Source organism: Perca flavescens, chromosome 21 (genome assembly GCF_004354835.1).
Source record: "Perca flavescens isolate YP-PL-M2 chromosome 21, PFLA_1.0, whole genome shotgun sequence".
NCBI classification, from domain to species: Eukaryota; Metazoa; Chordata; class Actinopteri; order Perciformes; family Percidae; genus Perca; species Perca flavescens.
In genome coordinates, this window is record NC_041351.1 from 5015172 (window position 1) to 5159350 (window position 144179).

Genomic DNA, 144179 nt, shown 5'->3' on the forward strand with positions numbered 1-144179 from the left:
ACTTGCGTTTCAGATCGTCACAATAGGGCCCTTTGGGTGTCAGGATAAGTTAAGGACAGAGTCGCTTCAACTCCCTGTGGGCACAGATGTGTTTCTGCGATTGTGCCTTTTCTTTTGTGTATTTATTTGTAGTTGTACTGTAACTTTTGTTGTTTTTACAAAAGTAGATTTAATTAGATTTTTGTATCTATAGAAAAAGACCCTTTATTGTGAAAACAGATGTAAGTGATTAAAATTTATTACATTTTTATTTGTATTATTTAATTTTGTATTTTTTAATTTATTTCTATTAGCATTTCATTTTATCTTGGTTATTAGATTTGATTATTTGATCAGTATTTTTATTTTTATTTGTAGTTTAGCCTATTTGTATCTGTATTTCATCTTTCTTTAACTAATTGGTATTTTTTATTTATTATATTTTTTATTCATTTTAATTATTTTAAATTTTATTTTTACTTTATTTGTATTTCTTTCTTAGTGTCGGTATTTGCTTTTAATTCAACTTAATGATTTGTTTTGTATTTGTGTTTTATATTTATTTGTATCTTTATCTACACTTCGTTCTTCATACTATTCATCCTGCACACTTATTCTTACTACTCTTATGTTACCACACTGCACATAGCTGTACATACTGTACATATCTGTCTATATGGTTCTTTCATTATATCCATATTTATTTAGTTTTTCTTATTATATATTCTATTAATACACTGCATATATCTATATTATTTTTACTACTATTATGTCACTGCTACTACATTGCACATATCTGTACATGTTGTTCATACATTGTTCATATTACATATATGTATATTTATTCTGCTCTGATAACACTGCACTATATTTTTTGTCCTGTCTATACTTTGTATAAATTTCATTGCACTTTTCTGCTCTTTTTGCACTTCTGGTTGGATGCAAACTGCATTTCGCTGTACTTGTACTTGTACTCTGTAATTTCCCCACTGGGGATCAATAAACAGTATAAATTTCCTATATATAATATAAATTATTACTCTGCACAGTGACAATAAAGTTGAATTGAATGTAATCTAAAAACTGGTATTGGTATTTATTTATTTAGTGTGCTTTATGTGAACTCGCTGTGTGTTGATGCCAAACGCTCTAATAATTCTTCAGTTACATGGACAACACCGGACAGTTACAACACAACAACAGCTATTCCAGCAAAACAGATCCTCCATCATCCGTGTCGTTATCATGTTACACAACCACCACCTCCATCCCCATAAATGTCAGGAGTGTAAAGTGATGATGTCACTAAAAATTGCACCAACCAAATGTCCTTTCCCCCCAAAATGTGATTGTCAGGAAGTAATCCGCTAAAGAGCATCGGAAATGAAAAGCTTTGCTGAAGACCACTACACTTTGATCAGATAACAATAATCCTGTGCTCTCTAACAGCACGGAGCGTAAATGTCATGGCTGCTCTGCATGTGGATGAGAAATGCTAACGAAGCTACTTACCCAAGTTGAACAAAAGCAGAATCCCTTCATGAATGAACCCACTTGTGTTTTACGAAGGTTAACGGTGCATTAAAGCACAATAAGGCCTTGTACAAGCTAATAAGGCCGCCTTTTTCAGGCGACCTTATTAGCATGCACAGAGTTGTGGCATGTTGTGAAGGGGCTACTATATCTACCCCTGTCATAAAATCAATACACCATCTTCCGAAGGCTTTGGCAATAACTCATATTGCCTTTGTCAAAAAACAGGTTCAAGGACTGACTCTTGAAATTGTTTACCAGGGGAAATATCTGTGTGAGAGGAGAGAAGATCTTGTGGTTTGAGAAACATGCACATCATAAATATACAGTATGTCGTTCTCCCTCTCAGTACACAGGCAGAACCGGTGTTCCTTGTCCTCTGAAGCATGCTGTCTTTGTTTCTTCCTCGCACGCCCGTCCCGACTGCGCCGGCAGATTGTTCCGTGGAGACGAGTGTGTTTTAGGCCGCTTTGTGTTTGTTATTGTTGGGAGTGCTCTTCAAGTGTTGCTCTGAATGTGCCAGTAAGACACAGTGCACAGATGTGGCAAAAACTCAAAACAAGAAACAGCACTAGTGTATACGCGCCCCTGCACACACTCACACACACACACACACACACACACACACACACACACACACACACACACACACACACACACACACACACACACACACACACTGCTTTAATATTTTCTGGGTCACCATCTCACTGAGTGAGTGACTTGACAAGTTTTCCTATCTCAGAAAGCGTTTGAAGTTCGCTGCAGTGATTGGATGAATGAAATTATGATTATGCAACTTTCCCTGCTGATGACTGATGTATTTAAAAATTTTGACAAAACTCCAACAAAAAAGTCGACATACTTGCTTGTTTTTCGAGTTTTCGACCATGTCACATAGTCTTCATCAGCAGAGTTTGCTCAGTTGCCATGAAAATGTAGATATTCGAACCACCTCTTGGACTCATTTGGATTAGAAATTGAGCTTGACAGCAGTTGATTTATGTTGACTTTAGAAACAGTAGTTGGCAAAATAATCTCAACTCAAAGGTTCATTTACTCGCTTGTTCTGGAGCTTTGTACCATATCAAACAGTCTTCATCAGTAGATTGAGTTTAATCATTTCATGAATGGGTTCATATGATATTGCAGGAAAACTTAAGCACAACAATTCGTATGATGACCCACAAAATTACGGCAATTGCGGCCGGTCATGTGACAGTTAAGTTTAGCCCGTGGGCACCGTGATGCGTCGGTCGTTCAGCTGCCGTTGCAGTCGAGTTTAGCCGACAAAAGGTAGCTGACAACAGTTAAGTTTAGGCACCAAAACGACTAGGTAGGAACGCTCAACTGAAGATCCACTTACTTGCTTGTTTGGGAGCTTTCTACCACATCACACAGTCTTGCAGATGGGTTCTGTCAACTGATATGAAAATGTAGACGATAAAACTTTTCATGGTTCACCTCCTCGTCCTCCTCCTCCTCCTCCTCCTAACTGTTTGTACCAGGGGCCCTGCCTTACAGTGAATAGTGAAGTATTGCTACTGCAAACCAGCAACTGTATGCAATCTAACCCTTACGCATTTTATCTGTAGTCCGTCCTCTTTTAAAGTGCTCATATTATGCTCATTTTCAGGTTCATAATTGTATTTTGAGGTTGTACCAGAATAGCTTTACATGGTTTATTTATATAAAAGGTATAAATATTTTTGTTGTACTGCACATTGCTGCAGCTCCTCTTTTCACCCTGTGTGTGTTCAGGTCTCTGTTTTAGCTACAGAGTGAGACATCCTACTTCTGTACCATCTTTGTTGGGATTCGCACATGCACAGTAGCTAGGTAAGGCTCACATGAGCTAGCTAGCTAACTGCAGTAACTCTATCTGCAGTCAGTACAAGGCAGGATTAGCCGGGAGACTACTTCTAAACGAGGGCGCACTTCCAACTTTGCGTGGAATACCTGCAGAACAGGGACATGGAAGTAGTTCTTTTGTAGATTATGGTGAACTGGTGTGTGTTGTAGCAGTGTTTTTCCATTGAGAACGAGGGGACTAACCGCTAGCTAGTGACACATTCAGAAACCGTATCCCACTCAAAACAGCATGGATCTTTGTTTTTTTCAAGTTTGCATGCGTTTGGAAGCACCAGAGACACAAAATAACACCCCAAATCCCAGAAAAAGTGATTTATTTCATAATGGACTGTTCTTATATATAATATGGGCACTTTAACATGATTGCCTGGAATTCTTTTACTGCTTATTAAGTGCATTCACTGAAACATTCAAAGTAAAGCTTACAGACTTGCCACATTTCTACTTCTACTTTATTACTGTTTGAATGCTTTATAAGTTTTAAAACAGCAGTGTCTTTATACTCATTACCAACATTCGTAGGGTTGCCAGGTCAGAATCAGGTAAGGTTAGACATGTCACGGTCCGGGTCTATGGTCAGACCAAAGTTTGAGTGCCCGCTAGTGGCAGTGGAGCCCTAAGTAGCTGCTTATTTTGCTCTGGTTTGTACATTAAAACATGTAAATATGTTCTAATTCACTAAAATACAAATATGTACCTACAAAATTAGCATGATATGGGACCTTTAACATTCATCATATTATCAACTGTAACCACGATCTTTCCCTAACCTCAATCAAGAGTAGTATTATCCCAAATAACCATCATCTATTTACCATAACCAGGTTTTTTTACCCTAACCATACAGAAGTTTGCATTTGCACAAAATGTAGAACGTGAGAATTCAAAAACGTTGGCACTGGGCTTAAAAAAACAGTGATTTTTACTGTAATTTTTTATGCTTTTACAGAATTGTCCAATATGGACGTTCTTGTCTGGTGATACCGCTTAATCGCAGCAACAAAGGGAAAAAACACTTGCAAATATATCTTAATGAAACACAACAACAAAAGTGTGGAAATGTGTTCGTAAATGCTTATTCCTTTCAACCAACTGAGCACAAATCAATCTGCTGATGAAGGCTGTGCGATACGATCACAAGCTGCAGGAATGGATCGCCGCGTTGATTGGAGCCCCGTGGAGTCTCGCATTAGCTGATTGGCGTCAGCTGTTTCATTCATGCTTCCCAATCATATGCTCATTCATCAGCTGTAGCTACCGGCTGCCCAGTAACGTAAACTTAACCTGACACTTCTCACTGTTACTCAGCAAGCTCCCGTCACCACCCCGCCCTCCTCCTTATGTGATTTATTTTTGGTATCACACATACGATTAATGTGTTCAAGTGTTTCTTTAAGGGGGGATTAGTTCTTGCTGCTCTGAGTCGATGAAAGCTCCTTCAAAGAGCTTAAGCCTCCTCCACCAAACCTCATTGTATAAAGAATGTATTTGAAGATACTAAAGTCTGGACCTAGCAATCTAAATTATGTGAAGCTATAAATGATGAACTCTTTAATGTAAGTGCCTCGAGTTCCGATTGATTTGTTTATTGCAGTTTCAAAGGTCAAGAATGAGATTTATGTGCTGATAATTTTTCTTGATTAACCATTTTCCCTTCAATTTGCTTGTTTGGTTCAATCAACAACCCCAGACTCAATTAATAAATCATATAAGGGGAGGGGGGGCAGTTCAGATGTGGAGGTAATTGTCCATGTTGTGAGTTGTATGTTTTTGTGTTAAAAAAACAAACAATTAAATGTTAATCATAAAAATAATAATCATCAAGTAGAGCTGCAACGATTAATCGATTAGTTGTCAACCGTTCAATTAATTGGCAACTATTTTAATAACCGATTAGGGTTTGGGTCATTTTTTATGCTAATCAAAAAAAGTCAAATATCTCTGATTCCAGCTTCTTAAATGTGAAAATGTTCTAGTTTCTTCACTTCACTTTTTTAAAGATTTTTTTGGGGGCATTTTCAGCCTTTATTTTTGACAGGGCAGCTGAAGCTGAAGACGTGAAAGGGGAGAGAGAGGGGGGGTGACAGCAGCAAAAGGCCGTAGGTCAGAGTCAAACACTATATATACTCTGCCGTTGCAGTTAAATTTAGAGACCAATACGACTAGTTAAGATTAGAAAAAAGATCGTGGTTTGGATTAAAACACATAAGTAGATCTCCCGGGAACGGTGGAGACAGTTGGAAAACAATCTATCTATCTATCTATCTATCTATCTATCTATCTATCTATCTATCTATCTATCTATCTATCTATCTATCTATCTTTGTCAGTTGATGACCCACAGACTCAATTTAGGACCCCACTGAGGATCCTTGATTTGATTGGTTGATTGGTTGATTGGTTGATTGACTGATTAGTGAGCACTAATCTGAACACATTTGAATCTACTTTTAAAGAGCATGTCGAAGGAGAAAAAGCGTGCATTCACAAAATTAGTGTTTTTGGTACGGTGCCAGCCGTAAAGGACACAGCAGTGTAATGGTGAGCCATTAATCGAGAAAATAATCAACAGATTAAATGACAATAAATAAGCGTTTGTTGCAGTGCTACATAAGACAAAGATAAGCAGCAAATCCTCACGTCTGAGAAACTGGACCTAGAGAATGTTTGGCTTTTATGCATTATAATTTATTAATGATTTATTGTTGAATTGAAATAGTTGCAGATTCATTTTTTTCCTCTCTGTAAGCAGAAAGAGAAGCGCTGGTCCTAACCTCTTTCCTTCTTTCACACCCAGGTATGTGAATTCACCTTGCAGGGAGTGTGTAGTTTACAACCTGGACCTTTTACAGGAGCAGAGTGCATGTTCATCTCAAAGATAGATGTGCCTCACCCCAACATGAAAGCAAAACCTGCTCTCGACCATGCATCTGGAATGACCCTCAGCACACACACACACACACACACACACACACACACACACACACACACACACACACAGCCGGCATTCAAAGCCATGTATAGATGTTTCCAGCGCCGGGGATGTGACACAGATTGAAGATAAATTGCTTTTCAGATTAGAGGAGGAGGAGGAGGAGGAGAGGAGAGGAGGAGGAGGAGAGGAGGAGAGGAGAGGAGAAGAGGAGGAAGCATTGCGGAGCAGTAGGGTGAGGGGGCTTGGCTTCCTGGGCTCCAGCCCATAATGGTTTCTCAAAAGCCCCGAATCTTTTCGTTAAGTTTAGACACCAATAAGACTAGTTAAGATTAGAAAAAAGATCTTGTTTTGGATTAAAACACAGTTGGAGAACAATTACATATAAAATAGGATGTGAGCTCTACAGGATGATTCTTTGCCTTGGCAATTGCGAAGTTTTTCCTAAATGATGGACAGATTTTTAGGCATTCTGTTATCTGAAATTGCTTGGAAAATAGTATATTCCCCCCGGAACCCCAGTAGGTTTGGACTGACCCCCAAATGTTTACAATGTCTGGCTCCGCGCCCTGGGAGGAGGAGGAGGACAAAAAAAAAAAAGAGAGGATGAGAAAGAGAAGGAGGAGAAAGAGAAAGAGGAGGAGGAGGAACTCCGACAGCTGCAGGAAAAAGGGATTAGAAAGACCGTCTTACTGTACACGAGCCCAGCTGGCCTCTCAGAAAATCCACAATCAAGACCAGCACATGCATGCCACCTGTCAGGGTCATCAAAATTAAAATCATACATTTCTTGAAGCACCTGAATCTCACAGACACGTGTGTGTACAGTAGTTTAGAAACAGCATGTCTTACAAGAAGCGTACTAATAAGTCGTAGACGCATAACCCAGATTGCCATGGTCTCCTCGTTGCCACTTCTCGAGCTGGCACACCCAGGGGAGGGCTCTGTCACCTTGGATTAAAGCATCTGCTGAATAATGCCTCTTTGCACGTCACTGGGTCTAAAGAAAGCTTTAGCGCGGTGTGCATAAAGCATTTTGTGCACTCAAAGCTTCGAGGTATGGATATTAAACACCAGTCTTCCCTCCTCCTGCATGTGAGCAGAATATCACGTCTGATAATATGTAAAGTAGTTAGTGTAAAAGTAGCAATTTGGATTGACGAGCAGGAGGAGGAGAACCAGGGGGACGGAAGTCCCCCGACGCTGCAAAGTCAGAGGATGGCAACTAACTAAGCTACAAAATGTCAGACGATATTGTAACAAATACACAAAACTTCTGCTTCTTCTTTTCTGCAGCAGAAATACAGATCTACGAGGTAAAGCAAATCATTAGTGCCTTCAGCAATTCGGAAAAAAAACTAAAACTGTCTTTGGTATTTTAACGGCATCATTACACAATTATGCAACTCTCTGGCACTTTAATTTCTTTTTTCATTGCTGCGAATATTGCACTTTGGATACTACTTATACTTTATTGCTTCTTCAGGTTATGAATTGCTTATTGCTTGTTCGAACTTATCGTCTTAAGGCCGTTTTATGGTTCTGCGGAGGCTCCACACAGAGCTTTCTCCGTAGCCTACGTAAGTGGCCTAAAGTTTATACTTGTGCGCTGGTGTGTGTACGTCGAGCCGGCATGTGTGTGTGTGTGTGTGTGTGGGGAGTGTGGTAGAGCGAGGGAGAAGTGAGAGAGGGACGGCGATTAGCTTCGGAGCGAGTAGCGACTCTAGAGTCATAGCGAGTCATAGTCTCCCCTGTGTTTTCTGACCACGGTGGGGAATCTGGAGCAGGAGAAGTTAACCCTCTCCTCGATCTCATGTTGTTTATGAAGAAGGAGAACCAGGAGATGAGCGATTTGCGTCGCTGCGACGTGTAGTTACATTTTTCGAGAGGTGCACGTCAGTGTATGTATGTGTTGTAAACTGTATCGTCTGTACTGTCTATATTTTAAAGTGTTCCAGTATCTTTATTGTGACTATTATTTGCCACTGTTCATCACACCCCCAACCGGCACCGTCAGACACCACCTACCAAGAGCCTGGGTCTGCCGAGGTTTCTCCCTAAAAAGGGAGTTTTTCCTCGCCACTGTCGCTGTAGCTACTGCTAATGCTTGCTCTTGGGGGGAATTACTGGAATTGTTGGGGCTTTGTAAATTATAGAATGTGGTCTAGACCTACTATCTGTAAAGTGTCTCGAGATAACTCTTGTTATGAGTTGATACTATAAATAAAATTGAATTTTCTTTTCTTTGACTTGTAAGACCACATGACAGTTTTCTTTGACTTTTGACGTACAAGAGTTCAAGAGACACACCTTCGACCTTGGTTTTGTCCGAACAACGGTCCAAACGGTCCATTTACAAAGATATAAAAGAGTGCAAATCTGAAAATGTATCGTATCTGGTATTTCTCTGACGAATGACTTCAACGCGTGCCCTGGCCTAGCTTGACATCACCAGACCAAATCTGTCACAGCAGATCAAACTTGAGCTTGCACATTCGTCTGCTTCCAAGTGTTTCCCAACCTTTCCCGGTGAAATGAAGCAATGCAAGTGAGCATGAGCACAAGCAGGTCAGATGTGTAGATCCTCGGAGAGTTTAAAGCTGCTCTAATCGATATTTGTTATTCTTAAGATCAATATGTCAACGGTCAACGAGAAAGGTGAAGCTGATGAACCCACAGAGAATTATAACCAAAAACTCTACAGTTCCTTTCAGCGCTGCAGAGCAGCTTAAGCAGCATTCATGCTTCTGCATTAAATCGAAGCTGCAGCTGTGAGGATCCTTGATTTGATTGGTTGATTGGTTGATTGGTTGATTGGTTGATTCATGGCCGGCCCTAGACTTTTGGGGGCCCTAAGCAGGATTTGGTTTGGGGACTCTCCACATTGTAACACACTGTCACTGCACTTGGCACCAACTTGTGTATTGTATATAATAGTTTAAGCACTCATAATGTACAAATACGCATGTAAAGACTAATGTGAGACCTATTAACAGCAACACTATCTTTAAATAGACCGGCTCTGTTATGAACTCTATTGTGGGACATTTCAAGCTCTTTCAAGGCCCTAAGCAGCCACTTAGTTTGCTTATGGGTTTCTGGATTGATTGATAAGTGAGCACTAATCTGAACACATTTTAATCTACTATTAAAGAGCATGTTTTGTTGGGAACTCAAACATTGGATTTTAATTTAAACGACCCCCCAGGGGGGAAGCGTGGGACCATCTGTCCATCATCGCTCCTCACAGCCAAATCTGTGCGCTGGGACACAAGCTAAAAGGGTTTCTCATTTCTGGATGAACACGGATCCGTTCCTCTTTTACCAAAAAATAAAAAAATAAAATAAAATCCGTCCCTCCTCCGGTCTTTTACCTTTCTCGTAGCAGTGACGTCTGATTAGGATGTGGCTCAGCGGAGAGCCGTTGCATTATTAACTCCACACAACCACCAAGAGGGATCGAGGTATTCCTCAGTCGCGTATGCTCTCGGTTTGTGTGGCACAACGTGGGCGGCGCGTCGAGGAGACAGATCCAGCGGCTCCGCGCATGCAGGACTCACACGCCGAGTGCGACGCGTGGGGACATGACGGTTTAACCTGCGGGAGGAGGAAAAAGCGTGCATTCAAAACATTTTGGTCCGGTGCCAGCCGTGAAGGACACGGCGGTGTCCGTGTGCGCGTCTCTCCAAGGTGGATTCGGTTTCCAGTTAGGTAACACAAACGGTTCTGCTTTTTCACGAGAAACCGAGCCGCACGGAAAAGGACCAGGATCAGCTGATCACCTGAAGAGACATCTCTGCTCCCGGACTCCTCGTGAAATCATTTTAATGGATCATTAAATCATCCGTGGAGACCTGATTATTTCTGAATTCTCTCCCCCCAACCCCGGCTGCACGCGCTTTTTTAGTTTTTTCTTCTCTGTTGACAGAAGTGACATTTCAAACATCTTTGTTTTTCTGGTGCATTATCAGCAAATTGTGCGACTTTTTTTTTCTTTTGGGGCATATTTTAAAAGTCAAAAGTTGAGTGGATTTAAAAAAAAAAAGAATGTTTTTCCAAGTCACAAGAAGACATTTCAGGACACGCGTGAACGTTATGTGAAAAATAAAGGTGTGGAAATGCGTCGCAAATACTTCTGTCTGCTTGAGGTAAGTTATCTGCGCTTCAGCTTCATCTTCCAAAAAACACCTTTTTTTTTGCTCTTTTTCCTTTGCCTCCAGTTTGGACATTTAATTAAAATAGCTTAATAAAAGCAACTGCATCTGTCTTATTCTGCGGATTTCAGCAGAGCATAATCTTGATGCGAAGGGGGGGATTTAACACTATCATCCCATCCAGATGTCAGTTTTGGATTTTGTCTCCATATCACAGCTATTTAAAAAAAAGAAAAGAAAAAAAGGAAATAGCATCCCTTAACTGAAAACCTTTCTCTGAAGTAAAGAGCTTTGAACCAGGACAGTAATTGTGACAGACAGACTGGGGGTTGATTTATTTTTATTTTTTTCCCTGCATCGCTTCCCTTGATTACCAATCAGCATCTGTTACTTCGCTGAACACGCAGATGGCGTGTTTGTAAACACTGAAATATGAACTAGGACCCTTGGTTTAAGAAATGCATGAGAAAACCATCTCAAGTGACATGATTCCTTCTTTTATTTTTTTTTATTATATTATTTATGGTTGATAAATGATGATGCTGGACACCCCGGATTTGGGACACTGGAGATTAGAAGTGTTAATGCAGCAAGTGCACTCCTCTCACTTCCTGTTCTCATGTTTGGATGCCATATAGAAACGTTCAAAAAAAAAAATGTAAGTCTAAAAAAAAAAAAAGACTCATCTCTGAACAATAAGGGCAGTTGCACATGCTGTTAAAGATGCCTGAGGGGAATCACTGTGTGTGTGCGTGTGTGTGTGTGTGTGTGTGTGCGTGTGCGTGTGCGTGTGCGAAGCTGCCGCACTAAGAATAGTCAAGAATCCTCTGAATCCTTTTTTAAAATCCCTCCTGCTTTCTATTTGTGTCCCCCATTGTTGTGATTTAAGACCAGGCAGGGCCCCCACACTCACTGCAACTCACATGTCTGCTATAAGGTAGGCTACATTCACTCATATGACCGGGGATGGTTTAACAGTAACGGCACCGTCTCACCAAGAAGGGATGACCTCGGGGGTCATGCAATCCGTTTCTCGTATGATCACTTTCTTCCTCCCCTTGCACGTACAATTTCATATCTGTGTGAAGACGTGTGCAGCCTTTACAGCCAAAACACTGATTTTCAGGTATGAAAGTAAGTCTATATTTTGATTAGTACTGATACTGCTAAATTAGAATTATGTAACTTGCATTAGATTACAAAGTAGTCTCTTAAGGCTCTTTCCCACTGTCCACAAAAACACCAACATCCACTAACATCTGGCTTTGTCTTTAGTGGCAAAGGTTACAATCGGCATGTATATCCGGGACAACTGACTCTGCAGTGGTCACGGGTGTCTATCCGCCCCAGCTCTGATAGGCGTGATGCGATATGACGCTTGTCGAGTCCGTCGGTTTTCTGGGACATTTTTAGCCACAAATTACATCCGTCTGTGCAAGCAGCGCTCAAACATCGTTCCAAATTAGTCTGCACCAAGTTTAAAACGGAGACTGAATGAGTAACCGCCATAAAAATATGTATAAATATAAAAAAGGTAGCTCAAATCAGGCATTCTGATTGGTTCATAACCGGGATATATTAATCATATACAATACCTATGATTCAAATTCCTTTGCACAAAACAATAAATAAAAGCGTGGCCGGGTTGGCTAGGTGGGTGGAGCGGGCGCACATATACTGAGAGGTTTGTGCCTCGATGCAGAGGTCCGGGATTCGGGTCCGACCTGTGGCGATTTCCTGCGTGTCTTCCCCCTCTCTCTCTCCCCTTTCTCACTTAGCTGTCCTGTCAAAAACTAAAGGCGGAAAAGCTCATAAAATAATCTAAATAAATAAAAATACATGAAACTAATGAATTGAGAGCTGGTGCCATGGAGGGAAGCAGTTCATCTACACACACCCACCCACACACACACACACACACACACACACTGCCATTACACAGAGCCAGTTTAAAATCGGCAAAGTATCCCTTTGAGTAGACGCTATATTTAAAACGATTTCAGCGCTTTACCTTGCTGTCAGACAGCTCTTTACGATGGGGAACTGATTATCTATGCTCTCTTCAAAGCCACCAGACTCCTTTTTGACAAAAACAGTCATTTTACCTCGAAGAACACGGGAGTCGCTGCTCTACAGCTGCCTCCGTCGGTTAGTTTGTGTTATTGTGTGCCTTTCTTTAGCGTTAAGCTAGCGAAGGCTAACGCTGGTTTTCCACAGGCAGCTTTTATTCGACTGCAACGCTGCTGTATCTGTGACGTGCAGCGGATACCAAGCAAGATTGGGTCCCAACAACATGATGCTGACGCTGTACACGTTTCGCAATTTGTTGTTGGTGTTTATACACGTTCCTATCAGTTTCTATCTGGCCTATCACACACGTTGCCGCTTAAAAACGTGTTTAGTTTAGTGCACTTTGTTCAAAACTGTTATGTATTGCTAGCAACCATCTAGTTGCTACAATGCTACTACTAACCTACTAAAACCTAAAAAAACTCACCAGGTATATCCGCTGCCTGAGCAACCCTCCGCCAAGCTAGCTGTTAGCTGAAGTCATACAGCGACGTATCATAAAGTCGGGTGTAGGAAAATCGCCATCTTTTAATTCGCTCGGAATTTTGAATATAGCATGTGTGTATGGACCTTTTTCACAACAGACATTTTGTCTTGTCATAGTAGGAAAAGCACAGCTGAAATTGATAACCTTAACAATGGCTCAGTTCCATCAAGTGTCCCAGTAAGTTATTTCAGTGAGTCAGCATGTACAATACCAGGACCTCTCCTAAGTGGAATGCAGCCATCATTAATGGTTTAATACCAGGGTCTCTCCTAAGTGGAATGCAGCCATCAGTAATGGTTTAATACCAGGGTCTCTCCTAAGTGGAATGCAGTCATCATTAATGGGTTTGAATACACCTGTGCTTTTCCTACCATGACATGTCAACATGTCTGCCGTGAAAAAGGTCTGTACACGGGAGAATACATTGGAGGCACGTTCGCGAGTCTGCCCTCTCATTGGCTAACGCTCTGCAAAAGTTGACTCAGCGGGGACAGCGGTGAACATCCTGGCACTTTCGCCGCCATCAGCAGACTTGACTCATACCGCTGCTCTCATATTGAATGAATTGAATCGCTCGGCTTTGCCGTTATTTCAGCTGCCTGTGGAAACCCAGCGTAACGCTACCTGCGCTGCGTTCCATAGCATATGTGCAGCTAGCCCAGGAAAGGTTATTTTATCGTGAACGTGCTATATATTTATTCATAAAAATCGATTTAAATTGGAATGTGACTATAGCTTTCATATTGATCATCATCATATTCATATTTACGTACCTGATGCCCATTTTATAAAAGCAATAGCTAACGCAAAGTGAACAGTAACTGTCAGATAAACGTGCAGTAGTGCAGTGAAATGAAATGTAGAAGAAGTGTAAAGTAGCACGAAACAGAAAAGCTTAAGTAATGTACAAGTATTTCAAAACTGTGCTTAAGTAATGCTACTTTCTACTTCTACTTCAGTACATCTCAGGGGGAACTATACTTTTTACTCCACTACATTATTAGCTGTTCTAGTTATGTTGACTATTTTGCAGAAAGTGTTCATGCAAAAACATGATCAACTGAAGAAGTAAATTTGAAGTGTCCGCAGCTCAAGGCCAGATAAGCGGCGCGAACTCCACCGCTCGCCGCGACCACTCTATGATCCTCGTTACTCGCTTTAGGTGCAAGTTTTAAGAGTTATAAAAGAGTTACGCAGCAGTCAAGGGAATCAGATTAGAAAAAGAGCTTTAATGTGCACAAAAGAAAATCAACACACAAGAAAGCCCGAGCAAGGTCCGGACAAAGCTTGCTAAAGATTTCTTTGTCTTACTCCACTTTTTATCGTAAAAAGAGAGATCCTCCCCCTGCCAAATGCTCCAATGACCACCTTCAGAATATGCGTGTAAAGCCTCAATTGGCTACTTTCGAAGCTTAAGACCACCTTTTCTGGGGATTTTCCACTGTATGAATTCATTTTGCTGATCTTGCAGTTTTGAGTGAACTTTTCACCGGGTAGACTATCCGCAACTAGCGCGACTGCTTCAATGGTATATCATCGTGGCTAGTAGCGACTGTATCGCAGCCGCAGCAGGTGTTCTGTGGTACTGAGGGTGGTATATGGAGGGAGAAGATCTTTCCTTATTTTCAAGGCAGAATACATGTCATCTCTTATTGAGTATCATACTAATTGTACATTATATATTTTATACCAGATTTTATCACATTTTGCCACAACATTCCCTCCTTTGTGACTATAGAGTCACACTTCCTAGATAAATCTGGTACCTGTCAAAGAGTTTTTTACTGCAGTATACATAATGGTGGTCTTTGGCCAGAGTGATCATTAAATGATGGCTATCACTAAACAAACAAACTTTTAAAGAAGTGTAAAATGACAATGACACATCTACGGAACCTTGCTCGGGATTTACATGAAACACACATGAATACATGAAGCTTTCGAGGCTAACTACATAAATGTTTTTCCTAGGCACACATGGTTATAACGCACTTCACATATACTGAGTGCTGTGAAACCTTTACTGATTGTCATCAAACTATCTCTTACTGCCCTCCTGTGATCTGTAGGTAAATAGGACTCTGATACAATCATTTCTCACTAACCATATACTGTTCATCCTCCTGAAACTTTCTGCTGGCATGGTCATCATTGGACTGTCCCATTAAGGCACTGGTAACGCTGGTGTCATGTTGTCATCTTGTGGGGCTGTGGACATGTTCCCCTGCTCTTAGCCATGGTGCTGTCATCACTATCCACCACAGTGTCTGATAATTCGAAGTCCCCATCTGCTTGGTCCTCAGGTCTGTTCATCTCTCTTGGTCCTCAGGTCTGGTCATCCCTCCTTCTGGGCTGTCTCTCGGTCCTGGTTTTGGCGCTGGTTCTGCTACGGTTGGGTGCTGTAGTTTTGGTTCCTGCTGGAGATGGGATTGGGAGGTTGTGGTGCCTGGTCCCTACTGGCTGTGGCGGGCCTAGTTCCTGGATCATCTGGGCCCTGTTTGGTTGGGATGCATGGTAAACCTCAGCCCATGGCAGATCCAGGGTGTTGACCGTACTTCTCATCTGTTGAGCATTTCCCATAACTAGAGCTCCAATTGATGTTTTCTGCCATATTTGTCTAGTGATAAGAAATCAGAATTAGTCACCATTCGATCAATTTCATTTGTTGGGTTAGTCATGCACTGAGTTCGTTAGCATGGGGGTTCTAGCCTGCTGAGTCAAAAGAAATGTCCACTTGCCAGCCGTCATGTATTAGGTCACAGTCAATCAGTTGTCTTTTGTCTCGGTGGTGGGTTCGGGTTCCGTGTGCACATAGATTTCTTCAATTGAATGGTTACCAGTTGGTATATCATAATACTGATCTGAACCTTCCTGATTCAACTCCTTCCTATCTTCCGTTATCTCGCTCTCAGAGCCTACATACACTTGGAACCCTCCTGTAACTATGGCCATGGTTTCTTGATCTTTAACCTGACTAACAGGAAAATACAGCATGAAACAATCAGTGCTATCAAAATCACAACTCCGATGGCCACTCCTACTCCCTCCAAAACCCTACTCCAGGATAATCCACCGATCCACTCCCAACTGCCCATTAGTCCAGTATTCAAATTGGATAGTTCTACATTAATCTCTCTCATAAAAACTTTGCCCACATTTGAGTCTGACTATCGCCTCACTTTTGACTTGGCAGTGCTCGTGGATTAGTTAACCTTCTAGGGTAATACCCTCTGGATTTCCAGCTATGATTGATCACTTAGGTTTGACGTGGTGTAGGTGAGATTTATGTCTTTGTTCAATGGTATTTTCCCCTGACTCAGCAGCCATCACCCCCACCGCCAACACACAGCCTGCTATTTGTTTTGGTTAGCTCTGCTTTGTTATCGGGTTCCTTTCTTTTGGATGGGATTTATACTAGGGTTGGGTATCGTTTGGGCTTTTTCCGATACCGGTGCTAAATAGGTACTTTTAAAACGGTGCCGGTCCCTAAACGGTGCCTGAACCAATACTTTTTAAGAAAGTTAAAAAAGAAGGACTAAACAACAGTCGGCGACATTTAAGAACAACTTGCTTATTACTAAGGCCCTATGGCCAAAATAAATGATTTATTAGTAATGTAATAATAATTTCCCCCGTAAATTGCTGTTGTATGACAAAAACAACCACCAGGAAAAGGGTATTTTACAAAAACTTTTAATGCACCGTGAGGCTGTAGGTTACCAGTTTCAGTGAACGCACCGTCTGTGTTTTTCCAACGTCAGCAGCTGCTGCGCTGCAGAGCAGATTGTTGAAATCCAGTCACACTTTACACTGGTCAACGTTAGCTGTCAGCATTTTAACCGTGATTAATCCAACTGCTAGCTAAAGGTAGGCTAACGTTACCTGCTGTCGAGTGTAGTGTAAAGTCAGGCACCGAAATAAATAATTTTTGTTCTTATTCGGTCTCGTTACTACCGTTCACGTCGAAACTGATGCCTTATCGGCACCGAGTTTCGGTAACCAGCCTTAATTTATACACTGATAAGGATTATTACAACCAGTGTTGCTGGATCAGCGTTCTCAAAACCCATGTTTTTTTGGTTTTTTTTCTCTATTCTCTGGCCGTCTGTTAAGGTTTTGCTGGGTGGGCCATCTGCCTATTTGCCTGAATAATGGGACTGCCCTTTGGTAACTTACTGGTGGAACTGGAGGTGGACCTACTGCTCGCTGTCCTACTACTGGTTGTGTTACTGCATGCAATACCACCCAATCTTTTCTTCTGCGGCATTGGTATCGTCTGACTCCCTGTGGGGTGGTGTCACCTGCCCCTCCTGATCCAGTAGGTTCTGCTCTGTTGATGCTCCTCCCCTAACTGCTTTATGTACTCTGGTTGGATCATTTGCTCTGCAGCGATGGTTAAGATGGAATTAATACGTCTTACCTTCTACTCTGAGGGTTGTTGGTGTTACTAGTAGGACTTTCAATAGGCCTTCCCGCCTTGGTTGGTCCCACCTTCGTTTGTACACTTGGATATAGGATGTATACCCCATCTCCAGGAGTTATCTGAATTAGGTTTTCTAGAATCTCTGCACATCTTTCTTCCGTGGCACCTTTCACCTGTTGAAACACACTCATGGATTTGATACATTTGGGTTAGACAGCTGATCAATTTATCTTCCAGCTGTTTGAGTGGAGGTCATTCAATCGGACTTTTGAAAAAACAAAAAACAAGCATGGGATGTCCCGTAAGCATTTCATGCGGGGGTTATGTGCGTGTTAGTACATCTTAACATAGACATTAGTGCTAGAGGTAAAGCCGGCACCCAGAGCTTACCTGATTCTGTTAGGTCACTGGTTCTCTAACATCAGATGTCGGAATGGTCCGTCCGGTGGTGGAATAAATTGCAAAAAGTTCTAATTTTTCTGCACAAACGTCGCACTCCTGCAGCATCCTATCTACAGTGGCTGCCAGAAATGGAGACCACCATACTGCCTGTAAACGTCTTATCACTTCCCCCCCTTGTGCAGTGATCTAATCGGTGCGCATTCCTAATGGCCAAATGTGGAGAGATTGCAGTAGAAAGAATTTTAGTCTGACATCAATTTGGACACCTGTCACAAGCATTTTCTAAAACTGAAGTGGCTAAATGTCAACAAATACATTCAGGGGAGGATTCAACAGCTTCCTTTTTCAATGTTATTCGCACAGACTGGGCTGAGTTGACGCATCCTACGTTGTGTCCTAACCAAATTTCCTATGATACTTGACTTCCTGTAGCTGCTTCTTCAATAATAAGATAGTTATACCAGTTTAATTTCACTTAGCCAATCATTTTTTCCCATAGTTATGGCATGATACAATCGGTGGGAGACTTTCAGATGGAACAGTGGATTTAAAACCGTTCACTGCCTCTTCTTACATTCACACTTTACTTCATATAATCTAATGGTATATGTGCAATCCTTTTTAAATTGACTGTGAATGACTACACCTCATCAATTTCCCTGGGGGAACCAATACATTCTTCTTACTCTAATTTTTAGTATGTAGGTTATATTTATAAACCCTTAATCTTAACTCAAACACACTGGAAAAAGGTAGAGCATGCTTCTTATGACAATATATAATTTTCAGGGATTGGGGTCTCCTTCTCCAGCAAAGTGTGTGGATTTTAACACTCACGCATAGCTGCTACTTTTTCGTCATACCCGTAGGTGCAGATTTCATTGACCCTCTGGCTCCTGTCCTCAGAGCCAGATGATGTTTTCCCTGTCTGCCTTTAGATTTGCATCAGCCTAAGGTCCCCCCTTGTCCTCTTGATATTTCTGGTGTCTTTGAGGAAGTTTCACTCTTGGTCGTTTGCATATCTTGATGCTGCAGTCCGGAGCCTCCTCCTCTGCTTCTTTGGCAGACAAGTCTCTGAGTGTCTCAGTTTCTGCAGTCATATTCCCCAGTCTCTTGTCAGCTGCATTTGGATGCTTGACCTGGGAGTTGCTTTACCACAGTCTGTCTGAACATAGTTCTTTACAGAGGGTCCTCCTCTGAGTCGGTGCCAAACTCCTGCCTCTGTTTCCTGTGGACTTCTGCAACTGTCCCCAATTGGCTGTCTTCTGAGCATGGCATGCTCACTGCCTTCTGCACCAGTTTTTTGACCTTCTGGTCCCGTGTCCTGGACGCTTGTGTGTTTGCAGACTTCTTTTTGCTGTTGTTCTTGTTTAATCTGCTCGTAGTGTCTGTAAATCCCCACATTTAGCCAAATCAAAAGTCCCTCCCGTGGGCCACAGATTGAGAAACCTTTGTTTGCTGTACCCGCTTTTTAGAGATTTTCCACATAATATTAGCTTTAACTGGATTCTGTTAGCACAGCATTTTCGTCTGCTGTCACTTTTGGTACTGTCATTTTCACCTGCTTGGCCTTCCTCTCCAGTGTGCATGATAGTGTGTGTTGATGTAAGAATATTGGGTGTATTGTGCTTGTCGTCAGTAAATCAATATTGTTCTTCATGGGTGTGGAAAAATTGGGATGCTCTCTAATGAGCTGTGTGTGTGTTTGTGCTAAAATGTATGGTTTACTTTTAACCCACAGTGCTGTGTATGCACTGTAAATGTGTGTGTGTGTGTGTGTGTGTGTGTGTGTGTGTGTCTCCCTAGACTTCTCTGTGTTTTCCTATGTTAATTATGACCTATGTCCGCCTGTGACTAAAGGAATTTCTCAACCTGTCAACTTAAATAATGCTTAAGGTGTCAATTCTCTTATGACTACAGTTTGTATATCTCAACTTTAAACATCCCACCTTAACTTTCAAACTGTAATCCATAACTCCTTATGATAATTGCCACAAATGACAATCAAAGCATTTTAGTACCCATTTAGTGACTAAATTGTTAAACTAAATTTCCCCATGTTTTATTCAATTCAGCTCCAATTGTCTTTTTACTTAACCTTATGAAAGTAACTTTACTTTTGCAATGATAATAATAATATTCCCTTAAACTCTGTCCACGTAGCTCCATAAATCACTCAATTCTAGCAACATACCACAACTATGGTCTATTCCTTCAACCCAACATAAAACCCTTGTATGCCCCATACCGACAACATATATTTTCCAACATATTGTATGTTATATATGTATATGCTGTCAACTCGATCACAATCTGTTCCTGTTATCATTACTGGGTGTGGGGCCCCCTATTTGATCTTTGCTATAGCTATTTTTTTTTATTTTATTTGCCGTCCGCCATTGTCATAGTTATCATTCTGACATCATCCCTACCTGCATAATCCAACCTAGCACTTACTTTTCCATATAGCACTTACTTTTTCCTCTACTCGTTCTTCCTTCTCTTTTATTACTTTATTTAATAAAAACATAGTAATTTAGCATTCTTGTTTCGCTTTATTTCCATACGTTCAATTTCCTGAGAGAGAGAGAGAGAGAGATAGAGAGAGAGAGAGATGTGTATGTGTTTATGTGTACGTGAATGTGGGTGTATATAATATATGTCTTTGGGTGTGTGTGGGGATGTAAATGTGTGTGTGCGCTGTTAACTATGTGTGTGTGGGTGTGTGTGTAAATGGAAAATGTGTGTGAGACAGAGAGAGAGAGTGAGCGAGGGAGAGAGAGAAGAGAGAGTGAGCAGTATTCTAGCTGTGCTTGTAATCTAGGTTGTCTATTCACAAGCTGTCGAATCCAACTTTGCCCCTCCCTACAGCCGTGAACTCTGAATTTACACTCTACTCCACCTCTCTCCTTAGTTCCACTGTTTGCTTGCTCTCGGGGTTTTTTGTTTTTTATATATATATATATTTTTTTATACCTTGTTTTCCATGAGGTTAAGTCATTTGCCCTAAATGACTGCGCTCATCGCCCCCTCGGTGGAATAAGGTTTCTACCCTAAAAAACCCTAGCCCCCCGTGGGCGGTTCAGATCATCTATCCTAGATGACCCGCGCACTTCGCCTGCCCTCGGCGGAATAACCCCTTTTTTTGTTATTTTCTATTATTTTATCCCTTTTTTTTTTTTTTTTTTACCCCTTAAAAAAAACTCTCTCAGCCACCCCTGAGCTAGATCCTATTATGTGCCTTTCCCTTTATTCTGACTTTCTCGGTAATGATCGTGCCTCCTGTTGCAGCCTTGCGACCTTGACCTTATGCGTCGATGCTACAACAAAGGTGCCGAGACCGAAAGTATACCTCTTTTTCCTATCTGTCTGATTTACTGTTGTACACCTTCATCTGTCCTCTAGCCTTACTCCTTACACTTTCAAGTTATTAGTCTCAGCCTTCAAACACACTTTCCAAACTCATGCGATCATTCAAACACTTCGTCCGCACCATGGTATTTCAAGACAGACAACATATATTTTTTCACTTCTGATTCCTGTTGGCAATGTTTTAATGTTAGTTATTCTAGCCATTCACTTCATGCCAATTTACTAAAATTTCCTCTAGGTTCTTTTGGGAGAGAAAAACGACTTCTGACTCTTTCCACCTGGGCAAGACTTGCACTCCGTCAACACTCAGAATTCGCAGAAAAAATGGCTCTGCCTACCTTTGATATATGTTTGGGCCCCTGGTGCTTCAGAATGCCAGTTCCTCCCGGGATCAGAAAGGTCTCGTCACGTCTTCCTCCTGGCTGGCTCGCCAAACTGAAGAAGTAAATTTGAAGTGTCCGCAGCTCAAGGCCAGATAAGCGGCGCGATCTCCACCGCTCGCCGCGACCACTCTATGATCCTCGTTACTCGCTTTAGGTGCAAGTTTTAAAAGTTATAAAAGAGTTACGCAGCAGTCAAGGGAATCAGATTAGAAAAAGAGCTTTAATGTGCACGAAAGAAAATCAACACACAAGAAAGCCCGAGCAAATCCCGGACAAAGCTTGCTAAAGATTTCTTTGTCTTACTCCACTTTTTATCGTAAAAAGAGAGATCCTCCCCCTGCCAAATGCTCCAATGACCACCTTCAGAATATGCGTGTAAAGCCTCAATTGGCTACTTTCGAAGCTTAAGACCACCTCTTCTGGGGATTTTCCACTGTATGAAGTCATTTTGCTGATCTTGCAGTTTTGAGTGAACTTTTCACCGGGTAGACTATCCGCAACTAGCACGACTGCTTCAATGGTATATCATCGTGGCTAGTAGCGACTGTATCGCAGCCGCAGCAGGTGTTCTGTGGTACTGAGGGTGGTATATGGAGGGAGAAGATCTTTCCTTATTTTCAAGGCAGAATACATGTCATCTCTTATTGAGTATCATACTAATTGTACATTATATATTTTATACCAGATTTTATCACATTTTGCCACAACACAACCTCTACAACTTGCGTAATCGTTCAGTGAAAAATCTCCATCTTATCATTATATTTTGAAATTGAGTCCTTAAATAGGCCTGGGTGAATATTTCAACCTGCTCTCAATTCAAATCAACTTGTTTCACTTGTATGATTTATATTTTTATTATTTAGAGGTGGAATCTGCGATTCTGGAGAAAGATTGTTGATATTTTGACCTCAACGCCCAAACAAATACAACCCCTCCCCTATGCATCTACTGCACAAGCAATATTGCCCCTCTGGGGACGAATAAAAATCTGCTTGACTTGACTTTACTGTCCCTCTCACTCCCACTGCAGTCCTCTATATACATCCATCCATCCAACATTCTGCTTTATTCTTCCTATTGACATTTTACAGGTGAACCATGGACACCTCTATAGGGCTGCTGCAACACATGCACTTTGACACTCAATGGATATGACAGAAAAAACATATTCAGCTGCAAACATTTCTCAAACTGCCTCACTGATTTCAATGCAGGCCTAAAATGTGCTCTAAGTTGTAGAGCTGCAAATATGAATTGATTAGTTGTCAACTTTTAACTATTTTGATAGTCAATTTATTTTTTTTGAGTTATTGTTTACAAAAGAAGAGTAAAAGTTCTCTGATTCCAGCTTCTAAAATGTGAATATGTTCTAGTTCCTTCTCTCCTCTGTGACAGTAAACTGAATATCTTTGAGTTGTGGACAAAACAAGACATTTGAGGACATCATCTTTGGCTTTTGGAAACACTGATCCACATTTTTCACCATTTTCTGACATTTTATAGACCAAACAACTAATGGATTAATTGAGAAATTAAAGGACAATGGAAATAATCGGTAGTTGCAGCCCTAGTAAGTTGTATGATGAAGGAAAAAAATAGAATTAAAACAAGTATCGGATCATAAAGCTTATTCAAGACATCCATACGTCTAAGAAAGTCTCATATTGACAAGCTCAGTGCAGAAGTGACCGCGGCTGTTTTATGTGAAGGCATCAAAGACATTCGTAAATCATACAGCGATATTAATAACCAGGTTATGTTCTAAATCTCATCCTATATGTCATAACAGGGAATAATGTGCATGTAAAGATGCTAATGTAGATGAAATATTATAATGAAAGGATCCGTCTCCTCAGTGGAGAAGCAGCCTGGATATAGACAGTAATTGAGAACATGTTTGATGTACAAATTGATGTAAATTGAAGGGTGTCTAAGTGATTAATGTGAACAAAAATCTTTGAAATTGGTCCAGTATTGAGTGCAAATGCTGTAACCGGCAGCTGTGAACCGGCAGCTGTGAACCGGGCTGCAGTGAACCGGGCTGCAGTGAACCGGGCTGCAATGGAAAAGTGCTGTTTTTGCCGCTGACAGACTGACCGCATTATGGTAAGGTTCCTTACAGAGATAGACCTTTTGGTTAAAGAGTAAGATCCTTTTTGTTTAACCAGAAACGGCTCTGAAATCGCCAAACCCACCAGACTCCATTTAAATAATCAGTACTTTTAGCGTGTATAGAGCCAGCACATCTCCACACGTAAATGGGTGAATTAAAGGGTTTATTTCAACCAAACCGGAGTGGTGATTGTTGGAACAAATAGGATCCAGGTTGAAAAATACCAAAAGTTACCCTTTTTAAAGAAGAATTAAGCCCTATTCGCATGGGTCGAGTATTACCTGGGGACCTGTAGTAATTTGTAATCATTATGGAGCTCGTCTGTGATCTTAATCCCGAATCTGCCATGTCTGTAATTTGTCAAGTAAAAATTCCAAACACTGTGGTTGTGTGACAATATTAGTCCCGTACGAATCGCCATCTCAGTAATTCAAAGTTGTATTGGCTTTGTTCCGGGGGATATCAATACATTTGAGTAAAATACAGACTTCACTTATCCTGTGGGAATCATTTTTAAATCACAGAAGGTTATATTAGTCCTGTGTGAATAGGGCTTAAATTGCATATTCCTCCCGTGTTGCAGAATTAGGTTTTATACGTTTTGATTATTATTATTATTATTATTATTATTATAGATAGATACGTACTGTATTTGCAGCTCTTAGCTTCCCCTTAACCAACCAAAAAAAACAAACGCTGCTCACACATCAATGCATCCTCCTTAAAAACATGTATAACACTATGAAGGGCATTTATTGTTACCGTTACATGTACTTTTAGTCCAGTACTTCTAATGAGTATTTCTGCATTGTTGTATTCTTACTTTTACTCAAGTTAAAGATGCAAGTACTTCTTCGGCCACAGAAATCTGATTTAAAGGGGAACTATGCAGTTTTTTTTTAGCTTAATTTACCTTAATTGAACAGCTTCGGAGTCATTGGAATGGTTATATGACTTTTTTTCGGGTTGAATGGTGGTCGTCTCGCTCCCCCCTAGCGCCTGTGAGCGGAAAAACCAGCCTTGAGACTTTCTGCCGGCGAGCTGCCGGCCTCAGCATCAGGAAGTATGGCGTGATATCAGGTCTGGTGATGTAACGAATTACTTCACGGCACTGCACACATACGCCCATCCAGGAACCGGCAAGGTAGAGATGGAGTTTTTCACACTATCGTCATGGCTGAGGAACATTTTCTATAGAGAAACCTGTAGGGGAGCTCTATAGAGAAACCTGTAGGGGGAGCTCTATGGAGAAACCTGTAGGAGGACTCTATAGAGAAATCTGTAGGGGGGGCTCTATAGAGAAACCTGTAGGGGAGCTCTATAGAGAAACCTGTAGGGGGGGCTCTACAGAGAAACCTGTAGGTGGAGCTCTATAGAGAAACCTGTAGGGGGGGCTCTATAGAGAAACCTGTAGGGGGGGCTCTACAGAGAAACCTGTAGGGGGGGCTCTATAGAGAAACCTGTAGGGGGGCTCAACAGAGAAACCTGTAGGGGGGCTCTATAGAGAAACCTGTAGGGGGGGCTCAACAGAGAAACCTGTAGGGGGGCTCTATAGAGAAACCTGTAGGGGGGGCTCAACAGAGAAACCTGTAGGGGGCTCTATAGAGAAACCTGTAGGGGGGGCTCTACAGCAAAGAAACAGAAATGGCCGAAACTGCATAGCGCCCCTTTAAAACAGGCTTGTTTCATCCTGTTGTTGATATTGTGGCTGTCGGTCAGTTGTTGAGCTTTAATTACTTGGAAGGAGGCAGACAGCGAGCACTAGTCCAGTAGGTTACTGAACTCTGATACCTGCCCAGGATTTACTGAGCGTGAAAGAGACTCAGGAGCAGTTCTTTGAAATCTGGGGCAGTCTAGCATTTTACATGATGCGACGCACGCACCCTCACTCACTCACTCACTCACTCACTCACTCACTCACTCACTCACTCACTCACTCACTCACTCACTCACTCACTCACTCACTCACACGCACACATGCACACACACACAGACACACACACACAAACACACACACAGTGCTGGTATCTTCCATTTCACGCTGCTGTAACCATCAGGTATGAATGTGCTTTTCCCACTTAAGAGTGACACATTTAATGAGGCAAATACATTTATTTAATTGAAAGGATTTTTTTCTTTATTATGGAGAGGAATGTTTTATTCAAGAGGGAAATTAAACATTGGCTTTGTGGGTAATAGTAGCCGCCCTCTCGTGTCTGTATTCAGCTACACCGACGTGTCGCCTAGTTTGGGGTCAACCGGAAAGGCCAAAAACATAAATAAATGATGAAATTTGAAGGTCTATTCTGTCTGTCATAAATGCCACGAACAGATGCTGCCTGTGTGCCAGCAGTGATCACCGGTTTCCAGATGCAACATGCAGCACAATGCACACATTCACTGGGGGCTTTTTTTGGAAGCTTTCCAGCTTTCACAAGAAATCCCGTTGAGGTCAAAATGTGTGGATGAAATATTAATCCACTGTGCTGTCATTTTACGGTCACGTGCCGCCGGCTACAGAGTTCGTATCAGCGGCAGTTGCTATTTGAGTTTAGCCGACAAAAGGTTACTGGGAGCCGGCTACGGAGCACCGCGAAATGACGGTCCTTTCAGGGGCATGGCAACAACAGTTCCGTTTAGGCACCAAAACAAATAGTTTAAATTTAGGAAAAAGATTGTGGTTTGGGTTAAAACCCTCCCAAGGAACGAGCACACGTTTCCTGGGTAGAAATCTTGTGTTTTTCCCCGCTCCCCCTGCTTAAAAACCCTTTGTTGTATGAACCGCCCATCCACCCAACCTCCTCCATACGTGGTCCATAGCACTCTTACACAGCTGGTTCATGCAAACTGCACTTTACTCACCTCTTTACATCCGCGGTGTGGAAATAGAGCATTGGGAAAAGAGCAAAAACACTCTGCTACTTTTGCCAACTGAGACCCAGCAGATTCCCCCTCTGCTCCGCACACACATGTAAAGTGGGCTAACTGCCACCATGCACACGATGCACAAACCCAAAACATTTTGAATTAAGCATTATATCCCTCCATGAAGGCAACTTCTCAGCCTTTATATTTTATTGAAACCTTGTATCTGTAAACATGAAAGAGTGTTGACGTGATTACAGGGTACAAAGTGCTCCAAATTAGGCGAGAGGAGTTGTTAATACATGCATCGTCTGCTCAAGGGCATGGGCGATCTTTCAGCAGGATTCAACTTCATCGAATTAAATGAACACGAGGCAAAGAAATAGATGCGTTTAGCACTATGTTATGGTGATATCGGACTAATTGATTTGTGATTTTTCTCTGTTCGCAGGCGTGTGCCATCCTCAGCCTCTTGCCCTCAGGCTCTTTGGCAGATCTGACATGTGAAGCTCTTCTCATGCTTTCAGGAAATGTCTCACGTAAGTCGACGTTTACAACAGCAGATGGTACAAGCTTTTAAAAGGCAGGAGCGTCCCGAGTGTTTCGAGTCGCTCCACTGTTACTACACTGGTGATTGAATTGATTTTCAGTCTTTCCTATTTCACAAGCACTACTGTAAATGCCAAACCCTCGTCCTTAATCACAACCTTGTCCTTTTGTTTATTGGAAAAATGGCTTCTCTTCTTATTCCGTCTCCACGTAGACCTCCCAAATACAGCAATAGTAGGTAGTTAATCACTTCAAATCGCTGCACACACCCAGAGAACACACACAAATATGCACAAATGCACAAGAATAATATTTTATTTGCCTCCAGATTTAGTACTCACAAATATGTCCCAGGTAGCTCTGAACAGATAATACGAAGGATGTTTGTTCTGTGTGTTATTTTGCTTTATTATCACGTCTGTACTTTTTTAACACCGACCGAAATGTGTCTGTGGGAACAATTATTAAAAATTGTAGAGTAGGGGTGCAACTCATGACTTAGTCAGTTAAAGGTCCCATGACATGGTGTTCTTTGGATGCTTTTATATAGACCTTAGTGGTCCCCTAATACTGTATCTGAAGTCTCTTTTATATAGACCTTAGTGGTCCCCTAATACTGTATCTGAAGTCTCTTTTATATAGACCTTAGTGGTCCCCTAATACTGTATCTGAAGTTTCTTTTATACAGACCTTAGTGGTCCCCTAATACTGTATCTGAAGTCTCTTTTATACAGACCTTAGTGGTCCCCTAATACTGTATCTGAAGTCTCTTTTATATAGACCTTAGTGGTCCCCTAATAATGTATCTGAAGTCTCTTTTATATAGACCTTAGTGGTCCCCTAATACTGTATCTGAAGTCTCTTTTATATAGACCTTAGTGGTCCCCTAATACTGTATCTGAAGTCTCTTTCTCGAAATTCAGCCTTGGTGCAGAATTACAGCCACTAGAGCCAGTCCCACAATGAGCTTTCCTTAGGATGTACCATTTCTGTGTCTGTAGCTATTGAGGAGGAGGGGGGGCAAGGTGGAGGGGGGGGAGGGGGGTGGCCTTGACCAACTGCCACTTTGCTCGTTTGAAAGCCATGATGTCTCTCTCTCTCTCTCATGGGGGTGCCAAATTCTCTGGGCGGGCAAAGCAGAGAAAGGGTAAGTAGAAGATTCCTGATTGGTCCATCTGAGCTTTCATTTTCTGAAAGGCAGAGCAGGATACCCAGGGCTCGGTTTACACCTATCACCATTTCTAGCCACTGGGGGACCATAGGCAGGCTGGGGGAACTCATATTAATGTTAAAAAACCTCATAAAGTGACGTTTTTATGCCATGGGACCTTTTAAGTTACCTCAACTGAACAGCTTCAGAGTCATTGGAATGGTTATATAACTTTATTTGAGTTGAATGGTGGTCGTCTCACTTCCCCCTAGTGCCTGTGAGCGGAAAAACCACCCTTGCAACTGGAGCCGCGGTATCAAAGTCCCGCCCATACCCGCTCGACCAATGGCGAGTCAATCACAGCTGTCAATCATGACGTTTCACCCCGTTTTTATAGCATCAAATAACTAATAAAACCAAACTCATCAGAAAAATTAACACTTAAACAAACATTAGCGTGATAAGAACTACCTAAAATGACAGAAACCTTATTTGTGAAAAATGTGTAGTTTGGCCCATATCCCATCCGCTAACATGGAGGAGGCAGGATTTATGACCTATACTGCAGCCAGCCACCAGGGGGCGATCCAGATGTTTCACTTATTCAGTCTATAAGCCCCTAACAGACATTAATTCACACAACCACTGGTCAAGAAAACATATTTATATTAATGCATTTGAGCAAACAACGTGCAAATGTTCTCAACCGTTTCTCTTTTCTCATTTTATATTTTTCATTCATTCATTTCTCACTATAAACAGGTGTAATAACAAGTTTTAGAGTGAGCCGTCAACTTTGCCCCCGCAGAACAGCCTTATTTCCGGATCTATTTTATCTAAATCTTCTTGAGTTATTGCAGAAATAATAGCCTGACCCTCGGGGCACGTCTACATTCATATTTGCTGCTGCCGTCCCATTATTGCTCGGGGAAAGGTCTGTCACCAGTGTTTACCGTTGCCCTCTAATGCTCAACCTTTGTAGCTGTTAAACTGAATCTAATGAGAATTTCATAGCCCTTCTTCCAAAGTGCACAAACAAAGATTGAGGTTTATTAATGAAACCCTCCCCTCTGGATTGCAGTACAGTCGCTGGCCTCCTCCTGGAACCAAACCCTGAGCAACGCCACCGGCCACTGGAGCGGTGAGTCGGACACATTGCTCTTCTCTATCATGTGTGAAACTGATTCCAGCTGTTACAAAAGCAGCTCTGTTGCGGAATACCCCACAAGGGAAACAAGTTAGATCTGAACTCAGATTATAAGGACTAACATCAAAGACTAGAACAATGCTGGAAATAGATTTTGGCGACGAGCCACACCAGACGACTCTCAGGAATAATCATTAAATCCTGTGCACACAAACGGCTCATTCAGCTCCAGGACTTATTGCCAACATCATCGGAGCATTGTCAGAATTGTTACCATGGCTATATGTAGTCCTGAGCCATGACGGGAATGTACGTCTGTGTCTGACATTTCTGTCCTTGCGCTTTAGGCTCGGGACTCTCCTGCGACACCTCCATCGATGGCATCGGCACCTGCTGGCCTAGGAGCGGCGCGGGCCAAATGGTGTCGCGACCCTGTCCCGAGATGTTCTACGGTGTCAGATACAACACCACCAGTAAGTCCTCGCTGTCAGCTCCTGCCATGCCAGCCAAAAATCAAGAAAACAATAGATTAAAAGCCAGATTTAATTTGATATCGCCCTCCTTCCTTCCCTTACGCGTCTTTCCCTTGGGCAAATCCTGTTTACATAATTGTGTATATACAGAAATTAGCATGAGCATACAAATTAGCAAGAGACACAGAAGAGTGTAATAACATTTGTACACAAAGTAGGACGGCTGCACATAATGCAGCATTAGGAAACCAGGAGAGGAGCGTGATGCACTGAAGACAAGACAAGTGGTGCACCCGCTGTGAGACAGAAAGATGGGACAATGTTACAAAAAGAAGCGTCTGAGATGCTTAAGCCTGTTAAAACGCGAGATAAAAGACTTTCCTAGTGTTTGTTCTTAATTTTGGCAATCACTGCCAGTCAAAAAGTCTTTCTGAAACGTGATCTGGGTCATGTAGAATAAAATAATCTGACCCATTTTTATGTGCAAATGCACAAATGCACAGGAATAATCTTTTTTTTATTCGCCTCCTGGTTTATTATTCACAGAGATGTCCCAGGAGGTAGCTCTGAACAGATAATAGGAATGCTGTCTGTGCTGGGTTATTATGCTGTCCCTTCTGTACTTTTTTTTTTTATCACCGACCGAAATGTGTCAGTGGGCAGCAAGTAGGGTTGCAAATAGTCTCGCTTTGCCAGACCTTCCTCCACAGCGGTGCGGAGGAGGGTCTGGCTAGTCCACACGGCATTCTTGGATAGGGGAAAAACATGCTCTGGTTTATTGGCATTTCTTTAAACCAATCACAAACCAATCATCTCTCTCCTGGCGCCTCTGCAAAATAGCCTCAGGAAGGAACTTGTTTTACAAAAGTTGTTTTAGTCGTGCGAGAGAAAACTCAGATTGGACAGATAGTCTAGCTAGCTGTCTGGATTTACCCTGCAGAGGTCTCAGGAGCAGTTAACCATACATAGTCCTCAGAAATCAGCCGGAGGTTATAACGCCAACACAAAGGAAGAGGAAGGTAACGGACATCCGGCCGAAATGAGGGACATCCGGCAGAATTTCGGTTGGCACCGGAGCAATCCCGGGAAGTGGAACGTCAAGGATATTGACTAGGTTGCAAATAATGAGTAATCAGAATAACAATCGGAATCATTTATTTGTGTAAAACATTGTCACAACGAAATGTAAGTGCTACTCCTTCTGGTGCCTAGAAGTACACATTCATACGCACGCCATACCCTTCCACAAACCATACCCTCACCATACATATAATTTTATTTATTTTTTAAAGATCACAGTACTGGAAAAGTGCAAATGCAGTGCAAAACAGGCAAGATAATCATTCGGCACGATTAAGTCCTATTTCTGTAATTGAATGTTTAGAGTTGTGATGGCTGTAGGGAAAAAAAGCTGTCTTTGAACGTGGATGTGTGGGTTCTGACAGACCTGTAACGCCTTCTTGAGGGGAGGAACTGAAAGTGTTCGTGGCCTGGGTGAGAGGAGTCCCTGATTAGGTTTTTTGCTCTGCTGAGGTAGCGGGGTGAGACGATGCTGTCAAGTGTGGGCAGCGAGCAGCCAATTATCTTTTCTGCAGACCGGATGACCCTTTGCAGTGATTTCTTCTGTGCAGCTTGCATACCACACTGTAATGTACGTCAATATGCTCTCTACGACCACCAGCAGTGTCTCCCTTAGGTTGTTTCTCTTCAGCAGTCTCAGGAAGTAGAGACTAAGCTGAAAGAGAGACCAAGTAGCCCTCCCCCCCTTTGATCTGATATTATATTGGATTCATATTAATGTATATTTTCAGACATTTAAATTTGAAAACAAAAATAACTTTCAAGAAGTTATTTTTTTTAAACATAATTTGCAAGGGGGGCCCCCTTGCATTAACTCTGAGGACTCCCTAAGGGTCACGGACCCCCTAGGGGACATCTCTGGACTAATCAGATAATCATTTAGCCTATGAGATGTCAAAAAATGAAGTAAAAAAAATGCCCATTACAGTTTTTCAGAGGCCAAAGTGTTGCGTTCAACAGTTCAAAAGCCCAAATATTCAGTTCACAACGACGTAAAACAAATTCTCACATAAGAAACATATTTGGATTATTTAAATAGTAGTAATAGTAGTCATGCACTGAAGACAAGACAAGTGGTGCACCCACTGTGAGAAAGAAAGATGGGATAATGTTACAAAAAGAAGTGTCTGAGATGCTTAAGCCTGTTAAAACACGAGATAAATGTCTACAAGTGTTTGTTCTTAATTTTGGCAATCACTGCCAGTCAAAACATCTTTTTGAAACGTGATTAGGGTCATATGGAATCAAATAATCTGCCCCTTTTCATGTGCTGTTTCTCTGTAGATATTTAAGAAATCAGATTTCTGTGAAAGTAAGAAAGTAGTTCAGATTTCTGCTCCGGGGCCGAACTCTTCCTGAACTCCTCTGCATCACCGTTTCTTCTAAGGTCAAACTCGTAGAGTAACTGAAATCAAATCTCTGTGGCAAAACAGATATGCTCTGTCAGTTATGCCTGGGGAGCTCTTTTTAAAAAGAAATCGGTTCTCAAAAGGGTGAAATGAATATGTCTGTGGCCATTCATGGCTCTAGGGATGGTAGTGCACTACTTTGCGGACATGCTCCATTTTAACGGCTATGCACTATTTTTCAAGCCATTTGATAATAAAAAATCTGCACATCATTTGGGGAAAAAACATGATAGTTCATCCTGTAGAGCCGACATTCTGTTTTGTATCTAATTGTTCTCCAAAAGTCTTCCTCACTATGAAACCAGAACATAACAAATGTTGAGGATGACTCATTTTCACTACTGCCACCTAAAGAGAGCTATTTTTAAGTTACATAGCGTAGGCAGGGTAGGAATTTGGCGTAAACAGCATTACTCATCTTGAAACCTATTTTTTTCTTATACTAAGTTAGGAGTAGAGATTACAGAATAAATTAACAATATTTCCCCAAGAACAGAACTTTTGCTCTATTTATAGCCGGTCCAATCAGAGAGACTGAGGGGAAAAGACACAAAGTTTTAAAGTTATTTTAAAACTCTCAAAGATTCGGGTCTTATGAGAAAACAGCCGGGGCTGGAGCCCCAGTAGAATCAGCAGATGTTTAGCATGTTAATTTGCTAAACTAAGATGGTGAACATTGCAATAATTATGCCTGCTAAACATCAGCATGTTAGCATTGTCATTGTGAGCATATTAGCATGCTGACGTTAGCATTCAGCTTAAAGCACTGCTGTGAAAGAGCACAGCACAAATAGTTTTGGCAAAAAGGGATTTATTTATTCTACCCTTATTTAACCAGGGAAGCCTCGCTGAGATAAAAAAAAATGATTTTTTTAGTGTTCTGGCTAAGATAGGAAGCAATGAAATGCCCGTTTTGATATCCTAAAGCACAACATGATGTCTTCACATTTTCGTTTTATCTGACCGACAGTCCAAAACCCAACGATATTCAGTTCACTGTCTTTATAACAAAGAAAAGTACGCTTCTCTCATTAAAATGCAGACAAGAGATGAGATGAGATAAGATGAGATGAGCCTTTATTGTCTCCTATCGGAGAAATTCGTCTTGGGCAGTCGAGAGAACAGAAAATGGCGACGCATCGCACATAAACACACAAAAAAACATACAGTTAACATGCATACAACATAATCATACATGATCTCATCCAACGTGTTCAATGACCATCTGATAAACCTCACAAAAGACCCCCCCTACCCTCCCCCACACTCACAGAAGAGGAGAACCCACTGCCCATCCTCCCCCTCATATTGAACTTAATTCTTCCCAGATGCATATTTCCCATGAAATTATGCTGTGGTCAATAACTTATGTATTGCAAAATGCCCAAATGCACAACTGCACAATGCCGTATCAAATAAAAAATTGCCCTACAAGATACTTCCTACAACCATAATGGTGAGTACAACAAATACAGTATGTATATATGTATATATATATAGAAATACATACTGACTAAAGCATATATATACATATATGCTCAGTGAGCATATATATGCTTTAGTCTATATACACAACGTCCCCCGTTGCGGACAGAAATTCCACCAAATGTCCCTCATTTTCACTGTCCATCACCTTCCTCTTCCTTTGTGAACTCTGGTGGATTTCTGAGGACTATGTTTTTTTATTTTTTTATTTATTCAGGGGCGATTCACTGAGAGGCAGCCTCTCTTTTCACATTCACACAGTTACACATATTCACACCTGGAAGCTACCCAGCACAACCACAGTCTGATCTTTTGGCCACTGGAGCGGTTGGGGTTAAGGGGATGAGGGAGGGGATGAGGCTCTTTCACTTTCCCCACCCACCCTTTTATCCTGTTGGTCTGGGGATTGAACCGACGACCCCCCGGTCCCAAGCTCTCTTCTCTAACCTCTAGGCCACCACTGCCTTGTCCTGTGACCCATTTGAGTCCCAGAAGATGATGAATTTCAGCTCCATTGCCTCTGCAAACCTTTCACCCTTGTTTTATTGCAAACCTTATGACCACAACGCCAGCTTGGATCCATTTCTGATGCTGACTTTGAAACATCCTGTACCCATCCTGTTTTAGCTGCTCCTGAAAAAACAGCAACTGTAAAAAAAATGTTGACATACTAATAATGATACCATCCACATTACTCAATGACTTTAATGTCTTGGGAGGAATTAAATCGGGTAGCATCATCGTCAGGTCTCCATTCTGAAATAGCACCTAAACCTTTTCCTGATCTCATTATAATGAGATAGAAAGTCAGAATTATGAAATACAGATGTCATTATTACGAGATATGGTTTTCTTTCTTTGGTGAAAACAGTGAGCATTTGTACAAAAGAATCAAATCCCATTTCTCTTTAAAAAATAACTGACGGGATTAATCAATTATCATAATAGCTGCAGATGAATATTTAAACCTGTCGATTCACAAATGTATTAACCGACATCGTTTCGGCTGTGAGACAAAAATGTGTTGCAAAATCACGAATGAAACAAAAATGCAAACATGAAAACATGATTCATAAAATATTGTAAACCCAAAGGGCTGAGAATATAGTTCCCAGTTTGTATACGGTTAGAAGATGGCTGTGTGTCATGTGACCTTGTTATTTGTACACGCTGTGACTATACAAATCACAACATGGAAATAGGAATATGTTGGTGTTATTTTGTCACTTATTGGGAGCAGTAGGCTAGTTAGTCAGACAGAGTTACAACATGCGTGGAGATGAGAAGGGTATGTATGGACTTATCTAACTCTAGGGGATACAGGGAATAAGCTAAAGTCCCAATAAGTCGGCGTGTTCCTTTAAAGTGTAGAACGCCCACGGGAGGGGGAGAGGGGGAGAGAGAGGCCGAGACCTCCTATCAGCTGAAGGTCAACAGTGGGAAAAGGTTACAGGACACAAGATGATGACTTCATGAAGATTTACTGTCTACCACTTTGGTCCGGACTGAAATATCTCAACAGCTACAGGATGGATGACTCATGTCAGTGGTGACTCAATTACAGACTAAAGGGACTTGATGAGAAGGAGATCGTTGCATTAAACAAATGCATCATTTTTAACACACAGTGTGTAATTTCTGCCGCTGGGGGTCATTCAAAACAATTGCAAAAGACAGACTTTGATGACGTTGTGAACTAGCGTGGGATCATGGGATTTGTTGTCTTGATTGTTAAAGCTAAAGTGCACGACTATTTTATATTAATAACTCCAGTAGTCTAGGCTATTTTATTCAGTGTAAGAATCAGATGGATATTCTTTTCTCTAATACAGATAAACCTGTGTCAACCGCTCAAGGCGCCTGTTCAGCAGTGGCATCCCACTCACTTTCACCCACTCACTCTCCCATTGGGGATCAATAAAGAATATAAATTATAAAGAACAATTACCTGCCTGGCTAGTTAGTTAGCTTGTTTACTAGGATGCTCAGTTCAGCATCATCTGTATTAGACAGAAGAGTCACTTCATCCCATGTTTAAAGTGAATAACACAGAATTGCCAGCATACTTACTGGAGTTCCACAACTACATATGCTCTAAAACTGCACAATTTTGGCTGTATTGTTTGTGTCTCCTTCAAAAATTGCTCTTGAAAAATGTTATGTTTATTGTCCCACTGTTAGATGAAATTTACACCCATGCATTCAAACTGCTTTTTTTTGCAGTTTTAAATTAGAACATTTAAATACTCAAGTACAAGTACGTGTTTATATTTTCATTTGCTTGAAGAGGCATCCCAAGCCAAAATAGTCACCAAAGAATGCCCAGATACAGGCTGAACAGGCTGTGACCCATTAGTTTCCACTCCATTTCATTGGTAAGTGATTTGCTGCCACCAGGAGACAAGGGGACTATAAATTCCTGTGTGTTGCTGCTGTACAGGCGCTGATCAACTTAAAGCTTTTTATACACAAACCCTGTTTAATTAGATGACACAGCTCCATAAACTAAAATTTAGGTGCTAATCTTCATGAGAAAATGGAGGAATATCTGCTTTTTTCTATCTGTAAGAACATTAAAGCAGCTTGTTCAATCTTTGGTTTTGTCATTTCAGCCTGCGACACGCTTCAGTGCAGCTAGAAAGCATCATATCTTGGGTAAAAAGGATCTGTGAACGCTTCACATACTTCAGAATCTTAACTATATGTGAGAGGCTGATGTGTAGTCTTCTCTTCTGTCCTGGGCATTTGTGCCGAATATTAAATGGCGACTTTTATGATCATTCGTGCCAAAATATTTCATGGTTCCAGCTTCACAAATGTGAAAATTTGCTACATTTCCTTATGTTTGCATACAGTATCATCACGTGTGGGTTTTTGGATATTAATAAATAGATGAATAAGACAATATTGACACATAAAAGCACAGGAAAGTAACACGATTTTTTATGTAAAGAGTAGGGCTGGAACTATGATCATTTTCATTGTCGATCCATCTGTTGATTATTTTCTCAACTAATCGATTAGTGATAAAAATAAAATATAAATAAAATGTGGATCATTGTTTCCAAAAAGCCCAAGATGATGTCCTCAAATGTCTTGTTTTGTCTACAACTCAAAGATATTCAGTTTACTGTCACAGAGGAGAGAAGAAACTAGAAACATATTCACATTTAACAAGCTGACATCAGAGAATTTTGACACAAACTGAAAAATGGATTATAAAATAGTTGGTGATTAATTTAATAGCTGACAACTAAACTGATTAATGGATTAATCTTTGCACATCTAGTAAAAAAAATAAGTAAAGGATCTGTAGCTGCATCGTCAGACAAACAAGGTTTCAGTGCTAATCTCAGTAATCTACACTACTACGTTTTGGTTTAAAAACAAATATCTTTTGCTACGTTTACGCCTCGCGTCCGCACTACTGCGGTGTTTCCGAGCCCCTAAAACGGAGACATTTGGAAACACTGCTGCCCCTGTTTTGGTTTGAAAACTCCGGAGTTGTTGAGGTTGGTTCTTTTTGTCTCAAAACGCTGCTTAAAAATGAAAATATAGTAGTGTAGATGTAACCCCCAGTAAAGAATAAGAAGACAGAAGCAGCAGTATTAGTAGCAGTACTGTAAGTAGTATCAAGAAAATATGAAGTGGCTTTAGAGGAAAGCAACTGCAGAACGGTGAGCAGAGTGGGCACTTAAAAACCTGAGTGGATGTAGCTGTTGTCCTCAGATCCAGAGGGAGATTATTGCAGAGTTCAAGTCCACAAGTGCAAGTCGGCTTCCATTTTTAATCTATCTGGGTCGCTGGGAAAGGAAGAAGCTGAATACCCGGTACGTATTTCAGCCGCAGATCAACTACAAAGCCAAAGACAAATCCACGAAAAGATTTAGAGACAAGCAAAAGGAACTTAAATTGGACTCTGAAACTCACTGCATTGAAGAAGAGGGATAAAAATTCTTGTCTCTGCTCCAGTAACGGATAGCATGAAGGGTCATGAACCGGACTCAAAACCCAGAAATGTTGAATCTGCTACATCAGCAACAAACCTGCTCTCATCCTGACCACAAAACCTTTTTTTTTTGTTCACAGCAGATTATTTTCGGCAGACAGGAGAGAAGCTGTAAGCAGCTACACTGTGGTGGAGGAAGTATTCAGATCCTTTTCTTAAGGAAAGGACTTGCAGATTTGACATGCTTAAAAGGAATTTTTGGCACCCCTGAAAGAGGTTTTAGCCAGTGCCAAAGTGTGTGCAAAACAATCTTGCTTTGTAAAGTAACTAAATAGAGTGTCATGAAAAGAAAAGACTAAAGTAAGTACCTTGAATTTTTAAATAAAAAAAGCACTTTGGAAAATGAACTTGGTTACCACTGCACCTACAGGCCTTAATGTTTGGGCCTGATAAAGTTACAACAGCAACAGCTTCTAAAAATAAACACTGCTGCTAAAAATGCTAAGCAGATGTAAAGCCATTGCCAACATCCATTGTGTCTGAGGTCTGGAGTGTAAATAGCACTACAGTGAAACAGCAGTACAATAAAACAGGGCTGGAATTAAAAGATCGATTCTCCGATTAAAATCGATCTTCATTTAAATGATCCGATATCAATTCATGAAATTCTGAGATCGATCTTTTAAGGTGCTCATATAATGCTAATTTCCAGGTTCATAATTGTATTTAGAGGTTTACCAGAATAGGTTTATGTGGGTTAATTTTCAAAAACACCATATTTCTTCTTTTCACCCTGTGTGTTGAGCTCTCTGTTTTAGCTACAGAGTGAGGCATCTCACTTCTGGGTGAGAATCAGAGTATGAGGGCGTGCCCTGACGGTACCTAGGTAAGGATTACTAGCCAGTCAGAAGCAGAGTATGAGGGTGTGTCCTGACAGTACCTAGGTAAGGACTACTAGCCAGTCAGGAGCAGAGTATGAGGGTGTACCATGCTAGCAGCTAGGCGAGCATTATAACGTGTGTTACAAAGTGACCCACGTTGGTCTCTGAAGTAAAGGCTGGACTACAATAGAGCTGTTTGGAGCAGTTGGTGAACAGGGTTTTCTGTTGGAGATGGTAAGTCCCTTTGGGGGGGACTTTGGCTTTTTTCACTTTGTAAACCTATAACGTGCACAAAAAAGATATATAACACAATAAAGGAAAGTGGAAAAGCCAAAAAGCATATATGAGCACTTTAAGAGGCTCTGTTTTGAAGCTATAGTGAAGATATTGGTATCACATGAAACTAGACGATCTAAGGAATCGCACGCTAAGGAATGTCACGCTAAATTACACTCCAAAGTTAGGCAAAATTTTGCCGAGGGGAAAGCAACTTGGCCATTTCCACAGATCAGATGTATGGCTTTAGGTATACCGTCTCTGCATCACACCAAAGAAAGTGCTTTTTTTGTGTCTGTAACTGCCTTGGGGTCAATTCTTAATGACGACATTAATATTTTTAATAATGCAGCAGGTTAGAAGGTTCTTTGTACAATTTACAGCATTAGTTCTCTTTCATATTCAAGATGAATTTGTATGGTAACATGAATATCCCAAATTGAATCAATGTTGAATTGAATCCAATTGAAGCAGGACTTTGTGATTCTGAATGCAATCGATTCAGGAAGTCATATGGCATTACTAGAAACAGCTCTTCCATTAATCAGGGCAGTTGGTGCCAGGCTGGATTTCTAAAATTAGATTGTGACAAATCCTTGAGTTAAGCTGTAGAAGTATGTGAGCATGGTTTCACTGTTTTTATCAGAACAAGTCAAACTGATGATATTAGGACGGATGAATAAATCCCTGCCCAACAATTTAACCCCCTCAGGTCACGTCAAAAATAAATTATTAAAAGTATAAACACAGTAATAATAAAAAAAAAAAAGCCTCAACGATGTGTCAGAATTTCATTATTTCTTACTAGAAGCAAGCGTGAAACAGTGAAAACTATTTTATAAATTCAATGAGATTCAAATCACAAATTATTAACAAAGATGAGATACCATAAACACAAGTTAGGTGTTGTAAAAACAACACTTGCTCCTTGAAAGTGAGTTTATATACAACTAGTCTCGCATTGCCAGACCTTCCTCCACAGCGCTGCGGAGGAAGGTCTGGTGAGTCCACACAGCATTCCTGGATGGAAGAAAAATGTTAAGCGCTGTATGGCGCCCCGGTGCCTCTGCAAAATAGCCTCGGGAAGGAACTTGTTTTGGTAGTACGTGTACGTTCAAAAGTAGTTTTAGTCGTGCAACAGAAAACTCAGATTGGACAGATAGTCTAGCTAGCTGTCTGGATTTACCCTGCAGAGATCTGAAGAGCAGTTAATCGTAGTCCTCATGAATCCACCGGAGGTTAGAACACCAACACAAAGAAAGAGGAAGGGGACGGACATCCGGCGGAATTTGTGGCAGCACCGAAGCAATCCCAGAAGTGGAAAGTCGTGGATATAGACTAACTATGAACTAATATCCCATTCATCGTATGTGAGCAGCAGGGCAATGCATTCTGGTAGCATTGCGATAACTTTCGAGAATTGGGGTGTCAAGTTGCTGGCTCTTCATGTGCATAAAGTTAAATCCAGGCTACTTTATGCAAATCAGGGACGTCCAGCTTGACTCGCCGCCTCCCGAAAACTCACAAAAATCTTTTAAGGTAACCGTTGTCGATCTAAAATGAAGACCGATTTAGCATCTGCAGCTTATTACTCGCATAAAATGTTTTCAGAAACAAATTTCAGTGAACTATCTTTGTAAAATAAGAGAAAGTTTCCAAACAAGCCGCCATGGTTGGTCTGTTTTGAAATTCGGGAGCAGACAGCCCCACGTGAAGCGTTCGTCCAATGAGGTGCAGCCATCGTGGTTTTCAGATGGTGGAGCCTGTTTTCTTTGCTTGTCAGTGGTCAGTGAAGACAAACTGATAACTGCTAGTGGCGACAACATATTTCATTTGTTTTTGTGATATAAAATATCCCGTCTTCTAGGGGTGGGCGATATGGAAAAAAAATAATATCGATATTTTTGGCGATTTTGACGATAACGATAATTAGACGATATCCTTTAAAAATGTGTTTTTAAAAGTCAGATTTACTTAATCACTGATGACAATAATGGGCACAATGTTGAATGAAAACAGTTCTTATTTATTTTCTTTAAAATGTAAGTATTTAAGTAAAAACAATTCAAAGAAATACAAAATACAAAATACTAAACTATACTAATACTAATTGAAGTAGTATAGGAACATTGGGCCTCATTCACCAACCTTTCTTATGAAGAAATGTGTTCTTAAACCCTTCTTACGAACTTTTTACAAAGATTCTGGCATTCACTAATGTTTTCTTACTTGGATTTGTTCTTAGCTAAGAACAAAATCTACAAACACTGAAAAGCACTCTTACGCACATTTGAGTGATGACAATTTACTCCAAATGATTGCTTACTGCATTTTATTTAATTCTACAGTCGTTTACAATGATAATATTGTACTGTAATGTATTTATGATCATTTGTTGATAAAAAATATAGTATGCAAAAAAAACACTAACACTGCAATTTACATCAGCAATTAAACTGATTAAATCTTGCGTTATTTGGTGATTGATCGCTATTTATAGGGCCAAAATGCAGTGGTAGAATGTAACAAAGTACAAATTCTTCGTAACTGTACTTAAGTACATTTTTCACGTATCTGTACTTTACTTAAGTAGACTCAATAGTGCATAGCCTACTTTTGACTTTTACTTTGTTACATTTTGCAGCAATTATCTATACTTTCTACTCCACTACATTTCTACAATGTTCCGTTACATTTTCTGATCAGTTTCCCCCCTGCCAAAACGTCTTCCTGACCGTCACACGTTTGTCTCACCAGTAAAGTTTGGTTGCCATAGATACTGTATATATGGGTTGCCATAGATACTGTATATATGGGTTGCCATAGATACTGTATATATGGGGCACCGCTGATCCAAGCCGGTTCCGGTGCTCCAGAGCCCGGGCGCAGCGCCGCTGACCCTCGGTAATACAGCCTCCGGTAAAAGTGAAAATGAAAACGTTTGTTTTTATTATGTGCATCCCTGTGGAGGCTGGGGGCATTGAACCCGAGTGGACAATGTTCAAAGTTTCCCTTGCTGAAGCTGCGGCAAGGAGCTGTGGTCTTAGGGTCTTAGGTGCCTCAAGGGGCGGTAACCCACGAACACCGTGGTGGACACCGGTGGTCAGGGAAGCCGTCCGACTGAAGAAGGAGTCTTTCCGGGATATGTTATCCCAGAGGACTCCGGAGGCGGTTGCAGGGTACCGAAGGGCCCGAAGGGCGGCAGCCTCTGCCGTGAAAGAGGCAAAGCAGCGGGTGTGTGGGAGAAGTTTGGAGAAGACATGGAGAAGGACTGTCGGTCGGCACCAAAGTGCTTCTGGAAAACTGTTCGCCACCTCAGGAGGGGGAAGCGGGGAACCATCCAAGCTGTGTACAGTAAGGATGGGACACTGTTGACCTCAACTGAGGAGGTAATAGGGCGGTGGAAGGAGCACTTTGAGGAACTCCTGAATCCGACTAATACGCCCTCTATGTTAGAGGCAGAGCTGGAGGATGACGGGGGATCATTGTCAATTTCCCAGGTGGAAGTCACTGATGTAGTCAAACAACTCCACAGTGGCAAAGCCCCGGGGATTGATGAGATCCGTCCAGAAATGCTCAAGGCTCTGGGTGTGGAGGGGCTGTCCTGGTTGACACGCCTCTTCAACATTGCGTGGAAGTCTGGGAAAGTGCCAAAGGAGTGGCAGACCGGGGTGGTGGTCCCCCTTTTTAAAAAGGTGAGAGAGGGTGAGAAAGAGAGGGTGTGTGCCAATTACAGGGGTATCACACTTCTCAGCCTCCCCGGTGAAGTCTACTCCAAGGTGCTGGAAAGGAGGGTTCGGCCGATAGTCGAACCTCGGGTTGAGGAGGAACAATGCGGATTCCGTCCTGGTCGTGGAACAACGGACCAGCTCTTCACTCTCGCAAGGATCCTGGAGGGAGCCTGGGAGTATGCCCAACCGGTCTACATGTGTTTTGTGGATCTGGAGAAGGCGTATGACCGGGTCCCCCGGGAGATACTGTGGGAGGTGCTGCGGGAGTATGGGGTGAGGGGGTCTCTTCTCAGGGCCATCCAATGAGGATCAGCACCTCTAAATCTGAGGCCATGGTTCTCAGCAGGAAACTAATGGAGTGCCTTCTCCAGGTAGGGAATGAGTCCTTACCCCAAGTGAAGGAGTTCAAGTACCTTGGGGTTTTGTTCGCGAGTTAGGGGACAATGGAGCGGGAGATTTGTCGGAGAATCGGTGCAGCGGGTGCGGTATTACATTCAATTTATCGCACCGTTGCCAGAAGGCAAAGCTCTCGATCTACCGGTCAGTTTTCGTTCCTACCCTGACCTATGGTCATGAAGGCTGGGTCTTGACCGAAAGAACGAGATCCAGGGTACAAGCGGCCGAAATGGGTTTCCTCAGGAGGGTGGCTGGCGTCTCCCTTAGAGATAGGGTGAGAAGCTCAGTCATCCGTGAGGTTAATGTTGCTCGGGAAAGGGAAGTTTGGGGTCCCCTGCTGGAGCTGCTCCCCCCGCGACCCAATACCGGATAAGCGGACGAAGATGGATGGATGTTTTTATTATTCCCGTTTTTAAATCAAAGTTGCTATATCTATTTCTCACCACAGCGTCGTTTACTCCTCCGTCAGGCTGTGTAAGATGCGTTCATATCTTATTTATTTGGCTGGACCTCTTCACATCTCCCCATGTCCGCTGCTTCACACACTTTATTTGCTTACTTGCATGGTTAAAGAAAATAAAATACATCCATGATTAAAACCAACCGCATTCCGATTCTAACAACACATATCCGTTTTATGCTGGTTAGGATAGGAACTTCTTTTAAAAGCCAGGCCTTGTTTGTGGTAGTGGACACCTTCTACTTTTACTAAAGTAAATATGTCTCTGGTTATTTGTACTTTTATTTAAGTACTGAGATTCAGTACTTCCTCTACCGCGGCTCCAACAATCTCCGAAAACCTGTCTCCCAGGAGGTGCACAGGAAGTGTCATGTCCTTATATAGTAATTTGCGGGGCGTTTTCTTATGCTAATTAGGAACAACTGGCACGCGCTTTCAGTTACGAAGACGTGGGATTCATCAATCCTAAGAACACAGGTGCGAACAATTCTGCTGTTTAAGAACACGTCATGAATCCGGCGAAGACTTTTCTTAGGAACCTTCTTAAGAACATATTTAAGAGAAAACTTAGGAAGATATTGGTGAATGAGGCCCATTGAACTCTGAGTACACATTCAGTTGTTCACCTCTGCTGTAATGTAAATTGTGCAGCATACAAGCAAGATGAAATCATAACAATAAACAAAGGGCTCTGTTCTGTAAAATATGGCACACAACCATGTCCTTATTGGAAGCAGTCCTGGAGCTAGGATAGGGTAGTGTCAGGTCAGGTTTTGATTGTCCTACTACTTGGCCATATAATCCTTCTGACATTTATGCTGGGATCAGGAGTAGTTGCATGTGACCTGACTGGCCCAGGTGAGGGAGAAGTGCAGTTATGTGTGCTTTCATGATGTTAGAGCAGGGGTGTCAAACTCATTTTCACTAAGGGCCACACTGGAAAAAAATAATTACATCAAGGGCCAAACATGTACATTTTATTGACATACTTTTATTTAATTGAACAAGGTCAAACATCTTTATTATTGCATGTATCATATAGTCTTCTCACTTACAGCTTGGTCGACATCAAACCACCATAAATGTAACTTAGACATCAAAGAAAAAAGTGACACAAAAATATCTGGGAAAAAGCGTCAAAAAAATGCGACAAAAACATCTGAAAAAGTGGCAAAAATGCTGAAAAAAGCGCCAAAAGCGTTGGGAAAAGTGACAAAAACTTCAGATAAAAGGAACAAAAACTAGTTGGGCCAAAATGAATTATGAACCTAAATTAACATGCGGGCCGGATCAAAATGTGCGAGGGGCCGGATTTGGCCCGCGGGCCTTGAGTTTGACACATGTGTGTTAGAGTCTACATGGTCTAGTGTGTTCTTCCCTCTAGTAGCACAATCTACATGCTGGAAAAAAGCTGGGGAGTACAGACTTTAAGGACGCCTTGTTTAAGTCCCCTGCTACAATATGTATCCCCCACTTGCAGTTTGTTGAATATGGTTAGCAGTGAGCCAAACTTGTGCTAACGTTAGCATCGGGGGCTATGTAAACGGCAGTGTGCTGTTTTCGTGGTAAATAAAATGGCCTGTATATTACCAACAGGGCTTCCAGGTCAGGTGAGCAGTGCTGGGCAACGATCCTGCGGTTGGTACTCCTATCATTATGCACAAAAATGCAGTCCTCCGCCTCTGGTCTTGCCAGAGTTCTTGTCTCGATCCTGCCGGTAGCTAGCTCGGCGTGCTAGTTGTATCAATCCTATACTGATTAGTTCAGTGTGGCTGTACTTGTTTAAATATACACCGACAGGAGAGCTAGTAGCCGCTGCACAATAGCGTGCCGCCATCTTTGTTGACATTAGTGAATGTGTAGCGTTCCAATGCGTGTTTTGAGGTGTTTTTTTCTAAGTAATTTAAATACTCGATAATGTCACTTTGCACATCGTTAACACAACAATGACGATATTATCATATACGATATATATCGCCTACCCCTACCGTCTTCTAATAAAATATCTGCTTGTAGTGACTACAACATTATTAAACTTGTTTTATGGTGGTGTTTAGGCACTGACAACACTTGTTTAATACAGAAAAAGTCTGCAGAGACGCTTGAAACATGTTCTTGAAGATTTAACCGAAACCACGATTTTTCCAAAAGCAGCATGTTGGTGATTTTCTTTTACTATTTGATAGAGCCAGGCTGGCTGTTTCCCCCTGTCTCCAGTCTCTATGCTAAGATAAGCTAACTGGCTGCTGGCTGTAGCTATATTCAACAGACACATATGAGAGTGGTATCAATCCTTTCTACAAGCTACAATGTAAGTTAGTAGGGCAATTGTGCAGATTCTATTTACATTCACAAAAGTGCTTGTTTTGTAAATAAACAGTAATTTTAGCATCATAAAATTTGGTCATCTTTCCTCTTTTCCAACCATCACAACTATGTTGCCTCTATACACGCTAACAGTATTGTTTTTTTAAATGGAGTCTGCTGGGTTTAGCTTTAGCGACCTTAGAGCTGTTTCAGGTTAAACAAAAAGGTCTTAAAGAGGTTTTAATAAGGCCTATATATGAATGGATCCTTTCCATAATGTTGTTGGACACTTAGAATAATAATCTGAGCATTTCAGTGGCAAAAACAGCAAATTGAAACAGGACTTTGTGATTATGTGGACCAAATTGACAATGTACATTTGACCCCCAATAAGACCCAATCAGGTGGCGAAATATTGGCGTCAGTGTCGGTGTTGCCAAAAGTCTTCGTTTGCAGCCGTTGAGACTGCAGCACAACCCCGCAGAATGAGAGGCGTAAACATAGCAAAAGATTATTTATTTTATTTTTTGTTATATATTTCGTAAATGTAGTCTGAAGATCAAACAGAGTCATAAAGGACTTGAGTTCATCTTTAATCTGAGACTTTGAAGCGTTCAACACTCGCTAATCATACTAATCATCCCGAGCTCCCCGGTATGTCTGATGCTCTCTGAAATGATTACAGCATGTTGTCAAATATGAACGGAGGGGATGACAGACGTCCAGGGGGCGTTGTCCAGACCGCTCAGCCGCTGATTTGTGACAGGTGCCCGTGGCGCTGCACACCCTCCCCCGGGTGCGTGACTCAGCCTGGCATATCTCTCAATGTCGCTGCACGCCGTGCCCCACCCGGAAACCCCTCCACCATTTGTTGCCAAGCTTGACTTTCTCTTAATGTTCCCCAGAGGGAGGCCAGTCCATGTGTGTGTTTATGTGGATGCATGTTTCACCGTCTGGCTGTGAGTTGTCGGGTCTTGCACCAGCCAGAGTGGATAGAGGAGATGGAGGAGGGTGGGTGGGGGGAGGGGGGGTGTGGTTTTATTTAGAGTAGTGCTCGCGGTCAGTGGGGTGGCAAAATCCTCGCCCCGGCTTACTTTCCTGCTCACTCACAAATAATGCAATACATCTTTTTGTTGAATGAGCTGGAGCACGACGCAGCATTTGTTGAATATTAATTGATGAATGCATGTGGGCTTGTACACGAGGCACATCAAAGACAGAAGAGAGAAAAGGAAGAAACAAACTAAAAGTGATGTGAGGGAGCCTGTTTGTGTGTTCCTGCAGTAAATTGGACACGGAAAGTAGATTACTCTTCTCTCTTTAGACTGCGCAGTCCTCTGCAAACCCTTGAGGTGTCTCGCGCTGCAGAACCAAAGAGAAGTGGGCCAGAACACACACCCAGTGTGAAAACTGGCATCGATTTTTCTTTTTTTCCCCTCAGTGTGGACTATAGCTGCAATATCTCAGGAGTTGCTCCAGTTTCCAGTTTGGATGAATTTAACAAGTTTTGCTATTAAATGAAAATGTGGTGGCAGGAAAGTTTTCCATGTTTTCACAGGTACAACTGCTCACCTGAATACTCACGATTGTTACAAAGTGGAAGTGTTGGGGTGGTGTTGAAAGTTGCAGTAATACGCCAGTTGTCTGCTTCATCTCGGAAACATTCAGGAGTTATGAGTTGTTTTTAGTGAATAGATTTGTGTGTGGAAGAGACCGACTTACGCCTGGATTAATTCACATTTAACTGGTACGAATGTATGGTAGCTTTATTGCCCCTAGGGGAATTTGCTTTGTTGCATTTTAAGCCTTTATTTATAGGACAGCTGAAGACATGAAAGGAGAGAGAGAGAGAGAGAGAGAGAGAGAGAGAGAGAGAGAGAGAGAGAGAGAGAGAGAGGGAATGACATGCAGCAAAAGGCTACAGGTTGGAGTCAAACCCGCGGCTGCTGTGTTGAGGAGTAAACCTCCGTATATGGGCACGAGCTCTACCAGGTGAGCTAACAGGCGCCCCGGAAATTAGCTTTGTACAGTACCGTATTATCATGTGCTCACTGTATTGTAAGTAGGTAGGTATAGGTATAGTAGGTATAGGAGGAAGTATTCAAGTCCTTTACTTAAAAGGTGCAGTAGGTAAGACTTATAAAACTAACTTTCTGTCATATTTGCTGAAACGGCCCTATGTCCCAGTAGAACTACATGAAACAAGTAATGGCAACACCTACAGCCTGTAGTGCGATTTGCAAAAATCCACTGCTTCCTGTTCAGATGCACCAATCAGGGCCAGGGAGGGTGTCTTAACTGTGTGTCAATCACTGCTCATGCACACGCATTCATTCTCCCTTGTGGGGGGAGGGGCTTAGGAGACCGTTTTGGGCTTTAGCAGAAAGGGGGAAGGGACTGAGAAGTTGTTGATGTTAAACTTTTTTGGCTAAGTCCTGGATCCTCGCAATCCCACCTACAGCACCTTTTAAAGTGCTCATATTATGCTCATTTTCAGGTTCATAATTGTATTTAGAGGTTATATCAGAATAGGTTTACATGGTTTAATTTTCAAAAAACACCATTTGTGTTCTACCGCACATTGCTGCAGCTCCTCTTTTCACCCTGTGTGTTGGAGTCGCACATGCTCAGTACCTAGGTAAGGACTATTAGCCAGTCAGAAGCAGAGTTTGAGGGTGTGCCCTGACAGTACCTAGGTAAAGACTACAAGCCAGTCAGAAGCGGAGTATGAGGGCCCTGACAGTACCTAGGTAAGGATTACTAGCCAGTCAGAAGCGGAGTATGAGGGCCCTGACAGTACCTAGGTAAGGATTACTAGCCAGTCAGAAGCAGAGTATGAGGGCGTGCCATGCTAGCAGCTAGGTGAGCATTATAACATGTGTTACAAAGTGACCACGTTTGTCTCTGAAGTAAAGGCTGGACTACAATAGAGCTGTTTGGAGCAGTTTGTGAACAGTGTTTTCTGTTGGAGATGGTAAGTCCCTTTGGATGGGACTTTGGGTTTTTTCACTTTGTAAACCTATAACGTGCACAAAAAGATATATAACACAATAAAGGAAAGGGGAGAAGCCCAAAAGCATAATATGAGCCCTTAAAAAAGTAATTATACCCCACTGTAAAAATACTTTATTGAAAGTACAAGGTCTGCATTGGAAATCATAAGTCATCATCATAAGTGACACTGCACCTCAACACAGAACTTTTCCAGTGACTTCACTCACAGAGTTTCTGAGCGCCCATGAACAATGGCTGACCTGCATACAACAAGTAAAAGCATCATGTTACAGCTCAGTTTTTCTCTAAAAACACCTCATTTAGAGCAAATATCTTTCTTCTCTTCCCTGCTGGTCCTGCTTTTAATCAGACCTCCGCTCAGAATGCACAGAGGAGGAAGATGCTTCGTAGCCGCATGATCCGTTGTGTTGAAGCGCTAAGTAAGTGTGACCAATTTTGGGTCAGCATATTTGCGCACAATTACAGCAGCATTTTCCCTCTGTTCTGCATTTCTTCAGCCACAGAGAACCCTCTCATATTTGTTGCTGAGCTGTATGTTTGCATGGCCTGTAGTGTTTGAAAAGAGGGTCATTTATTCAGATTCAGATTAGTTTGTCTTTCAAGCATGTTTAAAACTAAATTTGGGACCCAGATTTAGCTTACACAATAAATTACATTTTAATTGTTTTAGCTAAACTAAAATAATAAATAAAACTTTAAACCCATACTGAATATAAACCTATAATTAAAAGAATAGTGCATCAGTCGCCACAGTGAAAAGTGAAGAGGACAGGGACAAGTCTTCAAGAGTTCATAAAGCTTGATTTATGGTTCTGCGTTGAATCTACACCGTTGGTACGCGATTTATGTTTTCCTCCGTGGGTGCTCACACGCACACACCCTTTAAAAAAAAAAAGTAGTCAAAAAATGTTTGCATTTCAGAACCTTAGGAAATGGACAGCGGCCGACACGACCCCACACGGTATAATAAAGCCGTAAAGTAGGCTATCTTTCAACCCAGGACAGCGCTACTTCTCACAGATAGAGACAGCATTGGAGATTAGAAGTTGAACTGACACGTATAACCGCGATCAGCTTTGTGGGAAATTAAGAATCAATGCCACCGACATAACCAATCACACTATGACAGACACTCCACTTAGCACCAACTGCAATGTTTAATTGAAATGAATGTAAAAATGAACTGGCATTCTGGCACACGTGGGTGCTCAGTATTTTTCGTGGGTGCTCGAGCTCCGGAGCACCCACGGTATCAGCGCCTATGGCCTGACGTGCACCTCCCCAGAAACGTAACTACACGCAATACATTCTCACTCCAAACTCGTCAAATACTGACGCTTGGTCAGTGGCTCTCAGGATCAGATAAGGTAAAGGTACTTTATTGTCACATACACATACATTTAGCGAAATTAATTCTCTGCATTTAACCCATCCCTCAAGGGAGCAGTGGGCAGCGATTTACAGCACCCGGGGCACTGACTGGAGAACCTAGTACATGTTTTTGATGGTGGGGGAAACCGGAGCAAACCCACGCATACATGAGGAGAACATACAAACTCCACACAGAAAGGCCTGGAACAACCAAATTATTGTCCCCTATCCCACCCCATCTAGAGCTAAAACTAGCATAAACACACAGTAATTTAGCACATCAATTCACTGGTGGGAGCAAGTCTGCTACCAATGCTTTGGTAAGCGTGAGAATGAGTGCAAGTTAGTGCATGAAATTAGCTCTGTTCAAAGGTTGTTTTAGTCGTGCTACAGAAAACTCAGATTGTACTTAACGTACATTTTTGTAACCCCACCCACAATCCTATCCTATACCTAACTTTCCCGCTCTTGTGCCGCATGTCAGTTAATTGACGTCCCGAATAGGAGCTTCAAAAAGTGACGCCAAGAGTCCCGACCAAGCGCGTCCAATAATGACGCGAAAGGGCTAGACGCTAAAGGAGACTTTATGCGTCGGTAACAAACGCCAAAGGCACCTGACTATACTAGTATATTCTATACAATTCTATACAAGTGTTTTTGTAAGTTGCTGAAAACTGCTGCTGGAAATCCAATTTCCTTGCGGGAGTCATCCCAAAAGGATCAATAAAGAGAAGTCTAAGTCTAAGTCTGACCAAGTGTTGGGAGTGAGAATGTGTCGCTACATGTCGCGGCGACGCAGGCCGCAACTAACTGTGATTGGTCCGCTCGGCCCCGGCTTAGGGCACATTTCCCTCTACTCAGAACTCATTCTCCTTCTTCATAAACAACCTATCTCCTGCTACAGCTTTCCCACCGCGGTCAGACAGCACAGGGGAGACACTTTGTTTCTCCGCCGCCGGAGTCAGTACACGCTCCGGGCCGCACCCCGTCACTCGCTTCCCCCTCGCTGTACCACACGCTCCACACACACACACACACACACACACGCACACGCACACGCACACACACACACGCATATTGTGTGTTCCATCCACATGTAGGCCTACCTAGAGCTCCTGTTTCCACATGGAGGATTTAAATTTAGCATCTGGCACTGGCCTGTGGCTGTTTAAACACCCGTTCAGAAACAACAATGGCCAGTCACTGAGCAAAGATCAAAACAGATCTAATCTGAGCCTTCTAAAGATGCTCACAGACAAACGTGTGTGCCGTTAATATAGCTTCTGGCAAATCACCAGTTTGGCAGCAGTCACTAAATTGGAATCATCAGATATTTTAGGGACCTTGAGATTGTGACCGTTGCTTGTTCCCCCCCCCGCAACCTGCGAGAAGACTGCGAGAGAATGCTAATAACGTTGTGCCGCTGCAGTCGGAGTGAGCTCCTGTAACAAAAAGCAGACGCACAGAAAGAATCTCACATTATACGTGCATGTTATGTATGAATGTTCGTAGTAAATGTAGCACCCTGTAACTTTTAATAAAGTGAGAGAGAAAGAGATTTTTCCAACAAATATTCAGGAACTGGCCTCTGTCCCAACTTAACCACACAAATACTGGCCGCTTAGTGAAAGTCAGCATTGTGCATCAACTCTTAAAGGCATAGTTCCACATTTATTTATGTATCGATTCTCCACTTTCTTATTTAGAATGAGATGAGAAGATTGATATCAGCGTTAAGAACAAAGTCGGACTCAGGAGGTGGTTAGCCTAGCTTAGCATAAAGACTGGAAGCAGGGAGAAACAGCTAGCCTGCCTCTCTCAAAGTGAAAAGAATCCATCTGAAGCTCACTACTTAACACGTTCTATCTTGTATGTTTAACCCATACATAAAAATGAATGCAAAATGTACATTATTTTCAAGTTGTGTTTAAAAATTTCAGAAATATTTCAAAGAAAAAGTTAAATAAGCAGTATATTGTTCTGTATATATCGCCATCTTTCTGTCACAGCGTTTGATGTTAAGACAATGACACAGAGAGCTGCAGGTCAGTGTATATTTCAGTTTAAGTCTATCAACATTAAAACATTTTGCACTACAAAAATGTACTATTTTGTTTAACCTGTTTATTGTCCACGGAATGTGTATAAATTCACGGTATTAAGGATGAAGACTATACACAATGTAGACTACAGAGATGTTTTACAAGATATAGCCTAATATCCTCGATGATACTGAACACAGAATCATGGCGCTCTCTCAGATAATGTAACAATCATATAGGTCTTTCTTTTCCGTCAGTTTGGCAAGGTGGACGAGTCTGAACACGACAGACTCAAATCAGAGCGGTAGCAAATTCAAAATGCTTTGTCGTTGCAGTTGTGAAAAAAAACCGCAGCACCATTTTTACTGAATTCATTGGTTATTAATTGAACCTAAAGTCTTTCGTTCACAAAATGCCCTTTAATCCTCTGAGAACAAAAGACGCACCGGCGCGTCCAATCGATGCTCGACAAATCTCTGACTCAAAAAGCGATATTACAACATTTAATTCCAGACATTTATCTACAAATTTTATCATATATTAACACTACTTTGTGAACCTTAAGACTTTGGTTAACTCATTTCAAGCACCGAAACAATTTGTACAACACATCATAAATTAAGGTATGTTTTCAAAAGAGATTTGAGATTTGAGGAATTTCAAAAGCCCACATCAACGTTTCAGCCTTAGCACCAAATTATCTCTTTACACGTTGCTCTGGGACGGAAAGCTGAGTTTGTTCTGAACATTTTTATATGAAACAAATGGAGATCAATTATATGCAAATACCTTTTAAAAGGTGAATGTAAGAAGATGTGTGAAAATGCCCTTAGACCTTCAGAGGGATAAAGGAACAAATTATCTTTCACTTAATGAGACTGCGTGAGTGTGAATGTGTCCTTTTTAATTCTTAATAATCAAAACGTTTACTTATCTCCTCTTTTGGCCACTCTCACTCCTCTTTCTGTTCTCGTCCATTCGTCCTTTGTTAGTTTCCTCTGGCTCACAGTGTCTGATTTATCTCCTCACCTTCATTTCCTTAAAGGTTGTAAAGAGCTGCACTTTTTTTCTTTCCCCCCTTCTGCTACAGGTTAAGCAAATACATTAATTAGTGAGCTTTAGAAGGAGCTATATGTCCTCTCTTTAAACAGAACCAGGAAAGCTGTTTCCCCCTGCTTCCAGTCTTTATGCTAAGCTAAAATAACTGTGTCCTGACTCCAGCTTCCAGACTTTTGCTTGAATAACCTTTTAAATGCAGGACTTTGACTCAAGACAGATTATTTCTGCACTGTGGTATTACTATTTTTTCTCACTGTAAGTAAGGGTGTTTCTGCAAAGAAAGGAATAAGTAAAGTAGGTGACCTCTTTAAAGAAGGGATTCTAATGACCTCTGAAGAAATGACATTCCAAGGAAACATTTTTCTTTTAAAATATCTTAATATATAAGTGAGGAACTTTATTTCTTCAATGCAAAACCAATCAGTTGGGATTCCTGCACTCTCATCCTTAGAAGAAATTATAACAAACATATGCAATGAGAGGGGTTTGATTTCCTCAATATATAACTGGCTTGCATCTGGCTCTACAGAAACAGAAATTAATAACTAGACTTGAGACATGGAGGGCGGACATAAAAGGGAACATTTCAGAAAACGATTGGAAGAAAACTTGTGACGCATCACAGAAAGAAACAGCAAACTCTAATTTAAAGCTATTCCAATATAATTGGCTGATGCCGACATACACAACTCCTATTAAATTAATACAACAGTAATATACCTGACCTTTTAAAATGCAATGAGGCTAAAGGAACATTTATGCACTGTGTCTGGGAGTGTTACAAAATGAAAGAATTCTGGAGGGAGGTGAGCAATAAAACCACGTCCATCTTGTCTGTGAACATTCCACTTATGCTATAACAACAGCTACTGCCACAGCATCCTAGCTAGAGCGCTATGTGGAGCGGTGCTAACGTTAGATTAAACAAAGTGGTGGAGCAAGCTAGATAAAGAACAGAGAGAGAGAGAGAGTGGTGCTAACGTTAGATTAAACAAAGTGGTGGAGCAAGCTAGATAAAGAACAGAGAGAGCAGCTGACAGACAGCGAGTGAAGGAGAGAGAGATGATGAGGATGTTGTCACACAGAAGACAAGGTCATAGGTTAGGGATCTGAAAGTTATCCTTTCGAAAGAGCTTTCCCACCGCCCCAAACGGACCGGACTATCCGAACAGACGCTCCAGGGTTCGGTTAAAAGGGACCAAACCGCTCAGCTCTTCTTCCGCCTCTGCAAATCCTCTCGCCTTGATCTCACAAACAAAGAAAATGAGCACATATGTTTCCTCATATGTCCGGGTTTGCATACTGTAACACTGTAGCAAATGAAAACAACACTAATCCTTAGAACAATACTGCTTCTATTATAACTAGCATCTGTAATGAAACAGAGCGTGGGTATTAAATCCATATTAATTTGCTTCAGCTGTTAAACTCCTTCCACCTCTTCTCAGGCAAACTGACAGCAAACGATGCCAAAAAACAAATAAATGAACATTTTAGAGGATTATCACCAGGCTGTTCGATGTGATCATTTTCATAAAGTGGTTTAACAGTGCCAGAAAGAATTAATTTGAAAGCGTATACCTTTAAGCTTTTGGCTCTGCATGAAGACCTCTGCTGTGACGTGTCATTGTGCAGGGTTTTCCCTTCCATTATAAGACTAACTGTAGGCGCAGCACACAAGCCGTTTGAACATAAAATCTATGTAAGCATCAAAACTAACTTTGACTAATGACTTATGAAAGGGGGAATTTTGTCTAAAATACATGCCCAAAATAAGGCCCTAAAGCCAGAGAAATCTGACTCCAATTACCCCAATTCCCGCGCCTTCTTCAATCGGACTTAATGTTTACCAAAACACAAGGACCAATCTGAGAAGAAGAGTTCAGTTAAGCAAAGTTTACCGAGTCCAGCATAAGAGGTTACCACACAGCTGTGGCTTCACAGACAGAGACTAAGTTTCCCTAGCGATCCGACATCAAGTCAGAGCTGGTCCACTAAGTTGTCTCCGAATTATGAGCCCTGATCTGTCCTCTCCTTCAAGCTTTTATCCATTACTCATAGGGGGTTGTCTTCTTGTTTCTAGACAGAAACTGGTATCTTCACAGACACACATGCCAAGGTCAGGGCCTCGTGTGGCGCAGTCCTCTTCCGTTCTCGCAACCTTCAAACGATGCACCTCTATGCCATAAAAGCCTAAACTATTTTTATGACTTGAGCTTACCTTTCTGTGCATCAGAGGTCACCCGGAGTACTTTTAACCACTTCCTCAATGACTAACACTGCTCTTTTGCAATGAGCACATACACACATTTTGTTAATAAAATATTTCTACACTTGTCAGAATCAGATTCAGAATCAAAAGAGGTTTTATTGCCGCATCAAGTACACTTATGTGGAAATTGCCTTGTTGAAAGGTGCATAGATAAACAAACAAACAAACAAACATATTGAACATTAACATAAAATAAACAATAAATACAGAAAACAAAACATATATATACATACAAAATAGATGTTGCATAAGAAAAAAACGCTGAATCGGTTGAGTGCAAAATTTGCAAAGAATATGTAGTATATGCATATTTCTCAGATGTCATGATTGTAGTTGGTCCCCAGTGGACTTAATTAGCAAGTTTTGTCTTTAAGTTTTTTGAGTGTTATTTGGTGATTATCTGCTCTAGCTTTAGAAACAGATATGGTAATAATAATGGTACAAAATAATGGGAAATTGCATGTTTTTGTAATTGAGTAACGTAACATTTTCTTGAGGAAACCCCCTGAAAATATGAGCACCGAAGTCTTCCACAAAGGGAAAACACTGTTGTGTTTTTTTTTTTTTTTTTTTTTTTGCATTGTGCTCTGTTTTTTTAAATGTGTGCTCTCTTCACAAAGTGACTTTATTGCTTTGACTATAATCCATTCAAATTATGTGTGACCGTGAACCCAGAGGAAAGTTGTCCAGTCATGCAGCGTCGTGTATATTTGATCTGAATAAAAAGGAGAGAATCCTGGAAGCTCTCTGGGAATATGGGAGATTTTTATGCTGGTGCACTTAAAAAGAAAGTATTTTCTCAAGAGAAATAAAGCAGTTTCAAATCCAAAATACTGATTGTGAACTTCGGTCTATGGACCTCAATTGAAAAATGTATTCTTAAATCTTCTACATTAGGGCTGGATGATATGACCTAATATCAAAATCCGTTTTTAGGTTGTTGTTTCTTTGCCCTCGTAGTACCCTGACAAGGTTAGTACTGTAAATATGCTCAACTGTTAAAGGTAGGATAATTTTTTTCTAAAGAAAGAGTGCACATCTTATCTTTGTGATTTTATGAAATAATGAAGGGAAACACACACACGGATGAACCATTGAAATCCAAGCACACATTGCCTAAAAAGAAAATGTCTATTGAAACAAAATCACATTTTAGTTTGAATCTAAAAAGCAAGTTTCCCAAAAAGTAGAAAATAAATTACGTTAATTATTTACAGACAAAATAATTGATTTTGAATACTGCCGTGTCAAAAGTAGAAGATATTTACTTGCATCGCCTGTAAACAAAATACATTTGATTTATTGCCATTTCAAAAGTAAAACACAGGGCTTGTGTGTGTGTGTGTGTGTGTGTGTGTGTGTGTGTGTGTGTGTGTGTGTGTGTGTGTGTGTGTGAGAGAGTGTGAGAATCACGAGCATGTTTTAAAGGGGAAAGTACATATAAACAGTACACAGAAGTATTAACAGGATTAAAAATCCCCAATTACGTCGGGTTAGACGTAGATTACTTTTCAACCAATCATCCAGCCCTATTCTCCATTAAGAATCCAAAGAATAAACATAACTGTGTATTCTGTGTGTGTTAGACGAGCAGGCCATTACAGAACTTTTGACTTTGACATGGTTCTCCACAGACAGATTGGTAGGCTCTCTGGATATTGCATTTGGGGTTTAGGGAATATCGCAAGCTAGGTAATCTTGATTGGGGATGACAGTCCCCTTACACTGTCAACATGCTATTTTTACCCAGCTCGTTGCACATTATTGCCCTCAGGCAAACCCAATCCCATTTCACCTCTAACCCTCCCCAAATGTCCTCATTATTAAAAGATACGTAAAGCTTTAGTTCATAACTTTTTGATATTAATAAACGTCCGTTACATTCAAGCCATTGCCAAATGAGTTGCTACAAAGCTAATTAAGACTATCAGCTCCACACAACTCTCTCTGGATTTCTCCGTAGGACTATGTTCAGAAGATCGTGGCGTCCGGCGACTTTCCCGTGCAGAAGCTCGAGTGAATATAATGACCTCTTCTGAAGAGTCCATCATGTTTTTTTAATCCTCCGTGTCCTCCTTGGCTACTATCAACTGTGTGGATGAGGGGGGGTCTGTATCATGTGGACGTGCCGACAGTTTTGTTGTCATTACTTTGAATTCCTCATGGGGGCGACAGAAACTACGCACTATAGCTTTAAGGATATCAGCCTCCATCTTAGGTAACCTTCACACTGATGTGGACACAATTCATACATGTTTCTCTTTTCAGTTAAAACAGAACTTTTCTCCAAGCTGGAGAACTTTGAAAATGTCAGTCTTGTGTTAAGACGTTTATCTGGAAGCAGAAAAACAGAGTTATTTTTGTTGGGACTTGCACACTCTGTTTGTTATGATCAGAATGACCAGTTAGCTTTTGTACGGAGGCATTACTCTATAAAAATATATCCAATGTCAGAAATTATTGTAAAAACTGTTTTGTTCTACTTGAAGGCAGCTTGATTTCACGGAGAAAGATAAATATTCTAAATATTGGGGGGGTGGGGGAGGGGACATTAGCCTCGTGAGACCGTCCTGATCTCACGAGCTCCAGTTTTCCACTCGCAGATCAGTCTGGCATCTTGAGATAGAGAACATTTGGAGCCGTTTGCCAAACGACCGACCAATCAGCGCTGGTTTTGAGGCGGGTTTAGGTGTGACACAACGAGAAGCGACCGTTCAGTCTAACCATCGTGGCGGCTTCCCCGGATGAGATGAGCGTAGCTATCGCAGCAAGTTTTATCCAAATTAGAAAGTATTCCTTCATTGAAAGAAGAGCAAAAAACGGCACTTGAGGCTTTTCTCGGAGGAAAAGATGTTTTTGCTCTTCTCCCGACTGGTTTCGGCAAGAGTTTGATCTGATTGGTTGATTTGGCCCGTCTATCACCAACTATAGGTGGTGATAGACATGGTTTATCCAATCTGCTAACCAGGATTTCGACCTCACAAACAACTTTGACTTCCCAAAAGTTCTCCAAAGGAAAGTTCCCAGATGGATTTGCCGAGCAAATGCGAAGCGTTCCATCTGGCGGAGTCAGGTTAGGGGGACATATCCCCAGCACTAAATGTTTAGCTGATGTAACCTGAGAGCAAAGTACAAACTGTCTCCTAAAATAAACCCAAACAAGCACTTCATTTTAATGATGTTGTGTGTTTCATTATTTCTGGATGCTGACAGCTTTCCTCTTGCAGAGACCACCAGTTGCAGCTTTAGCATGAACCGTGTCAGTGGCAGCTCAGCAAAAACTTCACTCTCTGCACCCAGGTCGGAAAACTGTGACTGGAAAAAGGTGTCTAACGAACACCCCGAGTCGACTCGCCGGGAGATCAGGGTCAGACCGGTCCATATAAGTCAGTGACGAGACGACAATTAACTGTCTGACACATTCGTACGTGCTCTCACTGCTGATTTTCTACACCCGATCACAGCAAGCTTTTTCTAAAGTTAGAACAATCCTTCAAAACCTGCTTGGATTCTTATATGTTTATATATAATTTAACCTGTCATCATTATACTGTATAGCGGGCACTACAACTAACTTAATTTCATCCGTGCTTATCATTTACATTAACTAAATATCACGTTTTCAGGCTGTACAATCCAGCAGCCTCACCTGCAGACAGCTGCTGATCTAAAAAGAATAAACCTCATCTTCTTTCTCTCCGACATCTCTTCTTTCAACTCTTTAGATTGCCTACGTCAGCTCCGCCGTGTCCCGTTTCATTTCCTTCCTCTTCAGAAATAATAAATGTGAAACGACAAATGTGAAATGTGTTACAGATTATTTCAATTCTGTCCTGTGATTGAGGCAAGAAATGTGTGCTGTGATGGAGCGAGCCTGCATGGGAAAAATATAATTTTAGTCATAATTTGTCCGAGCCTTCATGCCGACCCCCTACTACTTTCATTATCCTGCCGTGTGCAGAAATTGTGTTTTTTTAAACATAGAATAGAAAGTCTGGGCTCCAGTCTGAGTCTTTCTGTTGATTTAAAGATAGAGATTGGAATTTTAATTTTAATTGTGTCACAGCTTGCAGCAAAATTGTCAATAATTGCCCATGTATATGAATAACTTCCAACAACTTCTTACTTTTCCCCACATCTGTTGTGAACTGCATGATATGAGCATAACGTGCTTTGTGTAAAATGTTAGAAAAACGGCAGGTTTAGCGCAGGTCGTTGGTGTTAAAAAAGCGGGGGTCTAAATGTACAGAACGATAACAATGCTTAGGCAGAGGGTGGTAGACTGTCCTGACAGCAAACGTGTGAAAACTCACAGCTTGTAAGACTACCACTAATGATATCTCTCCCTATTAGTCTCAAAAGCAGAAAAGGTTACACTGCCACTGCGAATCGAGCAGGACCTCACATCTTGTACATTTCCAGGGGTGCAAGGCTAAAAAAAAAAAAAAAAGCACACAAGTGTAATTAGTTACTTTGAAAAATAAGGGAAATAAAAGCATTTCTAACCAAAACCTTTCTGTCCTTTTTTTTCTTCTCTTGCTCTCTGTCCAGATAACGTTTATAGGAAATGTCTCGCCAACGGGACGTGGGCGCTGAAGGGGAACTACTCCATGTGTAAGGCCATACTTCACGAGGAGGTGAGAGGTCACAGCGTGTGGTGTTTGTGTGCATGTATCCCGATTAATGAGGCTTTACACAAAGACCCACGAAGCCTGAAACATAATCAAAAGCAAACCTCAAAGACAAAGTTAGCAGTGGAAGATGAGTGTGGCAGGTTTTGCTCGAGGATTATTTATAGTAAATATGGATTCAGGCTTCGGTTGCTCAGAGCCTGAAGCCTTAAAGGGGACACGGCAGTCAAAAGAAAATCCCATGCATGGACGATGGAATGCCAGAGAGTATTTCTTGAAGGCTTCAAAAGAACAATGGGTGTTTTGCATCAAATAGGCGCTGCAGCTTTGATGCCATCTTGGCGGGTTTTTTTATATGTAGGTGGGAGCCTGAAATCTGCTAATTAACCCGCGGCTATTTCTCTTTTGAATGCACAAAAACAGAAAGGGTTTCATTTTGTTAATTCTTTTAAAGAAACGGCAGCCACAACGGGGATTGTTCTAAGCAGCGTTGTCCTCTGGCGATGAGAGCATGAAAACACAGTTGGTTGAAAGCAACCGTACGCTGCTGCTGCTGTTAAGGTCCTGCTGTGCTCCACATTTTTATCCTTTCACATGTTGATGTTTTGTTGTTTAGTTTTTTTGGCATGCTCTTAGCCTCCACCTGGACGGTGTACTGTGATGTGCAGATGTGGCGGTGATGAGCGCTCATTTTAATTGTGTGATTGAACGGAGGACAAAGCTTCCAGACAGGACAATCTGACCTTAATCGGGCTGTGACAAGTAGACATTTGGAAGTATTGTATGTAAAATATAAAATTACACGTCGGAACGATTTGTTTGTTTTTGCCTGAACCTGACAATCTGCTGAAACTGAAACTGAATATTAGAGAGCTGAGTTTCCGAGAGCACTGTAACTTTGTCCTTTCCCGATTTTAAAACAGTGTTCTCTATATTCTTGACCTGGATTTAAAGGATGAAGCCAGCGCTATTCTAGATTGTTCTAACCCTAACCCTTGGCGCATTATTATTATTATTATTATTATTATTATTATTATTATTATTATTATTATTATTCTTTCAAGAATTTTGTCAAACTTGTGAAGTCATGCTAACCTGTCAATTAGGTCACCAGATGCTGCCCAGTAGTAGTCATGTATGCTGTATAGATCTGTGAGCATGCTGTGGAATGAGACCCTTCATTTGGTGTTTTTTAGAGAGTCCCTCTGAGTCTGATGTCCAATCGATGCCTGCGGAAGATGGATATAGACTGTCTGACCTTTTTTGAAAATGTGTGTTAGATTTGTCGTGGCCGTGTAATAAATCACCAGGTGGTGGAGTGAGTGAAAAAGCAGGGGGGGAGTTAAAGTAGCTTCTCTTTAAAGTTCAGCTTTTATTGAACCGGATATTTAGTGGTCCCACTGTGTGGCTCAAATGCTTATTGGAAAGTTTGTTTGAGGGAAAACAAAATCCTCTCTTTCCTTTTGGAACTCACTCAAGGTTATTTCCTCAAATAAGATAAGTGTCTTTTGGGCAAAGAGTGAGTCAGGTTTGAGTTTGACTCGTGGCCCACACATTTTCACACACAGAGACATGAGGCTAGTGGTGGGTGGGTCTTATATTATCTTCTTGTCGTCCACCCCCACCTCTCTGGGCTCTGCTATTCATTTTAAAGAACCCTCCCGTTTGCTGATTTATATCCCGATGTGTTAGCCAGTCCTGCGGTGTCTGGTAAAGAACTGAATACCATTTCCTTTCAGTTTCTGGTCTATATTACTGCACACGTGCTTTATGTATGTATATTGAATGAGTAATCCTTTAATGTGTAGTCACTTATCATTGTAATCATCCCTCATTTCATACTACCCATAAAATGATCCTTTTGTAGCGTGACTCCGCTGGAAAAGATGGAGGACCAAATCTTCATCCCTTGTTTGATGAAAAAATGCATTTTTACAACAGTTTTTCGCAGCAACTAGGATCAGGGGCGCATCTACCCGTGTCAGAGGGGTAGGCAGCAACAATTTTGGCATACCCCCCGCCCCCCACACTGTTAAATATAGCAGCCTAAATTAAATTCTTAAATCAGCCTAGTGATGGCATCAGATAAGACAACTATTATGCAGTACGGTTGTGCTGCAAACAAACCAGAGGAGCTGAAATTAAAGTAAAGTTAGTTAGGAAAAAACATGTGGCTAGTCGAGAACCCGATTGGCTGGTAACTTTAAAAATCTACTAGCCATGTTGGCTTGTGATCAGAAAAGTTCATTTAAAGCGCTGGTCACAACTATCAGAATTTTGATCCATTCGGTTTAATTACATTTGGAAAGTCTAGAGGAGCCTCACGATTTAATCATTTAATCCTCATTCGGTGTATCCAGTTCTTATAATACAGCCATGGTTGTGTGTTGTGTGAGCTACCTCTCCATAGTCAGTGTGTTAGCTACAGTAGACGGCGGTCGGAACATGGGAGTTGCTGCTCTAGCGCTGCCTCCATCTGTCAGGATCCTGCTGTGACTGACTGCCTTTGTGCCACTCTTGTGGCCATTTTGTGTATAGTGTTGTGATTTGTGCTTGTTGCTGTGTTCCATGTGTTCTGTGGTTACCTGTCTGTCATGTGTCTTTGTCTCCGCCCATCCCCTTAAATGGTCTGCACTGTCTTCCTGTCTTGTTAGTTTCCCCTCCTCTTCTGCTCTCACCTGTTCCTCGTTACTGTCTTGTCCGATCCTCTGTCTTTCCGTTGATTGGTCTGTGGATTTCTACACCCCTCTGTTCATTTGTCTCTTGTCGGCTCGTCTCTCTGTTTGTTCCTGTGAGAGTTCCTGTGAGAGTTCAGTTTGTAACTTGTAGTTCCTTCTGAAACCGTGACACCATCACTTCGTTTTTGGTTAGTTCCTAAACTTTTAAAACCCCGAAGTCCCACAATAACACAGACAGACTAACCGATTGTTAAAGGCGGCGGTAGAGCTGCAACTTCCGTGTTCAGAGACGGTAGGCGGAGCTACGCAACAGACTTGCACTTCAAATCAGTTGTGTGTGAAGCAGCGTAATGTTTTTTTTATTTTTTTTGGTCTTTGCTAGCATTGGGAGTAAACATTACTGTGGCTGAACAAGCAAAGAAAAGAGCGATGAATACATTCGATGAAACCTCAAAAACTACTGAAAGTGAGATCCAAAAACGCACCTGCAATCACCGCTTATCGACCCAAAAACAGAGATCTTTAAGACTGTAACTTTAGGTATCTTACTTACTAAAGTTACATTCCAACTATTTCAATTCAATTTTATTTATAGTATCAATTCATAACAAGAGTTATCTCAAGACACTTTACAGATGGAGTAGGTCTAGACCACACTCCATAATTTACAAAGACCCAACAATTCCAGTAATTCTCAGCTCCTCTTACATTTCTTATCCTGCTTCTTAAAGTGGGTGTTTGTCATGCTTTAAATCACATACGAAACAGGCATGATTGTAGCAATGATAAAGGTCATAGGTTTTGTTTTAACAGTGGGGGGGCACATAATAATGGCAGGGTCTGGGAGTCCTCCATCATACAATTTTGAGCATCAAACACATAATTTCCTAAATTTGGGTGAATTATAATGAAACAATTTATGGTGCAAATGTCTTTATTTACGTAAAGGAAATTATTATTATCTGGTATTGTTCAAAAACTATTTCAGGATGTTTTTTTTTATTTATTTTTTATGAATTGTACATCAACAACAACAAATCAGTTGGAGAATGAGACCTTGGTAAAGCCAGAAGATCCACATTTTTAAATCTACATAAAAGAATCACAAGAAATCACATCTTCATTTTTCACGCTCCTGTTGTGTTCTTTGTTGCGAAGTAGACACGGTTCTTGTTTTGAGCAAAATAGACTTACGTTGTTGCACATTCTGAGAGACACTTTGCAGGATTAATCCATCACAAAGCATTAAACACAACTATAATCTTTCCCCTAACCCCAACCAAGAACATCTAGTTGCCAAAGAACTTGCTCATATGACTCGTTTTGTAGCCGTCATGTGAATCTTTTCGGAGACAAAGAATCTATTTTCTCGTCTAGGTATGAGGACTTGTTTTTCATTAGACCAGTCCCATGAATATCTGTTCCTGTATATATCACCAAAGCCATGTACATTTCATGCATTGGAAGGTAAAGACTCTGTGTCATTTGTCCACTATAGACTATAGATTTGAGCTGCTGCACCAAAATAAAATGAATGGGGAAAATCGTTTTTCAGGGTGGGAGGGGCCGGGATTAAACATGTCCACATTTAATCTCGGCGTAGACACCAGCACGTTACATAAATCCGCTAACAGCACAGATTACTGTCGGCAGTGTGGAAGAAATCCGATCACAATGGATATCGGAGTCCGACAGTGGTCTTAGGCAGCGATTCAGAGGAAGATGTGTCTGTGTTCGGTGTTAAAGCTTCAGCTGCAGCAGCAGGACCAGAAGGCCTCGTGTGGTTAGTGGATATGTGACTGTGTGCACGCTCACCAGCATCCCACTGTTCATGTTTTCTAAACCAGGGGTGGGTACGGGCCTCCTTGAAATCTGATTGGCACCAAGAGTGATTGGTAGGGTGATAGGTAGGTGGCTTCAGGGTGCGATTTGTAAAAAAAAAAAAATAAGGAGAGGGCTCAGTTGGCTCAGTCGGTAGAGCAGGCGCACATGTACTGAGAGGTTTATGCCCTGACGCAGAGTTCCTGCATGTCTTCTCCCTTTCTCACCTAGCTCCACTCCGTGGGTACCAATCTTTTAGAAATTCCTAGGGTCAAAATGATATCGGCAGACCACCGTGCCTTTTCTTATTGAGCACCATAGCTCTGGTATAACCTTCCGTCATATGTCAGAGAAGCCAGCTCTATTTCTTTATTCAAAACACTTTGGGCTATTACATTGACTTCCTCTATCTTCTGTTTTTACCCTTGTACCACTTTTTGATTTGTTTTTATGTGTGTATATACCCGCAATGATTTTGGATGTGTTTTGTATTTTAATCTTAATTTTTTACTGAATTCCCTGTTGTTCAGTGTTTTGAGACCATGTCTTATGGTGATATTGCACTTGAAATAAATTTGAATGGAATTGAGCTGTCTTGTCAAAAATTAAAGGCGGGAAAAGTCCCAAAAAAAGAATCTTAAAAAAAAAAAAAAAAAAAAAAAAAAAAAAGGAGAGGGGGGGAAGTTTTTTCATCATGCACAACAAAACAAAACATGCAAGAATGAAATCCCCCTTCCAATACTATGGATATATATATATATATATATATATATATATATATATATATATATATATATATATATATGTGCCACTCGGCTAGACGAACTTCCAAAACCAGAGCTTCTATTATGAACACATTTTTTCTCATTTTTTAATTTTAAAAGTTTCTCAACCCGCCTCTGTATTGTTGTTTTAGCTGTCTGTATCTGTGTAGTCCATGCAGATGTCCTGCACAAATGTTTCTGTTCTCATGTACTGTAAGTTGTGTCTAATGTTTTATGGTTCTGCAAAACTGGAACCTGCTGGAAACCAGTTTTTAAACTGAGTCAGGCCCGTTTATATTGTAACTTAATGTTACTTTTAACTTTCCTGTATAATAAATGAAAAAAAGAAAATCCACAGCAGAAGTCTGCTTTAAAAAAAAGGAGAAAAAAAACGTACCAAAGAGGATTTTTTTGTCTTTGAAGTCTCTTTTCTTATCCTGAGTATTGTTTCGGTAAATCAGAAATCTCTCATCCTGTGTCCCTCTCTCTCTCTCTCTCTCTCTCTCTCTCTCTCTCTCTCTCTCTCTCTCTCCTCTCTCCCTCTCTCGCTCTCTCTCTCTCTCTCTCTCTCTCTCCCCCTGCAGAAAAAAGGCAAGATGCACTACCAAATAGCTGTGATCATAAACTTCCTGGGTCACTGCATCTCCATGGTGGCCCTGCTGGTAGCCTTCTTCCTCTTCTTGTGTTTGAGGTAAGTGTTGGTCCCACTGCCGCCAGTCCGCTGATAATCCTAAAGACATCCTTGATGTGACAGAGACGTCACTACTCTCGAGATCCCTCGTTCCAAGCGCCTCTCGTTCTTATTCAAAAACCGTTTGGTCATGGGATGAAACCTTCCCTATCTCAATCCCGCAGATGTAAAGGGGTTTAGACGCCTGCAAAAAAAAAAAAAAAACTAGGGCACATTTCCCCAGAAATGGGAATAATAGTCCCATCTCAGAAGAAAAAAACAGAACAGGCTTGTGAAGGCCTGCTGGGACAACCGGTGGAGGTGGAATGGGTTTCTCTGACAAACCGGAATAAACCGAGCGTTAACGTCAGAAAGGTCTTAGCACCCTCGACACCCGGGGCTGTTATCGATTCTCGAGAGGGAGGGGTGAGAAAAGCATGAAAGGCCACCGAGAGACATAAAAAACAGAAGGTCTACAGGACAGCGTTTTATGCACAAGCCATGTTTGTGCTGCTCTGGCAGTGAGGGATGGGGGGGGGCAAGTGTTGGCCATCTAAAAATGGCATCAGGGCTGGTGAAGGAGTTCGGTATTCATTACCCACTTTCGCTTTTTAATGAGATCGAGAAGCATTTAATGGAAGGTTGCCGCTGCCGGTGTGATGGAGAGAAAGGTTGCTACTCCTGTTCAGTGTTGTGGAACTGGAAACAGAGAGGGGAAAGGATTACAGCAGAGAGAGATTTTTGAGGGCTAAAAACAACCCCACTGAAATGACAGTTGGAGCATTTTTAGCTTCTGCAGGATGACAGACAGTGAAACAGAATAGAAATGGCACAGTGAGTTCGGATTTCAAGGTTTTCTTTTAATGATTCAACATATAAACACAGGACTCTCCTGGATTAATAGTAACAATATTGTAGCTTTATGTTCTGGCCATTAGGTTTCTGAGAAACCAGTTTTTTGTGAGTTTGATTGAATTCATTATTATGGAAATGAAGTGAATTTATATCTGCATTTAATTGCTGGCAGAGCGGCTCGCAGCCCCTCCACCGACGAGCCAAACAGCGCGGGAAAATTATTTAAGGTGAAACTGCTTTAGTCAGTGTTTTTGTTGGTTTTAATCACTGGGTGAGTTTGTTTTGAAGAGGAGGCCAAGTGGAGACCTCTGGGGATAATTCAGCTCCAGCTAAAAACCTCCTGAACGCCTGGATCCTAAGTTGTCAGAAATAACAAGCTGAGCAAACGTTAGCAGCTTCTGCCAAAGAGCCAAAGAGCTGAAGAGCCGAACAGCGTCGGAAAAACCCTTGGCTGCTTTATTAAAGCTTTAGTGCGTAACTTCTTTTTGATATTAATGAACGTCCGTTACATTCAAGCCATTACCAAATGAGTTGCTACAAAGCTAATTAAGACTATCAGCTCCAATCAACTCTCTCTGGATTTCTCAGTATGTCTATGTTCAGAAGATCGTGGCGTCCGTTGACTTTCCCGCGCAGGAACTCGAGTGAAGATATGACCTCTTCTGAAGAGTCCATCAGTCAGGTGGTAGGTGAAATGCAGTTGAAATGACCCAAATGCAGTTCAAAGATTTAATAACAAAAACAAATCAGACAGCAAAGCACGACACGACTGATCTCCATGAAACAGACACACACTAACAGGAACAATGATCCGACAAAAGACAAGGGAAACAGAGAGACTAGATACACAGGGTAATGAACACTAACAAGGGACAGGTGATACAGACATCAGGGCGGGGCAGAACAATCAAACAGGCGGGAAAACAGAAAACAGGAAGTAAAACAAGACTAGGGGGGACAAACAGATTTCAAAATAAAACAGGAAAACAAAGTCACAATTGTGACAGAACCCCCCTCTTAAGGGACGGCTCCCAGACGGCCCAAAAACAAAAAAAATGTTCACCAATGTCCACAAAGGACCAAAGAGCCCAGAAAGGGGAAGAAATGGGAGCGGGACTCAGGGCCCGGTGCCGCAGACAGCGGCGAAGGCAGAACCCCTCTGGAGGCCAGGCAGGCCGAGCAGGTAAAGGATCAGCTGGGCTGGAGTCAGACGGCCAGGCAACGGCAACAGAGGTAAACTGGGGTGCCGACAGGACACGAGGGGCAGGAGTAGGTCTGGAAGCCTCTGGAACACCAGGGAACGGCACAGTCTCTGAGGAGCCTAACACAGGCAAAACCTCAGGGGTGCCTAACAATGGCGTAGACTCTGGGATACCGGTAAGGTGAGGCTCAGAAACACTGGTCAGTTCTGGAACACTGGACAGCTCAGGTACACAGGTCAACTCAGGTACACAGGTCAACTCAGGCTCAGGAACACAGGTCAGCTTAAGCTCAGGAACACAGGTCAGGACCTGGAGGAAAAACAAGCCTGGAGACAGGGAGGCCAAATTCCTTTGCCGTAGTCTGCCAGCGCACCTCCATAAGGTGCCTAACGAAGGCAGGATCTTCCTCATGAAGACCGTGAAAAAAGTCCATCATAAATTTTCCCCCAGAGTCCATGAATGGGGTGAAAAAGTGGTACAAACGCCATACCTGCTGGGTCCATATTTGGTCGGATCATTCTGTCAGGTGGTAGGTGAAGCGTGGACCCAAATGCAGTTCAAGGATTTAATAACAAAAACAAATCAGACAGCAAAGCACGACACGACTGATCTCCATGAATAAGACACACACTAACAGGAACAATGATCCGACAAAAGACAAGGGGGGGCGACGGAAACTACGCACTATAGCTTTAAGTGTTTTTGCCGGCTTAAATTAACAGGTCCGTTTGTCATGGAGAGGAGGAGACCTCCGTGGATAATTCGGCCAAACCCTGAAAACCTGAACAATGAACACTGAAGGAATCCTGACCAGGAGAAGCTAGTCTATATCCACGACCTTCCACTTCCGTGATTGCTCCGTTGCCGCCGAAAATTTCGCAGGATTTCCTTGTTTTCGGCCGGATGTCCGTTACCTTCAGTTTTCTTTTCTTTTTTTGGATCAATTTTTTATTGAGAAAGGCAAAAGATTAACAACATTACACGTCACAGATTAAGCCCTTTTTTCCAGTACCCATATCCCTTACACACACACACACACACACACACACACACACACACAGACATTCCAAAACTAAAACCAACCAGTGTATACCTCCCATCCCATCCCATGGTGACCAAACCCCCCCCTAGCTAGACTATCTGTCCAATCTGAGTTTTCTGTTGCACGACTAAAACTACTTTTGAACGTTACACATGTTCCACCAAAACAAGTTCCTTCCCGAAGCTATTTTGCAGCGGCACCGTGGCTACGTCCACCCGTGACGATTGTGATTGGTTTAAAAGAACGGAGTGTCTATTTGCACCCCCGGTACGAATAGCCTCGGCCACACAGCTGAGCTATTCACACCCTGTGACGTAACAACAAAAACACGTTGCTCGCGTGCACCGAAATCATGGCGGACGTTCATCTTCCTTGACCACAGAAACTGGCATATTAGGAAAGTTTTGTCTCTAAAGTTTATAACAATTGAATTTCTAGCGGGAAATGGATACTACAGTTGCGCTTTCTGTCTTCAGTGAAAGCATACAACCGTTAGTTTGTTAGTTACTACCTATTTTTTGTGTAAAATTTTTTAGGTTACCTAGCAACCGAGGCTTGAAGACACCAAGTGGTAAACAGTTGTATGACATTCTGTATGAACTGGTAGGTGAGTGGTTAGAACACTGAGCTTTGGTCTAGGAGTCTGGAGTTTGATTCCCTGCTGAGGTGATCTTGTTTTTTTCATTTTGGATTAGATAATTTGCATGCAATTGTGCAAGTCAGGGCCCACGAACACGAACATTTTTTTGCAGGGTGGTAGGGGAATATGCCTGCTCTGGTTGGGTTGGTTAGGTTTAGGCAAGAGGAGTGGGATTGGTTATGGTTAGGGTAAGAATGTCAGGGCGATAATATTCCGAAAAGGTTTAATACATGAGTAGTATGGATAACTGTGTGTAAATATATGCCAAGGTACTGTAAATGCACAGGGGTGCAAATAGCATACATTGATATTTGTACCAGACGTGGTATTACTACAACACATTGCTGTGTGCACTGGCGAGGTACGAATAGCATTCATTTCTAAACGCACCAGGGTACGAATAGCTCTTGAAATTGCACCAGGGTACAAATAGCATACACTGCTAATTGTACCAGGGGTGCAAATAGCCTTACCCTTTAAAGAAATGCCAATAAACCAGAGCACGTTTTTCTCCCATCCCGGGTTGCGTGGACTAGTTCCTCCGCAGCGCTGTGGAGGAAGGTCTGGCAATGCGAGACTACAGAGAAGCTGACTGTAATGACAGCATTGCTCTGTCCTTCGTCATTGTTTTGATTGAAAGACCCCTAGCGGAAGAAAATGACATATTGCACATTTAACTGGTCATCAGAGTGATGTCCTGCAGGAGGAAACTGTTCTCGTGTTCTGTTACGCCTACCAGAGAAGAGAAGTTTGGGTAACACTTTACTTGAAGGTATCTACATATGACACTGTCATGAACACATGACACTGTCATGACACAGTCATGACACATGAACCCTAACTCTAACCCTAACCCTAACTTGTCATGACAAAAACCGAATGACACTTACTAAAAGAAGCGTTATGTCATAAACATTTATGACTGGTTTCTAATGTTTATGACACGTTTATGACAGTGTTATGTCACTCTTATGTAGATACCTTCAAGTAAAGTGTAACCGAAGTTTGAACAAAGCAAACACAAAACAGCAGCAGCAAGATAACACGGCTTCTTTTGTTCCGATGACTCAACCAGAAGAGTTTAGGATTCCCATCCAAGCCTTGAAGTCCTCAATATGTCAGTCACCTAAAACTTAATATGCATGAAAATAAAAGCTGGAGTTATCTCCTCACTTTGCAGCTCCATCCACGGTCATGGAATAACTTTGAAAAGGAAATTAATTAAATGGTTCAGGGATCTGATTTAGCGAGCATGAGGGCGAGCTGTTTAACTTCGCCCCCACCCTCCCTCGCCCATGTTAGACCAGGAAGATGAAGACATTAATAAATTAGACCGCAGCCAACCTCTTTTAGGAATGTAAACAAGGTTTTTTTGCCAGCGGATATTCACACACACACACACACACACACACCTCTGACCCTTTGATATCGCTGCAGCAGCTAGCACCGCACTCAAGCTAACGAAGCTGGTTTCATATGATGGTAGGGAGGGGGCAGTGCAGAATGACTCATAAATATCTTACAGGGACTGAAAAAATACTCAAAAATGCCCTTTTTCATACATTCAACATATAATTTATAAAGACTTTACTATAGCATCACAGGCTCACAGGTAAGGAAACAGATTGAGAGAGTAGTAACAAAATTAAATAAATCTAAATAAAATTTAAAAAATTGAGAGATGGCTTCATGGATTTTGAATTAAACCAATACTCTGTTTCTGAACAAACACACTTTATCTATGGTTTTTTTTTTTTTTTTAAGATTCTTAAAAGGAGCCGGAACTGGTGCGGGAGGTGGAGCGCTACCGGTTAGATCTGGTGGGGCTTACCTCTACGCACAGTCTCGGTTCTGGAACCATACTCCTGGATAGGGGTTGGACTCTTTTCTTCTCCGGAGTTGCCCAGGGTGTGAGGCGCCGGGCGGGTGTGGGGATACTCACAAGCCCCCGGCTGAGCGCCGCTGTGTTGGAGTTTACCCCGTGGACGGAGAGGGTCGCCTCCCCACGCCTGCGGGTTGTGGGGGAAAACTCTGACTGTTGTTTGTGCATATGCACCAAACAGGAGTTCGGAGTATTCGGCCTTCTTGGAGACCTTGACTGGAGTCCTGCATGGGGCTCCAGTGGGGGACTCCATTGTTATGCTGGGGGACTTCAACGCACACGTGGGCAATGATGGAGACACCTGAGAGGCGTGATTGGGAGGAACGGCCTCCCTGATCTAAACCAGAGTGGTTGTTTGTTGTTGGACTTCTGTGCTAGTCATGGATTGTCTATAACGAACACCATGTTCGAACATAGGGATGCTCATAAGTGTACCTGGTACCAGAGCACCCTAGGCCAAGGTCAATGATCGATTTCATAATTGTTTCATCTGATCTGAGGCCGTATGTTTGGGACACGGGTGAAGAGAGGGGCAGAGCTGTCAACCGATCACCATCTGGTGGTGAGTTGGGTCAGGGGGGGTGGGGAAGACTCTGGACAGACCTGGTAAGCCCAAACGTAGTGCGGGTAAATTGGGAACGTCTGGAGGAGGCCCCTGTCCGACAGACTTTCAACTCACACCTCCGGGCGGAGCTTTTCGTGCATCCCTGTGGAGGCTGGGGGCATTGAACCCGAGTGGACAATGTTCAAAGTTTCCATTGCTGAAGCTGCGGCGAGGAGCTGTGGTCTTAGGATCTTAGGTGCCTCAAGGGGCGGTAACCCACGAACACCGTGGTGGACACCAGTGGTCAGGGAAGCCGTCCGATTGAAGAAGGAGTCCTTCCGGGATATGTTATCTCGGAGGACTCCGGAGGCAGTTGCAGGGCACCGAAGGGCCCGAAGGGCTGCAGCCTCTGCCGTGAAAGAGGCAAAGCAGCGGGTGTGGGAGAAGTTTGGAGAAGACATGGAGAAGGACTTTCGGTCGGCACCAAAGTGTTTCTGGAAAACTGTTCGCCACCTCAGGAGGGGGGGAACCATCCAAGCTGTGTACAGTAAGGATGGGACACTGTTGACCTCCACTGAGGAGGTAATAGGGCGGTGGAGGGAGCACTTTGAGGAACTCCTGAATCCGACTAATACGCCCTCTATGTTAGAGGCAGAGCTGGAGGATAACGGGGATTGTCGCCGATTTCCCAGGCGGAAGTCACTGATGTAGTCAAACAACTACACAGTGGCAAAGCCCGGGATTGATGAGATCCGTCCAGAAATGCTCAAGGCTCTGGGTGTGGAGGGGTTGTCCTGGTTGACACGCCTCTTCAACATTGCGTGGAAGTCTGGGGACGGTGCCAAAGGAGTGGCAGACTGGGGTGGTGGTTCCTCTTTTTAAAAAGGGGGACCAGAGGGTGTGTGCCAATTATAGGGGTATCACACTTCTCAGCCTCCCTGGTAAAGTCTACTCCAAGGTGCTGGAAAGGAGGGTTCGGCCGATAGTCGAACCTCGGGTTGAGGAGGAACAATGCGGATTCCGTCCTGGTCGTGGAACAACGGACCAGCTCTTCACTCGCAAGGATCCTGGAGGGAGCCTGGGAGTATGCCCAACCGGTCTACATGTGTTTTGTGGATTTGGAGAAGGCGTATGACCGGGTCCCCGGGAGATACTGTGGGAGGTGCTGCGGGAGTATGGGGTGAGGGGGTCTCTACTCAGGGCCATCCAATCTCTGTATGACCAAAGTGAGAGCTGTGTCCGGGTTCTCGGTAGTAAGTCGGACTCGTTTCAGGTGAGGGTTGGCCTCCCCCAGGGGCTGCGCTTTGTCACCAATCCTGTTTGTAATATTTATGGACAGGATATCGAGGCGTAGTCGGGTGGGAGGGGTTGCAGTTTGGTGGGCTGGGGATCTCATCGCTGCTCTTTGCAGATGATGTGGTCCTGATGGCATCATCGGCCTGCGACCTTCAGCACTCACTGGATCGGTTCGCAACCGAGTGTCAAGCGGTTGGGATGAGGATCAGCACCTCTAAATCGGAGGCCATGGTTCTCAGCAGGAAACCGATGGAATGCCTTCTCCAGGTAGGGAATGAGTCCTTACCCCAAGTGAAGGAGTTCAAGTACCTTGGGGTTTTGTTCGCGAGTGAGGGGACAATGGAGCGGGAGATTGGTCGGAGAATCGGGCGCAGCGGGTGCGGTATTGCATTCAATCTATCGCACCGTTGTGACGAAAAGAGAGCTGAGCCAGAAGGCAAAGCTCTCGATCTACCGTCAGTTTTCGTTCCTACCCTCACCTATGGTCATGAAGGCTGGGTCATGACCGAAAGAACGAGATCCAGGGTACAAGCGGCGAAATGGGTTTCCTCAGGAGGGTGGCTGGCGTCTCCCTTAGAGATAGGGTGAGAAGCTCAGTCATCCGTGAGGAGCTCGGAGTAGAGCCGCTGCTCCTTTGCGCCGAAGGAGCCAGTTGAGGTGGTTCGGGCATCTGGTAAGGATGCCCCTGGGCGCCCCCTAGGGAGGTGTTCCAGGCACGCCCAGCTGGGAGGAGGCCTCGGGAAGACCCAGGACTAGGTGGAGGGATTATATCTCCAACCTGGCCTGGGAACGCGGGATCCCCAGTCGGAGCTGGTTAATGTTGCTCGGGAAAGGGAAGTTTGGGGTCCCCTGCTGGAGCTGCTCCCCCCGCGACCCGACACCGGATAAGCGGACGAAGATGGATGGATGGAGATTCTTTTTTGGGGCTTTTCCCTTTATTTGATAGTGACAGTGGATAGACAGGAAAGGTGGGAGACAGAGATGGGGGATGACACGCAGCAAAGGGCCGCAGGTCGGACTCAAACTTGCGTCGTTGCAAAGGACTCAGCCTACATGGGGCGCATCATAGGTACTATATCTATGGGGCGCACCCTCTTACTGGTTGAGCTAGAGTAAACTAGAATACTAGAACTAGAATATTTGGCGAGTCCAATGGCAGAGTCCGAGTGCAAATACCAACGAGTCTGAGACAAGTCCAAAACAATAGAGACATGTCACGAGTCTGGATTTGAGTCTGAGACCGGACAGCACTGGCATAATGTACTTAAACGTATATACTTGAATACACTATAGTTCACACATCACGGCTGGCAGACGTGCTCTCCTCTTCTTTTGCACAAATATTTGCACAATTCACTTAAATATATTTAACATTTAACGCATGGTATTTAGCTTTCTTTAATGTCACATCTCTTTATTTTCTTTAATCTCTTATTTTATGTTTTATTCATTTCATTTAAATAGTTCCTTGTCTGCTTTTTGACCTTTTTAGCCTATCACTGAGAGTTTCCCCCTCGGGCATCAATACAGTCTCCTTTTATCTTATCTTATTTTATAATGGATATAATATACATAATATTCATGATTATTGTTTGCATAAAACATCTCTCAATTCCAGTTATTGTAAGTTTAGAAACAAAAAAATACAAATGTTCCAACTCAAACTCTATAACATAGTAGAAAGGAGGGTAACTAAACATGTACGCGGTCAAACAAATAACACATAGAAGCCACTGTCTCTCCGGTAAGTTCATATTTGCAATTAGATTAGTTTTTTTTTTTAATAATAGCCTCCACTTTCAGTATGAACTTTAACTCATCTATGACAGTGTTGATACGTTGTGAATAAAGATCAAATATAAAATTAGCTTGAGCCTTGATATTTGATACCCACTAATAAATAGGGGCCAGTAAAAACTGACTACGGGCAAGTAGAATTAGTTGCCCTTGCCTGACCTTTGTTTTTTTTTTCAACCTGGACCCTATTTTCCTATGTTGTTGTGTCTAAGTGACTGATAGGAACAACAATCTTTGAAACTGTGCTCGTTTTGCCACTGACAAGCTCACATTATTATTCTAAGTGTCCTTTTTTTAAACATAACAACATCTGCAAAATTGCGTTCACTAAACCCACCAGACTCCATTCAGAGTCGACAGACACAAAATAAAACTATGAAAAAAAGGCGTCATGGTTCGTCTTTTTACGTTTACAACAATCACAACTCTAGTTTTAAATAGTAGAAAGTAGAAATAAACACAAAGTTTACCGATTTACATGTGAAAATGTGTTAACTCTATACACGCTAAAGGTCTGGTGGGTTGAGTCTGGTGGGTTGAGTCTGGTGGGTTGAGAGCTAAATGATCTCACAGCTGTTTCTGGTTAAACAAAGAGGTTTCTACTCGTTTTAAAAAGGTCCATCTCTGTAGGGATCCTTTCCGTCATGTTCCCATCAGTCACACACAGAAACAAAGTTACCCTTTAGCGTTAAACCTTGTATCGTAATATAATACAATGTCAAATAAAATATACGTATGTTAGTCCTTCTACCATAGTAAGAAACAGCAGAGACACAGAATGCGAACGAATGTAGTCTTTATTTATTCCTCTGTCTCTGACAAAGACTTGTCTGCAGTAGTGTTTCCTCTTAATTAACAGCATCCGGCCGAGCTGACCCCACCGGCGGGATGCCAACAGAAGTGAGGTCACACAGCTTAATGACTACGGCTGTTTGAAGAGGGGGGGAAAAAAGAGCCTCTTCTGGCAGTCGCTGCCTCACTAATGGCAGGTCCTCTACCATTGTGATATAGTGGGGGGAAATTAGCTGCTTATTTGTGGGACAAGAAGCTTTATAATAATAATAATAATAACAAAAAAATGTTACATGTTTTGTGCTACCCTTAAGGCTGCTCTTCTTTTACTCTTATGTTATATTGTAATTATTCAAAACTGCAGCTGCATTTCTATGCGTGCTGTTGTGTCAATGAGGCTGTTTTCACTTCCACATTGCCTCTCTTGTCTTTCTGTTTTTTTTTTTAAATTACCTCCTTTTGAGAAGGATCTTACTTAGTTTGTAAATGTTCAGGGAAGGGACTTGGAGGTGTCTTTGTGAGTTTATGTATGTTCCATTGAACTGAAAATTAAATATTCCAAAAGGCTATTTTCTTTTCTTTAGCTCCGCGGGTTGATAAAAAGTAAAGTAAAAACGGTACAACGTCAGTGGAAAGATCCTACTCATGCTGCTCCTTCAGCACAAAGCCAGTGCAAAGTGACACCTACAATTGATGCTTTATAATAAATAAATAAAACTTTATATATTTTTTTACTACCCTTAAGGCTGCTTTTCTTTTACTCAAATGTGATATCATAATTAATTAAAACTGCAGCAGCATTTCTATGCATGCTGTTGTGTTTTCCCTTCCACGCTGCCTCTCTTGTCTTTCTGTTGTTGTTTTAATCACCTACTCTGTAGTTTGTGAGTGGGTGGCTCAGGGTCAGGGAAGGGACTTATTTTTATGTTATGATTTTGTGAGTTTATGTACAGTATGTTTCATTGAAGTGACATTTTTTTTTAACCCTTATATTGTGTTAGGGTCAAATTTGACTTGTTTTTAAGTTCAGGCGTGTAAAACGTTCCATTAACCCTTTTCTTTATTGGAACAAGGCTTGAAATGTTACTTCATGTTATATCAGGGGCGAGGGGCAATGGGGAGTGATGGGAGATGTTACTTTGAGGCTAAATCTCTTCATTATTCATATTCATCTTCTTAGTTTTCTGTTTTTACCCAGACTACATTAAAGGTTATAGCACGGCGGAGGAATATCGATGGTGTCATCCCGATGTTGTTGATATAAACTAACGTAGGAAGGAAAGAAGTAAATTCAGATTTGAAGGAAGGAAGGAAACTCAGATTTTGAGAAAAAAAAGAAAGAATGGAAGAAAGGGAAAAAGGCAGAAAGAAGGAAGTAAATTCAGTTTTTGAGTTTTTTTGTTAACCCTTATATTGTGTTAGGGTCTAATTTGACTCGTTTTGAAGTTCAGATGTGTAAAACGTTCCATTAAAAGGTATTCTAACACAACAAAATATGCTGTCACAATTTTAGTGCATTTTAAATGTCTCTAATAGCATATGTGGAGTTACGGGTCAAATGTGATCCTGCAGAGAATATTGGCTGTTGCATAAGTTGTAGGGGTGGGGAGAAAAAATAACGTAAATCGTATGTATCGTGATTTTATTTTTGTGACGATTTTAGAACAGATTCTTTTCACTAGAATCGTGATTTTTTTTTTCTGCTTTTTTAAACCAATGATTGACCTAAATATTGTAGTGTTTATACGGTACCGCCGAATGCGACTACATCATATCCATTTCCAGCTAAACGGAGCGAAAGCAGAAAATGCCACGTTATGTTCTTCTTTACAAATGAAATAAATGTCACAGTGACTGACTGACGTGTGATGTGCTTTCTTATTAGAAAACAATTTGTTTTTAGAAATGTCTCCTGATATATTGTCTCTAGACGTATATTATTCAACTTTTGTTTTTGTTAAAGAAGGAATAGAAAATCGCAATGCTCAATACTATCTATTCGCAATACTTCTGCGGGACTGGATGCTGTCTCCCCATCCAGCTTGAAGCACTGAAGCGCTGATCAGCTGTCTCCAGTGTTCACAGACATTTTCAACACCTCACTGGAGACATGCCACGTGCCAGCCTGCTTCAAGACCTCAACCATCATCTGTTCATCATTGTTCCCAAGAAGCCAAGGACCACAGGACTTAAAGGGATATGCCACCGTTTGTTGAAATAGTTCTTATCACGGTCTCCCCTAGCTGTAGATAGGTGGGCCAACGCATTTTTTGTGTATGCATCGTTTTAGTCCAGTGCAACACCGGCAGCGCTAGTTAGCTTAGCGTAGTGAATGGAATCCTATGTTGCCGGTTAGCATGTTGTGAGTAAAAGTGAGCCAACAAAAGACAAAAAAAAAAAAAACCTAATTACTTGCACTGAGACAAAAAATGTGTTGGCCCACCTATCTACAGCCAGTGGAGACCGGGATAAGAACTATTTCAACAAACAGTGGCATAACCCTTTAACGACTTCAGACCCTTTGCCCTGACCTCTGTGGTTATGAAGTCCTTTGAGCGCCCAAAGGTGCTTTCTCACCTCAAAGCCATCAGCGACCCCCTCCTGGACCCCATGCAGTTTGTCTACAGAGCCAACAGGTCTGTAGACGATGCAGTAAACCTGGCCCTTCACTCCATCCTCCGGCACCTGGACTCTGCAGGAACCTACGCCAGGATCCTGTTTGTGGACTTCAGCTCTGCCTTCAACACCATCATCCCGGCTCTGCTCCAGGAGAAGTTCTCCCAGCTTGGTGTGCCTGACCCCACCTGCAGGTGGATCACTGACTTCCTGTCTGACAGGAAGCAGCATGTGAAGCTGGGGGAACACATCTCCGACTCACAGACCATCAGCACCGGATCCCCTCAGGGCTGTGTTCTTTCTCCTCTGCTCTTCTCCCTGTACACCAACAGCTGCACCTCCAGTCACAAGTCCGTCAAGCTTCTGAAGTTTGCGGACGACACCTCCCTCATCGGACTCATCTCTGATGGAGACGAGTCTACTTCTACACTGCCATCATTGAGTCCATCCTCACATCCTCCATCACCATCTGGTACGCTGCTGCCACTGCCAAGGACAAGGGCAGACTGCAGCGTGTCATTCGGCTGCAATCTGCCGCCGCTCCAGGTCCTGTACGCCACCAGGACTCTGAAGCGTGCTGGAAAAGATTGTGGCTGACCCCTCCCACCCCGGGCACAAACTCTTTGAGTCCCTCCCCTCTGGCAGGAGGCTGAGGTTCATCAGGACCAAAACCTCACGCCACATGAACAGTTTATTCCCTTCCGCCACTAGCCTTATTAACAAGGCCCGGAATCCACCCTGACTCTCTCCACACCTCACCTCTGGCTCTACATGCCACTGTACCTACTCTGCTGTAGCGTTCCTTTTTATTTTTTACTACTGTTTAACTTATTTTATTATTTATTTTACATTTATTTTTATCTTTATTAATACATACTGTGTGTATATGTTTATGCTTATATTGTTTATTTTCTTCTTATCCTTCCTATATTTAGAGAATGTGACACGCACCAACAACATGACAAATTCCTTGTATGTGTAAAAAACGTACTTGGCAATAAAGCCCTTTCTGATTCTAGAATCACAATTAATGAAAATCGCAATACAAATTGAATCGGCACCCGTGTATTGTGACAGAATCGGATCGGATCGAGTATTTTCAACTTGACCCACTAACACAAAAGATTTGTGCAGCTTTCTAACACGTTACGAGGGTTAAGAGCTCTATGGCTGATGAAGTACAAACGGCACAATGTCCCTGAAAAAATCCTGCTCTGCTCTGTCAGCACAAAGCCAGTGCAAGCGACACCTATTAAGAATTGATGCGCGCTTAGAAATAAACAATGTGTTTCATGGTTGGCAGAGGAGGAAGTGGCCTTCGCTGGCTGGTAATGCCGTCAGCCGGTGACAACACACAGCGCTGTCACCGCTGTGACCGAGGCCGGTTTGATCTGTCCGTTCGCTTGCGTGCTTCTATTTTTCACACGCTTACTCTGAGGCAGATTTTTTAATTGTACCCTAAGGTTGATTTATTTACCGCATAAAAAAAAACATCAGACACAGGGCATGACACAAACGAGTGCAAACAGTGGGAATGAAATGTTACTTCATGTTATATCAGGGGCGAGGGGCAATGGGGAGTGATGGGAGATGTTACTTTGAGGCTAAATCTCTTCATTATTCATATTCATCTTAGTTTTCTGTTTTTACCCAGACTACATTAAAGGTTATATCACAGCGGAGGAATTGCTAAATACTCTTAATGGCTTTGTTTGAAAGGTTTAATTTGGATGTTTATCCCCAGTTTGCTCCCAATGAGAATATCGATGGTGTCATCCCGCTGTTCTTGATAAAAACTAACAAAGGAAGAAAGGAAGGAAGGAAGGAAGGAAGGAAGGAGTAAATTCAGATTTTGCTAAATAATGAAGAGACATGGACAGAAGAAAGAAGAGAATTAAGTACGTAAATTCAGATTTTGAGGAAAGAAAGAAAGAAAGAAAGAAAGAAGTAAATTCAGTTTTTGAGAAAAAAAAAGGATGAAAGAGGAAGAAAGAAGGAAGGAAGTAAATTCAGATTTTAAGGAAGGAAGGAAGGAAGGAAGGAAGGAAGAAGTAAATTCAGATTTTGAGAAAGAAAGAAAGATGGAAGGAAATTCAGTTTTTGAGAAAAGAAAGAAGGAAGTAAATTTAGTTTTTGAGAAAGAAAGGAAGACAGAAAGAAAGAAGGATTTAGCTAAATAAGGAAGAGACATGGACGGTAGAAAGATTTACAGATCTCAGTGCCTAAAGTCAGGACCAGTGCCTTGGCTGCAGATTGGAGGGCGAAGGTTTCGTATTACAGCAGTAGGCTTTTAGCCGGAGGTGTGTGATTTCACCGTATTGACCCCCGGGGAAACAATACGTTGTCCTTGGGTCAAATTTCTGTATCAGAAATATAGGTTACTTAAAACCAAACTGCCTCAGAAATAACATGGATGGTTCCATACAACGCTGTTTAAAATGAAGGATCGGATCATTACTCTCATTGAATTGTAGGGTTTTTATTCAACTTCATAGCATTTGGAAAGAAATTGAAATGGTTTCAAAACAGTTTACTGACTAAACGTTGACATACCAGTCTGTGATCCACTCCACATCCTCTGATTCCACATCCAGCCGTGCAGCGATTGGATTTCATAAGGGCGAGTTGTTAAATTGTTACAATGTCATTTAAAATCTGCTTTAAAAATAAACATATGTCTATTTAGTATAGTTTGTTTTGTCCATATGTGCTCGTGCTGTGTTCCCCAAGTGGTAGGCCAGGTTGTTGTTTTTTTTAGGTGTATTGATTAACCATGAATTTCAGAAATAAGTGTAACGCTAGTGGTAATAGGTTGGAATGAAGTTGGCTAAGAAGATGTAACACAGAATGGGGGGATAATTTATACTTTACAGACAAAACAGAAGGAGGACAACACAAGGGTTAAACATTTGACCCAGGAACAAACAACAACATTGCTGAGGACATAAAACCCGTTGAAATGTCTCTTAAAAGTGCCCATATTAAGAAAAGAAATCACTTTTTCTGGGATTTGGGGTGTTATTTTGTGTCTCTGGTGCTTCCACACGCATACACACTTTGAAAAAAATCCATCGATGCTGTTCTGAGCGAGATACGGTTTCTGAATGTGTCCTGTATCAGTCTCTGGGTGAGCTGGTCAAAATCTGCACGGCTTTCTACGTCACTAGCCGAAACAAGCTGGCTAACCGCAACCGTTAGCATGCTAACGCTAGCATGCTACCTCGTTCTCAATAGCAAAGCACTGCTGCAACACATAAGTTCACCATAATCTACAAAAGAACTACTTCCATGTGCGCCCTCGTTTAGAAGTCTCCCAGCTAATCCTGCCTTGGAACTGACTGAAGTTGGAGAAACAGCCTTTCTTTTACTGTCTATGGAGTTAGCTAGCTGACATGATCTACGATCTGAGCTACTGCGCATGTGCGAGTGCAATCAAAGATAGTACAGAAGAAGAAGAAGAAAAGAGGTCTCACTCATTAGCTAAAACAGAAACCAGGTGAAAAGAGGATCTGCAGCAGTGAGAGAGAGCTGTGCAGTACAACAAAAATATGGTGTTTTTTGAAAATTAAGCCATGTAAACCTATTCTGGTACAACCTTAAAATACAATTATGAACCTGAAAATTAGCATAATATGGGCGCTTTAAAGAAACCTGCTCAAGTCCGCACTAAGGAACCAAGAAAGTGGATCGCATCCCTCTGGTTCTTTAGTCTTTGCTCTGGCTTCCTATCTGTCAGGGAACTGATTTCAAACTATAAAGCACTGAACGGTTTCTTTCTCATCTGCTGCTACATTATGAAGCATCCAGACCTCTCAGGTAGTCTGGGACACATCTGCTTTCGGTCCCCAGAGTCTGAACTAAACACGGAGAAACTGCGTTTCAGCAGTTTTTTATGCTCCACACATATCTGGGACAAACTCCCAGAAAACTGCAGATCCGCTGCAACTCTCAGCTCTTTTAAACCAAGGCTGAGGACTTTTCCATTTGACGCTGCCTTTTCCATTTCTTACACTGCACTGTAACTTTAATTCTTCTATTTTAGCTTGTTTTCAATATTCTATTCTCTCTAATGAATGTTTTTAATTGTTTTTAATTGATCTTAAATGTTTTATGTAAAGCACTTTGAATTGCCTTGCTGCTGAAATGTAAGCTAGCCTTGCCTGAATATGTCATATTAAGATTATAAATAATATATTGAGCTGAGGGACATACAGTAGGACCCTGGGAACATTAATACACTGCCATATTGATGCAACTCTCATGTCTGTGAGTTTAACATAGGGCCTGGCTTCGTCTGAAATTTAAAAATACACCTACCACCACTTCTAAAGCTCTAAACTATAACACAGCAACTTTTTGGCATTGTACCAAGCAAAAACACAACCGTAAATATGACAAAGATTAAGTGCTCATATTATGCTTTTTGGCTTTTTCCCTTTCGGTTATTGTGTTATATATCTTTTTGTGCACGTTATAGGTTTACAAAGTGAAAAAGCCCAAAGTCCCCCCCAAAGGGTCTTACCATCTCCAACAGAAAACACTGTTCACCAACTGCTCCAAACAGCTCTATTGTAGTCCAGCCTTTACTTCAGAGACAAACGTGGTCACTTTGTAACACACGTTATAATGCTATAGTTGCTAGCATGGCCCTTCTGACTGGCTAGTAGTCCTTACCTAGGTACTGTCAGGGCACGCCCTCATACTCTGCTTCTGACTGGCTAGTAGTCCTTACCTAGGTACCGTCAGGGCATGCCCTCATACTCTGCTTCTGACTGGCTAGTAGTCCTCACCTAGCTACTGGGCATGTGCGACTCCCAACAAAGATGGAACAGAAGTGAGATGTCTCACTCTGTAGCTAAAACAGAGAGCTCAACACACAGGGTGAAAAGAGGAGCTGCAGCAATGTGCAGTACAACAAAAATATGGTGTTTTTTGAAAATTAAACCATGTAAACCTATTCTGATACAACCTCTAAATACAATTATGAACCTGAAAATGAGCATAATATGAGCACTTTAAAGATGAACCACTAACAAGGTCTACACTCAGTTCATTAGAATGGTTTGTTTTCCCCCACGGCATCAATGGAAATTACTTTTCCCAGTAATGCCGACCAAGTCTATATACATGTCCTTTTAAATTTCTGTACACAAACAGAAATGTAAAAGGACAAAGTGTGGTTTTGTGTTCCAGGCCAGCTGTTTCCCTCTGCTTCCAGTTTTTATCTTGATCTAGCTGAATACTTGGCAAACATGAGAGTGGTATCAATTAACTTGTTAAACTCTCTGCAAGATAGTGAGTAATTCTACTTCCTAAAATATTTAACTATTAGTTTATCTCCAGTAAGTTTACAGTATGTTTCATTTCAATTTGAGTTTAATGTGTTTGTCTAAAATTCACAACAAAAATCTGATATTGCTCATCAGTGTGTTTTACATCTTTGGTCTTTCTTCTCAGTATGAAATCAAGTTCTTTTTATTAGCAATGTAGGAGAAATGTTCGAAAACGAAGCATAAATATCTGAGATTATAGAGTTTATTTATTCTCCTCTGTTGGTCGCACAGGAGCATCCGCTGCCTGAGAAACATCATCCACTGGAACCTGATCACCGCGTTTATCCTGAGGAACGCCACCTGGTTTATCGTCCAGATGACCATGAGTCCAGAGGTGCACGAAAGCAACGTGGTACGTATCGCTTCAAACCAACAAGACGTTCGTTTGTTTTAAGTTAAAGCTATAGTGCGTAGTTTCTGTCGCCCCCTTAGGAGGAATTCTAAGTAATAGTAATAACAACAACACTGTCGGCGCGTCCACATGATACAAGCCTTCCGTGACTGCGTACCCAACCCCCTCCCATGATAGTCTTAATTAGCTTTGTAGCAACTCATTTGTCAATGGCTTGAATGTAACGGACAATCATTAATATCAAAAACCCAACCAATAATAAACAGTTTTTGTCCCTTTTTAAGATTTTTGTTGTTTTTTTACAATTTTTTTTTTTATTGTTTTTGATGGTTTTTTTCTACATTTTTGTCAACTTTTTTTGAAGAAATTTTCAACATTTTTATCACCTTTTTCAAAGTTTTTTGGGACAAGTTTTTGTGACCTTTTTTTGGTTTTGATGATTTTTACAAAGTTTTTGGCACTTTTTTCAACATTTGTTGCCTTTTGACGGGGTTTTTTTTGTCAATTTTTTTGCGTTTTTTCCAATTACATGTCCCAGGATCTTCTGAAATCCAGAGAGAGTTGTGTGGAGCTCATAGTCTTTATTAGCTTTTTAGCAACTCATTTGGCAATGGCTTGAATGTAACGGATGTTCATTAATATCAAAAAGTTACGCACTAAAGTTTTAAAGGATCGGTAATATTCTATATTTTTCTTTATTTTGTCCCATGAATCCCATGAAAAGAAAAATCAACAATAATTAATCAAATTAAAGTATTGTCTGTGTATTCATTTTTTTAATTTACAAAACAATTTGTTGTGTTTTATCAGCAAAGACAGAACTGAGTACACTTTGTTTAATAGAGCTGCTAAGATGAGAAGATAAGCTAAGATAAGATCGATTAGTTGCCAATTATTAAACAAATCGCCAACTATTTTGATAATCAATTAATCAGAGTAATTTTATTATGAAAAAAGGTAAAACTTATTTGATTCCATCTTGTTAAATGTGAATATTTTCTAAATGTATTCTCTCCTCTGTCACGGTAAACTGAATATCTTTGAGTTGTGGACAAAACAAGACATTTGTGGATGTCATCTTGGGCCTTGGAAAAACACTGATCCATATTTTTCACCATTTTCTGACATTTTATATATCAAACAACTAATTGATTAATAGAGAAAATAATTAACAACAGATTAATCGACTAATAAAAGAATCGTTGCAGCCATTATGTTATTTATCACAAGTGATATGGTTATCACGATATTCAACAGCGTTATGGCATATTTTCCTCATATCGGGCAGCTCTAAGAAATACCTCTGTCTTTGTGTTAACTGGCTAAAAATTATCTAAATTCATCTTTTAATAAAACAACTGATCCTATTTCCAAAAAAATAGATTTGAATTGGCAGTAGTCTATCTCTGTAACGAGTTTGAAGAATTCCTCCTTGTTGGTGTCTCCAGTAACTGCGTTTCAGGAGACGGCTGCTCATGCATTCATGAGCTTCAAATAATAAGGTGTCAAATTAAAGCAGAAGAAGAAGTGCCATAATGTTTATTCAGTGAGGCGTTGGGTCACTGTCAGCCACCAGAAGAGTTTGAATCCACCTCGTCCTGGATTCTCCAAGTCTGTTAACTCTATTGGACAGATCCAAAATCTATCAAAGGTGTTCAGTTCCTTTTAAGTTATCCCCCTTATGTTGCTGGGAAATAAAACTGGTATAACAAAGATTTGGCAAATATGTGAGTCATGAAAAAGAGTTTCTAGAGTTACAATAAAACTCTTAAATCTCAAACGGAGCTTCCTTTGACAAACCAACAAGGAACCAGGGCTATTCCTGCATAGAGAAAGTTTTGGCGCCCCTGCAAAGAAGTGTTAGCCAGCGCCAAAGAAAAATCACGAGCGCCAAAATGTCTGATTTTTAGCAGCCAGCCTCCTTTTATCCACAGCTGTTATACAGCCTACACATGCGGCTGACACTGATTTTGCTGGATCTGAACGCTCCGCTGTGAAGCGCTAATGGGATCTCCGTTTGCAGAGTCAGACTGTGACGGACTCTCCCGGTGACCCTGCTGGTCTGTGGACCGGCGGCACGGCGAGAAACCGCAAATCTTTCACTTCAGGAGCAAAATGTGCCCCGTGGGAAAAAGTTACAGAATTTTGTAGTTTTCTTGACATAAATAAAGACGTTATCGCCATAAATTTGGGCCTAAAAAATGTATCAGACTGCAGGAAATGAAGCCTTTGACTCTCAAAACTTCCTGGGGCAGGACGCCCAGATCCCCGCTTCATATGTCCCACCCCCCCTCTCTTCCCCCCAATGGGCCATTCTGAGCCAGGAAAAACCCTGGGAATAAATTCCTTACTGAAAACGATGATAATGTAACTTAAAGGACATTTTTATGTTTGGCAGTAAGATGAAATATAGTTTTTTTTGTTGTTTAACAAACTCTAAAATGTTTAACGGAAGAATTCATTTTGCAGGTTTGGTGCCGTCTCGTCACCGCCTCCTTCAACTATTTCCACTCCACTAACTTCTTCTGGATGTTTGGCGAGGGCTGCTACCTGCACACCGCCATCGTCCTCACCTACTCCACCGACAAGCTGCGCAAGTGGATGTTCATCTGCATCGGCTGGTGTATGTACACTTACTGCTACACAATTAGCATCACCACGTCTGTATGCAATCCTTGAGGGGATGTTGTGAAGTGGGGCTGTATGAGATACTCATCCATAGTGTATTAGCTCTCGTAGATGAAAGCTAAGAAATGTACAGTATCAGTTCAAGTTTAAAGGGGAAATGAAGCCGTTATCTCTGCTCCCTTCAAAGCCACCACACTCCTTTCATTGTTATTATCTCAGAACATTTTACAGCTAGAGTAGGTCTAAACCACTCCATAATTTACAGAGACTCAACAACTCTCCCCCCCCCCCAAGAGCAAGCATTTGGTGCGACAGAAGTGAGGAAAAACTTCCTTTTAACAGGCAGAAACCTTGGACAAAACCTGGCTCTTGGTGGGCGGCCATCAACCGCAACCGGTTGGAGAGAGGGGGGAGAGAGAGAGTGTGTAATACCCAAGGGGGTAAGCGAGCGTCTGGAATGCGTAGCTCCAATGGCGCTATTTTGATGCTAACAAGTGATCACCCGCCGTTAGCATCCCATTGACTGCCATTCATTTTGGCGTCACTTTGACAGCAAATAACTTTACATCTGAAGCGTTTAAAGACTCTATTTGTCCATTGTTTATTTATAAAGAAACACGACAATGTATAAAAGGCTCCATTACCTTGTACCTCACGTTACGGCTCCGTAGCAGACGCTTTTATAAAAATAGGCTAACGACTGGGTCATAACTAAGTGACTTACTGTAGCACAGTAGAGGAATTACCGTATAGTTCAGGAGAAGCTTGCAGGCAGTTTGGACTTCCATTAGCAAGGAACATCATTTTGTTTTTATGGGGGAGCTATGTACCAGACTAGCTTGTTTCCACTTGCTTCCAGTCTTTATGCTAAGATAAGCTAACTGTCTCCAGGCTCCAGCTGAATTCTTGGCGCACATGCATGAAAATGGTTTAATTTTACATTAAACAATCAAGCAAGAAAGAAAGTAATTGTATTTATTAAAATGTTGAACTATTAGCTTGAAGGGGAATTTCATTTTTTTTTCAACCTAGACCCTGATCCCGCTGGAACCGGCAGCCACTGACCGGGCTGCAATGTAACCCTATGGGGCAAATGTGCATCGTCAATTTCGTCCAGTAAAAGTTCTGTTTTTGCCACTGAAAGGCTCAGATTATTATTCTAAGTGTCTGTAAACATTATGGAAAGGATCTCTTCATATATAGGCCTTATTAAAACCTCTTTAAGTCTTTTTCTGTTTAACCTGAAACAGCTCTGAGCTCGCTAGCGCTAAACCCACCAGACTCCATTTAAAAAAACGAAACTTTTAGCGTGTACATATTTTCACATGTAAATCGGTGAACTGTGTGTTTATTTCAACCACAACTAGAGTTGTGATGGTTGGAAAAGTGGAACGACGACCCAAAAAGGCTTTTTATTGTTTTATTTAGTTTCTGTCAACTTTGAATTAAGTGTATTTTACGATGCTAAAATTACTATTTATTTACATGGAGTCTGGTGTGTTTAGCAGACACAATTTTGCAGATGTTTTTATGTTCAAAAACTTTTTTAACAGAAAGCTCGACCTGCTTAGAAATCCTTTCCATAATGTTGTCAGACACTTAGAACATTAATTTGAGTCAGCGGCAAAACAAGCACTTTTGTTAAGGTAAATAGAAACTGGACAATTGCCCTGTTAACTTACATTGTAGCTTGTTTCGCTGACGGCCGACTGCAGGGATCTTGCTTAATACTGGACTAATGTCAAAGATTGTTGTTCCCATCAGTCACTTAGACATTAAAACATAGGAAAATAGGGTCCAGGTTGAAATAAAAGCGAAGTTACCCTTTAACTCCTTGGGTAGTCCTACACTTTGCTTCGATGGAACAACAAATTTACCCAACAATGGAAGCATTTGACTTGATGGAGATACCAGGTTTTGGCGTGACAGCTGGGAAACGTATTGGTGTGGAGTTTACTGACACCTCGTTTCACACCGTCAAACTAAACTATGTGCGGCTGAGATTAGGTGTATTGTGCCATGTGGATTACATTTCACCCCGGGCAGCGTGAAGCCTCCGTGTGAAAGGGGAGATGGCAGCACATTTCAGGGCGGCCGTGAAAACATAAATAAGATCAAATTTTATTTGCTTCGCTTCGCTTTAACTCAGGCTTCAGGAGCCGACACATTATTAAAGCAGAGAGGGTTATGGACAAGAGACGACAACAACAAGACAAATAACATTTTTCAAGTAATCTGCGGCTTGTGTGAGTCGATTTTCCTGAGGTCTAACGTTGCACTGATGACAGTATATTGCTAATGAAGTGGAAAGCTTCCACAGACATGAGACCTATATGTGTGACGTGACGGCTGGCAATGTCTTCTTGGTCAAGTAATGGCTGTTTGTCTGCTCTATTATACTATAAGTCAGCAAATCAGACGATCACTCTGCATTATCATCAAGCAGAGTCCAGCTTTTCATTCATTCACAAAGAAGGGTTCTGATGGTGATATGTCTTGTTTTGCATCTGTGGATCACGGCACACAAGCAGCAATAGGTTAAAAAAAAAAAAAAGAAAGAAGGCTGGGATTTCATATTGCAGCGTGAAATCCCTGGAGTGATATTTTGTAATCTGACATCTAATAGCAGAAAGATGAAAGAGGAATCTTTCATTTATCTTTTTTTTCTTTTTTCCCTCTCTCAGGTATTCCATTCCCTATAATTGTGGCATGGGCGATTGGGAAGCTGTACTACGACAATGAGAAGTAAGTCCTTTGTTGTGACCGCTTTTAGATATTCAGAAAAACTGAACCTGGTAACTAAGGGACAAGGACAAAGTCAAACCGTATTACATTGAGGAAATGAATGTCTATTAATAACCTGCTGTAATCACATTTGTATTGTACAATATTCTTAATTAAATGTTACCCCTGTGGCCATTGCTACTTGGATAGGGAGTGCTTAGTGCTTGATTTATATTAAGAGGTCTCTTTTTGCACCTAGTAGGCAGGTGAAAATGGATTCAGCATTTGATTAATGTGCACTGAAAAACAGCTAATATAAGTCCTTAAAGCATAAGCATCATTAAACGACAGGGATGGCATTGTTTTGCCTCTAAATGGGGACATCCGTTGCAGAGGCATTACGTCTGTGGTTTAGCCATCCGTACGTTCATCCTATTCTCGTTATTCTCGTTATCTCAGGAGGGAATTTCTTCAAATTTGGCACAAATGTCCACTTAGACTCAAAGATGAACAGCATTTTTGTAGGCCTTTATTTGTATAGGACAGCTGAAGAAGCTTTCATTCAATTTGTCATGCAGCAAAGGGCCACAGGTCAGAGTTGAACCCACGGCCACTGCGTCGAGGAGTAAACCTCTGTATAAGGGCGCCTGCCTGCTCTACCAGGTGAGCTACCCAGGCACCCCAAAGACAAACTGGTTTGTGTGATCAAGAGTTCCTACTCAAATTATGACAAAATGTCAACCAAATGTCTAACCGGGTAAAATTATACTTTTTATCCAAAAGGTCAAAGGTCAACTTCACTATGACATAGTAAATAATAAAAATATATACAAAAGGATATAGGGGGGAAAACTCATTAAAATATGCAATAATTAGGATCAGTGTTTATGAAGGAAATAGTGGCATTAGAATGTACCAGAGTCCCCCAAATTTGGGCTATTACTCTCTTATGTATTAAATACATAAGAGAAAAGTCTACTCGCGGAGAGTACGTTGTCTCTGCACATTGCAAACATGGTTCCTACGGTATGTATTCAAATGTGAGAAAAATGTCTTATGTTTTTGCATATGGATGACCTTAGTACCACATACTATACCTATGCTATAGTGTGGCCAGTTAAAATGTTAGCAGGTCTCCCATTGGGCAAGATGTGGCAGTAAAACTGTATGGAACGGTTTATGGAAATGTCTGTTTCCACCAATCATAAATAAAATGTAGGCTACTTGGAATCCGTGATTTTTGGAGAGACAAATGGGAGAGGATCGTTTCATTCAGTCTGTCCCCATCACTTGTGAAATTACGGCTACGCCCCTGCCTTTCACTCAATTTCTTCAAAGTCTTCACCACTTTTGAACTGAAACTTGACTGGTTGGCGGAGGCGGTTATTCTAGTTTTTTTTCCTTCTTTTCTTTATATATTTTAACAAATCTAATTCAAACATTGTGTGTGTATCACAGCCTGATTTATCTTCTTCCTCTGTGCCACTGAGCGCCATTGTCGTTAGTCTCGCATTGCCAGACCTTCCTCCACAGCGCTGCGGAGGAAGGTCTGGCTGGATGGATTAATCCACCACTGAAAATATTCCCCAACAAATACACTATATAGCCGCGTTTTAGTAACGTTAAATGCTAAAAACTACAGTGAGTAGCTGTTTTAGGAAATTACTGAGCCTTTTTTTAAATGAAACTATAATTTGGGACCATTTTTTAAAGATGTATGTCTTCAGTAGGAACCAAAGACATCAGAAAGTGTTTAGACAAGTCTTTTGGTCTTTTTGTGGAATTTGTTGACAAAATGAATAATACAGAACAACACCAGCCTTGTCCAATAATGTACTTCCAAGTGAATAAATCAGCCAGTACAAGAAGATATTTCATATCTTATTTAATATGACAGCGAGTATTATCTAAAATAAGCTTCCTCTTTTTCTTGCTTCCCGGTGCAGCAACCTGCCTTATAATACCTTCTTGTTTCGAGACGGAGACGCTAATTTCCAGAATCATCTTTATTTCACATAGTCTCATTACACAGGCAGATGTTTTCATTTCGAGAAAATTAGCTTTTTAGGACTCAATTATAAAGGGAAATACATTGGTGCAGTTTGGTATCTAAAGGGGTTTGAGTTTAAATGTTTTAAATGTGTACATATTGAAGAATTCCTCACCTCTGGCAAGAATTATCACAAATGTTTTATATATATATTTAGAGAAAATGATTGACTGAAAAACATCTGAGCACAAATTGCTGAACTCTAAAAGAGAAGAATGAGTGACAATATAAGTACTTCCTGTGAGAAGTAAGCATGATTTCTGTTTTGATTTCAGGTGCTGGTTTGGGAAGCGAGCTGGCGTTTACACGGACTACATCTACCAAGGTCCCATGATTCTTGTCCTAGTGGTAAGAGTCTGTGTTTTTACTCGATACCATTTTACATCAATCGCGGATACAATTAGTCTTTATTACGTCTTTAAAATGCCTGCCGGGCGTGAAATGTTGAAAACCCCAACACATCCTTCATGTTAGAAATGATAAATGAGAACTTCTAACCCTTTACCTGTCGAGCGTAACGCTTAAATCTCTGCTGCCTGGCACGTTGCACAGTAAGAAATATGGGAATCCTTTTGGAAAACAAGAATGAAATCCAAGAATATGTCCAGTCCTGTTTGTTCCTACTATGATTTATCTCTAACATTGGGTTATTTCCCTATCCTGAGGGGACGTTTTCCATTCCTTCATTTTCATTATTTCATCAGGTGGATCTGTGTGTTGTCACCATGGGCGTGGAACAGCAATTTCAAAATGTGGGTGGTACAATCTTAATAATCTAAACAGGTGGTCTAGGGGTCATCCCACACAGGGGTTAAAGTGGGACTTAAACTTTAAAGTTTCTTACTACTTTAAAGTTTCTATTTTTAAAGCTAGTTCATCTTTAAATCTCGTTCTTTCCTTCTTCCAAAACAGCCAGGAGTTGAATTTTAATTCAAACGAAATTATGACTGGTGTGATAACTGCATGCATGCCATGTCCTTCACTATTGTAACCGGTCGGCTATTGACAACGTGATCGTCACCTGTTTAACTGACATTACCAGATAGTATGCAACTGTCCTGCTTTTATTACAGACGTGTTAGTCTATGTCGACATTGTTTCATTTCCGGGATTGCTCCAGTGCCGCCGGAAATTCAGCCGGATGTCCCTCATTTCGGCCGGCTGTTCGTCACCTTCCTCTTTCTTTCTGTTGACATTTTAAACTGGATTTGTGAGGACTATGGTTAACTGCTCCTCAGATCTCTGCAGGGTAAATCCAGACAGCTAGCTAGACTATCTGTCCAATCGGAGTTTTCTGTTTCACAACTAAAACAACCTTTGAACGTACACACGTTCCACCAAAACAAGTTCCTTCCCGAGGCTATTTTGCAGAGGCACAGTGGCCATGTCCGCCCAAGACGATTGTGATTGGTTTAAAGAAATGCTAATAAACCAGAGCACCTATTTCTCCCATCCCGGAATGCTGTGTGGACAAGCCAGACCTTCCTCCGCAACGCTGTGGATGAAGGTCTGGCAATGCAAGACTAGTATGTGACTGTCCTCCTTTTATTACAGACATGTCAACTCACCACAGACAGTTGCCTTGTTCATGGACTCACTGCGGTGAATAGGGGAAACACTGGAATGGATATTTGCCGTTATTTTAAACGAACAGGAAACACTGATGTATGAAACTGCCAATCAGATTGATTTACTTATTAATCGAAGGTACCAGAACGCCGTTCCGGATCGTTCCAGCCCACTTTAACCCCTGATCCCACAGAATGTTTTAAAAGAGTAGATGTCATTTCCTGTATTCTGGTGCCTTTTAACAGGTGGTTTAATACTTTTATCTTGCTATACTAGCATGAGAAAAAGATGAGTACATTTTGTAATGTCAACCAGAGGAAGTGGTTGGTTCCATATCACATATTCAGAGATATTATAAAGCTAAAAGTACAGAAATTGATTCAGTGACTAAATCAGAGCCTTTTTTAATATTAACCAGTCATTGTTTATCTAAACTTGAGGATCTCTTTATCCTTGCATGAAAATGCAAATTCTTCTAAATTAATTTCTTTAAAAGGTCCAACGTGTGGGAATTTCTCCCATCTAGCATTGAGATCATATATCGCAATCAACTCTCTCGCGCCACGCAGTTCAAAGTAGGTATTACAGCTACGGTAGCCTTCACGCTTCAAAAAGCTGGTCTTTTGCTCTTTTCAATCTCCTTTTTCTTTTTCTGGGTGAAGAAGAAGAAGACTCCTGAAATTTGGATTTTGAATATGTGTGGTCCTCCATGTTTCCTTCTTTAAACTAGCAGATGCCGGGAACCTACGATACCCGTTAGCAGCATTAGCAGCACCTGCAAGTTTATCATGTGACGAAAGGCGGAGCAGTACGTCCTGTATGTCCCTTACCGGCTAACGTATTTCAAGATGGAGCATGAATATGCGTCTACCCCAGGTCATGCAAAAGCGAATGTTAAATTTCAAGCCAAAAGGAATACTTGGAATTGATGGTGGTGGTAAATATTCATGAAAAAGGACAAGCTTGTGAACGGGCAACACCGATTTTGATAATGAACAATTAAACACGTTACACACTGGACCTTTAATGTTTAGTGAAAACGTGAGGACAACTGTAGTCAGAGTGCCTCTCTGCATTCTCTGTCAAACTATTCATCAATTCAGTATCCAGTCGTTTCTGCTGCTCCTAAGGATCACCAGGACCCGAGGCCAACGTTATCCCGGTGACTTTGTTCACACACACATTTTTACACTCCTATAAATAGCACTGCCGTGGGTGCGTGTTCAGCTTAATGGAAACTCTCACGGGCTCGGGGCAGGTCAGAAATTGGCAAAGTAGAGTTCGGAGTAGCCTAAGTTATTATTGGGGTGGGAATCACAGGGTACGTCATGATACAATACACTATACATGGCTCACGATACCAATAATGTCACGATACAGCAATTCTGTGATAATTAATATATTGCTAAACAATCCTATAATGATACATCGGTCGAATTATGAATATGAAATGCTGCGAAAAGGTTAAGTGCCGGTTTTCTCTCTTTATTCACTGCAAGTCCAAACTGTTAGAAAACAGCCCAATTCTGCAGCACAAGTTTTTCAGTCTGTAAATTAAAATGACACAGCAATAGAGCAACTATGGGTCCAGACTTTGGACTTGAACGTGGCTGGGGCATCTGGTATTTTCCTCAAACTGTTGTCCGCAATCCCGTTGAAAACCTCTTCCTCTTCGGATCGTTAATTTACGTTTAAGTTTTCCTCATTCATGTGTTGAGTGCCAGCTCGAGGAGCAACGAAGTAGGGCCGCTGGGAGCAGGGGAATCTATTTAGAGCACCTTATTTTATTCATTAAAATATTGATATTTGGCACCAGCGTATTGATTCTCGTATTGCACGAAGGAGGACAACAAACTGGGCGCCTGGGTAGCTCAGTTGGTATAAAAAAGGTTTATTCCTCAATGCAGAGGCCCGGGGTTTGAATCTGACCTGTGGCAGAGTTCCTCTATGTCTTCCCTCTCTCTCTCCCCTTTCATGCTGTCCTGGTGATTAAAGGGGGAAATGCCCAAAAAATAATCTTTAAAAGAAAAAAAGAACGACAACAATATATTGCAGTATCGATATTTTGTCCCACCCCTAGTTATTAATATCTTACAGAACCATTGAACCTTCCACCATCTTCTCCTCTCTGTCTCTAAAGCGAAAGTGGGGTATGTGCGTGTGTGCTGAAAGGTAGCAGTGAAAATTTGGTTTGGAGTTTCTTTGATTTGGGCAATCTCTCAATAAGCGAGCAGAATGGTTTTGATAATGAAGCACTGACACAGAGCAAAAGCAGAGTGAAAAGATCGATTAATTGCTCAGCCCTCTTGTAGGGCTGAGCATTTAAAGGTGCACCATGAGTTCCTGCATGACCTCACTTCTGTTGACGTTCCAAGTAAATACCAAACAAAACCGAGCAAGCTCGCCCCCTCCCCACATGTTTCCGTAACTGTCATGACTAACTGACTAACTGTCAGTGGCTGGAACATGTTTGTTGAATTTTGGTGCACAGCCTGTGCCCCTAGTGTTTGTTTGACGTTTACAACCCCCCCCTATGTTGTCTCCGGAGACCGGGCTTTTTCACGGTGTGTTCAGGGGGCAGCAGCTGGCGGATCAAGGAGAGATGCCTACCATTTGAGGCGCTGAAACCATGCAGGAACTCACAGTGCACCTTTAATGGAATTTTAATCACAATTAGGATTTCGGCTTCTTAACATCACAAAAACAATGTAATCAAGAAAAACGATTATTTTGCACGTTATGTTTTGCAAGTAAACTCTTATTTTGTCTTGTGTTCTTAATGAAAGAAAAACAATTAAAATGGGATGTTAAATAATCATGACTTTAATATTGAACCAACATAATCGTGATTATGGTTTTTCCCTAAATCGAGCAGTCCTATCTTCTTGTTTGTTTTGTCCCACCCTCACATAATGACTCTGACGCCTGTGGTTGTCACTGTCATCTGCATCCAGCTCCACACTCAGCCGTTAAACTTTAAATTACTGCAATATAACACCTGCAGGACTCTCCGTCAGCATTCAGAGCAGAGCTGTGTTGATGTGACTCCTCCTCACTCTGCTAACAGTCTGTGGGCCTCAGACATTCAGCCCTCCAGCCCGGCTTATGTTGAATGATCCTGCAGATTTTGGAGATAGTCTGGGGACTCAGGCCGGCTCCTTGTACAAGATTTAGTCATCTCTCGTCTGCACTACAGTAACTCCCTCCTGGCAGCGCTTCTAAAATGCTGTCCTCGGCCCAGTGGTGGAAAGTACATTCACTGTGTAGTTAGTTGTGTACAATTTTGAGGTACTTGTGCTACATTTCAGTGGGAAATATATTGTCATTTTTACTCCACTGCATTTAGCCAAAAGATGAAGTGCAAGAGGAAACCCACACAAACATGGGGAGAGCATACAAACTCCACACAGAAAGGCCCAGAACAACCTGGATTCAAACCCAGATCCTTCTGGCTGTGAGGCCACAGTGCTAACCACGGGGCCACCATGCTGCATCCTATCTACTCTGTTTTGATTTTTTAAGTGGCGTGTTGAGACAAAAACAATCTCCCTCCACACAAGAGTTTTAGCTCCATTAGCAGAACTAATCTCCGTCCATATTAACACGTCTGACGACACACATCACATGACCATTCACACACACTGGGCATGTGCGTGCCGGTGTAAACAGGAAGCAGATTGTCTGACGTTACTCTGCGGTTGAAAATCATGGATGTATAAATTGAAAATACTTTAAAGAAAGAACAACAATGGTGAAAAGTAAGAGCAGGGATTTATCATCTTGGAGCGACGACAAGGTGGAACTGTTACTGAAAGGTCTGTAAACTACCTAACCGATGAGACTGACGTGTGTCATCATTTCCAAATGTCTCCGTTTTTGTCCGTCCAGACTACAAAGCAACCCCGGAGTTTCCAAAGGTCTCCATTTTAGGGTCTCGGAAATGCCGGAGTAGTGTAGACCTGAGGTGGAAATGCAGCAAAAGATACTCGTTTTTTAAAACTAAAAGGTAGTAGTGTAGATGTAGCCTAAGTTACCCAGCGGTATATGAAGTAGTTAAAATTAGCCCCACCTACACACTACAACTTTAAAATGATGCTTAAACATCAATTCATCAATAATAGAGTACAGAAACAACACGACAGTTTTGCATCCCACCAGAAGAGCAAATAGCAGATAAGTGCAGAGAAATGTACATATATATGGTGGTAATGTAACAATAATAAAGTGTAAGGGGTAGATATGAGTTTGCTCAGATATACAATATTTATGTTACAAACCCTGCAGGTGTCCAGGAAAAAGGGAAGTGACATACTGCTGATGTAGTCAAGCAAGCACTCTCCATTTTACTGTTTAGCGTAGCGAGAAAGTCAATATTACAGAGTTACAAGCTCTCTGCTCCACAGTAGGACACAAAATAACTAACAATAAAGGAGTCAAGAGAGGCGAGGAACAAAAGGAAAGGTGGCTCCAAATCATGAAACAAACAAAATAAAACATGCTTCCTCGCCCTTCAGATTCCCACTAACTCAAAGAAACCAAAGGTGCAGGTGTGTTTAGGGCGTGTCCAAATCCACTTTTGCTAGTTTGACGGTGGAAAAAAGGGTCCGTGCGCCGGGCGCATGGTTCAAAAGGGTTGTACTTAGTGTCTTCATTAATCAGAGGTGTGTTTTGGGGCGTAATATGCAATCAACCAATCAGAGATCATCTCCCATTTCCTTTAAAAGCCAGGCACGTTGGGACCTTGGAGCATTGCTATTATAATGGAGGATTTGCACTGTAATATTTTTATTTGTTTGTTTTCTGCTGCGCTTGCTGTGTGTGTAACAAGCATAGTGTGTGCGCGCTATGCATAAGCCTAGGCACATTTTACTAATTTGCTGTTAAAATAACAATGAAATGCTGCGCTACTGACTTTAAACCAGGTTTTTGTCGCACGATCCAAATTTTCTTCAAAAGTTGCCATTTTCAGCGTGTAGTTCGCTGGCTCAAAGGTTGTTGTTTCCCGCAGAGTTTGAGAACAGCAGCACACAGAGAGCGGAAAGGTGAGGCAGTTATCCTAAAAATGTACTTCCATTGATCCATAATGCGAATAAACCCAAATAAAACAACAAATATAATATGTCATTCTGGAATGGGCCATTCTGCATAATGACTACTTTGATGCTAATACTTTTGTAATTTAACTTTGAATGCAGGATTTTTACCTCTAGCGGAGTACTGCTACACTGTTTTATTGCTACATTTGATGATCCACATGCCTGCCCTCCCACTCTGACCACTACCTCCCCTCGCTGTGGTGATTTGACCGTTTCTCTGCTCAGTTTGGACTATTTTCTCCCTGCTGGGTCTCCAGTGGCGGACTGACCTTCCCATCCTCGCAAGAAACAGCACGTTCCCTTATCTTCTCGCTCTTGGGTCAAAAGTCATCCTTCCAAGAAACACTGTCTCACTCTCTCTCCTCCCTTTCCCCTGAAGCACACGTCTGCCTTCTTTAACATCTCTCTGCTACCTTCACTGGATTCCTTTTCTTGCTTACAATAACAGCTGCTCCTCTCAGGCCTTTATCTCCGTGCCGAGGACACCATCCTGCAGGATCATCGTCAGGTCGCCAGAATATTTGTGGTATCTCCTATCAGGGTGCTGTGGTGGTGAACTCCCCGTGCCTGTCACCCTTGGTGGCTGTTAACGTCAGCATCAAAGGGATGTACTGCTACTCTGTGTTGTACTGCTAAGGGATACATACAGCATAGTTAACGTGTTAACATAAGCACTAATGCACGGGGTTAGTGAGGACCGGTAGATTGTTCTTGAAAGATTGCCATGCATCTGTTCGGGCCAAGGTCAGGTCAGCTGTGGCTGGAAAATATTCCAACTGCTATTTTTGCTCCCCTTGTTACATCATTCACACCTATTGCACAAGCTTATTGCACAAGCTATGTATTTTGTCATCCGTCACATTGTGGGAAAAGAAGAACCAAGAAACAGGTTTTAGCATTGTTAAAGAATATTGAAGGTTCAAAATTCCTTTTTATTGTCATTCAGCAAAACACAGAAATATGTAAAGTATGAACGAAATTACAAGCATGGCTCCTTAAAACACATGCCTTCTCGTCAATTTTGTCTGTTAGCATATAACAGAAAAAATGCCTTAAAGCTGCCGTGTGGTAATATTCATTCTTGGGTAAATAACCCATAACTTAACTGCCGGCCCAAAACACCGAGTTTTTACGAAGACAAAAGTGGATACAAACGTGAGGAATCCGCAGAGAGACTGGGATCCATAAAAATTGTACATGAGGAAATGTAAGTTCCATTCCACCACTTCATACAGCATATATGCTAAAAATGGTTTCGAAAATGTGAGGGTGAATGCCACATATAATCTTAAAAAAGTAATTTTACTGGTTTTGAGCAGGTTGCTTTATTTCTGAATATTGAAAATCTCCATCTATAAACTATCATCATATTGCTGCAATGAGTTTTGTGCGATGTGGAGAACTGGGACCTCTGAGCAGCCTTTCTCTGACATTAACAGACACTATAACTAGAGATGGCCCGATACCATTTTTTGCTTCCCGATACCGATTCCGATACCTGAACTTGTGTATCGCCCGATACCGAGTACCGATCCGATACCAGTGTGTCATATATTTTATTATGTTTTAACAGCTGTATACTACTATCCCTGTATGGATGTGATATTATTTCTATCTTTGTGAAACATGAACAAACACAAACCATGAACGCCACAGAACTTTCTTTCATTCTCCAGTTTGACAGTCAGTTATAACGGAAAAAGAACATAAATAATCTACTTTAATGTAGATTTTCTTTAGGGCTTTATTACGTGGTATCGGATCGGTGCATAAACTCCAGTACTTCCCGATACCGATACCAGCGTTTTAGGCAGTATCGGTATCGGAAGATCTCTAACTATAACCAGGGCTCTAAATTGACACCCAGCAACCCTTCAATTGCGGGTAAAAAAATTATCTTTTGGCGTACTAATCCTACATTTCCCATGAACACTAAGTCGTGACGCGTCAGACAACCGTTGGCTATGTGCCTATTAGAGGATGATACCGACGAGACCCGACAGGCCGGGCTGGGTTCGGACAGATATTTAGAAATGATGTTCGGGTTTGGGTCGGGCTCGGTCACATCAGCGCGATAAGGCATTGAACATTTTAAATTTAAAACAGCTGGTTATGTAGGTGCGCGCCTGTGTTAACGTGCGCTTGTTGCCCCGTGTGCGCTGATGCGCTCATCTGTTGACATTTCCGAATGCCTTCTTACAGTTGCTTAATAAAAGCTTTCCACATGAACAAACGTACATGTGTCATTACTATAAGAAAAAAATGAGATTTTCGGTTACTGGTCAGTCGAATGCGGCCCGATTCGGACTCTAGTGCCTGTAGGCCTACCGTGCGTGTTAATCCATTACGAGCCATGCTGAAACGGAGAAGACGAACGGACCGGAGCCGAACAAACCAAAGGAGCTGAATTTAAAGTCAAGTTCGTTAGGAAAAAGAAACAAACGTGGCTAGTGGTGGCCAGTGATTGGCTGGTAACTTTTCACATCTACTACCTGTGTTGGTTGGTGATAAAAAAAAGTTAATTTAAAGCCCTGACTATAACGACTTCATAGAGAGCCTCGCATTCACATCGCTGCGTTTGATTTTTCCCGACAGATTAATTTCATTTTCCTCTTCAACATCGTGAGGATCCTGATGACCAAACTGCGAGCCTCCACCACATCCGAGACAATCCAGTACAGGTACGTTCAGTGCAGCCTGCTGCATGCAGCTGTAGCTCCATGCACACACCTCGAATAATGTTTCTACTTGATCGGTGGAGTGTGGTGAAGAGACCGGGCCTGTAGACAACCGTCTTGCTCTCATGGTTGTGTGATCACCTGCAGGAAAGCTGTGAAGGCCACACTGGTACTTCTTCCTCTCCTGGGAATCACCTACATGCTGTTCTTCGTCAACCCGGGGGAAGATGAGATCTCTCAAATCGTCTTCATATATTTCAACTCTTTCTTGGAGTCTTTCCAGGTACGATTATCCCGCAAAAATAAAAAAAAAAAAAAAAAAGCTTGTGGATGCTTTTGGGGACAAGCGTAAAGTATAAAATAATATTTTGTGTGGATGTACAGTACAGGCCAAACGTTTGGACACGCCTTCTCATTCAATGCGTTTCCTTTTTATTTTCATGACTATTTACATTGTAGATTCTCACTGAAGGCATCAAAACTATGAATGAACACATATGGAATTATGTACTTAACAAAAAAGTGTGCAATAACTGAAAACATGTCTTATATTTTAGATTCTTCAAAGTAGCCACCCTTTGCTTTTTTATTAATAAGGGAAAAAATTCCACTAATGAACCCTGACAAAGCACACCTGTGAAGGTAAAACCATTTCAGGTGACTACCTCATGAAGCTCATTGAGAGAACACCAAGGGTTTGCAGAGTTATCAAAAAAAGCAAAGGGTGGCTACTTTGAAGAAGCTAAAATATAAGACATGTTTTCAGTTATTTCACACTTTTTTGTTAAGTACATAATTCCATATGTGTTCATTCATAGTTTTGATGCCGTCAGTAAGAATCTACAATGTAAATAGTCATGAAAATAAAGAAACACATTGAATGAGAAGGTGTGGCCAAACTTTTACTGTATTTCTGTAGATAAAGGCACAGTAATTGGAATGAGTGTCAGCAGAGGAGATGATTGAATGTAACGTGTGTGTGTGTGTGTGTGTGTGTGTGTGTGTGTGTGTGTGTGTGTGTGTGTGTGTGTGTGTGTGTGTGTGTGTGTGTGTGTGTGAGTGATAAGCTGCTGTGCATGTGATCAAAACCGGATCAGGGCGTTGATGTTTTGAATGCCCTCCTTTTTATTTTTTTTGCCCTCTCATGTTTTGTTGCTCTTTTTTTATCTCCCTCCTCCTCTCCACACAGGGCTTCTTTGTGTCGGTGTTTTACTGCTTCCTAAACAGCGAGGTAAGCAGATTCACATCCGCCTATTGATCAAACATTTTATGCCCCCCCCTGCCTCAAACACTTATTATAATAACTGTCTTCAGGCGCTTCCACTCTCCCTTTTGCTAGATGTTGCTGTGGGTTACCAGAGGTACTTGAAGCGCTTATATTTAGGGCACAATTAAGACTTGTCATGTGTAAGTGACATCACGTTCTACTCTTTGTGACAGTGTCAGTCTTAATTTGATCTCGTGGAGAAATCGGGGGTGAAACCCTCTCAGAATAGCACCGAAATATGATTATGCTTGCGTGCGCTTAATGTGTGATGATGTTATTATTCATTATTAATATTACTAGCAGTGAGGGCTTGCACACTGTCTGCGTGACACGCACGTCTCAGGTGCCGAAAACGCGCGCACGCTAGAAATAGGACCGACGCCTATTTTTCACACGACACGCAAGCGCGTTGGAAGCGTTTCCAGGCAACATAGAATACGGAAAGATGTTTATATGTCATTTTGACAAGAATACATTTAAGAAATGACATTTTGATGATTGAAAGTCTCGAGGTTTTCACAGAAATGCAGATATAAATGCAATTTACAAAAGTAATAATAAATCATTATTGATTTTTAAATATAGCACCTGTCAATACAGAACGAAATATTCTAGAGCCTATTTTGCCGTCAATACTGCCGACGTTGTCTTTGCTGTAATCAGATCAGTATATATTTATATATATAGGCCTATATATATATATATATATATATATATATATATATATATATATATATATATATATATATATATATGTGTGTCTAACATGTAGTATACTATTGTTTGCGTTAGATTTTAAAGTGTAGTTTTCTACAGATTCTTTTCTCGTAACTAACTCGAGTGTCTTTCGCGATATGTCGCAGCCTTTGGCGACGTGTTTATTGCGCCAGTTGATATCGCCATGACGATTAATTGTGCGGCCCTAGTGTAGTCGCAGTGTTTTGTTGGGTTTCTTGGGCTTTTTTGTTGTATGATTTCTGTTTTGGAGGATGAAAATGTGCCAGAATTCTAGAGAAAATCAAATAAATAAAAAGTCATACATGCATACACACACTGTACATCAATTATTTTCCCTTCTTCCAAAACTCACAACTCTTCCCTCCCCCTCCTCCCTCATCCTCCACCTTATCCGTAACTAATCCCCTCTTTGTACAATCTCTCCAGATGTCTCCTTGCACGAACAAGCACACTAACGCAAACAATTATTTCATAGTTTACTCTATGCAAACAGCACAAATAACAGAATATCAGAAGTGAAACAGATGTTAGAGGAGGTCACGATGCTTCTGGCTTATATGGTGGATCTACACCAAAACACATATCAGCTCTGGGAGGCTGAACTAACAGTGAAAACACACCGGGCATCGCGCATAGCCGCGTAGCGCAGCTATTTTTATTTCACATCCTGAAGGAGACGTGAATATTCGTACCAAATTATATGGCTCTACATTAATAGTTGGCGAGATATTTCAGTCAAAACCACAAATGTCAATGTCATGGTGGCCATAGAGGAAATGTCAGGGGATCACCAAAGGCATCAGGATTCATTCTCGAGGGGAACATCAATGTCAAAATGTCAAAATCTGGATGGGTTACAATCCATGCGTGTGTTTTTCGTACAGTTACAGTTACCCCTCCTGTATTCCTCAGTTCAGATTTGACCCATTTTTAAAAAAGATTCTATATCAAAACATTTTGGTTTCTTTCAACCAAATTGTCAAACAAATAAATAACGTGGATGGTCCCATACATCACAAGTAAAATAAATGATCAGTTCATTACTTTCATTGAATTTGTGTGTTTTTTCAAAAAAAAATGATAAAAGAACATTGACAAAAGTGACAAAGATGTCAGTAAAAGCTTCAAAAATGTGGGGGGAAAACGACAAAAACATTGGAAAACGTGACAACAAAATTGGAAAAAAAGCTTCAAAAATGTCTGGAAAAGTCAGAAAAGTGTCAAAAAAGATGACCATAAAACGTTTTTAATTTTAAACCAGAAAAACTAAAAGTTGCAGGTCAACAGGAAGACAACACAAGAGTTAAAAGAATTCCTTGAGTATAACTACATTATAAGAGTTTAAAATTCAGCAGGTGGGGATGCAGTTTGATCAGATTTCATTGACAGTGCTGACGAGCGCTGTCATCACATTGTAATCAATATATTGCTAAATTCTGATTGATCGCCTTTTTCAAATGAGGATTTCGGATTTCACTCTTTTCAGCCGGATGTCCGTCACCTTCCACTTCCTTTGTGTTGGCGTTCCAAACTCCGGTGGATTTATGAGGACTGGGGCCTCAGCATTTTCCGCTGATTTTAAGCAAATTAAAACCTCAGGAAAACAATAAACCTCAGGATGGTAACGCATCACACATGTTAACAAATCAAGCAACAACAACAAAACGGATCTCTGCTGCAGATTCCCTTCGAGTCTGCTCATCAGTTAAAGTGGGAAACTGGAAGAGAAAATATTTTTTTTTTAGAAAGGACAGCTTTGTTAGCCTAGAAATCTAGACGCACCCTAGCGGCAGCAAATTTAATTTGCAGCCAGGGGAGGGGTCTAGCAACTCTCCGTTGACTTGCGAGCTGGAAAAACCAAAATCTGGTCAGGCCAATCACATCATGTTATAGAGTCGGTGGGCGGGGCTTATGGCTGCTGCTGCTGCTGGTGAACAGAGGTCTTCTGGAAGACTTGGAGTTCAGCTTTTCTTTGAGAAAAGAACAAAGAACGACACTGAAGTCACTCTTAAAAAAGAAAGATGTGTTCAGAGTCTATCAACTAGCTTCGCTACCTTCTTCGTTGCTCTGCCTGGTTGTAGCTCTATTCTATTGCGTACAGAGGGAATTTGAAAGACAACCGTTTATCCCGCCCCTCGGATTGAGCCCTGCCAATGGTGAGTTCCCAGACCCAACATCTGGATGTGGGTCTGGCTTGTCAGGCTACAGCTTTGTATTTAGGAGTGTTAATTAACTAACACATCAGGCTCTCAAGAATCTCTATGTATAGGCCCTGAAGATGAAGTAGGCATAAAGATAATTATATCATTATTTGACCTTTTCACTGTGATAATGTGGATTATGTCAGGCCTGTAGGTTTAATCAAGGCAGCCTAGTGGTTCGTCAGCTGAATCCTAATCTGGTGCTTCAGTCGGCTCCATCTCACCACAGAGCCCAACATCTGATCACAGAATAATCACGACTTCACCGGCTATTCCTCCAGTAGTACAAGGATGTAATATCAGCCGACTGCTGGCCTTTGGTTAACGTCTCACACTGGGTTAGCCGGCTGGATGATGAATGAATATCTCATCATGGAGCGTGTCGTAGGGGCTTAACTAGCATAGATTACAGAGGATATTGATTTAAGGTTTTTGTTTCAGGCTGAGGATAGGAGAAAAGAAATGAGACGGATGAACAAAGAACCCGTCTTACATGGTTACGTCTCTTCTTCAAGAGAAGAGAAAAAAACATTTAGCACTAAAACATGTATAGAGGATTAAATGATCTTTACAGAGGACAGCAGCCAAACATAATGCCGGATAGCATGCTGATGAATTGAGATGTAACCTATTACAGTGTGGTGAAATGATTGTTTTGTGCGGATCAGCTTTTTAGGTTCTTCTGAGACTGTATCGCGATTACTGGAGGCAGGGATGCAGAGAAGTAGGACACATGGGACGATTGATTTTGGTTAGGGAGTGAGAGAGGAGGAGGAACCCTTTTTTAATCATCATTAAAATGATTTACAGTATGTTGTTGCTACAGTGTGGATTCTGTTTATAAAATACGTGTAATTTATTGCAATTGGAGGTGTAAATTGGGTTTGACATCGCAGAGGCTGATTTATGTGGAAGCCCATTTCTGCCAGGAAACAAACATAAACAAATGAAAAGTTAAAGGAATGATAAAAGTTCTCACGGTAATTCATTCAAACCATGAGATCTGTATGGATGCCCATTTGTGCCAGTTAAAGAAAAAAAAGGATGAAAAGTTAGAATTGTGATGTAAGTCATATAATAAGAAACTTTCTCAAAATATACTAAGTCCTAGCCTGACAAGACAGACCCACATCCAGATGTTGGGTCTGGGAACTCATAAACGGTTGTCTTTCAAATTCTCTCTGCACGTAATAGGATAGCGCTACAACCAACCAGAGCAACGCTAGTTGATAGATTCAACTTTTGCCGTATCATGTCGGCAAAACTCCGAACACATCTTCCTTTTTTAAGAATGACTTCGGTGTCGTTCTTTGTTCTTTTCTCAAAGAAAAGCTGAACTCCAAGTCTTCCAGAGTCGCGGCCAAAGCCGATTCCAAAGACTGCTGTTCTCCAGCAGCAGCAGCCATCTTCTTTGTTTTCAAGTAGCGGGGAATTCAAGCGGAACCGTCGCAACTCTGCCGTCATTATGTGAAGCCCGCCCACCGATTCTATACACGATGTGATTGGCCTGGCTAGATTTTAGCTTTTCCAGCTCACAAGCCAACAGAGAGTTGCTAGACCCCCTAGCTACATTTGCTGCCGATAGGATGCGTCTAGATTTCTAGGCTAATTAAGTCATTATTTCGAAATAAATAAGTCATTTTTTTTGCCACACTAACACATTATTTTTAAGATACTACTGTTGTGTGTAAGTGACTGGTAGGAACAACTATCTTTGAAAGCGTGAACACTGTAACCGGCAGCTGTAGACCGGGCTGCAATGTAACCCTATGCTATGGGGAAAATGTGCATCGTCAATTTGGCCCACTAAAAGTGCTTTATTTTGACACTGAAAGTCTCACATTTATTATTTTTCTAAGTGTCTGTAAACATTATGGAAAGGATCTCTTCATATATATAGGCCTTATTAAAACCTATTTAAGTCCTTTCTGTTTAACCAGAGACAGCTCCGAAGTCGCTAGCGCTAAACCCACCAGGCTCCATTTAAAAAAGTAATATTTTTAGCGTGTTTAGAGCCAACATATTTTCACATGTAAATCTGTAAACTATGTGTTTATTTCAACCAAAACTACAGTTCTGATGGTTGTAAAAGTGGAAAGACGACCCAAAATGGCTTTACGTAGTTTTATTTTGTTTCTGTCGACTTTGAATGAAGTGTATTTCACGATGCTAAAATTACTGTTTATTTACATGGAGTCTGGTGGCATTAGCGAACACAATTTTGCAGATGTTTTTATGTTTAAAAAAAGGATCTTACTCTTTAACAGAAATGTCGACCTCCATAGAAATCCTTTCTATAATGTTGTCAGACACTTAGAATGTTAATCTGAGCCTGTCAATGGCAAAACGAGCACTTTTGTGAAGGTAAATACAAGCTGGACAATGTCCCTATTAACTTACATTGTAGCTTGTTTCTCCGCTGCCCACTGCAGCCATCTCGCTTAATACTGGACCAATGTCAAAGATTGTTGTTCCCATCAGTCACTTAGACACAAAAACATAGGAAAATAGGGTCCAGGTTGAAAAAAGTGATAGTTACCCTTTAAGTTAATGTACTTTGTTGCTTTTCACCACTGCATCCATGTACAAAATATGCTCAATATTATTTATTATAACAGCAAAAACAGATGTGTTTAAAACAATACTATGAATCCTCCGGGTTTTGTTGTCGACAGGTGCGGTCAGCTGTGAGGAAGCGGTTCCACCGCTGGCAGGAGCAGCACTCCATCCGAGCCCGGATGACCCAGGCCATGTCCATCCCCACTTCACCTTCACGGGTCAGCTTTCACAGCATCAAGCAGTCCACATCGCTATGAGAGCAGAGGCCAGCGTCGTCCTGGATACAAGCTTTGGGCTGTCGTCATCGTTTTCTGCCACATCACTGAAACACTTTGTGAGCTGGGGCAAAAAAAAAGCTGCAGAGAGAGTTACGGAGAGATGGAGATGGAGAGGGAGAGAGAGAGAGAGAGAGAGAGAGAGAGAGAGAGAGAGGCTGCATCAGCCTCCCAAACCTCAGGAGGAACATTATATACAGACTTGAAAATGGATAAGGACAAAGATAAAGGACACTGCAGGCTTTAGGAAACGAGAGGTTAGTGGATCAAAAGATGCACGTGACCAAGCTGAGTTTGACATTGAATCTGGGTGTGATGTACAGCACTCCATGCTCTTTAATGTTTGCCTGCCATAGAAATCCTCTGTTGTATTCCTGCTTGCACAATTTTTGTTTTTGTCTCTTTTGCTATCTTTACGTCAGCGAAAACTTGGAGCTCGTGTCGCTGGACTGCACTGAACCGAACCCGGATTCCAACCCCAGTGGACACTGGACTCAAACGCAACGGCTTTTAATTTATGGAATTTATTTTATTTTCAGCTTTTTCATTGTTAAATTGTCTGGTTATAGTGTTTGTTGATTTGGTGTTGTGCTTCCTTCCTCTGTTCACAGCCAGCTTGGTGCAGTTGTGGTACTTTTCATCAACTTTCCAGAAAGTTTAAAACACATTCCATAACTTTCTACCTGAAGAGTTTTGATCCAAAATATTACATGCACCATGAATAGATGTCAAAAGTCAAGCACATAAGTGGGTATGCAGTGAAGTTTTAAGTCACATGAGTAGATCGATACCACTGTCAGCCGTTTGAGCCAGAGCCATGAGGCAGTTAGCCTAGCTTAGCATAAATACAGGAAGCATCTTCAAGGTCCAAAAAACAGTGGTGGAATGTTTTTTGTTTAAGTTAGGGCTGTCCCGAATACCATTTTTTGTGTTGCGAAGCTTCAGTGCTAATCAACAGTGAATATTCGAAGCTTGGGTGGTGGCGGCCATGATGGTGGGGGGGGTGAGGACGGATCAGGACTCAGAGCGCACGTTCAGTGATAGGGTTGTGCAGCCGTGGTAGTGTCACTGGAATGGCCCATTTGTGTGACATCCTGTTGTGCAGCACTGTAAAAATACTCTGTTACAAGTAAAAGTCCTGCATGAAAATGTTACTTTGTTAGTTTGCAAGTATCATCAGGAAAATGTACTTAAAGTATTAAAAGTAAAAGTACTCAATGCAGAAAAAAATCATCTACAATCTTAATGTGTAAAGTAACCAGTAACTAACGCTGTCAAATGAATGTAGTGGAGTAAAAAGTACAATATTTCTCTCTGAGAAGTAGAAAGTGGCCTGAAAAGAAAAGACTCAAGTAAAGTACAAGTACCTCAATATTTGTACTTAAGTACAGTACTGGAGTTAATGTACTTAGTTACATTCCACCGCTGCTGTTGTTTTCTTTAACCCCCCCCTAATGTAGCACAAGTAGACTTTATAAAGTATCTCAGTTACTGTTTTCTGTCAGATCTTTTATAGATCTCTACATTTCCGACCACACTTGAAGGCAGCTTAATTTTTTCAGAGAGAGAGAGAAAGAAAAGAGACGGAGCGACTGTGCTCTGTTGTTACACAACACCCCCCTGGGCAGTTCAGTGCTTGTGTTTAGTTTTTTTACCCTCCGCAGTGTTTTTAAACCCACTTGTGGCAGCAAAAGAGGCAGTGGTGTTTCCTGTTTCCTGTACGGGACTCTCACACCGCCTCAAACCGCACTGACAAGTCTGATCGCTGGTTACATGAATCCCAAAACTGAAAAAAAGGAATACCTACCCAACGCACAAATATCTGAATAGTCGAATATTCGTATCCAGCCCTACTTTTAGTTTAATTTAAAATTATTATTTTAATTGGTCTTTTGATCTGTCACTTGTTTTCTAGATTATTCGATTAGTTGTTTGGTCTGTAAAAAAAAACAAAAAAAAGATGACGTCCTCAAATGTCTTGTTTTGTCCACAAAACAATTAAAGATATTCAGTTTACTGTCACAGACGAGAGAATAAAACTAGAAAATATTCACATTTAAGAAGCTGCAATCAGAGAAGTTCTAAAAAAAAAAAGACTCAAAACGATTAATCGACTCTCAGAGTAGTTGGTGACTTATTTAATAGTTGATAACTAATTTATTCATCTACAGCTCTTCTTGAGTTAAGTTTATTTTGTCAGAATTCTTCAACCGTTTGTTGAAACAGGGCTTATCCCGGTCTCCCCTGGCTGTAGATAGGTGGGCCAACGCATTTTTTGTCTCAGTGCAAGTAATTAGGTTGTTTTTTTGTCTTTTGTTGGCTCACTTTTACTCACAACATGCTAACCGGCAACATAGGATTCCATTCACTATGCTAAGCTAATTAGCGGCGGCGCTGCCGGTGTTGCACCGGACTAAAACGATGCATGCACAAAAAATGCGTTGGCCCACCTATCTACAGCTAGAGGAGACACCACCTATCTACAGCTGGGGGAGACACCACCTATCTACAGCTGGGGGAGACCCCACCTATCTACAGCTAGAGGAGACCCCACCTATCTACAGCTGGGGGAGACCCCACCTATCTACAGCTAGAGGAGACACCACCTATCTACAGCTGGGGGAGACCCCACCTATCTACAGCTAGAGGAGACCCCACCTATCTACAGCTGGGGGAGACCCCACCTATCTACAGCTGGGGGAGACCCCACCTATCTACAGCTAGGGGAGACCGTGATAAGAACTATTTCAACAAACGGTGGCGTATCCCTTTAAGCTTGTGTTGTCTTCCTGTCGACAATGCAACATGTTGTCCTCCCAGGTTAACCCTTTTTTCTGAAGCTTTTTTGAGGTTTCTGTCACTTTTTTCTGCTCTTTTTTTTTTATTTGTGGTCAATAAACCTCAATTTAGATGAAATGATACCTCATTTTTTAGTTAAAATAAAAGCTGGAATTATGAATTATTTCGACACATAGTTACAATTGTTTGGATAGTCACAGACTGTCAAAGTTTAGCCAGGATACTGTTTAAAAAAAACATTCCATTGTTTTTTTAAATGCCATCAAATTTAATAAAACTCCCCAAATTCTATGAAAGTAATCATCTGATCCTTAATTTTACTTGAGAAGAGTATTGTATGGAACAACCCATGTTATTTTTGTGCAACTTGCTTGAAAGAAACCCACATTTCTGATGTAGAAACTTTGGAAACGGGTCGAATTAAGGGGGGTTAAAAAGGTAAAGGATGAACTCTGATGGATGTTTTGGAACAAAACTCTTCAGCTGGATAAAGAGACTTACTGTTGTTGCTTCTCCACCAGCCAGACGAGGAGAATACAGTCTGTTAAATCAGGACATTGTTGTATCTTATCAAGTGACTTTCTGTGCTGTTGGGTCAACTTGAGGCAGGACATGTGAGCGGGCTTTATTGTAAATATATAAATATATAAGCGGGGGGGGGGGGTTAAAGTCACAAATATAAACCAAAAAAACACAAACCAAACACTGTGAACCATATGGGCACACTAATCTATGTGATCAGCAATTCACAGTCCACATTCCTTCTATACCAGTATGCCTCGCACCTGTGCATTTTTATCACTTGCTGTTCGTGTCAAACTGTATATGAACCTCATCTTTTTGTCATTTTTATTTTTCATCCCTTTCAAGTGATGTGTGAGCTCTGGTTGTCATGTAATTATTTAAGATAACAGGATTTTTTTCACATGCCGCTGGGATGTGTCTTATTCTAATCTCAGAGGCATAGTTCAGACGTTTTGAAGTGCGTTTGTGTGAGCTACTTCTCCATAGTCAAGTGTGTTAGATGAGATAACTTTTGTTATGATTTGACACTAGAAATCCAATTTAAAGGTCCCATGACATGCTGCTTTTTGGATGCTTTTATATAGGCTTTACTGGTCCCCTAATACTGTATCTGAAGTCTCTTTTATATAGACCTTAGTGGTCCCCTAATACTGTATCTGAAGTCTCTTTTATATAGACCTTACTGGTCCCCTAATACTGTATCTGAAGTCTCTTTTATATAGACCTTAGTGGTCCCCTAATACTGTATCTGAAGTCTCTTTTATATAGACCTTAGTGGTCCCCTAATACTGTATCTGAAGTCTCTTTCCCGAAATTCAGCCTTGGTGCAGAATTACAGCTACTAGAGCCAGTCCCACAATGAGCTTTCCTTAGGATGTGCCATTTCTGTGTCTGTAGCTTTAAATGCTATTGAGGAGGAGAGAGGGGGGGCAAGGTGGAGGGTGGGGGTGTGGGCTTGACCAACTTGCGGCCACGGTTGTAGCTCTATTTCCTCATGGGCGGGCCAAATTCTCTGGGTAGCTGTGGGCAGAGAAAGGGGAGGTAACCTTTCCCCTTATGAGGTCATAGAGGGAAGATTCCAGATCGGCCCATCTGAGCTTTCATTTTCTCAAAAGCAGAGCAGGATACCCAGGACTCGGTTTACACCTATCACCATTTCTAGTCACTGGGGGACCATAGGCAGGCTGGGGGAACTCATATTAATGTTAAAAAAAACTCATAAAGTGACAATTTCATGCCATGGGACCTTTAATTGAATTATTATTATGTGACTGGTGAATCCGAACTGTCACACGGTAACACAAACAAAGTAACCGATGGAGGCAGCGGTAGACCAGCCACTCTCGTGTTCTGCATGGTAAAATGACTGTTTTTGTCAAAGGAGTCTGGTGGCAGCAGGACGTTGCTTAGCTTCTGTGTCGGTACTCTGTACTCTGTACTCAATACTCCTGTCTCCTTCTCCAAACTGGGGGTGTGTCAACCGGCCTCTCCTGTAGCTAACACACTGACTATGGAGAAGTGGCTCACACATCAAAACATCTGAACTGTCCCTTTAACCATCTGCGCAGTCTGTGAAGCTGCTTCCTACCGTTCAAAAATATGTAATCTGCTGTTTTATTGATGTTTCTCTTCTTTCCTTCAATTCTCCTTTTAACATAAATCAAAACAAAATAATTCAGACAACAAAAGTATTACTAACATTAGAAATAGTTTTAGCCCCCAAAAGAAGAGGAATTAAATCGATGTCCCTACAGTGCTGCATTACGGGAGAATATTGAAACTTGGATTATGAATTAGTTTTCCAGTCCAGAGAAGCGTAAGTGACCCTCGATCATTATTAAACCACAACGGTGCAATATTTGTTCTTTGGGCCCACTGCAGTCTACTCAGCAGTTAGATGGAAGAGGTTTAAACTGTGATTTGTCAGTCCATAGTGTGTTCAGCTGATAGTCGTCTAGACTAACCTTCTGTTTCTTTTGTGAAGTTTGAAGAAGAGCTTTGCTAAAGCAACACGTTGCCCGTTAATTCCAGGTTGTTCTAGGCTGCATTACTGTGCACTTGACACTTAAACAGGAACCTGTTCCTATGTAAATCTGCACACGTTTTGATGCTAAACTTCCAGTTTCTTTTACCAATACCAATTTTAATTTACCAATAGAGAGGTAAGGTCCCTCCCCTGCTGGTGGACCACCATGGGACCTTATTTCAGAAAAAAGGTGTATGCTATGGTAGTAAACGGGGAGAGACAAAGAATTTTTTGATCCGGTTTGAATTGAGCCATGGATTACACACATGATGTACGTCAGTCTACAAGATCATTTTGCAAGTGAAGAAAGCCTCGGTTTTGTCGTAGTGCCACATAGTTTTGTGTGAAACCGCTCAATGAACTACATCTCTGTTCTGGCACAATTTATGTCACTTTGCTTGCTGTTCGACTTGCTAGCACAACACGTGTAACTCATAATTTCCACCGGTTGCGGAACGGCTGCAGACCGGCTCCGCTGCGTGTCGGCTCCGTGCTCCGCCATCCGCCAATACCCACCAGGTCCGGATTTGTTACGGAGCGGCTGCGGCCGTGACTGACAGCTGAAGTCACGAGGACCCACAAGATCTCGCAAATTCAGGTAGAATAGAACCACAAAACCAACAACAGTTAGTTTCCCTCCAGAGGAGTAGAGGGGGAACAGCTCTGTGCCGTGTTTTCAAGGTGTAGTAGCAGGGAGATATGATCCACCGTGAGCATGGTGTATTTTATTTTGAAAATTAACCGGATATTTATTTTTATTTCTGTGCTCGACTTCCTGTCCCGCACTATCTGCCGTGTGCTGAATTGCTGCGGAGCTCTCCGGCGTCCGGCAAAAATAGAAGCTCTGCGTATCTGCTCCAGAGCCGTTCTGCAGCCAGTGGAAATACCAAGGGGGGTAAGCTTCGCTTCAGAACTCGAACCTCCTATGGCGCCATTTTGATGCTACGAAGGTCACTTCCCGTTAGCATTCCACTGACTAGCATTCATTTTGACGTCACTTGACAGCGAATAACTTTACATCTGAAGCGTTTAAAGACTCTTATTTGTCCATTGTTTATTTCTAAAGAAACACGACAATGTATAAAAGGCTCCATTACCTTGTACCTCACATTATGGCTCCGTAGCAGACGCTTTTATAAAAATAGGCTAACGATTGTGTCACATAGTAGAGGAATTACCGTATAGTACAGGAGAAGCTCACAGGCAGTTTGGACTTCCATGAGCTGTTTAGGTTTAATTACTAATGTTAACTAGCATGTTAGTGATCAGTAATTACTAATGTTAACTAGCATGTTAGTGATCAGTAATTAGCCTGTGTCTATGTTATCTCCTTACATATACCTACGCTCTCCGTCTCTGTAAGATTGGGATTGATTGAGATTTCTCTTGGCACAGCTACCAGAAGACTTCACACTTTCAGACACGTTGCTCACGTCACATCTACGTTGTTTCTCTCAGTTGGAGCCTGCTCAGTAAAGCAAGAGTTCACCGGAAAAGTGCTTCTAATAGCCTTCACTGGTCTCCGTCCAGAGCAACGGGGTCTGTTGGTCCATTATATATACTGTCTATGGGAAATACACACATTGACTTTAACGGAAACCTATTGACTCCGCCGCCGTTCCGGAGCCATTCGGCAACCAGTGGAAACTGGGGGTAACGCTATCTTACGTGATGCGTTTTATCCAGCGTCTTTTTATCAGCCGGGCATCGAAAGGAAGAGAAAGACGTCGGTTGCTCGTGTGAGTAACGTTACATCCCGGTACGAAACACACAGGCGTCGTAGCTTCGGCGAGACGTCACTTAGAGACTTTGGGGTGTGTATCTTTCTAATTACGTATTTTTACAGTTAGTACTTCAGCAGTTTTATGACAAACTGAGACTTAAATTATCTTTTGAAATTGACAAATGTATGTGAAATTCATGGCTCAATTCAAACGGGATCATAACATGATTTCTCTCCCCGTTCACGGTTGACATATTTTTTCCGAAATAGGGTGCCATGGGCTCCAGCGGAAGGGAGCGCACCTCTCTAGTCGTGTTTCCATCAACGTATTTTTATGCGCATTTTTTAAGTATCGCATTAGAAAATGTTGATGGAAACAGCAAAATTCGAGAAAAAAAAACTTCCTCAAATTCCCAAAAGCGTTTTTACGCTCGCTTGAGGTGGTTTTTGCCTTTTTGGAAAAAAGAGTTAATGCTCAAAATGGCAGATGGAAACAGCTTTACCGAATAAGTTGTGACATAGGGAACATGTAAGTCACATGACTATAGTCCCAGTATCCATTGGATGGGGGAAGGATCGGGATACAGGTCCCACCCAGTGCACCGTACACTTGTGGCACAAGGTGCATAGTGGAAATGCGGTGCGCTATAGCCTGTGCCTCAGCCACGTCGGGTATATTGACGAATTAGTTCTACAGCTTGAATCGTATGGCCCTGCTCACCGCGTATACACAGCGGGGAACGGTTGTCTCTCTGACACCAAATGTCTCTGCCAAAAGCTTGCATTCTGCACTACCTCTCTCCATTTATCCAAAGAACTTAGCTTCTAAACTCTGTGATTTAGCAAGCCGGTTTGCGATCTACAACCATAACGTCAACTCGTGACGAAACTACGCTTTGCGTAGTCTAGTTCATTCTCTCTAAACCACTTGATGGAAACACTTCTAATTCGCAGTTTTTCTTTTTTGCGACATTTTAAAAGTTCGCTTAAAATTCGCTTGACAATGAGATAGAAACATGGCTTCTGACTCCTGATCTCTTCTCATTCAACTGTTTCTCAGAGGGATCGTTGTCTTTTTTCTGCCCTTTCAGTTGAACCATTGTACAGCGTTTAGTTCTCCATGACCAAAACTAAATAACATCTGTTTGTTAAGAGGACATTCTACAACCTAAAAGCACCAAAGATCATCCAGACATTTGGAATCGTCCTCTCAGACATCTGACTATGATCAAGTTCTGTGGCAGCAGATTACGAACTTTTGAACGGTAAAGGGTGTGTGCTCAAATTAAAGAAAAGTCTGGTTATGATGCACTTCTGCAATGTTAAGGAATTCACCCAAAAATGAAAAGTATATACAGTATTATTATTTTTTTTTTTTTTAAATGTCAGCAGGAATAAGCAGCAGAGGATGTTGGTGACATGTTGTCATTCCAGCACAGTAAAAAAACATTTACTCAAACAATTATTGACTTCTTCATAGTGACATGGTACATATACAGTGGTCATAACAAAATCACAATGTAACTCACATTGATATTATTTATTATTATTTATTTTTGTTATTTTTTTTTTACTTGAAAAGACGTGAAAAGATAATAAATGGTGTGTTGCATTTGACTGAATGAAAAATTCAACAACGTGGAGTCGAGTTTATTTATGGAGCACATTTTTATACGTTAAAAAGAATACACATATAGACATTGAGCTAGCGCTTTAAAGGCTCAGCATCACCGGGCCATTTGTCTCCACCGTCCCCGGAGACAAAAGCGGACAAGAAATACATTTTGAGAATCTTGTGATCCTTTTAAGCTTTGTGTGTGTGTGTGTTTGTGTGTGTGCGTCTCAGAGGAGAGCGCAGCTTTTAAATAAGATCCTTCTGCCCAACTGAACAGAGAGAGAGAGAGAGAGAGAGAGAGAGAGGAGCTTCTTTTGCTGAAAAAAAATGTAGGAAAATATGTTGAAATCAACGGCGAGGATTTTTACTAAAGTCAAATTTTAAATTTAATACAGTACATTTACTCAATAACAATTGTGAGGCACTTTTCTTGAGTATTTCTATGTTCTCTTACTTTATACAGTTACACTTGACTTGAAGGTATCTACAGAAGAGTGACATGACACTGTCATAAACGTGTTATAAACATTATAAACAAGTCACAAACGTTTATTATATAACGCTTTTTTTAGTAAGTGTTTTTTGTTATGATAAGTTATGGTTAGAGTTAAGTTTGGGTTCATGTGTCATGACTGTGTCATGTGTTCATGACAGTGTCATATCACTCTTATGTAGATAGCTTCAAGTAAAGTGTTACCCGTTATACTTCTACACTCTAACAAAAATCTGCGTATTAACTGTTGTATGTTTGTCTGTATATTTTAACAGAAATTGTCCATACAACGGGATTCACAGTTGTATTATTGTATATCATTTGTGCACAGACAACTTTTGTCGGAGGGTTCTGGGAGATTAAAGAAGTACACGTTGTAACTTTTTTTCCGACGTTTGTCTGTTTTCAACACATTTTTGATTTTTTTTTTCCTGTTTTTGTCATTTTTTTCCGACATTTTGGCTGATTTTTTCAGACGTTTCTGTCATTTTCTTTTCAACCTCTTTGATACTTTTTCTGACGTTTTTGTCGAAAAGGATTTCAACATTTTCAGAAGTTTACTAACTGAGCAGCTTTGTACGAAAGAATTGAATAAAATAGGCACAACAGAAAATGTTCTGTATTTTAACTACACATAATTTCCGTTTTTTTATTTATTTCTTAGAGTCTACTCCGCTACATCTCAGAAGTAACTCTACTCAACAAGTCCTCCAAACCACTGGTTCCCAAAGTGGAGTCTGGGGACCCCCAGGGGTCCTTGAGAGGGTTTCAGGGGGTCCCCAGCAAAAAGCGGAATCATTTATTTTCACAATAACTTCATCCATAAGTAACACAGTGACAGAATGTATGACTATTTTGGTCTTGTGTTTCACACACTTTCTGTAATAAAACATCTAAAATCAAAACTATCAGATGGGGGCGTGGGGGCTGGAAGGAAATCTTTTGAAATGGGGGTCCGTGGTCTAATTTGTGTCAGTTTAGGAGTCCTAAACGTAAAAAGGTTTGGGAACCACTGCACCAAACCATACGACGATATCGGTCGTTTATTCCTCCCCTCTAATCTGACCCACAGGAGCGTTTTCCCTCACAATAAAATGAGGGCAGACAATAAAGAATACAAAAAGAGAGAAAAGGAAAAAAAGAACAAAAGAACAAAAAAACAAGAGACATTTTAGGCTACTTATACAGTCAAATATTGTTTGAATGATAGAGGAGAAAGTTGGTAGGGAAGGAATTCCATATCTTAGCACCTCTGTAATTTATTCTGAATTTAGATGAAGTGGTTCGCATTGCGGGCAAAGCTGGGTTGTAATATAGTTATAGTTTTTATTCCGTTTAGTCACTGTCTATTTTCCTGTTAGTTTTAGTTACTACTACAATACTACTGTAATTGTAGTAATAATTCTGGTGTAAAATGATGCACAGGACATGTACAAGAAAAAAAACAGAGTCTTGACCATCATGTGGCTTTAATGAAGAGCTGGAAGAAGCCGATCCAGAACATAAGTGATGTCAGGCTGTGTGGAATAAGATGAGTTTAACTTGTGAAGCTAAAGGGCACTCTGGAGTTTAACAGCTTAAATGAAGTGAACATTCACTATTTTCCTCACAGGAAGAAGAGAGAAGAGCTTCTCCTGCTTTTAATCATTGATGTCACACTAATGCACTCAGTGGGGGAAACATACAAGTTGCAGAAATCCACCGTGACAGGATTCATGATGATTTTCAAAGGATGGCATGCTAGGAACCATAGATTGGTTGTGAACTTCCACGCAAACGCTTAAAGAGACCAACTATGTTAGGCACTGCATGCCAAGCAGCTGGAGGCAAACTGTTGCTGCCATCTTTGTTGTTACAATTAGGTTTCCGAGCTCCAAAACAGTTGATGATTAGACTTTAGTCCCCAAGATTTCATTCTCAGCTCGTTAGTTTAACAGTCAGAGATGCTGCAACTGCCCCGCAGTTATATACATTCATGTGAAAAAATTAGGACACCCATGCTAAAGTTGACTTAAAAGAGGAATAAAAAAATCATCTTTTGGAAATTGATCTTAATGCCTTGATTACAAAAATGAGGAAAAATCCAACCTTTAAGGACACCACTTGTCTTTGTGAATGAATAATGTATCGGAAATAAATAAATGTTCTTCCTTAAAATACAGGGGGCATAAGTTATACACACCCCTATGTTAAATTCTCATAGAGACAGGCAGATGTTTATTTTTAAAGGCCAGTTATTTCATGGATCCAGGATACTATGCATCCTGATAAAGTTCCCTTTTCCTTTGGAATTAAAATAGCCCCCCCACATCATCACATACCCTTCACCATACCCCCCCATCATCACATACCCTTCACCATACCCCCACATCATCACATACCCTTCACCATACCTACAGATTGGCAGGGTTTTATTTCAGTTAGCCTAATAGCTGGTTTGATTTGCATTGAGAGATGATTTTATAGAAAGTACCCCATGCCAATCTCTGGGGGGGTGGGGTGTTTGGCTCAAGGTCATGGTGCAAAGAGTGAAATTAATCCGAACCATTCCTTTAACTAGTCTGGACCCAGCTTCTTATGTGCTCATCCATCCCACTTAGGATTGACCCATCTGCCTGAACAAATAATCTCGGGCTGAATGGAACCTGGGTCCCTGCTATCAGACATAGGTTATCATGTTATCATGGATCTATGGTTCTGGACCTTATCACAGGACCAAAGGACATGAAGTAATGTACTTATACTTCTTAGATGTTGTAACACAGGACTTTTACTTGTAACAGAGTATTTTTATAGAGTTGTTTTGCTACGTTTACGTCAGTAAAAGAGAACTTCTTCGTACTTTCCTCCACCTCAGCATGTTGTGCAGTCAAACATCGTTTCGACTCACAGAACTCTATTTTCAACGCTAGTCTCCAAGTAAACCAAATATTTGCATGAAATTATGCAAAAGACCAATACAACATTTCCATCTGACTGAACAATGCAGGCATAAAAAAAGCGAGAGAGAGTGAGTCTTGGCTGTCATGTGTCTTCGATCTGGAAGAAGATGATACAGAATATAAATGCTGTCAGACCGCGTGGAATAAGCTGAGTTTAATAACTGAAAACCCTGAAGGGGAATCTGTACGTTAGAAGCTTATGTGATGAAAAGCCATAGTGATGATGTGGACGTCCCAGGAGGGAGCTGTCATGCCAACATGGCTCTCAGTGGTGCATTTGTATGCATGAGAGCTCCACTCATAACATGGATACTCAAGTAACCACTCCACATGTAAACAATACATCTCTGTTAGAATAACTATCTCACTTTCCTCCAGGCTTTGTCCAGAGTTAAAAGGCTCACCGTCAGGGGCGGAGCCAGGCATTGTGTACATTCGGGTCTCAGCCCCCCGTCCCCCCCCATTTAAAGCACATTTTTCAAGCCATTTGAGATAATACAGTACTGACAAGAATATAAGACTTTTGGGCAACCGCCACAATCAGTTTTTCCTCCATTTTTGCAACGTCTAGCAGAAAAAGGATCCCACGTTCTCCCCGTCTCCTCTGTGCTCTACTTCTACTGGATAGTCGCGTTCAACGGATTCATTTGCATAAAGCTGGGCATCGGCCAAGTGGATCTGTACCGTTAGGCGCGGATCTGGTGAGGGGTTTAGGCGTCCTTCTTCAAGAAAATTTTGCGTTTTCAATTTAAATTTACATTTTTTGTGTCTATTTGTGGGATTGTGTCTCTGTGTAGTCGCGTTGTGTCTCTTTTTTGTCATTTTTGTTTTCTTTGGGGTTGTTTCGGGTCTCTGTGGTCATTTGGCATCTCTCAGTAGTCAATTTGTGTCCCTTTGTGGGAGTTGTGCATCTTTTTTTCACATTGTTTCAGACCATTATCTCAATACCTGTGTCTGAAACGTTGGAAAAGCTAGAGCAGATAATAAATAACTTACACTCAAGAAGCTTACAGACAAAACTTTGTAAAAAGGTCCATCTACAGTCATTAGATCTGAGACTTTTAGTATCATTCATTCTTAGGGCTTAGGTGCTGCACCTAAACCTTATAATGGCAGGGGAAACCCTGGTGATAACCTGAACGTGCCGCTCATGACCGGAAGTGCCAGGGAGCCTGAAAGACGCAGAGACACAGTGAGCGTTCCGAGCCAAATGAGTATCATACTTACATACTTTTACTTAAGTAACATTTTCAGTGCAGCACTTTTACAGTACCAGAGTATGTTTACAGTGTGGTATTCATACTTTTACTGAAGTAAAGGCTCTGAATACTTCTTCCACCACTGATCATAGGAAAACTTGTGAACACCAACTCATATCCTATCCTATCTCGTGACTGCTCCTTTTGCAGAGCTGTCCATCACAGCAAAAAGTCAAAAAAAAAATACACAGTGGTGGAAGAAGTACTCAGGCCTTTTACTTCAATAAAAGTACTAATACCACAGTATAGAAAGACTCTGTTAAGTAAAAGTCCTGCATTTAGAATGTTACTTAAGTTAAAGTACAAAAGTATTAGTATCGAAATAAACTCACAGTACAGAAAGAAAAAGTGCCTCCATATGCAAAATAACTGGATTACAAATATTGATGCATTAATGTGTTCATCACTTTAATGTGGCGCTAGTTATAATGACTTTATATTAGGGACGCACAATATGAGGAAAATATGCGATAACGTTGTTGAATATTGCAACAATATAAATAAACAGGTAATAACGTGTACTCAGTTCTGCCTTTCTGCTTCTTTCAGTATTCTGCTACAACAAATGGCTTGTTGAATTTAAGACAAATCATTACCAAAACATTTTTATTGAACAAATTGAACATTGAATTGAATTTAAAAGGCACCACTAAAAACTGTTTCTTTTTAAGGTGTCATTTTCAACTGATATTTTCTTTCAACTAACTCAAAAAATTTGTCTATCGCGATATATTGCAGCCTTTCACCAGATGTATATTGCGCCAGTTTATCAAGACGATAAAACGATAAAAAAAAATGATATTGATTGATATTGTGCAGCCCGATTTTATATACTGCTGGGTAGCTTGTGATCAATAAAGTCTTATACAGTATGTATCCATAATAATAAATGGGCAGTGGTGGTCTAAAGGTTAAAGAAGAGAGCTTGTGACTGGGAGGTCATGGGTTCAATCCCCAGACCGACAGGATAAAATCTGGCTGGGGGAAGTGAAAGAGCAGCGCTTGTCCCTCCCTCATTACCACCCACTGAGGTGCCCTTGAGCAAGGCCCTTAACCTCCATCCGCTCCAGTGGAGCTGCTCAGTGGCCAGCAGATCAGGCCGTGGTTGTACTGGGAAGCTTCCAGATAATGTGGAACTGTGTGAATGTGATCAGGGCGTGTGATCATGCTAAAGAGAGGCTGCCTCTCAGTGAACCTTCCTGGAATAAATAAAGGTTAAAAAAAATACACAATCGTCAAGTAATTCAATAAATGTAGTGAAGTGACGCATAAAATGTAGATACTCAAGTAAAGTTTAAGTACCTCAAAATTGTACTTAATATTAAATGTTTGCACCCTGGAACAGGAGGCTTAAAGTAAATGTTAGTAGTCAGTCAGTCAGTGACTTACTCCACTGTAAGCTTTATTAAAGTGGGAGCAACCTGGCGCGCAGCCTGGTGATGATGCTGAGTGTGATGTTTCAGCGCCATCTAGTGGTGCTTCCCTGAAACGACATCTAGATCTTCCCTCCGTGTTTTCAGCCCCTTTAAAATAAAAAAATGTTTCATTATAAAGAAAAGGGTAAGATTTTACAATAAGGTACACAGAATATCGAGTAGTTACCAGTGAACGAATAAATATGTTCTAATTGACTTTATAAAGTAGCCAATGATGAGTGAATTGATAATTCAATGGGGAACAAGTGAGGAATGAATCAGGAACAACTTGATAATTGGTGAATCGTTAATAACTACTAACCTAATATGAATGAATCTGTAAGTAATGATTAGTTCATGAATATCTGAATCCATCACACGGAACCAGCTGCTACAAAACCAGTAACGACTCAATAATAACTCATTACTGTCCCCCAAAACATTACACCTGATCTCCTGACACCATTCATACAGTTACACACTCTATTAAGTGCTCTTACCTTATGCAAAGTGATTGTGGATGCTAAGAACGTTCCAGGGGTGAAGCTGAAAGAAAGATGGAGAGTTTGCATTAAGAATAAGGATGAAACGCCTCAAATGTTGTATATAAAAAGCCCAATAGAGATATTATTATTATTATAAGCTGCGACTGCTTCAAGTTGTGCGAATGACCAATAAAGACTTGAAATTTGCACACACAAAAAAAAAGACCTGTAGAGCAAGCGCCCCCGGCCTAAAATGCACAAAAAACAATCTTTAAAAAAAAACGTTTGCATTACCCTCATCCCCACTTTAAACCAAAGTCTCTCTATGTGTTCATGTATAAAATGGTTTGTATATAAGTCACTCTATATGTTGTTTGATTTTATTCCATTTTATCCTGTTCTAATTTAAATATCTGTATACCTATTGTGAAACTCTGTTTGAAAATAAGAAATAAATGAACCTTGTCACCTTGTGTCAGTCCCACGCTTCCAACATGTGCTCTAAATGTAGAAAGCCATCCTTATAATTCAGGCCTTTTTTTTCTAAGCTGCTATTTCCCGTCAACATTCAACAGTGGATGTGACTGAGAGAAGACACCACTAAATGTAGAGACATGCACAGTTACTCCATGAGAAACTCTGAGGACTGTCCCACTGCCTTTGCAAGTAAGTACTCCGATCTTTGACCGAAGTTAAAGTAGTATTACTACAGTAGAAAAACATCTGTTACAAATAAACGTCCAGCATTCGAAACAGGGCTGCACAATTAATCGCAATTTTATCGACATCGCAATATAGACTATAGTGCAATATCCAAATCGCCTTTTGTTAAAGGCAAAATATGTGTCAAACCATTAATATTTTAAATATTGCAGTGCTGCAGAGACGTCCCGGCCTACAAATGGTATCCAACAGACTTTGAACAAAAATCACACTATAATCATTTTCATTTTAATTTTTTCCCACCAATATCGTGAATCCTATCGCAATCGCAATAATATAAGATATTTTCCTCATATCATGCAACTAAAAGTACATACGTATTACCAGCAAAATGTACTTAAAGTATCAAACGCAAAAGCACCTTTTCAGAGTGTTAATTTATGGAGCCTTCAAGGTCTGATATGACATGAGATAATAATTTCTACACACAAGTTATTATCCTGTGCAAGAAGATATATATATATTTTTATAAACATTATTTATTTATTTTTTTCAGGACTTGAGAGGCTTTGCTGTTTTGTTGCCTTCCAGTTTACAACCTAAGCAGATCTGATTAGCAGCAACACCTGTGAGAGTATGAGCGGCCTTTAATCTATAACAAGGCATCATATTTAATAAGTTGATCATATGTTTTGTGTGTCAAATCAAAGTAAATTAAGCTGCTGGACAAATTTCCACATGTATAACATAATATGGAAATACCTAAAGTACAAATATCTCAAAATTGGACTTAAGTACAGTACGTGAGTAAATGGACTTATAGTCACTTACCCCAACAGAGTACTGTACTTGTATTCAGTACTTGTACTTTACTCAAGTATTTTCATTTTCATCTTACTTTATACTTCTACTCTGCTACATCTCAGAGGGAAATATTGTACTTTTTACAGCACTACATTTATCTGACAGCTTTAGGTGCAGCAAGTATAATGTTGAGGTACTTAAACTTATTTTTTTCTTATTTCAATCTAAAGTAAAAGTAGCAGTACAAATGAAAATACTCCATCCAAACTAAAGCTCCTGCATTCAAAATGAAGTTGAAGAAAATAAGTAGCCTACTCTCAGGAAAAAGTACTTTAAGCCTATCAAAAGACAAATAATATGATGTATTGTTGGGTTGTTATTATTATTGATGTCATTGAGAGAAGTGAGGTAATGTTGTAGCTCAACACAAAATGAAAAGAATATTTTAGAGGCCAGCCACAGTATGTAGTGCAGTAAAAGGTACTTCCCACTGAGATGTAATGGAGTAGAAGTATAAAGCAGCCTAAATTGGATATCATTTGTAATCTCAAAGCTTTTCATTTAAATAAATGTCTGTTAAGTCAATATCTATCACTGAAGGAGAAGACACAATGGTTGAGCCTATGGCCCACTGATAAAAAGTACGGTACTGCAATATTTATTATTTATATATTAGCGGCATGGCATCTCCCAGAAAAAAAATCTTGTAATCTTTTTTTCTCCATTGAGTAAAAACACACATACCAAAATGGAAGTGTGCACACAATTCTGAAAACCTAAAGCTTGTGTACCAACAACATGACTCCAGACCAAAGAAACAGAATGATCTTTATCATATGTCTGTGCTGCAGATTGCCAAACTCTCAGCACAATTCAACTGTTTTCACTCAAATACAAAAATCTAAATCAACCAGGACTGAAATTTTAAAAAAAGTAAGATGTAAAGTAGTCTTAAAGTAACGTACAAGCACCTCAAAATTGTACGTAACTACAGTAGCTACTTGAGTAAATGTAGTTAGTTTCCACCACTGGCAAAATATCAGATATTCAAACCAGTGACTAGCCCAACACTGTGTCACTCATATCATCCATCCTCTGTCCCTTGTGTCTCCTGTCTCATCAGCTCCAGCTTAAACTCTACTTTTATAAAAGGAGTTGTCTTCTCTTTTATGTCTCCTGTTTTACTTTGGGGTTAAGGATTGAGAGACCCAGCAGACCGTTTAAATCTCATCCCACCATCACCACAATCAGCACAATCTGTTGTTTAGCATTTGATGCAAGAAATAAGAGCAGATTAAACATATTGAACAAACTAATTTGCAGCTATCAGCAGTATCTGCGTGTGATTTGTAGCATGCTGTGAAAATCAGCGGTTCATTTCTAAGTTAAGACCCAAAGACAAAGCAGTAAAAATATTAGATATTATTGTAGTTGCATTGAGTGAAAACACACCAGGCTGGACTATGAGTAGCTAGCATGTGGTGCGGTGTAAACAACACTCGTGTAATGGCGCAGCTAAAGCAGCCATTTATGAATAATGTGGAGGTTGTAAATACATTTAGAAATGAAAACAATATTTTTTGGTAATGAAGTTTCGTGCTATGAACTTTCGTCCCACATTTCCGCTGTACGGGCATTTGCTCAGAGTGACAGCCGCGGGGAGCCAATGGGAAGCCTCAAATTGAAGCTTTGACCAATAGGAGCGCGGGGGGCGGTTGTTATCAAGTCGTAAACGGTTAGTAACAGGACAAGCAGGTAAGTAAGATTTTGTCTTGTTATTTTTCTCACAATTAACGAACGCGCCGCTCGTCAGGAAAAAACATTCGTTTGGTTAAACTATCGTCTGTTCGTTTTAAGCAGGTTGATTTTTTTAGCACACTTTTCTGCCAAACGTGCACAAAACGGCAGTCATTGAGAAGTCAGTATGGGATCGGGGAAGCAAACAAGCTAGCTAGCATTAGCTTAGTCTGCTAGCTAAGTTGGCTGTTATTGGCCAGGATCTCAGCGTTAGCCTTCTACGTCGATGCGCCTCAAACATTAGCATTGGCTAACGTTAGCTTCTCATCTAGCGTTGAGCGAAAGTACTGTTGTTAATTGTGTCACGAAAATCACTGGCAATGCGGTCTTTGACACGATTAGTCAATAGAGAAACAACCCTTCCTAACTTACTTTTAAATTCCTAAGCTCGGTGTAAACATTATTCAACGTGTAAAACTTTTTCATTATAAATTTCATTAGGTTATCGTTAGCCCAGCTAGCCGTTAGCTTGCCAGCTGGACGTAAAAAAAAAAAAAAAAAAAAAAAAAAAAAAACACCGTTTCCAAGACAGTTAACTTTATTTACTGCGTCTGTTCTTTCAGGGAAGACACTATGGGCAAAACATCATCTTTCAACTTAGAGATTTTGGGCTATTTTGCTTCCATAACATGTTAGTGAAGAAAAAAAAAATCCAAAATACACATTTAGGTGTTTATTTTACTACTTTGTCTATTTGTGTCTGTAGATATTTCTTAAATTCACCTAAAGTAAACGTAAGCATTATATTATACCTCGTTTGTATTCCATTTAAACATTACAATGTCAGAAAACTTGTAATACAAAAAATAATTGTCTTCTTTCATGAAGTTTAATGAAGATATCTGTTAGTTAAAATATAAAGTAGTGCCTCCCCTTATAAAGATTAAACTAATGTCTTTCTCTATGTATTTTTTGTTTGTTTTAAGGTGTCATGTTATTTACATGTGCGGTAACTGGAATTATGGCTCCCTGGATTATTGAATGGACCATTGCAACAATGGAGTTGAAGGTATTTCTAAATAGTAATTATTATTATTATCATTATTATCCTTATTGTGTGTGTGTGTGTGTGTGTGTGTGTGTGTTTCTGACAGAGCCTGTGCAATGCTCTCAACCAGTCCTCAGCTGGGGTCATGGGCTCTGAGCGGCGACCACAAAAAGGATGAGAATGCGGATACTATTGGCCGAAATGAGTGTCCTTTTTTCCTTCTTTTTTTTAAAGACTTTTAAACAAGTTTACAATTTAGAAGAACCATAAAAACAGTTACAAGATGAAACTATATACACAAAACGGCAAAAAACAACAACATAGACCTAGGCCTTGAAAATATACAAATCTAATAAACTCCCATGTTATGTGATGAGTTTAGTGTGTGTCCTTTTTCGGAGGCCTGGCTGTCCTTTAGCCGCATCTAATCAGGATCCACGCATGCCTGTGGAGTTATTTCATACAACGGGCCTGGGAGGAGACCCAAAATATTCTGGATGGATTACATATCCCAGCAAAGTGTGAGGGAAACGCCTCTCGAATCCCCCTGGAGGAGCTCGAGTATGTGGATTAGGAGGCTGGAAGTGTAGCCAATTTTGCATAGCCTGTTGCTTTTGTGACTTGGAACAGGATAAGAAGATGGATGGATGTTTTTACCAATTTCCGGTGTAGCAGACAAGGATAAATACAGGATAACTTACTGGATAATTATTAAAGATATCACCCATCTGATCTAGATGTTTTGTAGTTGGCCTCCCGAGACTTTTAATGTAGATATCCATTTGAAATTCTTTTCAGAACAGGCGAATATACATTATATAAGACAGTTTTTTTCTCTCATTCACACATGCACATACAGACATTGATAATGACTTACTTATTGTGCATGTCTTCTGGTAGTTTGATAATTCACAGAGGCCATGCAAGGCCTGTAGGAAATCCGTAGTATGCATTCATTTCATTACTTAACAGTCACAAGAAAGGATGCAACACAACCTTGTAAACATCTAATGCCCAATAAGTCTTTACTTGGAAAATCTTTTCGTACACAGGAAGTGATAAAACATGTTTATTCAAAAGTCGTACAAGACAGTAGTCACTAAAAGACTGATTGTACTGAAAGTAAAAATAGGCTGAGTGCAAAAATGTAAACTTCCTCAACAAAAACAAAAAGACAAGATATATCAGTACTATAAACACTGAAATTATTTTTGTGAAGAGCATCACACAAAGTATCGTAATAATGACTCCTCTAAAAAGATCGTTTTTAATAAAAAAGGGTAGTTACACAAGTACTTGTACAATACCTTTACAATGTAATACTTACATTATACAAAATGTGAGAGATCTATAAATTACTGAATGAAATTTAACATAGGTTATATCTCAAACGCCACACTAAAACGTCATGCTTTATTTACAATAAGCAGAAATGAATACTGAGCAACTGAACATGATGAAGTAACTGAGGAAGTTGCGAATCCCAGATAAGATGTCAGTGTCACGTGTTGTACTGGTCACTGTAACACTGCAGGCAGACTTTCATTTTGTAACTAAATGTATTGAAAGCTTCATTTTGAGCTACATGCTGTTAAATGAAGGGGTTTGTTTTCTTAGCCAATGCATGCAAGCCACAATAGATGCATGCAAGTTCACGTACATACACAAATACACTGCCATGTCTAATTTCAGTATTATGTTTTTAAAGCAGGGGCTGGGTATTGAGCCTGAGTACTTTTTTGGTGGTATAAAAATTGTCAAGTACTGAAGGCTGTCAGATTTGTAATCTGGTTTACTTGCTATTTGATCAGGTAGTTCCCAATTTAATGTAACTATGAGGCTGCAGTTTGTGGTGGCAAAGGCCAGTGTATTAAACGGTATTATATTAGAATCTTTGTTTTTATACCCACCCTGTAGTTTTCAGTGATCAGTGTAGGTGCGTTGGGTCGTATTTGTTCTTACACACAGTATAGTGGTGTATTCTCTTTGGACTAAAGCTGCATTTAACAGGCCTGTGCAGAAGAGCTCCTTCAAGTGGCCACACGCTGCACCTTCACAGAGGTGTTGCGGTAGTGGTGGGCGATCTAGTTCTTGTTAAAAGTGACACATGAGAGCCAGGCAGTCTGGAGTTGTTTTTGGTCCTGTAAACAGGGAGCGTAATGAGCACTTACTATAATTTCGCTATTCAGAAGAGCAAAGAACCCCCTTCATATATAGATAAATCAGTAAATGGTTTGTATGTACAGGTGTAGGGCTGCAACTAATGATTATTTTAATTGTCGATTGTTTTCTGGATTAGTCAATTTAGTTGTTTGGTCTATAAAATGTCAGAAAATGGTGACAAATGTGGATCAGTGTTTCCCAAAGCCCAAGGTGATGTCCTCAAATGTCTCAAAGATATTCAGTTTACTGTCACAGAGGAGAGAAGACACTAGAAAATATTCACATCTAACAAGCTGGAATCAGAGAATTCTTACTTTTTTCATTAAAAAAAAAAAGACTTAATCCAATTAATTATCAAAATAGTTGGCAACTAATTGAATAGTTAACAACTAATTGAATAATCTTTGCAGCTCTATATTTGATATAATAAAATAAGTAAATAACACGACAAAATATAATATAGGAAGCAATACATGAAGTATACATCCAAGGCCTATTTACAGAACTATTGCACACATAATGACCACTATGTTAGCAGTGTTTCCAGTTCATCCACCAGCAGCTCCTTTATATCCGTGTATACATCTATGCTTTATATCAGCCTGTGTGTCTAACAAGTGCTACGTGTTTTTGGAAGACAATGCCCTCCTGTGGTATCTTCTTTTGAGCTTTTATGTCGTTTATCTGCCCTTTACTCTAGTGGCGAGTATGAGAAATGTCTCCCGCCTACCAGCAAGCTGCGCACACACACACACACACACACACACAGCCCTCCTATGTTTGTCAGACTCAAATCCGAGGGAGAGGAGCTAGCCGCCATTTTCTAAGCGTCTCTCCCTAAAACGAGAGAAAAAGGCTCGCGACAAAACTACCATCTGGATTACCTTTCGCTTACTGAGAATCGGATTTTTTGGTGTATGATTGCCGCAAAATCGCCTACATTTGAAGTAAATCGGAGTATAAAGGAGTGTTTCACGGCCTTGTCTTTATATTCGCTTGTGTTGGCGGCGAGGCGAGCTAGCTTGGTCGAGCAAGGTGTAGACCCGAATCCGGAACGAAACCCGAGCGGCTCTGTGAACTGGGCCTATTTGGGGCAATCTGGTTGCTTTATTTTTGGATTAATTAATGGCAGAGTGATCGATTCGAGCCGCGTTTTTTTGTGTTCGAGCCCTTGGGTTTTTTCCACTAAACTGCAGGGGATTGTTGCCGAAATTCCCTCGGATAGTGCAACCTCGTCACGTGGTAGGTTCCTCCTTTTTCTTTGTTAGCGAGCTAGCTCGACAGGCAGGGTGTACTCCCAACTTGAGCTTCTGACATGTGTGTGTATTAACGTAACATGCTATTTCATTGCCCAGCAGCTAGTGTATCAAAGGACGGCCTCCGTTGGTGTACAACAGCGGGCGGCCTGTATTTATTTCCATAGTCTAATTGCAATGCACACCATGTCTCCACTCTGCAATAATGATAAGTTGTGATCCGGGTTGTCTCGTTACTCTGGACACATATGCGATGTTACAGCACCCGGATTTAACTCTGATGTCAATGTGTGTGCATGTGCTACATTTTTTATTTAAACGTATAATACATATTACTTTGGGCGTAATTGGCCTTAAACTATCAGTGGTGAGCGTAACGTTAGGGCTAACGTTACGTAGTCGGTGACTAAAATGTTTACTTGCCTAACGAGGTTTGCGTAAAAGCGCAACGGCTGTCGCCAACTAACACAAAACAAAAAATCACTAAACTGATTCACAAATTACATTCCCAGTGCGATGAGGGTAGGTAGCGTTTCACTGCAGTTCGGCTTAAGAGATTCGCACGCTAGCTTTGCGAGTAGGTTGTATTTCTTGCATCAGCAGCTTTCCCGAGCTAACGTTAGCCAGAAGCGACCCGCATTAATTTGCACGCAGTGTATAAAGTGACAACGTTTAGCGAGATCTTTATATTTCTGTTCTTGGGGAGTTTGTGTTGATGTGGAGATCGGTTGCTGTGGTTTTTCTACTGCTACGGCTCGATGATACAAACACACACACACACACGTCTTGTATGGTTTCCAGCGGAAGCTATTCAGAATTCAAGATTACGAAATAACGTTATTTATCTCCCTTTTGCATGTAGAAGAGACGCGCCAGCCTTCCGTATAAATGTACAAATGTTTTTGTAAACACCAGGAAGACATTTTGGTGATTACGTTATGTTTGGCTAACGTTTGATGTGGACATTTTTTTGTCGCATCTCTAACCAGACAGTTTACAGAGATCCTGGTGTTATAATGCACGCTGGTTAAAGCGATGCATTTAATGACGTAAACGTGTTTTTAATTTCCTCCCTTGTTCGCTGTGTTTGGAGCGGAATGGGCGGTTTTAGATGCATGTATTTCATTGCATAATCTGCTTCGGAAATACCAACATGGCGTAGTGCGCGCTGACTAGAAACTGCGGTGAAATACTGAGCCCCCATTCATCTGACCCTGCAGACGATACGCGGAGATGCAGCTCCCTTTTATCTCGTATTATTTGAAGGGAGGCTTTTTTCTTTTTTCAAAGTTTGACATGGATAATGTACAGGCAGTCTGTGTGAATGACGTGTAAACCACTGAATCCCCAGTGCACCTTAATCATGGCATTTTCGTCCTCCTTAACATATTTAATTTTAGAATCATTTTGCTGCCAGTCAGTTTTGGGGAATTGGGAATGTTTAATGGGTTCAGCTGAAATTGACACATGAACCTAGTCAGGATGACATCATGTGCTTTGGACTAATGCTGGGGCCTAAATCCACTTACTTACGCTGCCTGTGTGGACTCCTGCTGCACACTGACTCGCCAGGACACATGTTGGGCAGTGGGGTTTTGACAATTTGCATGGCCTTTTCCTGTTTCTTCCCTCACCAGAATTGAATCCAAAGTGTACTCTTTAAAGAGGAGCCTTGTGCGTAAATGACAATGAAGGCTTGTTCACACAAACATGGGTGTAGGGGGAATTATTTATTGCCCTGGGAAGAAGTAGCTCAAATGTCTGCTGTTATTCCATCTATATTGTTATAATCCCACTCACCAAGGTCAGTGCATATGATTCCATTATTTGGTATTTAATTCAGTGAAGATGGCCTCCGTAGATAATTTCGTTATTGTGATTACAATGGATTCAAATGACCTTTTTGGAATTTTGTGAGAGCCGGATGAATAGTCAAAAACATGAGTGATTTTGTTCATCTCAGATGTTCCAGACTCTTTTGTAGGATTCATTTTTAGCAACACTTCCATCCAGTAGGTCATCAGATAATTTGATTAGCCCCTTTAACTTGATTAGTTGTTGACATTTACTGTAGGTTTGTTTTTAAGTTTAGACTTGATGTTAAGCAAGTCATTTTCCACTCACTCTAATGGCTTACAGAACCTGTAGTGCAAGTATTTCCATTGTATGTTTTACTGTATAGGCCTGTACAGCCTGTCTTCATTTTGCTTTTCACTTAAATATTTCATATGGACTGATATATATTAATATTTGTGTTTTTATTAAAGAGTCAAAGCAAGATTTTGAGACTTATCTGTATTTTATATGCAGCTTTTCCTTAAATGCTTGTTTAGGCTATCAAGTTAACTGTCATTCCTTACTTGATTGCCTTCTGAATTCAGGGTGCACTAATACAAATTAATCTTCTGTAGAGCTGCTGGTTTCAGTATTAAATCAATATTCAAACATGTCCTAGGCAGTGTCTGTATACGTTTTGTTTACACTATTTTGTGGTGGGTCCATCCCAGTACGAGGTTGTGAATGTTACCTGGGATTTGTTAATGGAAAAATATCTCCACCCAACATCCTCCCACTCCAACTAGGATCAGAATTTGACATAGGGAGTTTTTTGTGTGTGCTTTGTGAGTTCATGATACTACTTTGTTAAACTTTATTTCTTGTCTCCCTTCTCCTTCTGTCTTTATTTTCTCTTTATTTATTTTTTTCTATCCAGGCTGTCCTCAGGTGGGGCAGTAAGCGGGTGGTGTGGAGCAGGCCGCGGTGCCCGTCCCTCTGCACTGCATGGCTGCGATGGCGCCCGCTCTCACCGACGCCCCAGCCGAAGCTCACCACATCCGCTTCAAACTGGCTGCCCCATCCTCGAGTCTCTCACCGGCCAGTGCAGAGAACAACGGTAACGCCAGCAACATCCTCATCCACAGCAGCGGCCCCGCAAAGTGCAAGGCCGTGTCCGAAGATTGCCCTCTTGACTTTTGTGGCGGCGACCAGGAACAGCAGCAACAGCAGCCCCAAGCCGACTCTGTGGCTCAGGCCTCGGCCCTGGGAAAGCTCCAGCCACTGGTGGCTTCTTACCTGTGCTCTGATGTGACACCTGTCCCTTCAACTAAGGAGTCAATCAAGCTGCAAGGAGTCCTCATCAAACAGTCGGTGTTGAAAAGCCACATAATACTGCCCGGCTCCCTGCTCAACGGCGGAGGAGACTTCCTGTTGCGGAAGAGGCAGGCGATCGAACTCTCTGGCGGCCAGCTCAAAAGCCTCATGAGCGGCAGCACGAACGGAGGAGGCCAGCCCATGGCACCTGTCAATGGCCTGGCCAAGAAACTGGTCACTATGTCTGGCCCTGGCTGTGTGGTGGCAGTGAATGGTGACAAGCCGTCTGCCACCACAGACCCTCAGTCCCAGAACCTGCCCTTGGACTCTGAGACCTTGACAGCGACCTTATCGGGGAATATCCCGGTAAAAGGAACCCCTAAACAGAAGCATTCCTCTGGGGTTTCTCAAAATACAGATGGAAAAAACCTCGAACCACCAGTGCTCCAGTCTGCTGCACTTTCCCCCTATACCCATGACAACCCTAACGCCACTGGACAAGTGAATTTGGACGAGGCTGATTCACACACGCCTACCAGTCAGCCCCAGGGTTGTGATAGGGAGAGACCAGGTAGCAGCCAGCAGGGCTCCCCGTCTTGCACACCTGCCCCACGGCCTCCTCTTCCCTGTACTTCTTCCTCGGACAGCCTTGATGCTCACGTTAAGGAGCGCACCCTTCTCAACAGCAGCCGCCAATCTGAGATTGAAAGCCGGCTGCGGCGCCTGCGCAAACGTCTTCAGGTTGTACAGGCCAAACAGGTGGAGCGGCACATTCAGCAGCAGCTGGGTGGCTTCTTGGACTCAGCTCTCAGCCGGCTTTTGGCCGGTAACCGCAAATCGGAGACGGCAACCCCCACGGCTACATGGAGGACGGGACGCCACTCTTCCTCGAACAACAGAGATGGCCTCGGTCGCTTCCTGAAAAGCGGCTCCATGCCTTTGGAGCTGGAGAGGTTGTATCTGAGTGGATCGGCCAACCTTCATTCAGCAGAAAGCGCCTTTGACTCTGATGTAACAGAAAGTAGCTCTGGAGGGGACTCTGACCTGGAGGAGGAGGAGCTGTCCAGAGTGGACATTGAGCAGCGACATGTCAAAATGTAAGTACAAGTGTCCTCACCCGCTGAGACATCGAGCATATTTAGGGCTGTGCATGAATCATTTAAACATGATTCTGCAGCACTGGAGAATTCACTGTTGAGGCTCAAGTTGAGCATTTAATGTGTAAAAAAATGTTTCATAGTTGCACTTTCCCCATGAACAGGTAATTTAAATTACTCTCATATTTCCATGGTGCTTGGAGCTCTTCAACTGTCCTGTGAAAGTCCCTGTATTTCTAGGCCCTGCAATATGCTACTCAGGCCTAGCAGGTGCTAATGACAATCATAACTGCCTGGTCTGCCTCAGTAGTGGTTGGGTCAAACTCCAGGGAGGGGTAGAGAGATACCATTCGCGTAGAGAGCATGTGTAGTCGTGTGGGTGGTTTCATCCTGTGGAGAACGCACAGGCTGGATTGGACTCAAAGTAAAAAGCTCTCCTGTCACACAGTGCTTCCTCCTGAGTGGGGCAGAGGCTGAAACTGAACGTTCTGTTTATCTGCAGAGAGAACAAGTAAGCTCCCACAGAGCCGGTGTATGTTTTGATTTAAACTGAAACTAAGGTGGAAATGGAGTCAGGTTGTGGTGTTTTTTTTTTTTTTTTTTTTGCAGAAGGTGTGGGTTTTTATGTGCTGCCTGTTGTGATCTCAGGTTTGCCTCGGCAGGAGCTTGCAAATGTATTCCATGGGAAATCCACATAAGAGTACTCCCTTCTGTGTCATTAGTGTTTTGGAAGGAGGGGGAAAAATACAGCAGGTGGGTCAGCGTTAATGGACTTACTGACCTGTTTAGGATTGGGTAGATTATTAACAATGTAGCTGAGAACACTGATTTTTATTATCCTTTCTTTGGTTGACTTTAGACCTTTGACCTAAATATCTTCATGACCTAACAGGAAGCTTGTATTGCAGGCATGATCCAGAGGTAGAAAATCTGCTTGTAATGTATTCATACGGTGTCTGTGGCCCATTTTAAGGTCAAAGGGGGTGTTAGTTGGCAGTTTATGTGCAAATTTATAGCACGTCATTTTCAAGGAGAGTGGACAGTGAGCTACATTTATGTGGCCTGAGATTGTAGGAGGACTGAAAGTCACATTGTCATTGTGAATCTGATTACACGAGGACAATAAAAAAAGATTCAAGTTATGTAAACAAACAAAAATGGATTGTTTTGAGTTGTCAAGATGTTTCAGATCTTTCTCATATCAAAGTTTCTCATATCAAAATTCTATAATTTTCAGATTTTTAACCTGAATATTTTGTACTTTAGCGTGTAACAAACGGATAATGACCAAGCCTAGTATTACGGTGGTAATAATAACAATAATAATGATAATAGGGATGCAACGATACACGCAGCTCAGGATGTGATACGATACACGATTTTAAGTTCACGATACATTTTTCTCTAGATATTTTTTTAACAGAATGAGCTACAGACAAATGGCTGAAAAATATTCCTTCATTAACATGAACTGTGCAAAACAGATGTGTAAGATTATCAAAAGTGCAGCTGAAATTGTATATCTAAAATAACAATTAAAAGAAAATTAAGTTTTTTTTTTTTTTTTTTTTTTTTTAAACAAATCCCACATCAAAATAACTAAAAAAACGTAATCTCTTCTAAAGAATACATTAATAAGATGTAGTGACGTCTGAAGTCAAACAAGTGAAATCCAAAGTAGATTATGCCCTAGGCCTTTTAAAGATATTGCATCACTATTTTTCCTCCCAACCGGTTGTAATCTTTACACACTTATATTGATTATTAACCGATTTACGATGCATCGTTACATCCCTTAATAATAATGTAATGTTAAGATATGGAAGTAATTACCTACATAGTGAAGGTGTATACATTGCAATGACGAAGCTTGTTGTCCTATAAAGGCTCTCATTATGTACAAGAATTGTAGGTCTGACAGCTGGGCAATGTACTGTCCCATGACTTAAGGTAGACTGTTAGTGGTTAGTAATTAACACTATCTTCTTTTGATATAGATGTTTCATGTTCTTTAGTTATAAATTGACACATTGGGGAAATAAAAGCCCTTCGGCTGATAACAAAATAGAATGACTGTATTAAATAAAAGTTTTACCGTAGCAGTTTTACTATGAAGGCTGTCTGATATTCAAAATTAATCAGATTGAGTTATCATTCACATTCAAGTCTATCAAACTTAAAATATCAAAACTGTTGCTTGTGGCCATATTGTATAATTTCTAGCCCCATATCCTGTCAGTCAGATCCAATATTTTTTTTTATATGGAGTCAGTTGATTAATTTAGTTGTTAATTATAAGCAAATCATCATTGATATTACATAAAACGTGCATCACCACACTAAATGATGTACTATTTGTAATGAAAGTGAAAGATGCAGCGAGAGGAGGTTTTGAAAGGTGAGACCCCTGAAAGTAGTAGGTGCTTTCCACTGTGTGTACATGTTCTTTGAATATGAAGGACTATTGAATTAGGCTCACTGGTTTTGTAAACAGTGATTGAGATTTGAGTGTCCGCAACATCCGGGGTCATTATGATAGAAACTGGAAGTGGCAACGTTTTAAACAGGTTCTCATTAAAGTAGGAATATACTGTTGAAATGAAAAAGATGCAAATGAATTTGGCTGGGACCGAGAGTATTTAGATAATTAAACCTCTAAATGAGGTTGAAGGCTGCAGGGGTGTTCATTAGGGATCCGGATTTCCAGAATTTCCGACTTGAAAACGTGGAACATGTGAATTGTGTAGATCTGTTTTTAAAAGACATTCAAGGCCTTTAGGACACAGTCTAAAGATCATACGTGTTGCGCTGCGCCTAAAAAGCCGCATGAACGTAAAAACGGAGAGAGAATCCGGACGGGGGAGAGAGGATGGGTGGTGAGAACGAGATATTTATTTATACAACGTTCTGCAAAAGCAGTACATATTATTGCCAATGAGAGCGAATCATGTACCGGTCATTCCGTTGAAGTGCAGGGTCGGTGATCGCGGTAGCCCATCGACCCCACGCACAGCTGTCATTGCCATCAGATTATTGGCCCCGAGCAGTGGAAAATAAATCAATAACGCAACAATAGTAGTTAGTAACCTACTCATTGGGTTATGTGTTGAACACACCTGATGCAACGGATGGTTCAGTTGTGCTCTAGCAGAGTGAGCTGGAAAATGGGCAGGTAGGGGTGTCTGGAGTGGGAACCCAAGGTCTAGGTTATTATTATTATTATTATTATTATTATTATTATCAAGCTCTTTTTTTTATAATTAGTGAAATGTTGGTCATAAATTTATTTTCATTTGTGAATAAATATAATCCTCACGTTTTCTGAATCATTCCTTTTGATTCACAGAATATGATTGTGAAGGGCAAACATTGCCAGAGGAATTAAATGTTTAGGCGAAGGCTGTAATTTGTGAAAAAAATTATTTAACTGCAGTGCCTGAATTTCAGTGCGGGAATTGCACATAATTTCATTGATTCCTGCAGATTTGGCACTTACAATGCGGGGCATTCCCGTACGAATTTACAGCGATGTCCCTTAATGTTCAGCACATGTTTACACCGGTGCAGAATGTGGGACTCCACAAACCAGAAAGCCTAAAATTGAGTCCTATGTGCGGTGCTAGAGAGGTAGAATGATTGCTTCTTGCAAGTTCCACAGATTAAACAAACAGTGAACTCTAATATATATAAAGGTGGTTCATGATCAGGGCGTGGTGGTATTTTGTAAGTGGCTCGGGTGGACTCTCCATATATTTTCCTGCTTTTTGGACCTTTGCCAATCACATGCCTCATTCATGAATATGAGGGGTGTGTTGATTGATAAATTAAGTGATTTGTTAAACTTGATTGTCATTTTATTTGAAACCGTGTTGCTCTGATAATCAACTGGGCTGCCCAAAATGTCAATCAACAACCACGCCACTGGGAGGAGAGCTCCGGAGACGGACCTTCGTGGCTAAAGCAACTCTAATTCAGCCAGCAGCCAACTCCAGCGGCGGGGGTCTGATTCCGGACAGCCCCGACTCCCCGCCAACTCTCTTTAGCTGCCAAAAGACCCAGCTACGAACCCCGGCGTTGGGGTCTGCGCTGGCTGAATTTGAGCTGCTACAGCCGCAAACTGAAGATCTGTCCCCGGTCCTGCAGCCCCCTCGCCTCCCAGGCAAAGTAGTTTCGTAGCGGCGGGGGAAGAGGGACCTGAAGGTCGACCGGAGGTAAAAAAACAAACACAAACTGTTTGCTGTAAATGACAAATGTCAGTTGGGTGTTGTGAATGGTAGACAGTAACTCAGCCCAGGTGATTATCGGAGCAACACTTTCAAAATAAATAAAATGTCAATCAAGTTTATGCCATTTTTCAATTCATGAATGTAAGATTGGGTAAAATGAGAAAACACAGTTTTTCACTTGCGTTTTCATCACCCCCACCCAATAAATGAATAGAGGTTTATAGTTGAGCGTAGGATTTAACCTTTTGTCGCACTTCAGCACAGATGTGTTGTACATTTTTTCCAAAGTGATTGTTTCCATTGTCTCATTATGTTCATGTTCTGATGAAAAGCGACCAGCTCTGGTTGTTTGCTGAGCTCGAGCATGAGCCATATCTCTGGTAGTCTTTGAACAGCCCGTTTAGTGCTGAGAGATGCGGAGATATTATTTAGATTTACTGGCAGGGGCAAGGCAGCTACCTTGGTACAATATGACTCCTGCCTAGCTCAATACAGTCATCACTGCGATTTCCTTTCACCTTGACCAAGCTTTCTCTCATGTCCTTAAATAAACAGACAAAATTACTGGTGAAGTCATTTTCTTTCTTATCTGCATTATTCTGAGCTGCAGTTTATCTTTGGTTATAGCAAACATGACACATCTTGTTCCTCCTTTCCTACCCAGAAAGCTTTCCAGCCAAACATTGATAGGGTTTTATTTTGAAGCAGGTACCTTTTTTTAGTCGTAAACTATTCCTCGTTGCGTTAAAATAACTCTCCATAAATTTATGGACAGTTGAAGTGCTTTTTTGTCAGTGGATCAGGGTTAAATATAACAGGGTTTTACTACATTTTGTGCAAACATGAAACCACCAACACAACAGACAAAATGCTGCTTTTGTATAGGGATGCACCAATCCGACTTTTTCAGTCCCGATACCGATGCCTGGGCTTTGTGTATCTGTCGATACCCGATACCGATCCGATAGCGTTGTTGAATTAATATTACACTGTATACCTTCCACCTCATACCTTCCTTCCACCATGTGGAAGAGACTAAAGGCACCAGACTTTCCTAACTAAACATTACTTTCCTAACTAAGGCAAAATAACAGATGTAATGTATTGTTATTTAAAAAAAACAATTGTGCATTCAAATCGAAAATGGAATGTAATCAAACTTCTTAAAATAAATGTTAAATAAATGTAGCAGTAGAAGCAAAATAGTGAATACTCTTACAGCATGCGACACACGTGCTGCTGACGAATGACTTAGGATGTGCTGCGACGAAGAGAAATAAATAAAATGAACTGGATCGGCCCGTGGAGCTGTTAATTTTTCCGATTTCTGAATTTTGTCAATATCGGGGACAATATCCGATCTTAATATCGGATCGGTGCACCCCTACTTTTGTACACCTCATTGAAAAAGCTGGCGTTAATGTATAAACTTCAGCATTGCTAGCATGTTCAATAACTACATTAACTATTTGTTTCTTCTCATACCTGATGAAAGAAATCTGTCTGACCAGGTGTACTAAAGTATTTCAGCCTGTATGTTATATGTGTGTAAATATAGCTTACTTGCAGTACATGTCCTGTGGTTATCCCTAGACCTGGAACAATTCCAAATTTTGCTGGAAAATTAATTGTCTCCGAAATAATTGCGATTAACAATATAATTGTCTCTTTTAGTGAAATTATACATTTTTTTCAAACAAATGAAAGTTTTTTTTAAATGAATCCCAGGATACATCTTTTTGTTATATATCACTGTTATGTGACCCAGATACGCAGGTTCACAGCCTATAAAGTCAACCATGCCTCTTTATTATCACAAAACATTGCATTTTTTTTGCTTAAATGAACAAAAAAATTGAGAATAGAACATTTATTTCCATCTACTAAAAACGGAGCATTAATCATAAACAAAAAACAATGTGTTTTAATTGCTCTGGCTTTAGGTGACTACAGCCCAGAGGCCTGTACTACGACGCACGATCAACATGTCCTGGATCTCTTTCAGTTATCCGGCTTCACCTAACCTAACAACCGCGTTCCCGCATAACCTGTATCACGACGCTGGTTAACAACTAGTTCAGTCAACTCAGCGTTTCCCAATCCAGTGGCGCGCGCGTTCACATAAAAGAGGCGGGGTTTGCGCACCATGACCAATCGCAAACATACCAGAGCTGCATGTTTTATATAAGAAGAGCAAATTATAATTCTACATAAATATGAAGAACACAGACTCGGTTTTACAGGGAAAACGCAATACAGTCGCTGCTTCCTAAAACAGGAAGGAAAGCTGGCAAAAAAAGAAATTGCCGACGCTGTAGATTCGTAAATTACCGTTATATCACTTCCCCATCAGTCAGGACCAAGATCTGACCATAATTACACTTGTGCTTTCCATAAACTGTCTTTGCTTTGGCCTATTATTGCAGTTGCAACCCTGGCAGTGGGAAGTGATCGTGAGAGCAAATAAAACGATGTGCGCATTGGCGACACATAGCCTATATGTAATTCCCTCCAATTAAAAAATATATTTCATAAAAATACCCATCAGGGAATGTTAACGATGTTGTCGGTCTCTAAATGTTTTAACTTTTATGAGCGCACACCTCCCCCCTGCTCTCGCTCCCTCTCTTTTTCTCTCTTTTTGTGTGCACCGAGCTCCGCCTGATGAGAACGGTGACGTCGTTACCAACAGAGTATTGATTGGTCAGTAGGCGGTGCTTTAACCCCAGTTGATCTCTGATCTCCAACTTAACCTGCTCCCGACCAGGTTAGGTGTTCAGCATAAGTTACCACGGCGATTGAACCTGATAAAAAGTGATCCACCTTCGTGATACAGAAAATCCTGGGTTGAAGCTGAAGTTAGCTCGCTAACGCCAAATCCTGCTTCGTAGTACAGGCCTCTGGACATTTGGAGTTGGCAACAAGTGACAGCTGCCGCTAGCATAGCTTTAGCTAAACAGTCCGACCAATAATCACTTATATAATTAGAATTTGGCACATCTAAACAAAATCAACAATTACCATCAACAGTCAAATCCCTGTGGAACTATGTTAGCAAAATGTTAATGACAGCCCGCTCCGCTACAGCTGCGTCCTTTTCGGGAACGTTACTAATTACACAAAGCACCCTAGTAGATTAAACCCCACAGACGGACTAACTACATTACTTAAACACATGTAAAGGTGCTTCGGTGGATTTTTGAACGTTGGAAAGCCAACTGGACTTGCAACTGCGGGCAGGGCGTCCTCTGGTAGGAATCCATAGCATCATAGGCTAGCTACCATTAGCGTTACTGTTAACGTTAGGTGATGCTGTGTCGGTATTGCAAACGCATTTAATGGAGCCAAACAATAGTGTGACCATTCTCCTTTAAAAAAAAAAAAAAATGATGCTAATGCTTTAATACAAAATAACTGCAATTATGTAAAAAAGAAATTGCTGTTAGACAATTATTTAACAATTGTTACAGGTTGTTATAACTTCAAAGGCCATATGATGAAGGCACAAAAGCTTTGAATTAATTTCACAATGAATCTATTTGCTTGATTACTTCATCCGTGACTATAATCTTTAGATGCTGACCCACATACTAGCCAGCTGAAGCAAAAACTGAGATGGTGCCCTCCCTGCAGGACATGTTCAGCAACCCAATGTCATCTTTCACCCGTAAAAATAACCCAGACCTGAGCGCACTTAACTGGTTCAGCCATGTTTTATAAGGGCACAAGTGTTACATTTTTCTTACTTTCATTGCTTACTACATAATACAGGAAAATTATGCAATTTGAGCAAAAAACAACCAGGCTCAGAGAATGTTAATTTGCTCAGATGTTCTTGAATAAGCCACGTTTGAAGGCTTTTGTGTTGTTGTCACAGAAGCACCCATCACTTTCCGGATTTGCAAATGTTTGCCAAGCTGTAGCACATGTAAAGCTAATAATTCTGTGTACACCAAGTGAAAGCTGCCTTGGAAATGTCCTCATCTGTAATGCCTTTTATAAGCAGCCGTCAGATGCACATAAACATCCATCCCACAACAACTAAAGAAACAGGTTTTCGCCTCCCAACCCGCAGAGCAGAAGCCATACCTTATTGTGTGTGTGAGCGAGAGACACACCATAATACCACATTTTCACAACTGATATTTTGTCCCAGTTACCAATTAATAGCTTACAGCATTACACCAGTCAACACTACAGACAATGTAATGTCTTCTTCAGGCAGCAGCACTTCAATTATTTAACGTCAGCTGAGTTGACAGCAGTGTGGAAAATAACCTATCTGGGCTGCTTGTTTGGATGCAGTGTGTTGCTTACAACTAATCCTGTCATCCCTGTGTATACTGTAGACGTGGTTTCCCGTATCTTAGGGGATTGGGGGCCGGCCAACATCTGTTGTCGTGCTTATGCTGCAGGGCCTTTCTGCTCTAGCCAGTGTGTCTGTGAATGTGACGTCCACAATGGCCGCTAGCA

At 41.2% G+C, this 144179-nt stretch overlaps 2 protein-coding genes across 9 annotated transcripts in view; both read left to right on the forward strand.

Moving 5' to 3' along the window:
* Window positions 1-10254: 10254 nt before the first annotated feature.
* LOC114548037 (corticotropin-releasing factor receptor 1) lies at window positions 10255-109302 on the forward strand. Its single transcript, XM_028567704.1, has 14 exons — window positions 10255-10464; window positions 27040-27127; window positions 29369-29428; window positions 29782-29907; window positions 60192-60277; window positions 66119-66225; window positions 84435-84555; window positions 87025-87178; window positions 89868-89928; window positions 92233-92305; window positions 101218-101303; window positions 101448-101583; window positions 102490-102531; window positions 108182-109302. Exons 1-14 carry the CDS (start codon window positions 10435-10437, stop codon window positions 108320-108322), a joined length of 1311 nt encoding a protein of 436 aa, XP_028423505.1. The 5' UTR covers window positions 10255-10434; the 3' UTR covers window positions 108323-109302.
* Window positions 109303-126823: 17521 nt separating this feature from the next.
* The window catches only part of LOC114548091 (KAT8 regulatory NSL complex subunit 1), a 38435-nt gene continuing 21079 nt past the window's right edge, over window positions 126824-144179 (forward strand). For 2 of the 8 annotated variants that reach the window (XM_028567798.1, XM_028567804.1), the window contains exons 1-2: window positions 130756-131279; window positions 134007-135480. In XM_028567798.1, coding sequence (XP_028423599.1) covers window positions 134075-135480 — 1406 coding nt within the window. In that variant the 5' untranslated portion in view covers window positions 130756-131279; window positions 134007-134074. The other 6 variants (XM_028567799.1, XM_028567802.1, XM_028567800.1 and 3 more) reach the window with 6 other exon arrangements.

Bases quoted from the DNA above. Each gene is read 5' to 3' on its own strand.
- LOC114548037 (XM_028567704.1), top strand. From the start codon at position 10,435: ATGCGTCGCAAATACTTCTGTCTGCTTGAG. The intron at 66,226-84,434 runs GTAAGTGTTGGT...TTGGTCGCACAG, and splicing joins TTCCTCTTCTTGTGTTTGAG to GAGCATCCGCTGCCTGAGAA. The intron at 102,532-108,181 runs GTAAGCAGATTC...TGTTGTCGACAG, and splicing joins ACTGCTTCCTAAACAGCGAG to GTGCGGTCAGCTGTGAGGAA.